This window comes from Carassius gibelio, chromosome A8 (genome assembly GCF_023724105.1).
Source record: "Carassius gibelio isolate Cgi1373 ecotype wild population from Czech Republic chromosome A8, carGib1.2-hapl.c, whole genome shotgun sequence".
NCBI lineage: Eukaryota > Metazoa > Chordata > Actinopteri > Cypriniformes > Cyprinidae > Carassius > Carassius gibelio.
The window spans coordinates 24,506,864-24,651,042 of NC_068378.1; the positions used below are offsets into that span (position 1 = coordinate 24,506,864).

General features: G+C 35.9%; 8 protein-coding genes and 2 long non-coding RNA genes across 12 annotated transcripts in view; 4 read left to right on the top strand and 6 right to left on the bottom strand.

The window, feature by feature from the left end:
- Positions 1-1,771: 1,771 nt before the first annotated feature.
- LOC128018974 (protein SSUH2 homolog) lies at positions 1,772-31,258 on the bottom strand. The gene is made up of 13 exons (XM_052604906.1): positions 31,009-31,258; positions 30,871-30,926; positions 16,633-16,719; positions 16,036-16,111; positions 15,637-15,766; positions 12,922-12,982; positions 10,113-10,234; positions 5,359-5,421; positions 5,032-5,114; positions 4,595-4,687; positions 3,512-3,617; positions 3,329-3,436; positions 1,772-3,118 (listed from the first exon to the last, which is right to left on the bottom strand). Exons 1-13 carry the CDS (start codon positions 31,026-31,028, stop codon positions 2,978-2,980), a joined length of 1,146 nt encoding a protein of 381 aa, XP_052460866.1. The 5' UTR covers positions 31,029-31,258; the 3' UTR covers positions 1,772-2,977.
- LOC128018977 (uncharacterized) lies at positions 19,737-21,135 on the bottom strand. Its single transcript, XR_008185025.1, has 2 exons — positions 21,089-21,135; positions 19,737-20,136 (listed from the first exon to the last, which is right to left on the bottom strand). It is a non-coding gene; the product is annotated as an uncharacterized LOC128018977 (long non-coding RNA).
- A 2,957-nt stretch (positions 31,259-34,215) lies between the features above and the next one.
- On the top strand, positions 34,216-66,712 carry grip2a (glutamate receptor interacting protein 2a). 2 transcript variants are annotated; one of them, XM_052604913.1, is made up of 24 exons: positions 34,219-34,670; positions 41,118-41,195; positions 43,403-43,538; positions 46,132-46,277; positions 46,844-46,930; positions 47,568-47,643; positions 48,314-48,459; positions 48,725-48,872; positions 49,557-49,711; positions 53,648-53,770; positions 56,366-56,536; positions 57,435-57,621; positions 58,483-58,628; positions 58,731-58,811; positions 58,972-59,035; positions 59,132-59,277; positions 59,380-59,524; positions 59,693-59,832; positions 59,979-60,170; positions 61,226-61,376; positions 62,733-62,853; positions 63,852-64,019; positions 64,095-64,241; positions 64,734-66,712. In XM_052604913.1, exons 1-24 carry the CDS (start codon positions 34,508-34,510, stop codon positions 64,926-64,928), a joined length of 3,312 nt encoding a protein of 1,103 aa, XP_052460873.1. In that variant the 5' UTR covers positions 34,219-34,507; the 3' UTR covers positions 64,929-66,712. The 2 variants fall into 2 exon arrangements, with proteins under 2 accessions (XP_052460872.1, XP_052460873.1); XM_052604912.1 differs by having other exon boundaries at positions 34,216-34,670; positions 63,852-64,241.
- A 2,201-nt stretch (positions 66,713-68,913) lies between these two features.
- Positions 68,914-87,568, bottom strand: slc6a6a (solute carrier family 6 member 6a). Its single transcript, XM_052604917.1, has 14 exons — positions 87,369-87,568; positions 84,073-84,302; positions 83,237-83,371; positions 80,015-80,258; positions 79,789-79,921; positions 78,159-78,293; positions 77,969-78,072; positions 77,769-77,893; positions 76,954-77,066; positions 73,833-73,970; positions 73,647-73,749; positions 71,033-71,133; positions 70,781-70,951; positions 68,914-69,464 (listed from the first exon to the last, which is right to left on the bottom strand). Exons 2-14 carry the CDS (start codon positions 84,299-84,301, stop codon positions 69,309-69,311), a joined length of 1,887 nt encoding a protein of 628 aa, XP_052460877.1. The 5' UTR covers position 84,302; positions 87,369-87,568; the 3' UTR covers positions 68,914-69,308.
- Positions 87,569-94,005: 6,437 nt separating this feature from the next.
- abtb1 (ankyrin repeat and BTB (POZ) domain containing 1) lies at positions 94,006-103,323 on the bottom strand. The gene is made up of 12 exons (XM_052604930.1): positions 103,069-103,323; positions 102,441-102,503; positions 102,301-102,356; positions 101,357-101,501; positions 101,119-101,278; positions 99,893-99,938; positions 99,697-99,813; positions 98,620-98,732; positions 97,663-97,761; positions 97,310-97,477; positions 96,165-96,365; positions 94,006-95,346 (listed from the first exon to the last, which is right to left on the bottom strand). Exons 1-12 carry the CDS (start codon positions 103,122-103,124, stop codon positions 95,140-95,142), a joined length of 1,431 nt encoding a protein of 476 aa, XP_052460890.1. The 5' UTR covers positions 103,125-103,323; the 3' UTR covers positions 94,006-95,139.
- A 378-nt stretch (positions 103,324-103,701) lies between these two features.
- si:dkey-222n6.2 (keratin, type II cytoskeletal 8) lies at positions 103,702-109,371 on the top strand. Its single transcript, XM_052604934.1, has 8 exons — positions 103,702-104,908; positions 106,212-106,420; positions 107,180-107,240; positions 107,329-107,424; positions 107,501-107,665; positions 108,495-108,620; positions 108,810-109,030; positions 109,325-109,371. The coding sequence occupies exons 1-8, from the start codon at positions 104,645-104,647 to the stop codon at positions 109,335-109,337; spliced, it is 1,155 nt and encodes a 384-aa protein (XP_052460894.1). The 5' UTR covers positions 103,702-104,644; the 3' UTR covers positions 109,338-109,371.
- Positions 109,372-110,871: 1,500 nt separating this feature from the next.
- Positions 110,872-118,608, top strand: si:ch73-233m11.2 (NACHT, LRR and PYD domains-containing protein 12). The gene is made up of 9 exons (XM_052604915.1): positions 110,872-111,195; positions 112,263-113,835; positions 114,488-114,649; positions 115,124-115,288; positions 115,383-115,550; positions 116,109-116,282; positions 116,586-116,759; positions 116,848-117,015; positions 117,430-118,608. Exons 1-9 carry the CDS (start codon positions 111,174-111,176, stop codon positions 117,497-117,499), a joined length of 2,676 nt encoding a protein of 891 aa, XP_052460875.1. The 5' UTR covers positions 110,872-111,173; the 3' UTR covers positions 117,500-118,608.
- Positions 118,609-119,530: 922 nt separating this feature from the next.
- asic1a (acid-sensing (proton-gated) ion channel 1a) lies at positions 119,531-138,960 on the bottom strand. The gene is made up of 11 exons (XM_052604927.1): positions 138,762-138,960; positions 137,429-137,835; positions 131,071-131,266; positions 125,404-125,551; positions 125,204-125,331; positions 124,978-125,128; positions 123,663-123,719; positions 123,401-123,554; positions 122,615-122,706; positions 122,035-122,114; positions 119,531-121,492 (listed from the first exon to the last, which is right to left on the bottom strand). The coding sequence occupies exons 2-11, from the start codon at positions 137,803-137,805 to the stop codon at positions 121,373-121,375; spliced, it is 1,503 nt and encodes a 500-aa protein (XP_052460887.1). The 5' UTR covers positions 137,806-137,835; positions 138,762-138,960; the 3' UTR covers positions 119,531-121,372.
- LOC128019009 (uncharacterized) lies at positions 133,979-135,339 on the bottom strand. The gene is made up of 3 exons (XR_008185030.1): positions 135,165-135,339; positions 134,456-134,709; positions 133,979-134,292 (listed from the first exon to the last, which is right to left on the bottom strand). It is a non-coding gene; the product is annotated as an uncharacterized LOC128019009 (long non-coding RNA).
- A 4,948-nt stretch (positions 138,961-143,908) lies between the features above and the next one.
- LOC128018991 (WD repeat-containing protein 13-like) overlaps positions 143,909-144,179 on the top strand; it is a 5,725-nt gene continuing 5,454 nt past the window's right edge. The window contains exon 1 of one of the 2 annotated variants that reach the window (XM_052604929.1): positions 143,909-143,997. The gene's annotated coding sequence lies outside the window, so the exon portion shown is untranslated. The remainder of the gene's footprint in view (positions 143,998-144,179) is intronic. The other variant, XM_052604928.1, reaches the window with a different exon arrangement.

Sequence of the window (144,179 nt, forward strand, 5' to 3'; positions counted from 1 at the left end):
GATCTTGGCGTTAGCTATGGTGTGCAGTTAGCATGGGGACTCACAGACTCATTTCAATGCATTTTACAAAATGTCCAAACTTTTTCTGATTTGTGGTTGTATTTAATGAGTGTTGGCAGGCATGAACCTTGTTTGGCTTTGAAAGATAGTCTTTAATAAAATACAAAAATGAAAAGAAAACGCAAATACAAGTTTTGGGGTCTTTTTTCAAAACTATTTTGACTTTATTAATCTTAATACATTGTTTTTGTTTATAGATTTACTACAGACTACTATACTTCATATTCTTCAATAGTTAGAAAAATGCATGCAATCTACAAGAGGTTTAGTAATTCACATTTGGTAATACTGAGTCAGGTGACATATAAAATGGTATATACAGTGTACATGGTTAAGCTGCATAAACAATGCCCCATTCGGGCAGCTTGAGTTTTTTTGTCTGTAAGTCCGTCGTGTTGCGAAGTCACTCAGTCAGTGACGGACAAATTGTTAATGGCTGGTCTATGTGGTAATATAGTACATTGGGCAGGACATCCATATGCTCACCTAACATTCATCAACCTCAAATATGGTTTATCATCTGAGATATGTATGTAGTAGCAACTTCACATGACAGCTCAATCTAATGTTAGCCTAGAAAAAAGTTCACATTTTTGTATGGTGTGTGGAAGCTGAACAGTAGTGCACTTGGGCTACTGCAGGACAGACGGAGGCACTGCTGTGATAATTTGCTCTTAAAATACTACATCATTTTTGGTCATACGGATAAGAGTAATGCATCTTTTGTATCTGTAAAGACTAACAGAATAGCAATGAAATGTTGCGCTTTTGTAAAATAATCAAAGCAAACATGATGCACTTTCTGCCATCTTGGTCTCTGAGAACTTGAGCATGTCATTTTGAAATTCCGTGGATGCTTGCCTTATTACAAACATGAAAATTATATTCATAGAGAGTGAAACTTTTAAATGAACCAATTCAAACAGAAAACAAATATTCTCACATTATGTAATAAGTTTGAAACATGCATACAGGTGCTGCGTAGATTAGTCACTGTTGCAGACATCATCTCTTAAACAGAAATCAGAAGCACTAGTGTAACAATTAATTATGACGTTACAATAAATTAAAATGTTAATGCAGTGTACTTGCTGTTTTTCCCTAACAAATTCATAATAATTGTATTTCCTGGTGCGCTGTGGCAAGTGTATTTTTCCGTACGCTAGATAGCTTATAAGGCTATAGGTAAGTAAAGGCTCCTTATTATGATTTATATGGTTTATTAATAAAAGTGTGACAAATAGTCAACTAATGCTTAAAATTAATGACTTCTAGTCGGCCAGAAAAATCTGTAGTGAAGAGCAGCCCTAATGCATATTGACTAATTGTTTATGAGAAGCATACGTATAAGAGGCTGTCCATTAGCTGAATATATAACCTACTTGTTTAATTAGTGACACAGCCTGTATTTTAAAATATTTATTCAAACTTCTTCCTAATCCTTAAAAAATGGGCAAAGAGGTGGGAGCTGGTTGATGAAACCACACCCACCTAGCTCGACGGAGATGACAGCAGCGGCAATCCACCTGTGACTCAAGTGGCCACACCCTTAATTGTGCAGAACTTTAAGGCTTAATATAATTTAAACGGATGAGTTATAACCCCCCCTCTCCCCCCACAGTTGTCATGAAGGGCAAAATTAACTATATAGACCAAAACCACTTTTTGAACCAGGCTGTAAACGTGTTGTTTTCTGCTGTAAAGTTGAGCACTTTAACTAGGGGAGTATATGAGACTGACTCCCTTTTGGAGCCAGCCTCTAGCGGCCAGTTGATGAATTGCAGTTTTAGTCACTTCTGTTTAGGCTTCACTAGAGAGACCGGAAGGCTGTCACTTGGTTGGCAGAGGCTATTTACACTAGCTCCACCCACAAACGTGTGATAGGGATGGTCACCACTATAAAAGACGACAGACAATTGACCTGGGTTCGAATCCGCCTTTTACCAAACTTTTCTCCCTTTTCAGATCTCATATCACATCGGAAAGGCATTTATTTACCAAAAAAATGAAGGAAATAATAAAAAAATTGAAAATACATTATCTGGTAGGGTTAGGCTAGGTGAATGGTGGGCTTTATTGTCCCAATAAGGTGGCCTCCTAATCTAAATTAAAATGATAATTTACACTCTATACGTTATTACTGCATACTGATTTATAATGTACTATAATACTAAGGTGCATATAAATGCCACTATTTGCAATAAGTAGTATAAATATCAGAAAATCCTATTTTAACCGTGTAGATAGAATCTATATCACTATCTGCCCTTGTATGCAGTGTAAATAGCATATTGTTAAAAATACTGTAGCGTAAAGTGTAGTGTACTGTTAGTTTAAATAGAATCTGTTACTATTTGCACTTAGTGTAAATAGCATTCCATCACTATTTGCACTTAGTGTAAATAGTATCTATCACTAAGAAAATATGCAATTTTCACTTAGTGCTATTTATTTATTGCTATTTGCACTATTTACACTCTCTTACGAAAGAGTAAATAGATGAAAAAGAAAACGCATAACAGTACATTAAATCCGGACTGAGATTAATATGAAAATCTCTCACTATTCTTGATTAAATCACTTTTAAAACTTTGATAAGAAGAAGAACTAACTTAACACAGTGAAGACTAGTCAATTTATACAATGTATGTAGCTTTTATTATTTATTGTAAATTGTAATTTTCCTATTCCTTGCAGTTAGTTTCTTATCCTTATTTCATCACTGTTTATTTATCTTCAGTGAGCCTGTTTTTTATGTCTCTGTTTAGGCTAAGTTTTATACTGACATTGGTGACAATGATTATTTAAATTCTATGATATCAAAGATTTTAATATTATAAAACACTTTTTAAAAGAAAAAAAATATTGTGATATATATTGTTATCGTGATATAAGATTTCAGTCATATCGCTTGATGTTACATGACAGAACAGCAGCAGGTGGCGGGATAGTCATCAACGTTCACTTTAAACTCATTTCCAAACACATAGTAAAAATTAGGCTTTCCTTTCCACATGTAGTTCACTTTGGTTATGGGAATGAGCTCGATCGTCTGCCTCTGAAACAGATCACATTACAGAAAGATTCAGCGTGATGGTTGTCTCTAGTTACAGACTGGTAATGATATAGCACAGTTTGTCATTTACATTGTTTTTTTATATACAAATATGCAAATTATAATTGAAAACTATGAATGGTAATAATCAAGTGATAAAAATGAAAATATTAAAAGGTCTGGAAGCACATAAACATATGAAGACAGTGGTACCTGTTGTAAAATGCGGGATGTTTGGGCATATTTCCCCTGATGTTCTCTTATTAAACGCTCAGAAGCTTGTGCAACAGAAACATCTGGAAAGCCCCTCACTGGATAGACCTACAGTAAACATAACCATCTGATAAACTTACACATTTCAACGAACCTCTCACTATATGCATGTTATGTTCGTACCATATACTGGGCGTCTTTAAAGAGCTCTTTCCCCGAAACCTCCTCCAGTTTATCCACTCTCAGACCACTTGAATCTTGCGCTACGAAATCATCCTTCTCTATGCTCCTGAAATAGTCCAAAAATAGCTTTTAATCAGGGATGCTGATTAACCGTCAATGGATAGAGTAAGTCAGCGATATTTATACTGTGGGATTGTTTACTAGATTGTGGTCCACCTGTGTTGATAAGGCTAAGTATCTGACGCGCTCCTCCCGAACCTTGTTAATGAAAACATCATTTATTATGTAATAATGACTTGATTTCTTTTTATTTCAAAGACGGGATGGGACGAGCTCGCTGCCGGCCGGCCGCCTGTGATGTGGAGGGGCGGCTGCCGTCCATGAGGGAGCGGAGGAGTCGGCACCGTTCGCCAGGGGGCCGGAGCCTGCTGCCATCCGCCAAGAATGGGGAGGAGCAGGGAACGGGGGACTCCTGCCGGCTGCCCAAAACCGAGCAGCAGTGCGTCTGGGAACCGGATTATTTTTTTTTTGGCTCCTTGTCTAGTCTGTCCTACCCCCAGGTTCCCGCAGGTCACCGTGAGCGGCCCCCCCCCCGGAGGGAAGGGGGGGGGGGGTAGAGTGCAGTCTCGTGGGTACCCCCCGGCCTGTGAGGGGCGATGGGTGTATGTGACGAGTGGGGCGGGCCGAGAGCCGTGGGAACAGGAGCGAGGCCGGTGGAGTGATTGGAAATGAGTGACATCTGCTCGACCCACCGGTCTCGAGTCCCACGGAGGAGATGGAAGGATATAAAACTGGAGCGACGACAGTGAAGGACGAGAGAGGACCAGGCCTGGGTTTTAGTTGTGTTTGCTTTTTATTTGAGCATGTCAGTCGTCCGTGAGGGGCTGACGCGCTGTTTTGTCTTTATTTTGTCATTAAAATGTCATTTGATTGTCTGCCGGTTACCGCCTCCTTCTTCCCGATGATTATGAAGTTTGTACACCGTTACACAAACCTCACTTCATAAACAGTGACTGAGTTAATATAGCAATAGCCAGGATGCCTGCCTTATTAATCATGAATGTTATATCATACAGATCGTACCATTTAACAATGAGGTTAATGAATACAAGCAGCTTTCCCTTTCCACGGCAGGTGTCACACTGGCAGGAGCCTCTGCTGCTACATGAAGTACAGCTGAAAGACACCAAACAAGTCAAAACTCAGAAATACCAAGCCCCCTTAAGGATTTAATCTGAATTCAACCCACAGTAGCCACAAAAGTTATAGGAATACAATATAAATTAATTTAATATATATATATATATATATATATATATATATATATATATATATATATATATATATATATATATATATATATATATATATATATATATATATATATATATAATGTATATGAATTAAATAAAGTAATTTAAGTATAGATAAAGTAAAGTAAGTTAAAAAAATCTTTTTTGTTTTTGTGAGAAACTTGTTTAATAGAAATGTCTTATTATATACAGCTATAAAGGACTTACTTTTCACGTCCGCGCCCATTGCAGTGCGTGCAGCTGTCATTAGAATTACGGTAACCAGAACCATTACACAGCCGACAGACTTTCTGCACATGGAAAACAATAGAAGACAAACAGGTCATATATATTAGGCTGTTTGTCATATGATGAAAAATTAAAAAACATTCTGTGGCTTGTTTGCACAATTCCAGTACAATTCAACTTGAATTGCTCTCCAGTCACCACACAAAGAGATACTTTTACTCAATACAGGTGCTTTATTTTTATTTGATAACAATGAAATGCCCGGCACGCAGCTGGTTCAGTCTGTGCTAGTCAAAATTTACTTACATTTCCAGCTCCAGCACAGGTGGTACAGGGGTTTCTTCCCATTCCCAGACACAAGTGACAGTTCTAGGGAGCAAACAGAATGCTCTAAAATATGATCTGACTAATTGAACATTTCTGGCAAGTTTACCTGCGGCAGGAAGCCAAAAAGCATTTGTACTTTAGAAAGTAAAACACTTTTTCAGCAGTCTTGGTTCCAGATTTATTTCTTTGTCCCAATTCATTATTCCCTTAGGGATTTTTAAAAGTCATTGTTAAACAGTTGTAAGTCATGAAAGCAAACCAGACCAGCCATGAGGTAAAAATCACAACATTAAAAAGTATTTTGAAAATGCAGAGAGACTATTAAATCATTCATAGTGCTTTATCTGAGAGGGTGTTTTTTTTTGGTACTATTTGTTGTAACGATTTCTTTGCAGAATCAGTAATGTAGCTCTTCACCATGAATTCTGGATTTGAACATGACTATTTAAAATATATGTATGTTAAAATAAGTTTCATACAAAATAATGCAAGCTGATGGCTTCAAAAGCATAAGCCATCGATTAACAACCTCATAGCTCATGGCACGTCTGACTTTAAAGTTTTCTATGTTATCATTTTAAATTCACTCGTAATGTGAAAATGAATATGACTTTGATTCCGGAACTCGACTGTTTTGCTTCACAAACAAAATAATTAAAATGAATGTTCTGGTGATCTTAAATATTAAATAAAATGACGTCACACCTTTTAGATAGAGTGACCATATGAATCGTTTATACGGGAAACGTCCCAGCCAGGATTTTAATATTGCCTAAAATATCCAGGTTTTGGCTATTTGCACTGTGCAGGTTGATCGTTGTGTAACATTCATGAGAGCTATATAGAGCAGAGCAAGACAGCTCCTTATGCTTTCGAATCGCTTTCACATGTTTGTTCATTCGTTTGACTTGAAGCATTGTGGTGCACTTTGTTGTTTTTTGGGATTTGTGCGAAGCGACCCTTCAAGTCAATCGAATGAACAAACACGTGCGCATATTTGCTTTGCTTTGATCGTTCCCTCTAGATCTCACCTTCTCACACGCAGCCCCACGATTGGTTGATTATGTACAATACCTGCATGTTATTGGTCAAGCTGCTCCTGATGTTTTAGGCATTATTCAAATCCTGGCTGGGACATGTCCCATATGAACTGCGCATATGGTCTCCCTACTTTTAGAATGTTTTGAGTTTTCATGCAGAAATGCTGAACAGTAGCCACTTTTCCACCATCAGGCCAAACCATTCGAATTCTTATCCATTCCATTCCATGCCAGTGCGATCAGATTCATCCCAGCTGGTATGGATTTGGTTTAATGGTCCACTGTGGGGCTGATAACAGCGCTCCAATACAAATTCATCAGTCGTTGCTTTGGTAACGCAAGTGTTAACATACCATACGAGATGTAAATAGCGACCATGTTATGGAGGATGATCAGATATTTCTATTTACTTTAGTCAAATGGTGCACTTGGTCAACTACAGAGAGAGAGAAAGAGAGAGAGAGAGAGGATGTCCCACGTCTGGCTGCCAAGGGGATGGAGGAGCTTGACAGGGTAAACAGTACGGACACTATGGAGTAGTTTTAGCAAGCTTACACTAACCGGGGCCTCTCAGTGCCACTACCAAAAACATGGACGTAGTGTCCGTGACGTCACCCATAGGTTTCCGAAGAGAGTTTTTGAAACCAAAAGTGGGCAGAGCGGGCCGTCGCCATCTTGGCAGCGTGTCACTGTGCGTCACTCTGGGGTAATCAAAAATAGGCAAAAAGGCGAGAGCTGGTTACAGAAACGTGACAGCGGTGACAGCAACGGCAATCCACCTGTCACTCAAGTGGCCACGCCCTTAATTATGCAGATCTTTAAGGCTTAATATCATTTAAACAGATGAGTTGTAAAAAATTCACCCCCCTCACAGTTGTCATAAAGAGTAAAATTACCTTTATAGACAAAAATAATTTTTTGCACCAGGCTGTAAAAGTTTTTTTCTGCTGTAAAGTTGAGCATTTTAACATTGGGAGTCTATGAAATTGACTTCCTTTTGCAGCCAGCCTCAAGAGGCCAGTTGATTAAAGTTTTAGTCACTTTCGTATTGGATTCACGAGAGAGAGCGGGAGGTTGCCGCTCGGCCACTATCCATTTGAGGTGAGAACACCGAAGGATACCGGTTCCACATGAAGGCTATATAATCTAGCGAATGTGCTGGGGGTTGCCAGGCCTGCAGCTCAACAAATATCTGTCAGCGAGGCACCACAAGCCAGCGCCCAGTAGGATGCAACACTCTTAAAAGAGTGAGCTTGCAACTCGAACGGGCAGGGCACACCCTGTGCCTGATAAGCCATGATGATGGCATCCAATGGACCATCCTCTGTTTAAAGACGCCTCTCCGCTTTTGCTGGCTTAAACAGAGAAAGAGCTAGTCAGTGGTCATAAAGCTTTGTGTCTGGTCAACGTAGCATCTTAATGCCCGGACAGGACAGATCAAAGCTAGGAATGGGTCTGTTTCCTCCAGGGGCAGCTCTTGCAGGCTTACCACCTGATCCCTGAAGGGAGTAGTGGGAACCTTGGGCACATAGCCGAGCCGGGGCCTCAGGATTACCTGGGAGTCAGCCGGCCCAAACTCTAGGCAAAAATCATCTAAAGAAAATGCGTGCAGGTTCTCTATAGTCCAGTGAAGGTAGGAGCAGAGTATTCAATGAAAGAAACTTTAGCTCGACTAAAAGCGTCAATTGGGCCCTGCTGTAGTGTTTTATGCACTAAAGACAGGTCCCAAGAGGGTATGTAGAGGGACTGTAGAGAATTTTACCCTCTGGTCCCCCTAAAGAACCTAATGACCAGGTCATGCTTACCTACCGACTTCCCTTCCACTGGGTCAAGGTTCATGATCATAGTCATCATAGTCATCATGGAGGGAGACAGCCTTTGCTCCAGCCCTTGCTGCAAAAAGGAAATCACGACCCTGATCAGGCATTGCCTGGGATCTTCTCTACGAGAAGAACACCACTTAATGAACAAGTTCCACTTCAAGGCGTAAAGACATAAAGACGGAGGGTCTCGTAGACAATTCTCTCATTGGAGTGATGGTGTCCACTACCTCTTAGGGGTAGGTCACCTAGAACGTCTGCTTCCCATCCAGGTCAGAGTGGGCCAATACGGCACCACAAGCAAGACCTGCTCCTCATGCTCCCTGACCTTGCACTGTGTCTTTGCAAGAAGTCTTACTGGGGGAAGCGCATACTCACGCAGGCCACGTGCCAGTTCATCTGTTCCGAGTGCTCCCTCGGTCAAGGAGTAGAACAACTGGCAGTGAGAGGTCTCTGGAGAGGCAAATAGGTCTATCTGAGCAGCTCAGAAACCAAAATTGATTCTCCAAATCAGCTGGACTCTCTGGGGATGGTGACGCTACTCATGCTACTCATGGTGATACTAGCATAGCTTGAGACAGCTCAACGGCCATATGGTTGAGCAGGCCTGGAATGCGAATGGCATGAAGTGACCTCAGAACCTTCTGACTCAGAGGAGGAGGTGGCAGGTGAGTTCTGACCTGCTATGGGATTGCCTAACTGCCTTTGTAGACAGGCTGGGTTGCACTAGCCAGGCACCCAGAAACCATGGGCTGGGCTGATTGGCTCCATAGATTTAAAGAAACTGCTTTCACGTTGATATTTTCAAGATTCTCCATCCGGCCCTCATTCAGTGGAGCGAGAGGTGCCTTACCATCCTCCAAAGAGCAGCTTCCTCCCTCTCACTTGCTGGAGCTGGGGTGGTGGCGGAAGCGGGGACCGCCCTCAGTGACGAGCAGGCTGGGGCGCTGCGGCCTGCAGACAAGTGGAGGCAGCAGCTACCCGCTGTAGGGTGTAAGGCAGATGCAGCTGTTCCATAGGCTATATAAGCATCGCCGCACATGCCAGAGTACCTAAAGTCCCAGGTGGGGAGGCATGGCTTGCCCTGCTGGGGGGAGGAGGTATTAGGACACTGCATCAAATCCGACTGCTCTACCAGGGGACCCCCATGTACCCCCTATCTGCACCACAGTCGTCAAGGGTGGTGAGGGAGGAGTAGCCCACCAGCCAGTTTCTGGCAGTAAAAGGTGCTGTCCACACCCTGGTGAGCTTGTCATGCACTTCCGGAAAGAAAGGCACAAGGGCGGGGCACTGAGAACCACATTCAGAAATGCCCAGGTGAAACGGCAGCCTGAAATGTGCAACCTGCTCAACTCTGAACAACCACCACTGAAATGTCGTACCGCCAACACCAGAAGCTTCCAATAGGGCATTGAACTCATAGTCACTTGAAACACTGGATGGAGAAGAATGATGTTATCGCTCAGCTCTGAACCAAAAAGCTGGTATGCATTGCACCTTCTGCCTTTTTATGCTCATGCTGTGATCATCCGCAGCTTGATGCAATAATTCCATAATTCGTTTAGTTTACACTCAAAGTAGATTGGTCTCTCAAAGTGAGATCGCAATTCATTGGTCACCAACTGAAAGGGAACTAGTGGGCAGACAACAATCAAGTGACTAATTCTGATAGGAGACATCACTACAGATATCCTACCAGCCAATTGTGCTCAGAATTGTAGGCTGAGAACAGTTTACAATTGTGCCATGCCATACCAAGCATAAGTGGAAATTTCTTAACATTCTTAGAACTGTTCAGTCAGACAGTGGAAAAGTGGTTAAAGTGTGTCGAATGTTAGTTCGTTTTTGTGGATCATGTGGTTAAAGGTCAAACCTTGACTGAGGAAGTATAGGGCACTTTAATGGTCTGCTTGTGCTCTTGAAAGAAGGCCGGAGATTGAGCTGTAATCTGCCACGGACCTGGAGCAGGCTGAACACCAGCATCCACAGGCTGACCTGAAATTTTATGCTTTTATTGATTACGAGCCACATTAAATGCAGGAAAATTAGGGATGCACGATAGGATTTTTTGGGGGCCTATAACTATACCGATTTTAGCAAACACTTATTGTCCGATTCCAATACAAATATTTGTCACTTCCTTACTTATTAGAAATTTTGGCATCAAAATAAATAGAATTTTAATCATGTTTTAAATCAGCAAAGTTTAAAAACACCTGCATTAAATTATACTAGCAGTTTTATTGCTGCATGCATCATGGATAGGATCCATTTAACATTCAGCAAGCCTACATAAATACAAAAGAACCAAGATACATATTAAATAAAAAGTACTTTTTAGGTAGTTTAACAGTTTTCAGGTACAGAAATGTATGAACTTTATTATGATTAATCTTCTAATTCGTTTTTTTGTAAGTTTAAATATGTATGAAATATCTTTTACTTAGGCAGGATTTTTTTAAGTGAAAAGTGAAAGTGACGTGACGCACACTTGGAAATTTTGCTCTGCATTTAACCCATCCAAAGTGTACACACACCGTGAACACACACACACATACACACACGTGAACACACACCCGGAACAGTCAGCAGCCATTTATGGTGCGGCGTCCAGGGAGCAGTTGGGGGTTCGGTGCCTTGCTCAAGGGCACCCTTAGGCCCAATCCCAATTATACCCCTTAGCCCTTCCCTTTCCCCTACCCCTTGGTTTTGCGCGTTCACGTGAAGGGGTAGGGGTGTCTCGATTCTCTTTTGGTTTGAGGGGTAGGGGTTAGGGGAAGGACCACATAGCCCTTCAAACAAAGATTTTTCGGGACCACACTTCAAACTAAGGGGTATGAATTATCTTGGCTGCCACAGCGAACAAAAAGACACATAAATGTAATCTTTTTTGTCATAAATAAAGATTTTAATGAAAAGTAATCAATTGTTTTATGTTAAATTCAATTGTGAGTTCATATTAACGGCCATGTTACTCAAAGAAATGTTAAGAAAAAAATCACTAATATTTGCTAACGTCATATCATTGCAGACTGCATGATAGTGCCACAGCATATGTCTGATCAGGGTGATAACTGCCATAGACATTGATAGGGGCTAATCCCCCCAATAATTAGAAATCGCAAAAAATAAAAAAATTAAATATTGCCTATTCGAGAGAGAACGAGAGCGAGAAAGAGAAATGGATGTTGCGTGTATTCGCGTCTGTGCGTTTATTTTTTTAGAGCGAGTTTACTTAAAAACAGCGATTGTATCCTCTCGTCGCTGGAAAATATAATGTAGCGATTCAGTATTTAAACTGTATTTAATAAAAGTCTTGGGGCAGCATTGACAAGTTTATTTTCTCCTGGATGTGTGAGCTGTGTGATTTATGATATGTGTGTGTGTCAGTAAGCAGCTCATTAATACAGAACAATAATTAAAAGATCTAATGCACACCAGCACACCAGTATATGTGTGTATTGTAAGAGGTAGATGACGAATGATGACATGTGATGGCATAGTAGTGGTGTCCCAATTCTTAGGGGAATATTTTCTCATCAATATCAACCCCTTGACACTCGGTTTCAAGGGACAAGGGGAAGGGGTAGGCGAAGGGGAAGGGGTATAAAACGGAATTGGGATCGGGCCTTAGTCATGGTATTGAGGGTGGAGAGAGCACTGTATATTCACCCCCCCCCTCACCTACACTACCTACAAGCCCGAGACTCGAACTTGCAACCTTTGAGAAGGCCACGACTTCCCCCTTTTGACAGGTTTTCTAGTCTACAGAGCTATATGGGTATTGAAAGCATGCAGTTCTTCTGACTTAAAGTTTGTCATTTATAAAGCACCCCCAGAAAAGGAATGATATATATATATTTGGGAAGTCGTGGCCTAATGGTTAGAGAGTCGGACTCCCAATCGAAAGGTTGTGAGTTTGAGTCCCGGGCCGGCAGGAATTGTGGGTGGGGGGAGTGCATGTACAGCTCTCTCTCCACCTTCAATACCACGACTTAGGTGTCCTTGAGCAAGGCACCAAACCCCCAACTGCTCCCCGGGCACCGCAGCATAAATTGCTGCCTACTGCTCCGGGTGTATGTTCACAGTGTGTGTGTGTGTGTGTGTTCACTGCTCTGTGTGTGTGCGCACTTCGGATGGGTTAAATGCAGAGCACAAATTCTGAGTATGGGTCACCATACTTGGCTGAATGTCACGTCACTTTCACTTTATTTGTATATATATATATATATATATATATATATATATATATATATATTTACTGTTAATTGAAATAAGTGATTTGTGCAATTCGCTGTAATGTTGATTATAATACAAGAGAAAGAGAGAGTTTAATGTGCACTTCTTGTGCTGTGTTTTGTTTAGTTCTTACAGTGATTTTTTTTTTAAATCTAAAATTTGATTTAGCCTAACCCTAAAGCAACAACAACAACAACAATAATAAAGTTACCACTGAAATATGTCTTGCAATATCCATGTGTGCAAAGGTTCTGCTTGACCCTCTTGTTCAGTATTCTCTGGGTATACATCAGTGCATTTCTAAGGATAATTTTCCTTCCTGGCATTTGTATCATGCAAGATTTGAATTTAGTGCAGGAATACAAGATTAAATTTGTATCCATTGTAAATGAAAGCAAGAGACAGCATGAAGTGTAAACATGGCCTATTTGACTTCTGGGTACCTGTGTAAGGCTCCTGACTCCATTCAGTAGATCTGGACTCCATGAACGTCTCCAAACGATACTGAGAACAGAAGCAACATTTAGTTCTATCAACCACATATCACTTCAAGTTTTAATGTACATCATCATTTGATGCTTCCGGACACATCATCAGTGATGTTTCTTGGCGTCATCAGGTGTTTCCAGTCTTTCAATAATCAGACACCATTTGCCCAGGTGACCCAGTCGGGATTGATCAAGTCCCAACTTGTGTCCAGGTACCACTACCCCACCCAAGGCTCTCCTCTCCTGAGTTGGTATCTGAGTTTGATCAGGGTTTGAACTAAACTCTGGGGGCAGAGGTCCTCTAGGACTGGATTTGAGGAACCCTGTGAAATGCTCTTTAGAACTTTGTCATGACACTTACGATAGCGCCCCTCACTCAGGGTTCTTAGACAGCTGCTAAGGATGTGATCCTGGGTTCCTCTCTTCAGGCACAGAGGGCAAATTGGTCACTCTATCTTCTCCCAGCAGAAAAGATTGATCAGGCTTGGTAGTACGTCATAGATGGCCTGTATTAAGAATTTTATTCAGTAGAGCTTAGATTTCAAGAGCTTGGACTAAGTAACTTTGAGTTCTACTACTTGTTCCCAACTTGCCCAGGCTTCCTGCTGGTGCATCCTAACAATCCTGCTGTCTTGCACTTCCTCAAAGGGGGGGTGAAATGCTATTTCATGCATACTGAGTTTTTTACACTGTTAAAGAGTTGGATTCCCATGCTAAACATGGACAAAGTTTCAAAAATTAAGTTGTACGTTTGAAGGAGTATTTTTGTTCCCAAAATACTCCTTCCAGTTTGTCACAAGTTTCGGAAAGTTTTTTTCGAGGATGGCTCTGTGTGACGTTAGATGGAGCAGAATTTCCTTATATGGGTCCTAGGGCACTTCTGCCGGAAGAGCGCGCGCTCCCGTATAGCGAGGCTGAGCACAGACATTTCACTGATCAGAGCGATTCACTGATCAGAGCGAGAGCGTCGCGAAAAGTCACAAAAGAAGTGTGTTTTTGGTTGCCAGGGCAAGACAACTCTGCACAGATTACCAAAAAAAACAGCATTAAGGGACCAGTGGATGGAGTTTATTTTTACAGAGCATCAACGGAGTTGTGCAAGTGTTTTTGTTTGTTCCCTGCATTTCGAAGATGCTTGTTTTACAAACAACGCCCAGTTTGACAACGGATTTGCGTATCGTTTATTTCTTAAAGATGATGCAATCCCAACGAAAAAGGGTCACGATCGTGTGTTGGAACCGCAGGCGGTGAGTAAAACTGCTTAAAATATCTCTGCCTCCTTGTTAGTGCGTCCCCTCCCATGCCGGAGACCCGGGTTCGAGCCCCGCTCGGAGCGAGTTGTTGCTGCTGCTGCTGCTCTCGTTCAGTTTCAGCCTCGGGATCTGATTCTGGATCATAAATAAACGGCTGAATCGGACTGTAAGCCATGGTTTGTTTTGGATGATGGTTTTTCCCTCACGGTAATGTCACAGTTTCCACATGCTCTCAACGCAAAAGCCTACTGGCGCTCGTGATTCTTTAGCTCCGCCCACACGTCACGGCTCCAGCCGCTCGTGTTTTTCCGGGAAAAATCGGTACAGACTATCTTTCTCTTATGAATATAATAAAACTACAGACTTTTTGGAATTATGAAGGATGCAGTACTACTCTATAGGTACTCAAGATTAACAGGATATTGAGTGAAAACGAGCATTTTACCCCCCCGTCAAGCAATGCTCTGACCTCATCCTGGAGCTGCGACCTCTTATCCATCCTCCTTGCCTTGCCATAGCATGATGCCGTGTTGCTGCTCAGGTCTGCGCTTCCTTCAACCACTGTGCCCACCAATGCCCTTTGTTCAGATGTGACTCCGCAACATCCACAGCCTCAGATAACTTCCATTTCAGCCCTGGCCTGACCTCAATCCCTGCCTGAGAGACTGTTGGGTCTGAAGACTCCTAGTATTGCAGCAACTACCTAGTGCAGATCACCATGAATTCTTTAAGGCTGGTGATGGGGAGTTTCAGCTTGTTGTTTTGCCCATATAAAGTGATACTGCTTAGGCTTCAGGGTGGTCCAAGCCATTTCTGTAAGAACCTGCTCATCCTCCTCCAGGATTTAAAATTATATGTCTTATACATTATATGCAAAAACGATGGCCATTGTCACGATCATTAGCTGGAGTTCCCATGAACTTCAATAGAGGGCACTCCACTCAGGGCCATTCCACCCATCAACCACCAGATGTCACCATTTCATCACTTAGACACTAGCACCGAACTACATCTCCCATGAGTCACTGCATCACAATCACCTTGCCACACCTGCAACTCATTCTTCAGTCAATTTCCTTGCCACACCTGCACCTCATTTACACACACATATAAGCAGTACACTCACTCCACCACATTGCGAAGTCTTGTTTAGCCTGTCTGACATTTCTGAGCGTTTTTCCTTGTGTTTGTTCCTGCCGTGCTTGACCTTTGCATTGTTTTATCGACTCTGATTCTCTGCTGCCTGCCCCGACATTCTGCTCATTTCTGTTATTGATCCTGGTTATACCTGACATACCTGATGCCGTTACTGATTATTGCCTGTCTGACCATTCTTAATAAAAGTTATGCATATAGATCCGAATGTCTCTGGCTCATCGTTACAGTCATAATGAAGATGATTTATTGTAGGTCTCACCCTGTAGGTATTAAAGGACTCCATATTGGTTATTACTCCCTCTCTGACGGGGGCAGAACTATAGCAGCACTTGCTGGAGACGTATGTTGCGAAAGCTTCACGTGCCCTGTCCTCTGAGATGGAGGGTATACTGATATCAAAGAGAAAATATCAATATGTTAGTGACTTTTGCACATGTCTAACATGGTATGTTGTGACATTTTTAGTACCTCCATGACCCTTTTTATGTGTTTTACTAAACTGACACACAACTGACATAGTTCAGAATAAGGTGAATCAGCAGAATTATATTAAAAAACTGTTATTGAAATGAAGAATGCCCATCTTCGTATAAACATTGCATATCATAGGTGAGTGTTTATAATTCAATGTGTGCATTAAGTGATAAAAAGCTCTTACTGCCAGACTGGTGGGCTGGGGGTCTGTGCAGGCACTGGCATCGGTACAGATGGCATGGGAGGTTGAAGATAGCCACCTTAGAAAACAGACACAAAACTAAGCTTATTCATGTATTTCTGTGCTTGAAACACTATAAGGTCTACTATTGCATTCAAGTCCTTTTGGAAAATTTGTATTTACGACGTAAGGTGTTTAAATCATTTTCTCAGACAAAGATGTCAATGTACCTATTCTACATAAAATTCAACAAGGTTTTGTCTGCATCTACAAAATGATGAAAAGAGAATGTGCATCTGTGTTTTTGCTTTTATATGTTTTTATAAAATTTCTGAAGGTGCTTTGAATTTAATTTTTATATATTATATGGTAACTGCACAATACTATGGTATTTTGTGCATGCATCTTGCACTAACATGCCCTCTATTCGGAAACCTGGGGCTTAAAGTTTTTCACTTGTAATTACTATTTTGTAGTGACATTTATGTGATTTCAACTTGTAAACATGACCTTTCAGACATAACTTGAATGCACCATAATTGCCCAGGCACATTTTCTCATGCTGAAGCGTTTTGTTAGATGCACTTGCATGCTTCTTACCGCCTCCGCCAGCCACTGTTCCTTCATATCCAGGGACTGTATCGAACATGTTTGCAGGGAGTGCAGCAGGTCCGTGCATGCTTGTTGCTGAATGGGATTTAAATGCACTGGATAGGTCAGTTTTTCACTGGATGTGCACCAATAAAGACATATTGTAACCATTCTGTTTCAAATATCACAAAAAAAGCACTATACGTTCTAACATTTATTTATTTATTGCACAGCTTCTGAAATACTTACTGTGATTTATGTGACCTGTGTTAAAATACCTTTGTGAAAAATCCATACGTTCTATAAATACATTCTATAAATAACCAGTTATTATTAGTATTTTTCTGCTTAGCCCACCTTCCCCCCAACATTTTTTTAAAACTATTGAAAATGGTATTCCATTGATTCTTGAGAAATGTATCGAGTGAGATTTATGCCAAAACCTCACACACACACAAAATGTGTTTTACTCACACCCAACAATTCACAAACAAACTCAGTGTGGTTTGCAAATACAAAACATCACTCACAAACTAATGCATTTTGTTCTGCAAATAAAAAACGTAGCTATCAAACAAATACAGTACGTTTTACATATACAAAGAAACATATATCTTCAATGACAAAAATATCTTCCAAGTACAAACTAAAATCTTTCAAGTACAAAACAAAATCCTTCAAGTACAAAACAAAATTCTACAAGTACGAAAAACTGTCACGTGACTTTTGGCACAAATTTTCCGCCTTGCTGATCCACACGCAAATGCCTTCAGATCCACACACATGCTAGTAAACGGTCATGTAATTCGCACTCCACAACAGCAGGTGGCGCTGTTAGCGACTTGCTTGGCGCCGCCACCGACATGGAAACAGGAGAGAACAAGAAACGCTAGCGTAAGGGACGTTTTGAACACGATGAGCGGCCAACAGGTGAGTTTCCAGTCATTGCTGGTGAAAAATCAGCCTGAAGGGGTTGTTATTCGCTATAACAACCGCCTCGCTATACATGATCCCACTTATTAAATTGCTACCTACAAAATAAATAAATAATTTGACAAAATTTATTGATTTTAAAAACGATTGTATTGCTTCCGCTAAAGAAAATAGTCCGTTCCGCGTCCATATCAACGGTCTGTTTATCATGGCAAGGGTGTTTAGACCTCCAAATCAACCCTGGTCTTCTCCTGCTAGTGTCTAATAGAATATAGAGGCTTTGTTCCATGTCAAATCAGTCAGAATCCAGGAAAGTGGTTGCAGCAACATCTCAGATGAAGAGTTTTTCTATATTATATTTGGGTCCCAAAACCAAGGCCTGTAAAAATATTCATATTTTTTGTCAGTCCTTGAGATTGTCATTTTTATAGCATCAAAAACACTATCAGAGAACCATGTTTGGGCATTAATATCTTAAAGTGTTATTCATAGCCTCACCGAACTTTGCAGGATGGAAGACAAACATGTTCTTATTATAACTGAACCAAAGTTTGTACTGCATATCTATTGAGATTCTACAAGGCCCTAGACTTGGGTAAATGGCTAAACCCCTGATACTGAGGGTATTATAAACTCATTTTCTGCATCCATATCATACCAGCAGGCTGTCAGCATACATGGGTGCTGCATTTTTTTAAAGCTGAAAATTAGGACATAACCTGCTTGTTAATAACCCTTAACCCTTGCTAAAAAGAACTATACGTATGAAGTAGGTGCAAAGATTTTATTTGAATTAAAGTATATTCAATCAGTAAGAATAAACTTGGCAATGGGTTTGGCACTGGTCCTTGAGGGAGGTTCAAGGAGGGGTATATATAAATACACACAACTTTTTAATTCTAATTTTTTCTAGAAATAGACTATTTTTCCACAAACTTCTTTATAAATTTTACCAAAAAATGCATCCCATTGACATTAATTTGAACATACATTGACAAAGAAAGTAATGTTATTCAGTCTCAGAATTAATATTGTGTATTTCTGGAGTTTGTTACAAAATGTTATCAAATGTGGTCCGGGTCCTTGATGTAAAAATGTTTGAGAACCACATAAACACTTTACATGTCTTTTCAGGTATTGTACCTACCACATTTGGACTGGGAGGACAGTGGCCTGCCTGATGTGACTGTTCCTGAGATGGGCGATGTACTGAGTGATGAACAAATGGCAGCACTAAGGGCAGCCATAAATCCCCTGGGACACTCCCAATCACATGGCTCAGACATCTACCTACTTACTGTGGAGTATGTCCAGCACTTACTAGGCTTACCGTAAAATGTACTCAGCAAAGGACCTGATTCAATGATAATGCAGCACAAATACAAAAAGAACACTTATTTACAGAACAGTGCCCCTGCTAATAACTGGTTTGTAAGATGTTACAGTTACACAAATAAATATTTCTGAATCAGTGAGGTGGTCTAATGTTTGATTTTTCTCTGTTTAATCAAATCAGACCAGCAGACATGCCCCATGTTAGGACTGCCAGCGGCAGCAGGAAGAATAGCTTTCCTCAAGCAGTGCTAGCAGCGGACTTTAAGACTTTCTGCTCTCTTAATGTTGTAATGAATGTTCAAACCAAACACATGTAGATTGTATTTTTTTTTATTGTAGTGTGAATACAATCTTAAAACATCTGGGGGGTTGGAACAACCAAAAAAAAAATAAAATAAAAAATCTTTCTCTTTTTTTTTATTTTTTTTTTTACTATGGGGACCTGGTTTTCTCTTTCTTATGGGGCGGTCACACTGCACTTTTCTCTCCATTGACTTCCATTCATACGCATGCCAATGCGTCAGACCGGAAACGCAAGCTCATGCGAAAAATTCCGCATTTTGCTGCGTTCCAAAGTTCAAGTTTGGTGAACTCTGACCTGCGAATTCGCATCACGTGAAGATGTGGGACCAGTAGAAGATCGTTACGTCACTGCGTGACCTCTCTGTAGAGAAATTCAAAAATGAAGGAAGCGCTATATAACTTTAGTTGTAGCGCAGCGTCCTATTTTATATAATACAGATTTAAAAGATTATAAAAAATAAAATAAAGTATCTGCATGGTTTGTAGTGTCAACAGGAACAGATGATACATTTGAATGTGGATGTTTTATCATTTTTTATTGCTTAGGGTGTATATATTTATAAAGAGAGAGAGAGATGGGGAGTACAATATAATAAGACGCTTTCGACGCCGTCGCAAAAGACACAGTACAAGCACATATTAATCCATGTTGTGATAATTGAGGAAAGACCGTTTTATTGCTCCCGCCCATATTCGCAGCGGTGTCCGAAATATTTTCGCACGTTTAAAGTCTAGTGTGTCCGCGCCTTTAACCAACATGTGCAGCTCTGTGAGAGCATCTAAAATGCCTTTTGGGATGAGAACCTGGTTAGAGGCAGCACTAAATAGAACAGCCTCCTGAAAACACACAAATTCAAGGTAATCCAGGTCAAGGGGTTGCTGACAGACAATATGCTGGAGCCGTGTGTGGATTCTCTCTAACATTGTTTGTGCAAGCAGTTCCTAGAGAGGGAAAAAGAGGAAAAATGGATGAGGTCAAAAACACTGGTGTAACTGAACATGACCAGTAAAATGACCAAAAACTACACTTTGGTTCATTCTTAATATCTTCATGACCATTAAATTTAAATTAAATTAACATTTAATTTAAATTAAATTCATGCATTTAGCAGACACTTTTATCCAAAGCGACTTACAGTGCAATCAGGCTATCAATTATTACATATCATTAGTGATAGAGACCTCAAATAATGACACATGATTATGATTACGATTAAGAAAATGTAATGATTGATATCACATGGATGCAGAAAATGAGTTTATAATACCCTCAGTATCAGGGGTTTAGCCATTTACCCAAGTCTAGGGCCTTGTAGAATCTCAATAGATATGCAGTACAAACTTTGGTTCAGTTATACTAAGAACATGTTTGTCTTCCATCCTGCAAAGTTCGGTGAGGCTATGAATAACACTTTAAGATATTAATGCCCAAACATGGTTCTCTGATAGTGTTTTTGATGCTATAAAAATGACAATCTCAAGGACTGACAAAAAATATGAATATTTTTACAGGCCTTGGTTTTGGGACCCAAATATAATATAGAAAAACTCTTCATCTGAGATGTTGCTGCGACCACTTTCCTGGATTCTGACTGATTTGACATGGAATAAAGCCTCTATATTCTATTAGACACTAGCAGGAGAAGACCAGGGTTGATTTGGAGGTCTAAACACCCTTGCCATGATAAACAGACCGTTGATATGGACGCGGAACGGACTATTTTCTTTAGCGGAAGCAATACAATCGTTTTTAAAATCAATAAATTTTGTCAAATTATTTATTTATTTTGTAGGTAGCAATGTAATAAGTGGGATCATGTATAGCGAGGCGGTTGTTATAGCGAATAACAACCCCTTCAGGCTGATTTTTCACCAGCAATGACTGGAAACTCACCTGTTGGCCGCTCATCGTGTTCAAAACGTCCCTTACGCTAGCGTTTCTTGTTCTCTCCTGTTTCCATGTCGGTGGCGGCGCCAAGCAAGTCCCAACAGCGCCACCCGCTGTTGTGGAGTGCGAATTACATGACCGTTTACTAGCATGTGTGTGGATCTGAAGGCATTTGCGTGTGGATCAGCAATGCGGAAAATTTGTGCCAAAAGTCGCGTGACAGTTTTTCGTACTTGTAGAATTTTGTTTTGTACTTGAAGGATTTTGTTTTGTATTTGAAGGATTTTGTTTTGTACTTGAAAGATTTTAGTTTGTACTTGGAAGATATTTTTGTCATTGAAGACATAAGTTTCTTTGTTAATGTAAAACGTACTGTATTTGTTTGATAGCTACGTTTTTTATTTGCAGAACAAAATGCATTAGTTTGTGAGTGATGTTTTGTATTTGCAAACCACACTGAGTTTGTTTGTGAATCGTTGGGTGTGAGTAAAACACATTTTGTGTGTGTGTGAGGTTTTGGCATAAATCTCACTCCATAGAAATGGGACAAAATAGGGCGCAAAATTTAAAAAATAAAATCTTATGGTGATGACATCTGATGGCAGTAACTAGTTACTAGTAACTTAGTGTCACGAGTGGGGCGGGGCCAAGACCTGTGGGAACTGAGTGAGTCTGGTGGAGTAGGTGATAATACACGATAGTGATGCACGGGTCGGGTTTTTTTCCAACCCGTAGGTCTCGCTATTATGAAATTATTTGGCCTGCCCCAGCCCGCCCCGCAAAGTAACATTTCTTGATCCGCCCGACCCGCCCCGCACATCGGGGAAATCACGGAAGTTACGTTGCTACTTAGACCTTCCTATCGTAACCTTATCAATATAGGCTATAGGTAATGGTTCGTTCGTGAACAAATCTTTTAGGTGAACGAATCGTTCTCATTTACGTAATCCACTGACCATAGGCAGTAAAAGACTCATTTCTCGTTCACTGAAGTTCCTCTCTCTACAGCAGCGCGCGAGCGTGGCGCTATTAGCAACGCATGCGCAGCTCGTGAACAGCTCTGTGAACTGTTTCATCGAGTAACCCCAGAGTGCAGTCTGGACGATGGGGCGGGGCGACACTTCGAGGCGGAGCGACACGTGTCGCCCCGCCCATTTTTGTTTTCCCCGCCTTTGACATTTTCCTCCGAGCCAGCAGGGGGCAGTTTGCGTTGAAACAAACAGAACAGTGGCAACTACAGCCATAGACATCATATAAGTAGACGCCCTTTTGGCCGCTGGGCGACGAGATTTGCGGCCGCCATCTTGAACCGGTCGTACTCCTAGTTTCGTTGCGTAGCAGCAGTTAAGATGCCAGAGCACTGTGCAGCATTTTCGTGTTCTAATCGGCGGAGCATCGCAAGTACGGCTCGGGATTACTTTTCACAAGTAAGACTTAACATTACTATTGTACTATTGATTGTAGTTTGTCCTTAAATCCAGAGAATTGAGAAGGAGCAAGGATCTTTGATAGTACTGTACTGAAATCGTAGCTAGCTAACATTAGTTAGACTATGTATCTCAACTCAAGTGTTTCTCACATAACTTACTATTACTATTCAGATCAGAAAGAAGTTCGAAAAAACACATGTTAGATGCACGAAACTTACTTTTAGCGTTAGGTAACGTTAAGTGCCTAATACCAACACAATCCAATCTGAGTAACGTTACATACATTGTTCGACATAACATAACTGTTATTTGTGTTAGCGCACGTGATATCAGCAAGTAATGTATATTAAGGTTGCTTTGTTCATATTTTCTCTGTTCTTTATAGTGTATTTGAGTACTGTGTAAAGCGCTAATAAATATGCATAATTTGTATTCTTATTATAAGGTGCTGAGAGCTGCAGAGAGGGTGATCCGCCAAGCTTCAGCAATACAAGCTCCTCTGGTGTCAACAGTCACAGAAGAGAGAGAGTGTGTGTGTGTGTGTGTGTGAGAGAGAGAGAGAGAGAGAGAGAGAGAGAGAGAGAGAGAGAGAGAACCAGTGTATATGTCACAAATTATAATAAATTGTTTCTTCAACTTATTAAATATCTTATTTTACTGCAACTATCTGTTTCTGCTTCTTTATCATATTTATAGTGTGTGATTTATAAATATTCTACCTCACATATTTATATTTTGGGCGTCTGGTCATTTATATCTTCTATCAGAATAGAATATGTAACTGTAAAGCCTATTATGAATATTAAAATACGCCGAATCATGTGTCCTATATCATAGCTGCATGAATGACCTTTGCAGCAAAAAAATCCGCGTCAAAATCAGTTACGTATTCAGTGAGCTATGATTAATTTAATGCGCTGACAGCTCATTGCACCTGGCAAACAAGTTACACTGAGTGGAGCTGGCGACCGGTCCAAGATGGCGGCTCCACGGCTCGTTCGTGCCAATAGGCAGTAGCGTTCGATGGGGCGTCTACCTATATGATGTCTATGACTACAGCAGCAGAGTACTAACGCTATTCCGTTGATTGCTTGAGGTGAGTAAAAGTGGTTGTGTAAATATCTTATAATATGAAATGCAATGTTCGATCATTTATTTATCCATGGTACGTTCAATTTGAATAATTATTGTTAATAATTGTTATAAATTGCAAATTTTTTTTTGGATTTGTGGATTGTAACAGTACACTCTGTACATGGCTTTAGTTCATTCGATTTTACAGAGGTATGGCATCACATTTGTCAAGTTATCTGAACAGACATGCATGATTTTTGTGTGTATATTATTATTATTATTTATTATTTTTCAGGATGACATGATCAGGAGGTGGTGGTGTTCTGTTCTCCTGGACAGCTTTACTCCGCAAATGTATGTAGCTGTTTGAATGTTGCTACATGAAACATTACTCTGTACTATATCTAGCAATATACCTACCTCTTGACATTTGTTCTTTTAGAGCTCAACCACTGAGGAGAACTTCACCATTCACCATGTCTTCAGGAGGCAGAGTCCAGCAAAGCAGGTTATTTGTGCACATACATTCATTAAGAACTAATAATTACATATGTGTGTACATGCAGAGGTATTTTAGTTATTACAGCTACATAGTTGTTCAGATGTGAAATTGGTATTATGTACAAGTACTATATTGGTCAGCACTGTGGATTATTTAATATATAGCTATCAGTTAACATCAGCATCAAGGACATTTAAAAACATTTCAGCTTAATTCATTTTCAGACAGCAGCGAGTTTTTTAAATAACTTCTGTTTGCGATCTAATGTGGATTTTGTTCACCATATAAGACAGAAATATTTATATTCAATGTAAAAGATCTTCATGTGGATCATGCATACAAATATATACAAATATCTCACTAGATTATTACAATTAATGGCAAAATGAATGTGTGGAAATGTAAACTAATATATCCTACTGACACACAACAGCAAAAGATATAAATAATTGGCTTAAAACAGTTTTTTTTTCAATGTGAAAATACTAACATGCCTAATACTTCTGCACAGTACTGTATATATTAACATTTTATTAGTGTTATTATAAAAGAATGAGTATGCAGTTGTGACAACAATCTATAGAGTTTTTAATGAGAGTTTTAAAGCAAGGTTGTCTGTATTCAGTGTTTATATAATGTTTAATAACTTTTATATACATGTATAAATAAACCTATGTATGTTTTTGATTCAACAGCTTCCACTGGAAATCCTCAGGGAAGTTATTTTGTCGGCGGGTGACTCTGCATATTTGACACTTTCTCTGGTTTGCAGATGGTTTAGGGATGTGCTCCGAAGTTTTTGGGAAAGCGGCACAGTTTGCCTGGCTAGACAGTAAGATTTCCCCGTTTAATGCTCATTCTCCAATTGAATTTTGTAGTAGAAGGCTGTTAAACTTTTTTTGTATTATTATTATTATCTTTCATGTATTTTGTCTTTACACTATAAGTTGTGGCCAACTGGAAGAATTGTCCTCCTGTCTCCTGACCGGAACGAGTTCAGACGGATGTACAGCATCAGGGAATGCTTGCAGTGCAGAGCCTTTTCAAGTTTAACCCACCAGGGTACAGGGAAGAGGCCGGTGTGGTGATCTTCTGGGCTTTTGTTTACACAGGATTTTGTTCCAAGGACTGTTTTTTTTGTTTTGTTTTGTTTTTGTTTTTTTGCGGCATGAAACACATTTGTGTGTTAAATTCATTGAAGGGAAATAGAGAATGGACTGAGATCAACTGGTTTTGATGTATTAATTGATGTCATTTAAAGTTAAACTTTGCAGTGTATAATGTTTTAATAAAAAAGCTATGGAAAACACGTGCATGACAACAGGTTTCAGTCATTTACATCAGTCTATCATTCTTTAAGGTTTCTCATATTTGATGATAACATAATTTGCTATGCATTGCTCATAATGGATTCTTAATTTAGTTGTGACAGGATTGTGAGGATTAATGAGGTGTTCAGTAGTGCAGTTCAGAAAACAAATAACAGAAAGTAACAAGTGTTTTTGGGCAAGTTCTTTAGAACCTGTATAGTATATATATATATATATAATTTGAATATATAAATCAAGGTACTCCTACTACTCCATAACTATCTACATAACCGCATAATATTGCCGTGTCATTTTCAAACCAGCGAGTAATGCCGAGGTAGCGTCTACACTACAGCCATTGAGGGAGTAGACCATTTATTTCTATTCTGTTCGTCGTAATCCAAAACTCTTTGTATTTATACGGGATGTTGTGGAAATGCAACAATAAATGCAAAAACATTTATACACAACATTTATATTCACTTTTTAATTTATATTAAAAGTTTATTCATCTGAGTGTCTACTTCCGCATTCCAATCCTGCTAATAGCGTCATAATTCTCTATACCAATAAGCTGTAAAATCGTCACTCATCTGTACACCAATAAGCTCATCTTAATCATAAACCAATAACCGCTGAGGTGTGTCGCCCCGCCCCATCGTCCAGACTGCACTCTGGGATACTTGGTTTCATCCAGTTACTCAAGTTCGTGAATGAAATTAATGAGTATACAGGGCCAGTCGGCCAAGCATGTAAATCTCGATCAGCAATCAGCAGATACAAAACGTAGTCATTGGTGCACAGATGCTTGTTTTCATATTTGCAATACAGAACATAACTCCACGTTTAATCCCTGATAAAACCTTGTGCTTTGTTCATCTGAACAATTTATTTCGACATGGAAAGCAGTTCGGAATGGAAATATTGATATTTTATTTGTTAACAACATACTTTTCGTACCTTAAAATCAGTAAATGTTATTCAATTAGAGAACTAAGCCAATATTGTGCTGGCGGTGTCATTTGATTTGAATGGGAACTTCAGATTGTGAATCATTTGAGTCAGTTCGGGAGTTCAGAGCGTGATTCATTTGAGTCAGTTTGGGAGTTCAAAGCGGGTTTGCAAATCATTTGAGTCATTTTGGGAATTCAGAGTATGGAGCTTGAATCATTTGAACCAGTTTGGGAGTTCGGAGCGGGATCGCAAATAATTTGAGTCAGTTCGGGTGTTCGGAGCGGTTTCGCTAATCATTTGACTCAGTTCGGGAGTTCAGAGCGGGTTCGCGAATCATTTGAGTCAGTTTGGGGTTCGCGAATCATTTCAGTCAGTTTGGGAGTTCTATACGAGATCACAAATCATTTGAGTCAGTTTGGGGATCGCAAATCATTTGAATCAGTTCGAGAGTTCGGAGCGGGTTTGCGAATCATTTGAGTCAGTTTGGGAGTTCGTAGCGGGATCACGAATCATTTGAATCAGTTCGGGAGTTCAAAGCGGGTTCGCTAATCATTTGAGTCAGTTTGGGGATCGCAAATCATTTGAATCAGCTCGGGAGTTTGGAGCAGGATCGCAAATCATTTGAGTCAGTTCGGGAGTTCGAAGAGGGTTCGCGAATCATTAGAGTCAGTTTGGGGATCGCAAATCATTTGAATCAGTTCGGGAGTTTGTAGCGGGTTCGAGAATCATTTGAGTCAGTTCAGGAGTTCAAAGCGGGGTCGCAAATCATTTGAGTCAGTTCGGGAGTTCAAAGCGGGTTCGCGAATCATTTGAGTCAGTTTGGGGATCACGAATAATTTGAATCAGTTTGGGAGTTCAAAGTGGGTTCACGAAATCATTTGAGTCAGTTTGGGGAACGCAAATCATTTGAAGCAGCTCGGGAGTTCAAAGTGGGATCGCGAATCATTTGAATCAGTTCGGGAGTTCGTAGCGGGTCCACGAATCATTTGAATCAGTTCGGGAGTTCAAAGCGGGTTCGCGAATCATTTGAGTCAGTTTGGGAGTTCGGAGCGTGAATCATTTGAGTCAGTTCAAGACTTCTGAGCTGGTTCGCGAATCATTTGAGTCAGTTTGGGAGTTCAAAGGGGGTTCGCGAAACATTTGAGTAAGTTTGGGGATCACAAATGATTTGAATCCGTTCGGGAGTTCAAAGTGGGTTCGCGAAATCATTTGAGTCAGTTTGGGGAACACAAATCATTTGAAGCAGCTCGGGAGTTCAGAGCGGGATCGGGAATCATTTGAATCAGTTCGGGAGTTCGTAGCGGGTTCGCGAATCATCTGAGTCAGTTCGGGAGTTCAAAGCGGATTCGTGAATCATTTGAGTCATTTCGGGAGTTCGGAGCTGGTTCGCAAATCATTTGAGTCAGTTTGGAAGTTTGGAGCAGGTTCGCGAATCATTTGAGTCAGTTTGGTGTTCGCGAATCATTTGAGTCAGTTTTCATAGCTGTATATGGATAGGCATTTTTAAAGGGGGGGTGAAATGCTCGTTTTCGCTCAATATCCTGTTAATCTTGAGTACCTATAGAGTAGTACTGCATCCTTCATAACTCCAAAAAGTCTTTAGTTTTATTATATTCATAAGAGAAAGATAGTCTGTACCGATTTTTTCCCGGAAAACACGACTGGCTGGAGGCGTGACGTGTGGGCGGAGCTAAAGAATCACGAGCGCCAGTAGGCTTTTGCGTTGAGAGCATGTGGAAGCTGTGACATTACCGTGAAGGAAAAACCATCATCCAAAACAAACCATGGCTTACAGTCAGATTCAGCCGTTTATTTATGATCCAGAATCAGATCCCGAGGCTGAAACTGAACGAGAGCAGCAGCAGCAACGACTCACTCCGAGCAGGGCTCGAACCCGGGTCTCCGGCATGGGAGGGGACGCACTAACAAGGAGGCAGAAATATTTTAAGCAGTTTTACTCACCGCCTGCGGTTCCAACACACGATCGTGACCCTTTTTCGTTGGGATTGCATCATCCTTAAGAAATAAACGATACGCAAATCCGTCGTCAAACTGGGCCTTGTTTGTAAAATAAGCATCTTCGAAATGCAGGGAACAAACAAAAACACTTGCACAACTCCGTTGATGCTCTGTAAAATTAAACTCCATCCACTGGTCCCTTAATGCTGTTTTTTTTTTGGTAATCTGTGCAGGGTTGTCTTGCCCTGGCAACCAAAAACACACTTCTTTTGTGACTTTTCGCGACGCTCTCGCTCTGATCATGAAATGTCTGTGCTCAGCCTCGATATACGGGAGTGCGCGCTCTTCCGGCAGAAGTTCCCTTAGGACCCATATAAGGAAATTCCGCTATATCTAACGTCACACAGAGCCATATTCGAAAAAAAAAATTCCGAAACTTGTGACAAAGGAGTGTTTTGGGAACAAAAATACTCCTTCAAACGTACAACTTAATTTTTGAAACTTTGTCCATGTTTAGCATGGGAATCCAACTCTTTAACAGTGTAAAAAACTCAGTATGCATGAAATAGCATTTCACCCCCCCTTTAACTAATTTATATGTGAACTCGTGTTTTTGTTTTAATGATGTGCCTTTTAACAGTATCAAGTATATTCAAAAACGAAACAAATCTAGGCTAATGTAAAATTACATGATGAAGTCAAACTAGTGCGCGTGTGCATTTTGAGTGCATTCTTTCACTGCGGTGTATTCAAATGCATTTATGAATACATGTGAATGATCACAAAATTCAAGATATGGGGGTTAGAAAATGTATATACTGTATTTATATCATTTTGTGTAGTTAATCAATATCAAAAGAAGAGTGCCATTTCAGTTTTTCTCCAAAAATCAGGATGATTAAAATGTGATTTGAGCTGCTGCAAGAGCTTTTGAAGCACAGCAGCTGTGGTCAAAGAGTTATCGTGTGTTCTGATTGGTGGATGATGATGATGAGTGGATAAAGACTAGAGCAATCAAGTAGTGAGAGAGTGATCTGCTCACCTGGTTATGTTCGTGATTCGACCGTAACTGCGAAGTGTACTTCACAGGGTACTCCTTTCAGAAGGGAGCTAACATGTTCAGTTCAAAGGGCACTGCGAACGGCGATAAGGATAATCGATTCATCACTTCACAGCCACAGGAAGCAGAGAAGGAAAATCTCTTAACTATCATTGCGCACGGCGTCACCAGTCAGAATTAACAATAAAGCAGAGCATTTAGAAGTTTTTTTAGGCTCTGCAACTGGAGGGGTTGCAATAAATGTTGTTATTATACAAATTTGATTATTTATGAATAGTTATGGCGACGACTGTTGCATTTGCTTATTGTATTGTAGGTGAAACAAAGTAAAACCAGGGAGAAAGAGCTGATAAGCTCTGTTATTTTTTTATTAACTTCAGGAGAGTTAACTTTGAGGCTGCGCATAAGAAAGAAAGCGCACAAGATGAGACCACAACAATCTGTTGACAGTCTAAACAACACGCGTGACTATATTTATTAGAGACATAGGCTAATTTTACAATACAACGCTCTCCATTGACTTTCAATTGCTGGAAGTTGCCTCCCTGTCATTTCTGACTTATAAAAAAAAAAAGAAAAAAAAAGACACGTGTCATAATCTGAAAAACACACCCTCTAGGGGGAAAACAAACGCTCTCCATTGATTTTCGCTTGCGGGAAGTTGCCTCCTTGTTATTTCTGACTATATATATATATATATATATATATATATATATATATATATATATATATATATATATATATATATATATAAACAGAGCAATGACAATGTGTACAGTGAACAAGCTAAAAAACAGAACAACATATTTTTAAGAGTTCGAACCAAAAAGAAAACGTCAGTTTCGGTTGAAAATGTTCAAGTGTTAGCATTATAAACTAATACCAAAATATAAAATTAAATGAATAACAGAAAAATAAGGAATGTTGGACAATATATAACAGGAATATAACAGCTTGAGTGTAAATTGTTTTACAGTGTCGTCTTATATTGGTGTCCGTTAAAGGAAGACCTTTAACAAAAAAATAAAAAAATCTTTCTCCAAAAGTAATTATTAAATATGAAAAGAGACACAGCTTTGCATCATGTTCTAATCAAGATTAAGATGTTTGTTGTGTGTTCCAGAGGATTAAAACGTACAATATATATTTCCGAGTAATGATAGGCTAAATAATAAGTAATTGTAAATGTGTAAAGTTGCATAAGCAAATTACTTAGTGTCATATATAAATATAATCTATAGAATTTGTGCTCTGCATTTAACCTATCCAAGTGCGCACATACAAAACAAGTTCTGCATGCTAATTTTAATATTAATAATAATATTAATAATGCATACTAACTATACTGTGTACAAAGCGAAATAGACTAGGCCTACGTAAAAAATAGCTTTTTTTTCGAATTGCATTAAGCAGAAACTTGGTGGCCTAATTTTACTAGCGCTGAAAAAGTAGTCATGGGGTGCCGCCCTGTGGAAATCTGAGACTGCGTAAACTCTTACCTGCTGCTGGTAATCCATAAACCGGGTTAACGATGCCGTGGTTAGCTCCATGGTCACTTCAAAGGAAGATTAACGAGGTCAGTTTGGGCACAAACAATGTACATATCGGTTATGAGAAAACATTTTGTCTTAACTTACCTCGTAGTCATTCTCTCCATTTTGCTAACGGAGTGAGAACTTAAAAAAGAGTTCGGAAAAAGTTGGCAAGATATTCACAGATTCGACTTTTCCGGATCAATAACTCGCGAGCAAAATGTTTCTACTACAAAATTGAAGCCTCTTTTATTTCGTACTGATGTAGAAAACGGGTTACGAGCGAGTTTTCTTCAAAACAAGCTTTTCTCCGCTGTGTACAAAATATGCACTGTCTGAGAGGAAAGTCCGAAGGGACCGTCTGCAAAGTGCAAAATGCGAAAAATGTTACTAATAAAATAGTGAATATCATCAAAGTAACACACTGTAGAGTCACCAAATTCAGTTTACACATCACTGCTCTCCCGCTGTTTATACGACAACAGTTGTTTTTGAAAATAATTGCTTTTACACATTTTGTGATATATATATTTTTTGTATTATGAAAAATAGTCACTAGCTGGGTTTCCATAACCCTGCTTTTATGTACATTTTAAATTATCGCATCAGAACCGAGTGATGGAAACATAAAATGCCTTAATTTTTAACTTGACTTAAGTTTTTATGCTCACTTGAAGTGGTTTTGACTTGAGCGAAAAAGGGTTCATGTGAATAATGGGAGATGGAAATGCATTTTGCAAAAAAAAAAAAATTCCTCCAAGCGCATTGAAAATGTCATGGACGGTAAATCCCAACCAGCGGACCGATCTCATTCCATAGCATCTGAAATGTTGTTATATGGTCATTCGGAAATGCCTGAGCAAAGTTTGTCATCAAAGTATTTCTGTATAATTGCCTCTTAGCACTTTCGAACAACTGCGTTCCCAAACAGCAGCATCCACCTCCGAAAGCAATGACCACATATATTTGTATTTATTTGTATTTAGAATCGCTCATTCTGAGGTTCACAATTGGATTTGAGAAAACAGTGTGTTACAGTAAATCTATTAACTAATTTTCATAATAAAAAAATCATAGAAAATGTGCAAAAGCAACTACTTTCGAAAGAACCTGTAGAATAACCAGCAGGAGAGCAGTGATGTGTAAACTGAATTTGGTGACACTACAGTGTGTTACTGTGAAGTTATTGACTATTTTATTAGTAACATTATAGTTATGAACTTTGCAGACGGTCCCTTCGGACTTGTCTCTAATATGCCAGAGGATTGAGATCATTGTATTTTTATACAGAGAGGAGGAAAGCTCGTTTTATTTTATTTTTTTATTTTTTAGTACATTGGGGGTGGGGGGAAATTCCGATTTAGTCTTGTAGGTTTCTGTGTTTTATTTTTGACATGTGTTCATTATTTATCTATATTATTTGTTATCATGTTTACGAACTGTGACATTTTAGTGTAGTTCATAGTTGATAGCGAACACAGTGAATATAAGTTAATACAGTTAACACACTCAGTAGAATAGGAGAAACTGAGGAAGTTTAAACATCTGGAAAAGCAGTTGTAAATGGAAAAAAACCTGGGCTGCAATGGTAAAAACAAAAAACAAACAAAAAAACTCCTAGATCTCTCATCTTTCATCCTAAATCCATCATTTATTTTAATTATTATATTGAATTTATGACTGAACAATGGTTATACAGAAAGTTCACTGTTGGTTGTTTCATTTGTTAAAATAAGTAAATCAACAAAAGGGTTTATCTTTTATTTTATTTATGTTGTGGTTTATCCTGAATGTTTTAATGTTAAGTATGATAACATAGTTTTTTTTTTTTAATATCTTACAAAAATGTAAGATATATTTTTTTCATTTTTAGGTTTTTATCAGCTTAAGCTGTTCAATTCCAGATTTTTTTATTGTAATATTTATATTTAAGTGTACGGTATTTATAGAATTTTATTTTTTGATTAATTCTTATTTATTTTTAACATTTTGTATTGTCTTAAACTGTCCATGTTTTTAATTATTATAATTTTTTAAATAAAATCTGTATATGTAATTTGTTTAGATGGATTGCCATTTTGTTGTCTATTAGATGTATTTATGTAGGCATTTATTAGCTGTCTATTTGATGACTATGCTTGGGCTATGAGTAGACATCTATACAATTTTCACTGACAGCCTAAAGTGAGCCTGGTTTTTGCCTAGATGTCTGGGCTGATGGTATTTTAAACGCAAAATTGCTTTCTGGGTAATACAACATTTAGTCAGAAACGCAAGTAAATTACATATTTACGTATTTTGTACATGTTTGCTTTCAGAATCGTAGAAGAATCATAGCTTAAAAATACATAGGCTAACATATCTGGGATCTAACTATACTAGTACTGTTTCTGATATTACATTTTTTTCTGCAATACTCAAGGGTCCCCCTCGAAACACAGATAGTTTGGGCTAGTTTTGAGTAGCAATTGGGCAGATTTTGTTGTGAAACATGGCAACCCTTGCCATCAAGCATGTAACTATATTATTGCTAACATAGCGAGACTCCTTGAAAAATACAATTGTGTAGTGTGTATAACAGAGAAAATAATCACTTAATCCAACGGATAAGTCAATAGACCAAAGCACTGTGAGGAAAGGGAGGGCGAGACTCAAAATATTCCTGCCCCCACCCCGGGATATCCGCCTATGGACAGTAATCATCATGTGATTGTTATTTCGTAAATGACTCCCCTCATACATAGCCTAAGTGGGGAGGTCAACAATAGGCCATTGCTCAGTCTACACAGGCCTGCATTGTATATAAAAATACATTGTATTATGAGCGCCTTGCACAAGAGCAATTTGAAATTTCAGTTTAGTTGAGTGTGGGTTTCATACAGAGTTGCTAGCGGGACATGCTGATATATTTATATGAGGAAAACCTTGTATTTGTGTTTCACAGAGAAGCTACTGCAAACTATGCTTATGAGACATTTTCAGTATTCAGGATTTCACGTTTATATATCCTTGAAAAGTTTTTGCATTCTTTTGATTATTTTTCACGACATGCTATAAATTGTCACAATTGTGAACATGTTTATCATCATTTGGCTAATTGTGACAACTAGCTCCTATAGTCTCCTCTCCATTGTTTGATTAACATACATACAGAACTATGGTATTTAGACATCCACATGAAAATATGGTTCTGTCATAGTTTTGGTACTTTATTGTTAGTGTGGTGTCTCTCCTGTGGTTCTGGCAGTCTGTATCTCAGTAGCAGGCCGCTTCAGTCCATCTGTCTCATCTGTGAGCAGCCAATGCACACACTTGCACCCCATCGTGTTATCAGCTCTTCCCACTGTATTTAACTGGATTTATTAGTAAGTCATACCCAGATTTTCATTACATTACATTGAGGAGGATGAAACGACATCAGCTGTGTTTCTTCAAAACCTTCATATCTGAGTGAGAAGACAGGATTTCCCTCAGAGAATGAACAAAGAGCTCTTCTAGGATGAAGAGAAAGGGTAGAGGAGGAAGATAAGAAAGAAAGACACCCGAAGCAAGACTAGGCTAAATATCCGTGTGGTACGAGCCAGAGGAGAAGGAAAGAGGAGCCATGTGGCAAGTTAGTTGTTCTTTAAATCCTAAAGTACTCCCAGACGGGGTCCCTGCATGGGTGACCATGAAGAAAGAACTGGTTGGAGGAGTCAAAGGGAAGAGAAAGATGTTCTCGTTTTCTTTACGATGTCGGATTGGAGTTATCAGAGGAAGGGTTAAAGGTAAGATACAGTATAAGAGAATGTGAATAAGGTGTGAGTGTGTGGTTATGTTTGTACTGGTGTACCTCATGAACAGTCATGCTGAAGGTATGTGTGTAATTTTTCTTTTTTTTTTTTTCTTGACTGGGTGTCTGAGAAATGAATGCAAGATCTGTTGTCCTATGTCCTATGAGATGTCAGCTGAAGTGACCTGAAAAACAAGTGTTCAGCCACATGGGGGCTGTATAGTTTCAAATGACTTCAAATAATCTGCTGTCCTTAACAGTGAACCCACTCAGTATTTATTAATTTCACCGCATTAAATTACATATTATCAGTTAATTCGAATTTTTATGAATAATTTAACACTTAAAAAAGTGATATATTTCTTAGAAATAAATTCACGCTGGTTAGATGTAGTACTATCATGATATGTGCTTATAAACTGAAATTTAAACTACCAGTCAAAATCTTAATATTTTGAAATGTCTTTAGTCTCTTATGCTCACCGAGCAAAATACAGTAAAAATAGTATTATTGTGAAATATTATAATTGAAAAGACCAAGGTTTTCTCTTTGAATATTTTAGTAATATTTCAGCCTATTTCTTAGCAAAACAATTATTATATTATCTTATCACATTAAAAGGATTTCTGAAGTATCATGTGACACTAAAGACTGGAGTAATGGTGCTGAAAATGCATCTTCGCAGCTATTAAACTGTCAGTGTGGTGTATTGACTGTAAATTATGAGTTGTGTGTCATCTGTTGCTGGGGAGGGGCCTTGTTGGGGCTGTTACAGTATACTAAAGAAGAATTTGTGGTGCATTGTGTGTTGATGGGTTAGACAGGGGTTCATCTCAGGCACATAAGGCTGTGAAGACAAAACTCTAGTAGTGGGTAAAATACCCCCCACCGACCCCTTGAAATGTAATCTGAGAGCAGATTTGCACAGACTTGCTCTTAGTTTGTCCCTTTAAATGCTATAAAGTGTATGGCTTTCAGTCTGTGCATTAAATATTAAAAGCCAGTTTTAACAAGATTACAACTTGAGAAATAGATGCATATATTTGATTTTAAAATGCACAAATTGCTGTTTATGTAAGGGGTAATGTTCTGTCATTATCTCTTAATTAAAATCTGACAAGGAGGAACAGGATCTTTCATCCTTTATTTCGTGGTAGCAAAATGTTTATGAAATATACATTTTATTATTGGTGCTAGTGAGGCCAGCAGGGGGTGCTCACCCTGTTGTCTGTGTGGGTCCTAGCGCCCCAGTGTAGTGAAGGGGACACTATACTGTCAACAAGCACCGTCCTTCGGATGAGACGTTAAACCGAGGTCCTGACTCTCTGTGGTCATTAAAAATCCCAGGATGTCTTTCGTAAAAGAGTAGAGGTGTGACCTCGGCATCCTGGCTAAATTCGCCCATTGGCCTCTGACCATCATGGCCTCCTAACAATCCCCATATCTGCTGATTGGCTTCATCACTCTGTCTCCTCTCCACCAGTAAGCTGGTGTGTGGTGGGCGTTCTGGCGCACTATGGCTGCCGTCGCATCATCCAGGTGGATGCTGCACACTGGTGGTGGATGAGGAGATACCCCCTGACTATGTAAAGCGCTTTGAGTGCCTAGAAAAGCGCTATATAAATGTAATGAATTATTATTATTATTATGTAATAAGAAAGAGAGCACATATGTGACAACATTCAATTATAAGTCATTATATTAAACTATTTAACATGAATGCCACCTTTGTCCAATCAGAATCAAGCGTTCCAGATAGTTGCGCAGGAAGTCATAATATTCACAATAAATATTATATTTTTGCAAACCATGGTACTAGCATTTTTCATGGTAATAACATGGAAGTACAAAGGAGTAAAAAAAGTAAAAATACCTTGATGTTGTGATGGTATCAGATAGTACTTTGATCTATATCAGTGATCCTCAAATCTGGCTCGCGAGATCCAGTTTCCTGCAGAGTTTAGTTCCGACTCCAATTAAACACACCTGCCTGTGATTTTCTAATGATCCTGAAGACAATGATTAGCAAACTCATGCGTGTTTGATTAGGGTTAGAGCTAAACTTCGCAGGAAAGTGGATCTCGTGAGCCAGATTTGAGGATCACTGATCTATATCATAGCACTAAAATTAATGGACCATGGTGTCACCATACTATTAGATGAAATGCTATAAATAATATAGTACAGTAGATAAGTCATATTTTAATATGCTATGCATCTATGTTCTATTTATTATATATTATAGATCAGTACCATGCTATTACAATCTGGTGCATCATTTTGATTTATTTTCTGATGACTGTGATTTGATGGTAATGAAACTACATTTACCAGGGCTGTTTCACACTAGATTATTACTTGGCTGTAAAATGTCTCTTCTGCTTACCAAAGCTGCGTTTATTTGATTATAAAGACAGTAAAAATTTTAAATTTGGGAAATATTATTGCAATTTGAAATAAATGTTTTCTATTTTAATATACTTTAATATGTAATTTATTTCTGTGATGCAAAACTGAATTTATTATTTATTCAGCATCATTCCAGTCTTCACTGTCACATAGCCTTTCAAAATAATTCTAACATGCTGATTTGGTCATCAAAAAGAATCAGTTAAAATATCATGCTGCTTAATGTTTTTGTGGAAAGTGAGATTTTTTTCTGGATTCTTTAAAAACATGAACCATGGTACAATTTTGCAAAGGCTGTTTCACACTAAATGCTCAGCTGCCAAATGAAGGGAAACGGGGCATGTGAGAGGGAGACAGACAGGGAGGAGGAAGTGTGCGTGTGTGAGGGGGCTGAGAGAGTAGTGAGGGGTTTGGCTGTGTGTGTGTGTGTGTGTGTGTGTGTTTAATATATTCATCTACATTTGCCTGCCAGTAGGAAGATACTCTCAGGCACAGAGTGCAAGACTGTGTGTGTGAACGAAGATGATTAATAGGCCAGTGCAGGAAGGAAGAGTGCATGTGAATGACGAGAAGCTCAAGAAGTGAGGGAGGAGTTGCAGAAAGGAGGGAGGAGAGGAGAGAAGGAGTGAGTGTGATTTCTGTCCGGGTCTGATCTCGGTGAAGCACTGGAGCGTTAAGATACATTCCCATACTGCAGCACTGTCATCGCTGGATAAACTACCATCTGCTTCGACTCAGGAATGAATCTGTGCGAGCGGATCACACGTGTTTTATGGATGACTGACTGAAGACTAGTTGCATGTGCGGAGGAAACCACGTTATGCTGTTTGGAAAGATCAAACTGGAGTGGCACTGGAATGTCTCAGGAATTGTCTAGTTCCAGCTATGCAACACCTTTTCAGTCGCTCATTCATGCATCACACTCTGACATTATATTTAATCTGCATGAATTAATGTAAAAACCTGGAATTCTATATGATTTGTGTAGTCTGCCAGTATGGATTGAACATCATCTGTGCAACAGGATCAGCTATAGATAAACCCAGCCGAGCTCGCTGAATGGATTCATCTAGTCTGCTTTATTCTTTCTCTAAGGCATCCTAACTGAGGTTACACATGTAATGTAGCTTAACTGGAAAGGTTAAGATGTGTACTTTAACAAATGGTTTGGTCTATTTAGCTAGTTCCTAAACTGATGTGAGGCAGAATGGAATTGTGATATTCCCATGATGCTGTGTGGTTTGAGGAGAGAAGGTCGCAACAACAGTGGTGAGTCATGTTGATCATTTTTACACATTCGGTCCTTTCTTTTTCACTTTTTCTGTCATATGCATTATGTTAGGGTTGGCAAGATTTTTTAGTGTCTTTAAAATAGTCTCTTCTGCTCACCAATGATGCATTTTACCGATCAAAAATACAGAAAAAAATGTATATCATGAAATATTATCACAATTTAAAATAACAGATGTGTAAATGTTAAGGAATTACAGAAATGTAATTCATTCCTGTGATCAAAGCTGATTTTTTTTATCATCATTACTCTTCAGTGTCACATGATCCTTCAGAAATCATTCTGCTCTGGAAACATTTCTTCTTATTATCCATTTTTGAAAACATTTGTGCTGCTTTATATTTCTGGGGAAACTTTTTCACTTTTTTCAAGATTCTTTGATATTAGAAAGTTCAAATGATCAGCATTTATTTGAAATATAAATATTTTGTAGCATTTTAAACATCTTTACTGTCACTTTGGGTTGATATAATGTGTCCTTGGTGGAAAAAAGTATTAATTAAATGTATTAATTTCTAATGTGTGGACCCGGGCCCTGTGACTAATATGGTCCACTCTGTTCGTCTATGAAACTGTCTACCTATTGGGCCAGGGGAAAGAACATTTTGTCAAGGGCCATGTGTTTTTTAGCTCCAGTCCTGCTGGTAAATGGAAAAGCCAGTTGAGAGCTGAGCGAGGCATGATAACTGGAGCCACTGTGGCCTCTATAAATAAAAGCCCAGGTCTGAAAATAGGCCCTGAGCTTCCATTTGCATTGTTAGAACATCATCCGTATAACCTACATCAGGATTTGTGTCAACACAACTAGAGCTGTCGGAGTGCTGTGCTCCAAATTAGTTTCAGAGTTTTAATAGACTTGGAAAAGGAGTTATCATGACCTATAGTGACAGTTTTACTCTCTTGTGACTTTCAGAGAAGCTGCTGTGTGTGAGAGTTACATAATAATTATGTAACAATTACTGAATACTCATAGATGGGCTGTTTGTTGAGTGTTAAAGCAGTAGTGTGATGTTTTGACCTATTAAAGAAACAGTTTGGGTGAAGTTGGTTTATTTGTTCAGTCTTTTGACCAAAAGGAGATTTATGGGTTGTTGACACTCTGGAGGGACTAACACTTTGGGATGGTTGACCTTTGTTGAGAAACACACAAATTGCCTCTACATCAAGTTCTTATTATTTTCAGCTTGAGGTCAGTAATATTTTATGTAAAATAAAAAAGACATTTTTATTCAACAAGGGTGACTGTCAGTAAATACATTTTATAATGTTACAAAATATTTCTTTTTTTAAAAAAAGCTGTTCTAGTGAACTTTCTATTCATCAGAAAATCCTGAAAATTAACACATCATGCACAACTGTTTTAAACATTGATAATAATAATAAATGTTTCTTGAACAGCAAATCAGTATATTGGAATGATTTCTGAAGGATCATGTGACACTGAAGACAGGAGTAATGATGATGAAAATTCAGCTTTTCATCACAGGGAATAAATGACATATTACAATATATTCACACAGAAAATAGTCATTTTAAATTGTAATAATATTTCACAATATTACTGTGTTTACTCAATCAAATAGATGCAAACTTCTTTCAAAACATTAAAAAGTAAAATCCCAAACTTTTGAACAGTAGTGAACAGTCCAAGATTTAAAATTTCTATAGGGTTAACAAACAATGAAGAGTACAGTTGAGACATATATTATCAGACACATCAGGCAGATTGTGTACTTTACTGGTTACAGATTGTGTACTTTTAGCTGGACTGGAAACTGAAAGGATGTTAATTTAAAACCACCAAGCGAAAAGCCTTGAGCTCTCAACGTCATTTTAGGTTGCTCCAAAGCTGCTTAAAGAGAAACCGTATTAGCAGCCTGTATTCCATAATGTATCTTTCCAAATAAAGTTGAATATTTAACAATAACACTGGCGAGGACTTACATTTAGTCCTCATTTTTTTTGTTTTGGTTTTTGGAGTGAATCAATTCCTGTTACATAATTTTTAAATTGCTTAAACATTTGGATTGCACAGTTTTTACACACACTAATAAACGTAATTTGATGCACATTTGTCAGTCATACATAAATGAAACGGGTAAGATTATGCACTCAAAATGTATTTACATTTTATGCATTGACTTTATTTAAATAATATTTTCATAATGCATTAAATTCGAATAGCTGAGATTTAGCATAAATCTGTTCATTTTTAAAACAATTAAATTTATTCAGTTAAAATATATGAACCTGGGGAAAATATGGTTAGCTGTGGAACAAGTAATATTCAGTTAGTTAAAATGTGTGAGATTTAAGAAAAAAAGGAATTATTGATGATAAATATATGAACCCGGTATGTATTTAAAACATAATTAGTTTATTAGCACTATCACAGAAATCGTACCTGTTTCATTTCTGTATGACTGACAAATATGCATCACATTACATTTGCTTTTGTTAAAATTGTGTAATCCAAATGGATAACAGTGTTGATGTAAAATTCAAATACATTTCTTAAATCTAAGCCTAAGTATTTTTTCAATGTTGGATCATAAAAAGTGTGTGTTGCATACCTGAATTATATGTTGTTATTTATTTATTTATTTATTTATTTATTTATTTATTTATTTATTTATATGTTTATAATTCTAAATGTTGTCAAACGCAAACAATCCAAGTCTAATTATTCAGTAAACTGCCTTTCTCAATATCATAATGTATTTGATCATTTCATGTTTCAGATGATGTCCCATATACAAAGGGAAACAAAGATACTGCAAGTGACAGCAGTGGGCTCAACAAGAGGAGTAGCATTGCTGGTAAGTTGGCATGTGAACCAGAAGAACTGAAACCTGCCGATAACTGCTGTTCAAGAAACAGTTCACCCAAAAATGAACATTTGCCGAACATTTCCACTCCTTCATGCCATTCAAGATGTAGATGAACTTGTTTCATCATAGAAACAGATTTGGAGAAATTGAGCATTAAGTTTTTTGCTCACGAATGGATCCTCTGCAGAGTGGTGTGGATTATTGTGAAGTTTTTATTAGCAGTGTGGACTCTCATTCTGACGGCACCCATTCACTGCAGAGCATCCGATGGTGAGCAAGTGATAGAATGCTACATTTCAGCAAATCTGAGAAACAAACTCATCTACATCCTGAATGACCTGAGAAACTTAAAAAAAAAACATTATATATATATATATATATATATATATATATATATTTGGATGAACTGTTCCTTTAATGCTTCACATGACACCACTATGCTGTATCAGACATGTTTTGCTCTAGATCGAGTCTCTTTATTAAGGAGCTCTGTGAGAGAGTCTGTGATAATGCTGATATTTGGTTTCTTCGGACCGCTGCTGTAAACCCTCAGTCGTTCTCTCTGTTCTTTTCTTTTTATCCGTTGGGCTTGTGAAGAATCAGGTCAGTTAATTAGTCTCTACTGATTTACCAGACTGACACTCACTATCAGAAGCTGTAGAGATTTAACAGCAGAGATGAGCACACACTTTGGATTGCAGTGGCTGCATCAGAAGAGCTTCACATATAGTTTATCTTTGGTTGGTCAAACTGAGTAGAATATTCTCCTTAATGGTGTCCTCATAACCGTTATGAGTTGAAATTTATAGAATACAAAGTATTTGTAATTCTGTTTTCTTTAATTGAATATTTGTTGTTTGTGACAAAAAAATCTAAATATAAAAAAGTACGTTTTGTTTTATAATAAAAATACAATTGAACAAATAATGCATAATGAATCAAAGAGAGAGATTTTACATTTATGTAAATAGTAAATAATTTTAAACCATTAAACTTAGTAACCATTACACTATTTCTTCGCAATAAAAACATAGTTTTTCATACAATTTTGAGCAGTTTATTTTTATTCTGTCATAAATATTAGAGTAATTCGATTCTACATACAAAATATCTTCTCTTTAATGGGGTGCTCAGAAATGTCAAGAGTGTGAATTTTGGAATGCTTAATATTTTTGTATTTCTATTTTTCTTAAATTATGTAAAGACATTAATAATTTTATTCAGAAAGGATGTTAAATTTATCAAAAGTGACAGTAAAGACCTTTACATTGTTACAAAATAATTCTATGAAAAATGATAAAAAAGATGTCCAAAATGTACAAAAAATCTCGGTCAAATACAAAATCACAGACTTTTGAGAACCAACTCAAAATAAATGATCATATTTCACTAATTATATTAAATTCATTGTGTCATAGATTAATTAATTTAGGAGATTTCACATGAATTATTCAGGTAGATTCCAATATTGTCACCATAATTTATTAAGCAAATAGCCTGTTCTAATTTTTTTACAGTGTAATGTAAAAACATTGATAATATTAAGAAACATTTCTTGAGCAGCAAATCAGTATATTAGAATGATTTCTGAAGATCATGTGACACTGAAGACTGGATTAATGATGCTGAAAATGCATCTTTGCATCACAGGAATAAATTACAGTTCAAAATACAAATTATTTTTAATTGTAATAATATTTCACAATATTTATATTCTTACTATATTTTTTATCATATAAATGCAGCCTTGGTGAGCAGAAGAGACTACATTTAAAAATATTTGACCCCAAACTTTTAAATGAAATGAATGTAACTGAAGCTCTTTTAGGTCACTTTTAAGTGTCTTATGTGAAAAGTTTAGTCAAATTTACCTGCTTTGTTCTTTTTCTTTATATATAAAACAACAACAACAAAACACATCAGTAATAAGTAATTTTTTTATTATTCATTAATTATTATTATTATTTTTTACGATTCTTTGGACATGGTTTGCTTCCATAATGTGTAATTATATTTATTACACACAGCCAGTTATTCTGCCAGACTGCAATACTACCATCTGCCCTTCATGAAATGGTTAAATGAATCTGACTTTCATGTCACAATGCACGGCTACACCAGCTCCCCGGGGACCCACGGGTGAGTTACCTGCTGTGAAGGCTGTGTGGTTATTGTGTGTGTTTGTGTATGCACAGATGAGCAGAGAGGTGTGACGACAGTGGAACTGATTAAAAAAGAGGGCACCAGTCTCGGCCTCACGATCTCCGGAGGTTGTGACAAGGACGGCAAGCCAAGAGTGTCGAACCTAAGACCAGGAGGTCTCGCGATCCGGTGAGAAACAGATGTGACACACACAAATGCATGCTGATCAGTCACTCAACTCCCAGTAGAACATTTCATTGCTCAAAAGTGGCTCTTTCACAGCACAAAAGACTTCATGGGGTTCTCAGTTACGCTTCAGTGGGGTAGCAGCTTTGTCTTGTTTCTTCTAAAAAAAACTGAATGGCTTTTAATTAATCTAATATGTTAATCTTAGATGTTCTGTTTTGTATTTTTGTGTTATGTGTGGATTTTATGTAATATCTTGTAGTGTACAACACTTTGGTCAGTTTTTTGCTGTTTTAATTGGTGCTTTATAAATAAACTAAAAACTAAAACTAGTATAGAGAAGACTTTGGTATCTTGGCAAATCTGAACACAGTTTGAGAGATTGTTGAGAGAGATCTCTGAGAGGTTATTGAGTTTTTTCCCCTGAAGGATAATCTTGAGAAGCAGAAAATTTAAGGTAAAAAAAAAAAAATGCAACAAAATTACAGAAACAAAATCTATCATGAAAATGAAAAATATAAAACTAAAAATATTCATCAAACCTATAATAGTATGCCAATGATAGTAAAATAACATTGGTGTAGTCTGTGTGACTTATTTTCTGGAATAAAATGACATAAATGCAATCAAATTACTAAAACTTAAAGTAAAATTAAAATGGTCCAAATAAAACCTAATACAAAATGTGAATCAAAACTATTATCTTAATGATACTATATCAAGTTATTAACAAGTTATTTTCCAGAAATAATAAAAATGACAAAAATGCAACATAATTACAAAAAGTTACAATTATTAAAAAATCTAAATATTTATAAAAAACTAAATAATCATAAAAATTGTAATAGTATTGCAGTGCTAAAATAGCACTGGTGTATTGTGTGTGGTACACCATGTTTACTTACACAGCTCTTTAACCTGAGGATCTGGGCTGCTCCTGTGTGTGTGTGTGTGTGTGTGTGTGTGTGTGTGTGTGTGTGCTCTTGTTGTTGTGTCATATCAGGACACAACCCCGTATAATGACATGGGTATGACACAGGTATTACAAGGAGAGGGTGACTTATGAGGACATAACCCATGTCCCAATTATTCAAAATAAATCATACAGAATGAGTTTTTTTAGAAAGTAAAGTTTCCTGTGAGGGTTAGGTGTAGGGTTGGTGAAGGGTGATAGAATATACAGTTTCTACGGTATAAAAACCATTACTCCTATGGGATGTCCCCACTTTTCACAAAACAAACATGTGTGTGTGAGACCTCAGGATGTGGGCTGCTCCATCACATCAGCCTCTACTATGACAGGCTGATGCAGGCCTAATGTGACCGCTCGCTCTCTGTCACACACAAGGAAGATTTTAGTTGAATGGTTGCGCTGACCTGTAGACAGCCGCAGGACTGATGTGCATGTTGCTGAACGCAGAGTTGCAAACATTTGTTTTGCAGCCAGGTGATTTAAACTCGTGTAGTTTACAGCTAATGGTTTGATCAGTTTCTGAAGCTCTAGCGCAGATGTGCGAGTGTGTAATTATTATGTGTGTTAATGCTGTTTAACTCTAGGCATAATTATGCAGAATCACAAAATGATCAAAATGTTTTCGTTGTTTCGTTTTGCCTTCGGTTGTGTGCCTCATGTGTAAATGAACTACTTTTGTGTGTCGTCATTGTGTCGGTTGCAAGCGTGTGCTTTTGTCTAAGTTAATGCGATGCTTACAGGCAAAATCCCAGCGCTGGATGACAACAGCGGCTTAAATTAGCTTCTACAACAGTACACGAGGAGTCAGCTCTGCTAACATCACATATGTATACACTCACACAGCGCACATACCTGCTGCACAATACACCTTTCTGCAGCAGATGCAGTTTGTTGATGACTGTGCAGTCTTCATATCAGTGCATCTGTGAATAACAGAGTTACGGCCTATAAGAATCATTTATTGTGAAGTCAATGCCAATAATAGATTTTCATACACTACCCTTCCGTATATGGTTGGTTTCTGAAAGATTTATTCATTTATTTGACCAAAAATAGAGTAAAAACAGTAAATGTTATAACAACTTTAAATAACCATTTTCTATTTTAATATATGTTAAAATGTCATTTATTTCTGTGATGTAAAGCTGAATTGTCAGCATCATTTCATAATCCTGAAATAATTCTAATATGCTGAATTGATGGTCAGGAAACATTTCTGATTATTATCAATGTTGAAAACAGTTGTATCGCTTAATATTTTTGTGGAAACTGATACATTGATGAAACGTAATTGTTTTGAAATAGAATTAGAGACAAAAAGTAAGTTACATACTACTATAAATGTTGCCTTTTTCATGTATTTGTGAAGGATAAATATCTGCCTGTATGAATCTACTTTTTCATTTATACATTTAGCGAACACTTCTATTCAAAGCAACTTCTTTAGCATTTTTTATTTTTTTTACTTATGCAGTTCTTGCATTCCCTGTTAACTGAACCTTGGCATTTCTAGTGCCATGCTCTACTGTTTCTGTACACTTTTACCCAAACATATTAAACAGAAACATGTTTCCAAAATGTATCACTTCACTGTTAAGTTTTCCATATGCATCTGTGTGGCAGGAGTGACCAACTCAATGTTGGGGACTACATAAAGTCAGTGAACGGCATAAACCTGTCCAAACTAAGACATGACGAGATCATCAGCATGCTGAAGAACATCGGTGAGCGTGTGGTGCTGGAGGTGGAGTACGAGCTGCCGCCATTCGGTACGGACACAAATACATACACATTCACTCCAGACTCTTGATGAGTAAATGTTTGGGGTCGGCAAGTTTTTTAAATGTTTTTGAAAGTCTCTTATGCTCACCAAAGCTGTGTTTATTTAATCAAAAATACAGTAAAAACAGTAATATTGCAAAACGTTATTACATTTGAAAATAACTGTTTTCTATTTGAATATATGTTAAAATGCAATTTATTGCTTTGATTCAACGCTGAATTTTCTGCACCATAACTCCAGTCTTCAGCTTCACGTGATTCTTCAGAAATCATTCTAATATGCTGATTTTCTGATCAAGAAGAGTTTTTATTAATATAAATGTTGAAGACAGTTAAAAAGTATTTTTCTTTAGTGAATATCAAAGTACCTCTGATCATGGTAAAATAGTACTTCAGAAGAACTGAATATGTAAAAGCCTTTTCTTCAGAGTTCTTATGTGACTAATACGTGGCATTGGTGTTTATGGTCTTGTTAAAGTAAAAATATTTCAATGTGTAGCGCTGTACCTCATTCTCCTGTGACATTAACACAAGCTGTTCTCTGTGTGTTTAGCTCCCAGCAATCCCTGCGGCATCATCTCTAAAACTATCGAAGTGTGCTTGGAAAAAGAAGGAAACAGCTTTGGCTTTGTTCTGAGAGGTACCAAACCACCATCAGACACACTCAAATGTCTTTACATTAATATTTCATGTGTTTTTTTACTTTAAATGAATGAATTTATGAATTTAAAACTACATCAATGATGTCTTGAAATACATCTCTCTCTCTCTATATATATATTTTCTTATATCATAAAGAATATTCCGGGTTCATTACAACAGTTTTTTGCAAAATGGTTCATGAGGGAACTGCATGGGGGTTGTGCTAATAATTAAATTAATCATAAAAATCTCAAATTCATATAAATTAATAATTTCATATAAAAACATGAAACTTACTAAAGAAATGATTTTCTGCATGTCATGTGACCCTTAACTAACAGCAGATGTTTCCTTGTATTATTACAATATTAACTTAAAATCTCAGGGGATACTTACAGGAAATACTGTATTTTAGATTTAAAATAGTCTGGTTTGACAAAAAAAATTAGAAATCCTTTCAATACTACTTCAGCGCTGTGCATAATTTTTTTTTACAAACTGAGGGAAAAGGAAAAATGTATTTTAAAGCATTTGTGTGATATTTCTTTGAAGGGCAACAGGAGTGTGTTCAGCTGCATTTTATGACTAAAGGCAATTGGCTTGACATGTCAGGTGTGTGTTTCACATGCTTTCAGGGGGCTTTCATGAGGACTGGCATAAGGCTCGACCTCTAGTAGTGACCTACGTCAGGCCCGGCGGACCCGCGGACAGGTGAGACCACCATGACTCAAATCATTGGTGTGTGTGAGACATGAGGTCCTTTAGGACATCTCGGTTTATTAATTAGCAGAATGTCTGAATCATCATGAAGCTCTCTGCCTCTGTGTGTGTGTCAGTGCTGCATGCATGCATTCAGTCGGTTATTTGTGTATACACTGGCTTAATAGAGTTTTTGTGTATGAGATGTTATGTATTTGGTGTAGATTCTGTATTTTGTGGGCACATGGTAACTGAAGCATAGGATGATGACATTAGAATGAGTGAGAAGGGTAGAACACAGCCTGAAGTGCACACACACACACACACACACAGAATTAGAATTAGATTAGCATAATAATTACACTTCCACAGTGCGTATTGTTTATGTGAAACTTAACACTTGTCAGCAAAATGTTGCATTTTTGTTTCTGCGTAAGTCGTCTGTACACACATTAGTCTGATGAAGAAACATGCATGAATGAGGCTTTTTGGTGTCATAAACACGGTAAATGTGATATCCTACTTATAAAAATAAATCATACAATTTCCATGAAAAGTCATTTTGATCATTAAAAATCCTGAAATCCTGAAATGGGACTGTTTTATTTTAGCATTTACCTCTCATCTCTGCTGCTGTCTTTGTATGTTTCCGTACGTCTCTCCGTGTTTCTCCGTCTGTCAGAGAGGGAACCCTGCGAGCGGGCGACCGTGTGTTGAGCGTGAACGGTGTTGCTGTGAACAGACAGAAACATGCTGACGCTCTGACCCTGATCATGCAGAGCAGCCAGGAGACTTTCTTCCTCATCGAGTATGACATCATGGTCATGGGTGAGCATGCACACAGATGCACACGTGTACAGAGACATGCCCTTGAGTTTGCCTGTATGCACAGATATTCTCATGTGGCCTTAATTAGAGTAGAAACATATTCTACTCCGCTCTAGATTCCCATAGGAAAGACAAAGCACCAATGAGATCTCTGTCTTTACACCTGGAAAGCTTCCTTCAGATATTTTTGTACATATCTGAATTAAAATGTAATATCCCCTACTCTTTTCTGTCTCTCTCTGGTTCCGGCTTGACCTCATGGCAGACTCCGTCCAGAAGTCGTCTGGGCCGCTGCAGGTGGACATTGCCCGCTCCGCAGGTTCAGTACTGGGACTAAGTCTCACTACATCCATCTACAGGAACAAACAGGTCATTACAGTCCAGAAAATCAAACCTGCTAGTGTTGCTGACAGGTGAGAACACCCAGATGCGTGCACAAATTTTTATGTAAAGAATCACCTACACACATACATTAATAAATTAAATATGAAAGCATGGACAGAGTGATGGATTGATAAATCAGCCAAGCAGATTCTGTCAGTATGTGGTCAGTTGGTTGACAGCTTCATACACCGATAATGCACACCTTATAGTCAAATAGTTTTTGAGAATTTGTATCATTTTATATAAATATTGTCTATATATTGTACATTTATTTTTATATTTATATTATACAATATTTTGTACTTTATGCTTTTAATTTTTTTTACTGATTATAAGGTGCATTAATGTTTATTGTCCCTATGAAACAAATAAATAAATCATATTATATTTGCATCATATCTCCCATAATTCCAATGCTAAGTATGACAAATCTTTATAGTATGTGCATTTTATTTTTATGTCACCTTGTGTTTGTGTTTTAGATCCACATGCAATACATTTTTTTATATTTAATTTAATTAGAATGAAAGCATAATTCTTCATAAATAAACATATTTAGCTATCCTTATCTCTTGCTATCTCTCTCTCTTTTTTTTTACCTTACACCTTCCCATCTTTTGTGACTGTTTTCACTCTGTTCTTTTCTTGCTTTGCTCCACACAAATGACTTTCTCACCTAGTTGCCACTGCTGTCTGTTTCTCTCTTGCCTCAGATGTGGTGCTTTGCATGTGGGAGATATTCTCTTGGCTATAGATGGCATGAGCACAGAGCACTGCTCTCTGATGGAGGCTCAGCAGCTCCTGTCCAGCTCCTCAGAGCTCACCAAACTAGAGATCCTGCCCTCTCAGCACTGCTCACATGACACAGGTCTGCAAACACATACAGCTCATAAACAGACTCAAATGATATTCACAAGCTTAGATCATCTAGACATGTCTGGCAGAATTCATTCACAAGCCGCTTTACTTTGGCTATGTTTGCAATAGCATACTACCATACTCTTTACATAGTATTCCTGTGCAGACTATGCATATTATGGAAATTAATAGTGTGTACATTTTCTGTCCTAGATACTACATTTTGCAATATATAAGAGCCTCTTTCACGGAATACTACAGTCTCAGTAAAACTCATACAAAACAGAATCACTGAGTTGGAAACAGGATCACCCGCTTGTATCAGTATTTTGTTGAACCATCTTTTGCTTCTATTACAGCCTTTAGTCCGTTGGGACTAAACACACACATCTAGACTTTGCAATATTTGTCCACTCTTCTTTGAACAGCTGATCAAGTTTAGTTCAATCTGATGGTGAGTGTTTGTAGAGAGCTGTCTTCAAATCATTCCACAGATTTTCAATGGGGTTTAAGTCTGGACACTGAAGAGGCCGTGCAAGACATTCAGCTTTCTCTCCTTCAACCACTGTGTGCTCAGTTTTGCTGTGTGCTTTTGGTCAGTGTCATGTTGCATGTAAACCTGCTTCCCACTGACAATTTTCTGGCAGAGGGCAGTAGATTTTCCTCAAGAATTTGATGATATTTTGCCCCATGCATTTTCCTTCTATCCTGACGAGTGCTTCAGTCCCTACTGCAGAGAAACACCTCATAACAGGACATCTCCACCTCCATGCTGTACTTCAGGAACACTGTTATTTAGATGGTGAGCTGGATAGGGTTTCCGCCAGACCTATCGTTTGGTGTTGAGGCTAAATGATTTAACATTAGTCTCATCTGCCTCAGAATATTCACGGTGTGTTTTGGCATAGCTCAGTCTGACTGCATGTGGCCTTTCTTGAGGAGTGGCTTTTTTCTTCAACCCTCCCATACAAGCCACATTTGTGGAAAATCTGTGATATTTTTGTCAGATGCACACAATGACCACTCTTTGTAATAAATTCCTGCAACTGCTTCAGAGTTCTGCTCTTGGTCGGCTCTCTGACCAGTTTCCTCCGGCTCTTTTATCGAGTCTTTAGGGACGTCCTGATCCAGGGAGGGTCTGTGTTGTACCAAATATCTTCTTTTTTTTTGACAGCGGAATTTTTTGTATCCATCTGCTGACTTTATCCTGGAGGTATTTCGACAGTGTCTTGCCAACCAGTTGATTGTTTGCTTCAATTAAACTACCAAGGAATGAAACATGGCAGTAAAAACTCTTTTCATGCTGAGCTGATCACAGTTGAAAGTCAAATTGCTTTGTGTGCCATTGAGAAGGTGATTAGCTACACCAGATTGAGTTTGCTTTTTAGATTTTTTAGTTAGTTAGTTATTATATATGGAGACCACTTACAGTATACTGAATTTAAAAAGTACCATACAACAGTAGGTTTTTTTTTTTTTTGCCATAATATTTTATGTTATTTATATGTTTGTATTTGATAAACTATTTATATTCGCTAAACCCATCATAGTTCATATGGGGAAAATAAGCAGCACAGTTTGAAATGTTTTGTTTTGTATACTATTTGTATATCCTAAAAACAGTACTGCGCAGTCAGCAGTAAATGATGTATTTATCAAGGCTGATTTCCTGTCCACTAGCATTAGTACAAAAAGAGCATCAATGCTATATTTTTATTGATATCCTATTCATGTTTACGCTCCATATTTACAATATGAATTCATTTCACAGCTGCTGCTTTACACTTTTGTCCTTGCATGATTCTTTCCTTGTCTCATCTTCATTTCTCCTTCTCTTCTCTATTTCTGTCTTTCTTTGACCTTTATTTGTGCCAGTGTGGATTTGAAGTGGTTGTTGGCGTCCAGCTTTGGGCCACTTTCTTACAAGGATCATGAGTCATTCTTAATATGCAGAGCACAGACACACACACACACACGCACACACACACACACACACACACACACACACCATGAGATCAGAGCCTTCACTCTGGCTTTACTATGTTACTAGAAAACTGCATTCTGACTGTATCATGAGATTTTCTAGAAAAGAGATATGAACAGACGCACAGCAGTTATAAAGTGATTTGAACACCTGCATCCTCTTTAGCTCAAGCTTGAGCTCACTGGGCAGCTCATTGTCTGTCAGAGATTAATCTCATATGTGGAGTCATTTTTCATGCACACAGATTATATACTGCAGAACTGAAAACTGAGGAATGTAGAGAAATACGTCTCTTATGCTCACCAATGCTGCATTTGATTAAAAATACAGTAAAAACAGTGAAATATTTTTACAATTTAAAGTCACAATTTTATATTTTAAAATGTGATTCATTCCTGTAATGCAAAGCTGAATTTTCACCAGTCATTATATTCTAGTCTTCAGTGTCACATGATCCTTCACTGATTTGCATCTGGTTCTCAAATATCATCCCAGAAGTCATCCTTGTTATTTTGGAATTTTAATACACTTTTAAATAAAAATATCTGATCCCTTGGGCTTCTGATCTAATAATGAGTCTTGGTTGATTCACAAATGATTGCACTGCAATGTGGGATGCATTTTCCCCTCAATGTGCTCTGTTGTACACTGCACATTTTTAACATGTAGTACATCATCCATGCATACAGAAAAAATCATGCATGTAGCATACAGCAGAAATAGTAAATTATGTTGGTGTGCTTTTCTGATCATAAATTTATTTTACAATTTAGTAATTTCATATGCTGTTGTCATTTAGTTTTTGTAGTTTAATTTTTTTTATTTAGAGTTTTTAAAAATTATTATTTCAGTTTTAGTTTTTTTGTAATTCCCATGCATCAAAGTATATATATATATATATATATATATATATATATATATATATATATATATGTGTGTGTGTGTGTGTGTGTGTGTGTGTGTGTGTGTGTATACATTTTCTTTAAGTTCTATCTATATTCTTGAATTTTTTATATAATATTTAGAATGAAAAAATATTTACAAAAAAAATATTTCAGCTTCATAATTTTTTTCAATACTTTTAATTTACTCTACTGTTGACACATTTGTCAGTAAAAACAGAAATTCCATGATATTTGAATATGTTTGTATGTATTTTCTATTTTTCTGAATCCTGTATGACCTACTATGTAATTAATATTAAATGTGATCTATTTTAAGATCCATCAGAAAAAAAGCTAAATGAACATGTATTTATTTGTTTGTTATTATATTTGAAATGAATACCTGTATGATCAACCATATTTGCCAGAATGTGTAATGTTCAGCCAAATCAGCAGGTTAAGGTATGTCTGGTAAAAAATGTTGAGGCTCTTAAAAGCATGACTATTTTTTCTGTTTGTGGTCTTCTTTGACACAACTTAGTATTTAGGACCCAGAAGAAAAATAGTTGCAATAGCTGCTTATAAGACAGCAGAATAATAGAAGGAAAAGCAAGGCACATGAGCTCTTTGACGTGCAGATTTATCTCTGTCTAAACAGCTGGTCTGCTGAGCGGGACATGATGCATGCCTAATTAAGCATCGTTAGTGACACAAGCTGCTTACTGTCACAAGAAACCGTTTGTCACAATCCAAAACAATGTCCTCTTTCTTTCTTGCAGAGCATTTGTTCTAATTGTGAGTGAAAGAGAGTTTTAAGATGGTTTTCCATTGCTGTCGGCCTTACAAGTGCTGGACCGGAAATGTAAGAGAGAGAAAAAGAAAAGGATGGAATAAATGTGCTGTGTATGAAGTGCCTGTGAGCAGCGTCTCTGATTCGTCCCTGTGAATGTCAGTGATCAGTGAAGCAGTGTGGATCAGTCCACATCAGATCATATCAGCCTAAGTGCTGTAACATAAGCTTATTTTTGGCAGAAATAACCCATTTACCGCCCGTTTTTTGTGTGTGGTTTCCCTGCAGTGCATGTCCAGAGGAGAAGTCAGCATCAGTGGGACTCTAGTGACAACTGCATCAGTACTCCTCCACCTTTCCAAAAGACACCCTCGGCCTGGAGTCACACCACCCCTACACCCTCACACCGATGTGAGTGTCCCCCATGTGCACGTCTACATAAGGAACTGTGCGTTAAATATAGAAAGTAGATGTAATAGTGCAGTTTTAAGCATATCATATTATCATAGCATTTTAATGCTCTTAACTATTTTTGTAGCACATGTACAGTATTGTTCAAAATAATAGCAGTACAATGTGACTAACCAGAATAATCAAGGTTTTTCGTATATTTTTTTATTGCTACGTGGCAAACAAGTTACCAGTAGGTTCAGTAGATTCTCAGAAAACAAATGAGACCCAGCATTCCTGATATGCACGCTCTTAAGGCTGTGCAATTGGGCAATTAGTTGAATTAGTTGAAAGGGGTGTGTTCAAAAAAATAGCAGTGTGGCATTCAATCACTGAGGTCATCAATTTTGTGAAGAAACAGGTGTGAATCAGGTGGCCCCTATTTAAGGATGAAGCCAACACTTGTTGAACATGCATTTGAAAGCTGAGGAAAATGGGTCGTTCAAGACATTGTTCAGAAGAACAGCGTACTTTGATTAAAAAGTTGATTAGAGAGAGGAAAACCTATAAAGAGGTGCAAAAAATGATAGGCTGTTCAGCTAAAATGATCTCCAATGCCTTAAAATGGAGAGCAAAACCAGAGAGACGTGGAAGAAAACGGAAGACAACCATCAAAATGGATAGAAGAATAACCAGAATGGCAAAGGCTCAGCCAATGATCACCTCCAGGATGATCAAAGACAGTCTGGAGTTACCTGTAAGTACTGTGACAGTTAGAAGACGTCTGTGTGAAGCTAATCTATTTTCAAGAATCCCCCGCAAAGTCCCTCTGTTAAAAAAAAGGCATGTGCAGAAGAGGTTACAATTTGCCAAAGAACACATCAACTGGCCTAAAGAGAAATGGAGGAACATTTTGTGGACTGATGAGAGTAAAATTGTTCTTTTTGGGTCCAAGGGCCACAGGCAGTTTGTGAGACGACCCCCAAACTCTGAATTCAAGCCACAGTACACAGTGAAGACAGTGAAGCATGGAGGTGCAAGCATCATGATATGGGCATGTTTCTCCTACTATGGTGTTGGGCCTATTTATCGCATACCAGGGATCATGGATCAGTTTGCATATGTTAAAATACTTGAAGAGGTCATGTTGCCCTATGCTGAAGAGGACATGCCCTTGAAATGGTTGTTTCAACAAGACAATGACCCAAAACACACTAGTAAACGGGCAAAGTCTTGGTTCCAAACCAACAAAATTAATGTTATGGAGTGGCCAGCCCAATCTCCAGACCTTAATCCAATTGAGAACTTGTGGGGTGATATCAAAAATGCTGTTTCTGAAGCAAAACCAAGAAATGTGAATGAATTGTGGAATGTTGTTAAAGAATCATGGAGTGGAATAACAGCTGAGAGGTGCCACAAGTTGGTTGACTCCATGCCACACAGATGTCAAGCAGTTTTAAAAAACTGTGGTCATACAACTAAATATTAGTTTAGTGATTCACAGGATTGCTAAATCCCAGAAAAAAAAAATGTTTGTACAAAATAGTTTTGAGTTTGTACAGTCAAAGGTAGACACTGCTATTTTTTTGAACACACCCCTTTCAACTAATTGCCCAATTGCACAGCCTTAAGAGCGTGCATATCATGAATGCTGGGTCTTGTTTGTTTTCTGACAATCTACTGAACCTACTGGTAACTTGTTTGCCACGTAGCAATAAAAAATATACTAAAAACCTTGATTATTCTGGTTAGTCACATTGTACTGCTATTATTTTGAACAATACTGTATACTGTGTGCACATGGTGCAAATTGTCTGTATGAATAAATACCTGATGACCTACTGTAGTGCATTTACAAAAAATGTTCTGCCTTCAGCAGAGCACATTGTGTGGAATACTGGATCCCACAATACATTTTGCAACTACACTTGATTTCCTCTGTGGCAGATTCACTGAAAATAATATCGTCTGTCAATGACTTTCATTCTTTTTTATTTTTTTGTTTTATATATTTAAAATAAAAATTAATATATATATATATATATATATATATATATATATATATATATATTCATTTATTCATTTCTTACATGTTCTTTTTATTGCATTATTATCCATTTTCTTTACTTTATTTTCTTTATTCATGATCTTTATTTTTCAATTTCATTTACATATTGACTTTTATTATTGTACTTATTCTCATTTTTATTTACTTTATTTTCATTTTTATTTATAAATTTTTATATACTTATTAAATTTATTGTTTTAATATTTTTTGTAATTGATATTTTATTTACTTTTTCTTTTTGTTTTTTTAATTTTTTATTTATTTATTGTTTCATTTGTATTTATAGTAAAAACAAACAAACAAACAAAAAAAAAAAAACAGACAAAGTCAAGGAATATGGTATATTTATTTGTATTCCAATTTCCCAAACTATGCTGTTTTAAAGCAGTTTTACAGTAATTTAAATACTGATTAAAAATACATATTGCTATAATTAAACTGGCTGTCACTCATGTTTCATACCAAAGGTTTGTTAGTATTCCATTCCACATGTACCAGTAACACATGGTGATTCCAGCACATTCGATCTCAACTCTTTTCTCCTCCAGCTGTGACGTCTGGCATCTCTGCAAACACATCAGGCTTTCACAGTTACAGCTGTGGCACCCAGTCGACGAACCCCAACACCTATCCCAGTAGCACCCTGCCCTCCTACCCGTCCAGCCCTCGCTGCACCCACACCAAGCGGAGACCAAGCAGAAGAGACCACAAGAGCTCCTGTGAGCACATTCATATACAGATTTATGTCTCATCTCTGCCTTACGTCCAGTTTAGTATCACTGTCTCTCATTTAATGTGGCTGTTTCTGACATCTAGACAAAAAGAGAAACACTATTTTGAGTATACAGTGAATACAGTATTCCAGAAGTCTTTAACAGTGTTTGACAATTATAAAATATCATAGTCATTGATTTTCAACTATTGCTTTAAATTTATAAAAGAGAAATTTGTAATTTAAATTAATTTAATTCATAAAAAAACTACTTTCTCCAGTTTTCCTCAGAAATGCATCTCAAAGCCTATTGTGAGTCACCTAATGTATAATTTGATTGTCTTAAATCAATGAATAATTTAAAAAGTGAACAATTGTAATTATGTTACAATTGGGAAAAACTAAAATATAATATATTTTCTGTATGAATGTCCCTAATGAACTCGAATGAATCTTACTTTGAGGACGAGTTATTTGTTTATCATTATTTTTAAACATAATGTTATTGCAGAGTGTAAAAGAAATAAAAATAATATAATTTTTTATATTAACAACACTAAACAACACTAAAGTAGCCAATATACTTTCTATATTAACGCCCCAAGTTGCTAGTCATAGCTAAAAAACAATATTACCTGGGAAGAATTGTTTGTTTGTTGGTTAATTAACATTATTTATCTATCATTATTAATTTATCATCAGTTTATTTAATATTTTAATTGTTAAATAATGTCTTACAGTGCTGTTAAAGAATTGAAAAAGAAACACACACACACACACACAAAGTAAACTCAAGGTTGGACATCAGTGTTTTAGTTTTTTTCCCATGATTAAGGGTTTTTAGATCCACTTTACATTACTGTATGCCAAATAATTATTTAATTTTATGAATCCTTCTCTCTCAGTGTCTCTGGCGACGAGTACAGTGGGCGCTGGCGGTCAGGTGGTGCATGTCGAAACCAGCGAGGTGCTTCTGAGAGGAGATCCTCTTACTGGATTCGGCCTGCAGTTACAGGGGGAAGTGTTTGCTACTGAACCGCTGTCAGCGCCTGCCTGTGTTCACTTTATAGAGCCTGACACACCTGCTGAAAGGTGAGAGGACGCCGCTGATCTGAGCTGTCAAACTGTAGACGCCATGGATGCTGAAGCCTTTGTCTAGTGCATTTAGTTCCTTTGGAGAGATGTATGTACATGTACACACACACACACACACACACAAGCTTTACAGCATGAGAGAAAGCTCAGATGCTGATTTGACCCAGTACCAAGACAAGCTATCAAAATAGAAACCTACAACCAGATATAAACCACAGAGGTGTTTAGAATCTGTTTTATACAATAATTCAACATCAAAGAAATTCTATTCTTTTGAACTTTCTATTAATCAAAGAATCCTAAAACAACTGTTCAACATTGATTTTAATAATAGCAGTGGCTGCTGAAAATTCAGCTTTGCGTCTTAGGAATAAATTTTTAAATGCACTGAAATATAAATGTGATTTTTTAAATTGTAATATTTCACATTCTTTTGAATGTATTTGTCAAATAAATGCAGACTTGTTGAGCATAAAAGAATGAAACACAATTTTTAGATTTATTACGATGATGATTGTCTGTCGTTTTTTCTATTGTTCATTGTCATCTTTATATATTATCGTTATTATTAAATATTTTAATCATTGAATAATGTCTTATAATGTTCTGCAAAATTTTAAAAAAAGGTCATTTGTAACTTTTAACTTAAAATTCTGACTTTTTGCTACCTTTATTTTCTATTATGTGGCAGAAACACTAATCGCAATTCTGAGATTATATCCTTAAAAAAAGTTTAGAATTGCTAGAAAAACTTATAATTTTGAGAGAAAAAAAAAAAGTCACAATTATGAAATTATGCAACATATTGACACGTGTCTGTGTTTATTTTAATGTGTGCTGTATATTTTTGCTTTTCAGGTGTGGGGTGTTACAAATTGGAGACAGAATTCTTTCCATTAATGGAATTCTCACTGAGGATGGAACACTGGAAGAAGCCAATCAGCTGCTCCGAGATGCAGCACTGGCCAATAAGGTCATACTGGAGGTGGAGTTTGATGTTGCAGGTACAAAGAAAGATCAGAGATGCAAATTGATTTTAAAATTTGTGATCTGAACACGCAACCACGGGTTTTTGCTGTATATATTTCTGTGTGTGTATCTCACAGAATCAGTGATTCCCAGTAGTGGCACATTTCAGGTTAAGTTGCCCAAGAGACGTGGAGTGGAGCTGGGCATTACGATCAGTGGTGAGTGATGACCAAAAGGGGGCGCTGTTGACCTAGAACAATTTACAGCTCAAATGCAACCAGCATTCAACGCTCTCTATTTAATACAAATTTGAAGTGGTAATTGTATTAAATTTTTGCAAAATAAATCTGTCTACTACAAATGAATTCTGATTTGCAGAGAGCAAGAAGCCAGGAAAACCTTTGATCATCTCGGAGATACAGAGAGGCAGTATTGCACACAGGTTACAACAGCACATTACAACAATTAATTTGATGAACATTCTTTGACATTAAAAACTGATTGAAAGATACTGATGTGAAATGACCTTTTATAATAGAATAGGAACCCTGGAGCCGGGTGATCGCCTGCTGGCTATTGATAATGTTCGGCTGGATAATTGTGGGATGGATGAGGCCATGATGGTCCTCCAGCAGGCCGAGGGGATGGTCAAACTGCGGATTCAGAAAGACGAAGACAACCTGGGTGAGTGTGTGTGTCTGTGTGTGTGTGTGTGTACTCTTTAAAATTCTTATATGTACTGGGGATATTTTAACTTGTGTATTTTTGTGTATTTGTTTACTGCAGATGAATTCGAGTCGTCCGGTTCAGTCATATTCACAGTAGAACTCAAGAGACACGGAGGTCCTCTTGGAATCACCATTTCAGGCACTGAAGAGCCCTTCAACCCCATCCTGATCTCCAGTCTGACCCGCAACGGCCTGGCGCACAGGTGCACACAAACACTCACAACCCCATCCAGTGTTTCATGCAGAAGTACATGAATAATACATACTCCGACCTGCATGTTTCATAACACACATCTTCTGACATCTTGAGCAGCAGTCTCACATGTGATGGACTGGGGACTGCAATGCAGTAAGTGTTTTTATGTGTAAAGGACTGGTGCTCTTCATATCGGTGACCGTGTTTTGGCCATCAATAACACGAGTCTCAAGGGAAAACCTCTGAGCGAGGCCATCCACCTGCTGCAGACCGCCGGAGACACGGTTACACTCAAGATCAAGAAGCGATCTGAACGTAAGTGTCAGAATTTAGATCTGTGTGTGTGTGTGTGCTCTGGAAAAGTGCATGCAAACATTTCCGACATGTAATCCACTAGGAAAAGCATCTTCATGAATAATGCATCAGTGCTTGTCGTCCTGACCCACATCTGTTTTTTCCAGCACTTTTGGAGTCGGACAGGATCAGCCCGTCCAGGACGGCCTCGTGTGTCAGTGACATGGAAGACGATCGCTCAGATTCTCTCAGGAGAGGAAAACACTCAGAACTTCATCGCCCGACCACACCCCCCAGACTGGATTCAGCCATGGACTCGTGGGATAGTTCGGCCTTAGATCCCGGCTATGGAAGTCAAGGTACGGAAGATGATGAGAAACATAATTGAATGTTGACATTGGCTGAAACTTAAGGTCAGCAAGGGTTAATTGACTCATTTGACTCAAGTGGGCGAGGACTGTGCCTGGATTGTAATCTGTCCTAAGAGTTTCCTTTTATTGAGGTCAGTGAAGGAGCCTTGGAGAATTAAAGAGATAGTCAGGGTTGCCAGGTGCCAGACAAATGTAAAACCAAAAAATGACCCAAACCTGCCCCAAAAGAATGAAAACTAACTTATTTTCTCCCACATCCAGTCACAGTTTACAGCTGCAGGATTCCCATAAAATAAATTTTCATTTAATATAATCATTTTTTTATTATTATTATTTGTATAAATTTAGCTACACTACTTTGTTTTTGTGCTAATCTAAATATTCTGTATTTTATAAATCATATATATATATATATATATATATATATATATATGGAATAAAATATTTGATAAATAGATACTCTTAATTATTTTACTCTTTCTTTGATTATAATTGTCTATTTTATATATTTTTAAAGCACTTTGCTTAATCAATTGTTTAAAAAGCTAAATAGAAATGGTCTTTTAGCTAGTTTTGTCTTTAAATGCTTACTGTTCTTCTACTTCCCCAATTCCTTTAAGAATCGTTTGTCTTCATACAGGAAATAAAAATCCTGTCTGATATTTTAAATGATCTTTTGCCAGCTGACGTACATTATAAAAGTATCCAAAAACCCAAATCCCACATTTGTGAAACTTTTTCTGTGATGTCAATTTTAAAATAGTCCAACCGGCAACACTGGAGATTATTCACCCAAAAATCTAATATCATTTATCCATTCATGTATAACTTCTGTTGAATACAAAAGATTAAGTTTAGCAAGTTTTAAGAAACTTTTTTTTTGTCACTAAATGCTTTCAGGCTCCAAAAGGACTGTAAAAGATCCATAAATACAGGACACTATATTCTTTATAGTCATTATTTCTGGAAAATCTTCCCCTCCATCAGAGCTCTCAAATTGAACTTGTGTGTGAGCATAATCAAACCCAAACCTTTATTTTCAGGTGTCTATATTCATAAGGCGTCTGATTTCACTCTTCATCCCAATGACTGGAGACAGACCAATCACAGGAGCCCACTGATCTCCAGAAGACACGCCCCCCGTCCTGCAGTGCATGATGGGAGGCTGGGTGAGGAGGATTGGACATACTCTGGGTGAGAGTTCGTTTAGGGACACGGCTTGATTCTATTGGTACAGTAACTTTAATATCTTCGAGATCCTAGTCAGGAACTTGGAGGTTAAGAAGCCTAACAGCAGATTTCTTTTTGAGCATAAGAACATTTCTTGCTTGTTTTATAGTTTTGGTTGCTAACACAAAATCACGTGGATGTTATTCTTTCTTTTGGTTTGTCAATTATAATTTTCCATGTATATGCACTTAAGAATGAAACATACCGGTGAATCTCATGAAACATGTACAGGTCATAATACAGAGATACATTATTTAAATTATAACACATTCATACATCAGTTTAATCATTTGTATTACAATTTTTTTTACAAGTTTAAGATTTTTCTTTTTTTTTCATAACAAATCATAACAAATTATGTACTCTTCCGTAAAAAAACTGGGGTCAGTAAGATTTTTTTTAATGTTATGACCACCAAGTAAAAATATTGAAATGTTATTATAATTGTTACAATACTTTTTAAAATGTAATTTATTTCTGTGATGCGCAGCTGAATTTTCATCATCATTCCTCCAGTCTTCAGTGTCACATGATCTTCAGAAATCATTCTAATATTCTGATTTGCAGCTCAAGAAACATTTCTGATTATTATCAATGTTGAAAACTAGTTGTGCTGCTTCATATTTTTTTTTAGGAAACTGATACATTCTTTGATGAATATAAAGTCAAAAACAACAGCATTTATCTGAGACAGAAATCTTTTGAAACATTATAAATGACTAGCGAGTACTAAAAAATGTATTTACCGTAATACAGGTATAAATCTTGGTTTTTTTCTATTTTTTTTTTTTTTTTACGGTATGAGATTCTCCCACATTGGTTAAATTAGACAATTTGTTGGTGATTTTTATGATCCAGTGCAAAGTGAATGGCCTTTCTTTGTAAATCGTTTATGGCATACACTTTTTCTGTTGCACTTTTGGTTTCTGTGGCTAAACGCTTGTTAAAGATGCTCACAGTCTAGCACAGAAACCACTAGCCTGTTTGCTTCCAGTCTCTGTATGCTCCTACACTTCTCTTTTCTACTTTTTTCTCAGGTTTTCTGTCTCTCGTCTGCCTTACTAATCATCCGTGGGCCACTCGCTGTCATCCGCCCTTGTCTGCTTCTTTTTTATCGCTCATTTTAATCATTTTACTCTTTTATTGCCGGAATTAGTTCATGGCCTCTTCTGACACATCTGTGTTTCTCTTTCTCTAACTGCAGCTTTTGTTATAGCACAGTGTACAGTTCAGTTTCATAAAGAGAGAGAGAGAGAGAGAGCTCCGTTTCCAATAGTACACCTGGCCTTACATTACCCAGGTTGCTTTGCATTGACACAGATCTGTCAGTCCTGCACGCTGTCACAAGCACAACAATACAGAAGCTCAGGAGAACTATTGGTCACAAGCTCTTCAGGACCTGGAGACCTGCGGCCAATCGGAAATCTTGCGGGAACTTGAGGTGAATCATTACTTTATATACAGTCTATGTGCTTAGATTGTTAAAACATCATGTTTCGCTTTCTAGCTGCTCCCAGTTTGTTATGTAGAGGTGGGGAACATGACCAAAATCTATACCATGATAGAAAAGATTTTCTACCTTAAGTAAGTCTTTATTATAAGTAATCAGTATATCAGAATGATTTCTGAAAGATCATGTGACACTCAAACTGGAGTTAGGATGCTGAAAATTCAGCTTTACATCACAGGAATAAATTATTTTTTTAAATGTGACCCTGGAGAACAAAACCAGTCTTAAGTCGCTGGGGTATATTTCTAGGAATAGCAAAAAAAATAAAAATAATAACAGTGTATAGGTCAAAATATAGATTTTTCTTTTATGCCAAAAATCATTCGGATATTGAGTAAAGATCATGTTCCTTGAATATATTTGGTAAATTTCCTACCGTAAATATGTCAAAACATAATTTTTTATTAGTATTTGATTTATATGCATTGCTAATAATTCATTTGGACAACTTCAAAGCTGATTTTCTTAGTATTTCGGGTTTTTTTTTTGCACCCTCAGATTCCAGATATTCAAATAGTATCTCGGCAAAATATTGTCTGATCCTAACAAACCATACATCAGTCGAAAGCTTATTTAGTCAGCTTTCAGATTATGTAGAAATTTCAATTAAAAAAAAATGACATTATGTTTTAAAACAGAAAACCTTTATTTTTTATGATTATTTCACAATATTGCTGTATTTATACAGTTTTACTGTATTTTTAATCAAATAAATGCACCCTCAGGGAGCTGAAGAGCATAACATAAGCCATTTTTAACCAAATTTTTTTTTTATAACAATGTAAGTAACCAAAACCATAGAGTATTTATAACTCTTAGTAGAACAAGACCGACCGATATTTATATCTCAGCAAACGTCACCATTCATGTTAGTCCTGCATGTCGAAATGTGGTGCATTTTGTATTGGAGTGTTTTCCTTCTTTTGTAGGCTACTATAATGTCAGGTAGCACGCTCAGTTTAGGAAAAGACGGCGAGAAGCAGAATGAAAGAAGGACCAAAGCTCTGGCATTGAGCCCAGAGAGGACCTCAGAGAACACAGCTGTACCAGAAGACATGCAGGACACCAGCCCATCCATGCCATTAGAGCTTCATAAGGTAATGATGACTTTCCCGGCGGTTGAAATCACAACTGAAAGACTGTCAGATCATCATTGTCTCCCTCTGTCTCAGATCTGTGTACAGAAGGATGTTGACAGCAGGGATTTTGGGTTCAGCGTGTCTGACAGTTTGCTAGAAAAGGGTGTTTATGTGAACATGATCCGTCCGGACGGGCCTGCAGACCAAGCTGGATTACGCTCATATGATCGTATCCTACAGGTGATGTGTTCTTTCGGCTGACTTTTTCTTAAAGGGACAGTTCACCTGAAAATATAAAATGTTGCTATTTACTCACCCTCATGGTGTCGGTGTTAAAAAAAAAAAAAAAAAAAAAAATATATATATATATATATATATATATATATATAGATTGTTCTTTAAAGAGAAATGAATACTTTTATTAATCAAGGATGCATTAAATTGATCAAAAGTGAAAGTAAAGACATTTATACTGATTTGTTTCAAATAAATGCCATTCTTTTGAACTTTCTATTCATCAAAGAATGCAAAAAAAAAATGCATCACAGTTTCCACAAAAATGATGCACCACAACATTTGATAAGAAATGTTATTTACCAGTCTTTAGTGTTACACGTGACACTAAAGACTGAAGTAATGATGGTGAAAATTCAGCTGTGCATCACAGGAATAAATTACTTTTTAAATCCCAGAGTTCAATCTGCTGGTTTTGTTTCTGACTATTTTTAACAGGTCAATCATGCAAGGACACGTGATTTTGACTGTTGTGTCGCCGTGCCATTGATCACAGAGGCCGGAGAGCATCTGCAGCTGGTCATTAGCAGAAACCCTCTCGCTCAGGCACATGTTTGGCCACCTAAAAACTGTCAGGACCCATCTGAACTGTCTGTGGTTTCGGCACAAAATCCAAGAAGAGTTGACCTCTGATGAGCAACATAAACAGAGCACAATTTTCAGTTCTCTCTCTCAACTGCACATTGGACACATCAGCACTTCATTCAAACCATTTTCAAACAACAAGCCACATTTTCAACGCTGATTTGACCATTCACAGTGGCACACGACTTTCGTTTGTACACGTTCATCTTCATACATGCCACTTTTGTTTTTATTATAAATGAATAACGGGCTCATTTAGTTTCTGCTGTCAACGAGAACACTTTGATGTTGATGCAGGTTTTCACAAAACAGAGAAACCTCAAGCCATCGGTTAAAAATCTTTCTCTGAGATCAAAACCATGACAGCTTGACAATCTTTTCAAAAAAATGATGTCATTTGTGTATCATAAGGCATTTTATGAGGATTGTACATCCTGATACAAACCAGGAGTAAATTCAGATTTTAAGTCAAGTCCTTCAGAGGAGCTTGTTTTAAGTCTAACTTTTAAAAGTAGATCTGTCTTTGTATATTGTTTACCCACAATCCTCTATTCTGTGTATAAACCCTTTTTCCTGGATGTTAGATATGTAATGCTATGAATAAGATGTACATTTAATATTCTTGGGTTGGAAATTATCATTTCATTTTTTAAAGAAATAAATGATAAAAACCAGAGTGTATCTAACCCTGTCTGTGGTAAGAAAACAAGCTTAAACTGAAGACAGGTGCATGTTGGGATTTCTTATGGGATTAAATGTGTAGTGTTGATTGGATTGTGGAGTGATTGAGACACAATTGCTTTTATACTTGCCTCCACCGATGACAAATAATTAACATGTTTTAGTTTAATTTTGCAACTTAAAGTTTAATGGGTAGAGTTAACCAAGCTGTTTGTTTATTGTTTTGTTATCCACTGCATCTGAAATTGCTAATTAACCTTTGATGGATTTGAAAAATGGGGTTAATTGAAATCAACCTCCACATCCAGGTCTATTCTGGGAAAAGCACACATAGACATTTCTGAACAGACTTAACACAACACATACCAAGATTGGACATTTTTATTTTGTCTGAAAGATGCAATATGCATCTTGAATTGTGTCGGTCACAAAACGACTTTGTTTTACAAGATTTTGTTTAATCAGGTTAACCTTGAAGGAAAAATTTTGATCTTGAATTTCCTGTTTTCATCGTATTACAGTACTTTCCAGCTGAAATTATAAATGGACAAAGTCAATTGTTTACAAATATTGCACACTGCAAGTTGCATTTAGGGTGAAAACTAAAAAATGCTTAAATATACATTTCTGAACACCTTCAGAAAAAATATAGGCAAGTAACCAATCACATCAGGTACAGTATAAAACGGTTAAATACAAAAAGGCAAATTTTAGATCAATGAAAATACTACAAATGAGCAAACACTTGCTTAGTGAACAGTTATGGGTGGAAACAGGTCAGAGGGTTCAGCTGAATCTGGAAGGGTTCAGGGGTTAAAGGGCAGATGTGTACAAAGTCGCTGGGGTCAAAGGGGATGGTATTTATAGAGGGTGGTGTGGTCGAAGGTAAAGGACATTATTATGAGTGGCAGTTCTTTGCTGTTAGTGATTAGCTTGAATATTTGGAGGTTTTAAGGCTAAAGAGAGGCCAGGAAGGGGAATGGCAGTGTCTCTGTGCAAGACATAAAGCCCAGGTCTCCTGTGTTTATTCTGATGGTTTGATGTTTGTGAGCGTTTGGCTCGGCCGAAACATGTGATATACAGTGGCCCTCAAACGTCTGAGATGCAATGGAATCAAAATGGATGATTTTGATTGGAATGAAAAAAATATATATATATAATATATATTTATATAATATATTATTTCTAGGTCACTCATCAAATGCAAGAGAAATGCATTAGTGACATTGATCATGAGACTCTTCGATCAGACAGTCCACTGAAGCACAAGACGCTCATCAGGTTTTGTTCATGTCAGCCTTTGGGAACATATTCCCTAATTTTAGTTCAATCGTTTTAACAAATGATTTTTTTCCACGATTAATTAATTCTCACTTTAGTAAATTGTGGTCACGTTGTATTAATACATTCCCTATTTTCATTTAATTAAAATGAGGGAACGGATTAATTTGTGGACTAGACTAAAACAAGGGGAAAGAAATTCTTAATTCATGGTCACGATACATATTTATGTATGCATTTCATGTGCAGGGCTCTTTAACATTAATCTAAAACAACAACAACAACAAAAAGCATTGAATATAAAATAAAACATCTAAAAAAAATTATGAATTCTTAAATAATAGTCTTATAAAAAAAAGCTATGTATACAATACCAAATAAATTAAAATATGATTGATAAATGTATTTTCTTGAAGCGAAAGAAATTTGCAGACTTTAACAGGTTTTTAATTCATTTATACAAGTGAGGAATAAGTCCAAAAGTTTGAATTTACTTTTTTTTTTAAAACAAAAACATTTAGGAAAGTTAAATAAAATATATATTTTTAGATATATATACTTTCGGACCCTGCTATACATGAACAGCTAGTAAAGTGCTTCCAAATGGCCCTGCGCGGTGTTGATATTCATCAGCTCTTGGATCATCTTACAGTAAATGATGCTTATAATAGTGCATCAAATGATACTTGTGTTAGTGAACACAGCTGCCTACAGTGTTAGAGGAACTCAGTGACTCGGTGTGTGCGATGGCAGTGATCATGCTTCAAGGAGAGACAAAAGGACAGAGCGTTAAGGTTTGCTTATGTCTTACGTATGTGTGCATGTCTGTGCACAGCATCCGCCCAAAGCGGAGGTACATTCATTTTTCTTCAAGACAAAGAACATTTAAGAACCTCATTAAACTTTTTACTGTTACTGCCACAACCACTGACGGACATCATAATGTAGTGTATGTCACATTTAGTTTGTACTCGCTCTCTCTGCTGATGAATTGCATCCTGACCAGGTGCGACACAATAAAAGTCATCATACAAAGTGAGGTGCAATGGAAAGCAACAAAATCAGAATAAAAGCAATGATTTATGTACTTAAATATATGCGGAGCAGAATTTTTGACCAATTGCATTCATTTATTTGAGTGAATTAATTGGTATTCAAGACTATTATAAAAAATAAAGCCCTGATGTAATTTATTATAATAGCCAATATTTATTTTAAATGACCCAAAACTGAAATTACTGATGATATTATAAACCTATTTTTAGATTTTGTTCAAGATTAAAGCTGCGGTACGGAACTTTTGACGCTCTAGCGGTTAATAAACAGAACTGCTTGCGTCTTGCGGAAGAACATCGTAGCCGGAACTACTACTCTCTGTTTATGTCTATGAAGAATCACAAAGGTACTGGGTTACTCCGCCGCGGTACCCCCGAAGCAATCTAAAATAGTCCGAATATAAACACTTATTATAGGTGCACCCTAGTGATTCAGGACAAGCTAAAAACACGGTTCGGAAAACGGATTCATGGTGTACTCGCTTATTATATACATTTTTCTACATTTTGAACACAAACAAAGTTACGGACCGCAGCTCTGATTGGTTGTTTTTTACCGGGAGCGCATGATTTTCTGCAAATGGCAATAGGAGCACTGGGAGGAGCCAGAGGAGCTAGATTTTTTCACAAATTATCTGTCTCATATTCTACTGTCAGGACATAATGACAGGTTTAACAAATATGTCAAAAATATTTTTTTACAAAAGTTCCCTACAGCACCTTTAAGTGTGAACAACATTAACAGTTAATCTAAAACTATAAAATGACTTTTTTCATAATCAAATTAATTAAAATCTAAATAAATTAAATGATATATTTTCTTGAAGAAAGCAGAAATGTCCTGATTTGAAGTCTTTTTAATAAATTTGTTATTGAAGGAAAGTACAAAAGTCTGAATTCACTTAAAAATTATATATAAATAATTAAAATAATCTACCATTTAATACATTATATATATATATATATATATATATATATATATATATATATATATATATATATATATATATATATATATATATATATATATATATAATTGGCAGGGCTATTCAGAGTGGCAGGACCAAAATAGAAGGCAATATGTCTCATTGTGGCACTTTATGATCAAAATCCTAAAAAAGAAATCATAATGCGATGAGCGGTAAATCGTGTGTTGTTCCTGGTTAGGATGTGGTTTAAACAGATTAAACAAACCCCAGACAGCTAAAGCTCACATCAGGTTATTACAATATCAGCATTAATGCTAATAGCAATGATTACAATCATAATAAAAGTCCAACAATGCAAAAACGATTGATAAGAACAATTCATTGAAACACACTAGTGCAGCTTGAGAGAGGGAACAGGAGAACGGGATCTCCCATAGGAGAGGACAGGAGCGGGAGAATATGGGAATCTCTCTTAGAGAGTCTCACATGGTAGTCTCTACGATGGTGTGGCTGTGTTTGGTGAAGCCGTGGATGCCGTTAGGGTCCAGCGGGTGAAGCAGCTCACTGTTCTTCTGGCTGTACTCCTTCGGACGAGAGCTTGCGCCTCCTTTAACTGGCGCCGCCACAGCTTTGATCCGCTGAACACAACACATTCATTGATTTGAGGATGTTTTCAAGACTCTTATTAGTGACAGATTTAAGACGATAGCAGATTTTATGACACAGAAGTGAAATCATGGATGATCTTATTTAAAAAGAACCTTTTTTGTTTTAGAGTAAGTGTGGACATCTATTTTATGTTTGCCTTTTATTTGTGCGCATCAGTCGTCCGTGAGGGACTGATGCGCTGTTTTGTGTTTATTTTTGTAATTAAAGTCTTTATTTGATTGTCCGCCGGTTCCCGCCTCCTTCTTCCGGATGAATATGAAGGTTTTATTATTACAAAAACCAATATCAAAACAATACAAAATTAATTAAAATATAATTGTTAGATTTCTTTGCTTTAAAAAAGTTGAAATTCACGTATTTTAATAGTAAAAAACTAAACAAATAAACATTTATTTTGGAGGGGAAGTAAAAAGAAAAAAGTCTGAATTAACTTTTTATTTTCTTAATTTTAAAAGACATTTTACAATTAAAATTAAAGTAACAAATTACATAAAAATAAAAAAGTTACTGTAATATATCCTTTAAAACTATGACTATTTGAATTATTTATACAATGCAATACAATAAAATACATTATTTATACTAATAGTATAATAGTATTTATACTATATATATATACTTTAATATATATACTTATAAATTTATTTTCATGAAAAATTATTTTTTTTACATATTTAGTGTAGGGGATATAGAGAGAGTGTATTTTTTAAATAAATAGCTTAGCTTTATATATATATATATATATATATATATATATATATATATATATATATATATATATATATATATTTATATAATAAAAACCTTTAAAATTAGAATGTCTTCTTTTCTATAATTTATCTGTATATACAATACCAAATTAATTAAAACATGATTGTAAAAATGCTTTTAAAAATATATAATTTACAGATTTTAACAGTTGTATTTACATTTATTATAGAGGGGAAGTATATAAAAAAAATCCAATCAACTTTTTTTAAATCAATAGAAAATTTTTAGAACAAGTTAAATAAAAAGAAATTATTATAAAAGGCCTTAAGTTAGTGTAATATATGCTTTCAATCTAGAATTACTTTTTTATACATAAAATTCCTAGACAATTTTTCAAATTTTCTTTTTTTTTTTTTTTTTTTTTTTTTTTTTCATCATCCTTGGACAAAATAGTTTTGCCCTAACTTAAGAATCATCCTGATGTAAGATATATTGTACTAAAAAAAAAAAATCTCAAAAAGTCAATAGATTTGTATACTTGACATATTTTACGTGCAATTTAGGAATTTCTCACTTCTATCAGGGATCCGTCTGATCGGATGATTTTGATGACGACCATCATCGGGATGCAAATCATAGAAGTCAGCGCAAGAGCCCAACCCAACCCAATGGACCAATCCGGATACTTGTAAAACTTGTTATAGGTGAGCGGCTTGTACTTCACCAGTGAAAAGACAAAACATCCCTGAAATGGATAGATGGGAATGAACACAAACCATTGCTGCTGGCCATATTTCTCAAGCATGAATTATGTTTGCACACTTACAACACAAAGGACGGGTGTGATCAGCATCCAGCTCCATTTCATCCAGCTGTTGGGTCTGTAGCCGATCATGTCCTCTATAGCATCATAGAAATTATCAGCCCCTGAAAACGCACACATGCATCTTTATTCCTTTTTTCTTTTTTTTTTTTGCTGGGGTTTTCCAAATCATCAACACTGAAAACATGAGGAACAGTATGCAGATTTCATGTGGGGTCACTCAGGATGAAAAACAGAGATCTGAAATAAACCCAGAGGACTGACGTGATTATATAAGACTAAATAAGATTATACAGTTTAAGATTAATCTCAGCAAACATAGTTAGACTCTTGATTGAGCAATATTAATGAGCTTAATGCAAAGATCATAAGAGGCATGATGCTACAAATGAGCTCAGGATTTATGTTGTAAACACAAGTGACCATAGCTTTTGAAGAGACATCCGTTTAATAGTAGTGCATACAGTATAGTGTGTGTTTATGATTGTTTATCACATGACCCTTTTATGCTCACATTCACAGTCTAATACCTTGATTTTTATGAAGATTTGTGTGTTTGGGCATGTGATGGACAACATCCATATATTAATACACCAAAATTCAAAAACCGTGCGGCAGTAAGATTGTTAAATGCTTTTGAAAGTCACTTATACTCACCAAGGCTGCATTATTTGATCAAAATATAGTTAAAACTTCTTCTTATTTATTTATTTATTTTTGATAAATATTATTTAAACTGAAAATTTAAATTAGGACTTAATTCTGCCTAGCAACCACCAATAGAAATATAAATCTTTTTTTAACATTACTGTTATTTATGATAAATAATAATACATTTAAAAAAATCAAGTTGACCCCAAACTTTTGAATGGTAGAGTATATAAACAATTTTTTTATTTTTTAAATGTATATATATATATATATATATATATATATATATTAGGGGTGTAACGATACGCGTATTCGTATTGAACCGTTCGGTACGACGCTTTCGGTTCGGTACGCGGTACGCATTATGTATACCGAACGGTTCGTTGGAGTAATTAATTATATTTGAAAAAAAAAAAAAAAGAGAGAGAGAGAAATATAATGATATGCGTTCAACAAGGTAGCCCAATAACCCAAACAACGTAACAGGCAACGCCCCTGACACTCCCGAAGAAGAAAAAAACACCATCTTATATGTTTATGTTAGGCTACTCAGCAGGCGCTCGCTCACTCAGTACGCGCTGAAGGCTCGTTGCAAAATGGCCAATGCGTTTAACAGACTAGAAAAAGAAGATCCTCCAGTAACCAACAGGTCTGGTGTTTGGGTGCACTTTGGATTCCCTTTAAGCTATAATGGTGATGGCAAGAGAGTGGTGGATAAAAAAAACAACGGTATGTCGCATCTGCAACATGACAGGGTACACCAGCGGGAATAAAAAAAAAAAAAAAAAAACACCAGCGGGAATATCTGGGATATATGCGTCAGTACTATCTGGGAAAAGACGAAAAAAAGGAGAAACATGCACGCAGCAAACTATCCCTGCAGCATTTAGAAACTATAGCTTACAGGGAATCCAACCCAAACACCAGACCTGTTGGTTATTTTAGGATCTTATATTTCTGGTCTGTTAAAGGCATTCGACATTTTGCAACGAGCCTTCAGCGCGTGCTGAGTGAGCGAGCGCCTTAGGGGCCGTTCACATATCGTGCCTAAAAACGCATGGAAAACGCTAAGCGCGTCTTTCTCCTCCTTTCCAAAGCGCTCGGGCAGAAGCGCTCATGAGGCGTCTGTCTTTGCTAAGCAACAATGACGTGCTCTCTCCATGAGACGCGGAAATTTCAGCGAAGGATAAATGGATTTGCAGCTCTAAAAATCGCTTGCAGTAGCTCTGCTACTAAATTTATTTCAAAATTGCAATCCATATACAACTATGATCAGCTGATCCTTCATCTTGGCTGAGCTCTCAACGTTGTTACGGGAAAGGATGAAGCTGATTGGTTAGTTCTTGTCACATGACCCGCGGTGCGCTTGCGGCATTCTGAAAAGTTGAGATGTTTTTACATTTTGCTGTATCTAAAACGTATCGAACCGAACCGAACCGAACCGTGACATCAGTGTATCGTATCGAACCGAACCGTGAATTTTGTGAACCGTTACACCCCTAATATATATATATATATATTAGGAATTAAAATTCTTAAATAATTCTAAATTTTCCATCAAATGTATACAAATGAATTATAATATGATTGAAATATTTATTTCCTTAAAAAAATAGAAATATACTGATTTGAACAGTTTTTTAAAACACATATATTATAGATTGTATTATAGTCTGAATGAACTTTTTTCTTAAATAATTAAGAGAAAATGTAACATTTGTACAATAAAAATAAATTAAAATGCAATTAAATTCTAATAAAAAGCCTTCAGTTATTATAAAATATCCTTTAAAACTAGACTCTTTTTCTCTAAAATATATATTTATATAATACTAAATGAATTAAAATATGATTGCTAGATTTCTTGTCTTGAAAAAAAAAAAAGTTGAAATCCCGTGATTTTAAGATTTTGTTTACTTTTATTATAGTGGTGAAGTAGAAAATCCGAGCACTAGTGAGCACTTACCGTAAACCCAGGCTACTGCAACACATTCAAAGAATGCAACCCAGAGAAGGCACACACCGCTGGCGGCGTAGTAGTCAAACAGCTGGAAGACGTACATGCCTCCCTGAGAGAGACAGACAAATGCACATTCAGCCTTCACACACCCTGAATCAATACAACACACTCCTCCGTCTCGCTCTCTCTTACTTTAGTGACCATGGTGAGTCCCAGCAGGTAACTGATGAGGCAGATCACAGCGATGAAGATCTCTCTCCGGTATCCCTTCCTTAGGAGGGATGGGTGCAGGTCCACCAGAGAGGTGATCTGACCCTCCACTTCTACAAACTGAGGGCAGAAACAACTGAACTGATTCAAGAAGTGCCAGTGCTATTTGACAATTATTTATGTACCACTGTAGTATTTATTGATAATTTCTATTGTTTGTCGGTTTTATTACTTTTTATTAGTTTTTCTCTTTTTAGCCTTTATGCATTTTTTTAATTTTAGTACTTAAACTTACTGATTTCAGTTAGTTTACATATTTTTATATTTTCAGTTTTCATTTTGCATTTTAGGTTTAGTGCATTTGTAATTTTTAGTGTGTGCTTATATAATTTATAAATAAATACATTCATTATTTTAACCATTTAAGTACTTCAACAAACTTATTTCAGTTAGTTTACTTTTTTATTTTTACATGTTCAGTTTTCAGTTTAATTTTAGTAATTTTGTTATGTGTGTTTGTTAACTTTATTACTTTTTTAAAAATATTTATATTTAGCCAAAATGTATTTCTATGTAATTTTTAGTCATTTAAGTATTTATTTCTAACATTTTATTCATTTAATATTTATATTTTATTTTATTTAATCTTATTTCAGTTAATTATTATTATTATTTTTATTTTATTGTTTTAGTTGATAATAACAACACTGGTGAGTACTTGTGACTTAAACTGTGTGCTTACTGAAAAATTATATAAGCTGCTATAATAAACTGTCAATGGTTTCCCATGTAAGGCTATTTCTAATAAGCATAAAAGACGTCTTTTTGACCTGTTAACTTTCGCTGCCAGGAAGAATTTACTTTTGTCGTGGATCAGCGATAAACCTCCCTCTAAGAAGGGATGGCATGCAGTCATCAGAGAGACTATTCCTTTGGAACTCCTAACATGTTTCATTCACTCTACAACTGATACTTTTACTCGTACTTGGTCACCTTATTTGGACAACATAAATGCCTCTATTTGTGATATTCTGAGGTTTGGTATGATATAGTGCCTCCAGAGGGTCTATTTGTCTTTTGTTTTTGTTTTTTCTCTTCCTTGTTCTCTGCTGGGTCTGTCGTACATTTCTGTTCATAGTACACTGCCTTGTTTTTATTTTATGCATATTTTTGTTTATCTTTGTTGTGTGTCGGGCGACTTGTTACTTTGTTTTGTGTTTGTTTAATAAAAAAATGAAACAAATAAATTTAAAAAAAATAATAAAAAGAAATAAAATTAAATAAAAAAAAAAACTAAAATAGAGATGTTATAGTTTATCATTTTAATCAGTGTCAAAAAATTGCATATAACATTAAATGTGACATTAAATGTGATTTTGTTTGATTAAAAAAAAAAAAAAAAAAAAAAAAAACTGTCAATGGTCATTTGTTGTGTTCGATTGGATACAATAAATCTCATTTAAACTAACTTTATATTCCATGAAAAAAAAAAGAAAGAAAAAAAAACTGGAATAAAGAGCTTTTGTCACTTGTTGCTGTATGATCTTGTGCCTGGAGTGACAATACAGTTATAAAGATGTGTGATTTAGAGAACAATGCAACCATTTAACTTTATGTTTATGTAATGAGAAGTGATGTGATTTGGACAATCACAATGTTTGTGAAGCAGAAGTCATTTGATACATTGCATAAATGTATACCAGTATGGACACCTTCTAGTGACCACCAGTACAGCATTGTTAGTTATTACCGTTTTTGTTTTCATAGATTAAAGTTTTTGCATTTTGACGTAGGCATATAATTTTAGTTGACAAAATACAAATTTATTTGATAACATTTAAACATATAGCAAAGTTTAAATTGCATAAACATTGAAAATGTTAAACCCATCATGGGTTTAAATTTAATGTCATTTTATCATGATTACAGATTGCCCTTGATTTTCTGTGTTTTAATGACTGTTTAACATATTGCATTACACGAGAAAGTGTTATTATGGATTATGAACCTGTATTTGGCCAGAAGTGATGGTTTACAGTTAAAATGTTTTAATCGATATGTTTCTTAAAAACTGGCAGCTTTTCACTCACAAGATGTTAACTGACGGACTGGAGTCACTGTGGGCTTTTTAGAAGCTGTTTGAATTCTCAACCAGGAAACAAACTCATTCACATCTTTGATGGCCTGAGAGTGAGTAGAAAAAAATTCAGCAATTTTTTATTCCTTTAAGTTCCGGTTTTGTTTTTGAATCTTTTAGTTTAGGTTACATTTAGTAGTGGGATTGACGCTTTAAAAAAAACAAGAAAAAAAAACAGGTAAGTAAAATAAGGCTTCATGCTATATTTTTTCAATCATTATGTAAAATAAAGTAAAATTATTATGAAAATGAGTATGAGGACTGATTTTTTTTTTATGATGACTATCCCTGATTAAACAAACAAAACATTAAGTAAACATCACTAACAAACATTTTCTCCAAAAACACTGTTTTAATGTGTCATTCCTCTTGAAGTCATCTACAAACAAACAATGGTGACATTTTACCCTGACCTGTGGAGAATCAAAACCTACGTGCTTCAACACACAGTCTGAGGGATTATGAACTGGAGCGTGAATGACTTTCATAATAATGGCACCCTTATTTATATCCACACACTTGTTTGCTGGTGTGTGTGTGTGTGATGTAGGTGTAATTTTACACACACATACGCAAAAGGAAATGTGATCTGCTGCACGTTGGCTTTTCCGCAGGTCATATGAGCCTGGAATACCTTCAGTGTCTCGTGATATGTGAGTGAGGGAGTGTGTTTGTGGGAGGCAGCCCAAAAACTTAGCGGCGTAATTAAACACACATAACAGAGAGATGATGTTTCACATCAGGACTGAGCACTATGTTGTTAAGTTATGACCTGCTGGCTGAACCACCACCTCAATTTGTTCATTTGTTCTTATACCAGCACACTCATATGTCACACCACCCAGAGGATCATTTTATTACTCAGAGGTTAGTGGCTAGTTTGTCTTAAAGAAATAGCTCACCCAAAAATGAAAAAATGAATTGCAGCGGGAAGTGTAGGTGTGTTTTTGTGTGTGTCGATCTCACCTGACTGTCTAGGCCCAGCAGCAGAAGCATTATGAAGAAAAGTATGGCCCAGACCGTCGGCAGGGGCATCATTGTGACGGCCTTTGGATACGCGATGAAGGCCAGACCAGGACCTGGGAAACAGAAATAAAGGACATCATAAAGAAAAGCTTATCACAAGACACAATACAATATATATATATATATATATATATATATATATATATACACACACACACACACACACACACACACACTATCACAATCACTGTTAATGCACAATCACTGTTTCAGATCGACTAACCGTAATACTGTAAGATAAAAAAAGCATAAATCTATCTACAGGAACAACAGACATTTCATTCACTGATGCATTTCACTTCGCAGCACTAAATGCATGACAATGCAACCTTGCCAGCAACACACCAAAATAAGCTTTAATAAATATTAATATGAAAAAAATTATTAATAAATGAATATTAATGACATTTTTATAGTTATGTTTAATGGGTCTCACTTTGTGCAGTATAAGCCCCAAACTAAATGTCCAAGTGTTCTCATGAGAGCCAGACTGAAAAACTTATCTGCATCTTGTACATGTCTATATTTATGTATATAGCACACATGCAGCAAAAGGTCTTATAATTGTGAGTTATATTATTTAAAAAAATATATACAAATGAATAGGTTGTAGTGTAGGACTTTATACATACAGTATAGTCAAGGAACTGCATAAAATAAGATAACTTTCACATAGCATGCACATGGATACTTTCTCCTTCTCATTCCAAGAGTTCTGTGTGAGCAGGTTGGTGACCTTTGACCCTGAGCATTACCTGATTCGGCCACATCGGCGATGGCCACGCCCTGCTCCTGAGCCATGAACCCCAGGACGGAGAAGATGGCAAAGCCTGACACAAAACTGGTGCCGCTGTTCAGGCATCCGAGCAGCATGCAGTCCCTGAACACACACACAATATCTGTACAATAAATAGACAGCATTTAAATATTAACATAAAAACATGTGAGTCCTCACCTGTAACAGTTATACTTGTACTTATTATAGCTTCCCAGTGATGTCATCGCACCAAGACAAATAGCATAAGAGAAAAAGATCTGCGTGCCTGCATCAATCCACACCTACATCGGTTCACAGAGACAGAGATTTCAGTGTGCTACATCACATACCATCAAAAACAAAGATTTCTTTCTGCCTGTCTCAATACCTCAGGATCTTTCAGGCGGGTCAGATTGGGGTAAAGGTAAAACTTGATGCCCTCGGCAGCGCCAGGCAGAGTCACACCACGAACCAGCAGCACAATCAGCATGAGGAAAGGAAACGTCGCTGTGAAATAGACCACCTACAGACAGACCGAGAACAGGTCAGAGGGGTTTGTGGATTTTTATTATGAATATAAAACAATTATACACCTACATAAAGCAAGCCATATTCACAAATAAACCCACTGAGTGCCACAAACTCTGAAAGGAAGGCGTGTGAAAGTGCACATTAATTGGGTCCTATTCAAGAAACATGCGCAGAATGGATTTCTGTGTAATTCACTGATTCTTTCGTAAAGTGCTGCATTGAATTAAATGTTTTTACAAATGATTGGCACGAAAATCAGTTCTGCTCGTGTTTCAAGAATGAGGCTCAGTTGTGTCTGCGATTGAAATCCAAAATCAAAACGTATCTCTATTTATTTCATTTTAGTTGACTGTTCAAAGCCTTGGTTATGTTGGGATGTCTTATGACAGCTGTGACTTTTCACATATTTTAAACTAAAAAAATTGATTCTTTTAAAAGACCCTGTAAAATCATTGTTTTTGTGTGTGTTTTTTAGTTATTTTTTGTTAGCTTATAGCTCATCTATACACTACCAGTCAGTAAGAATTTTTACATTTCTTCTTGAAATCAATTCATACAAATTAAATTGATTGAAAGTGACATTAAAGACATTTATAATGTTGCAGGAGAAATGCTGTTCTTTTGAACTTTTTATTCATCAGAAAATCCTGAAAAGAAAATGTATCACACTTTCCACAAAAATAACACCGATAATAAGAAGAAATGTCAAATCAGCATATCAGAATGATTTCTGAAGCTGATAATTCAACTTTGCAGCACAGAAATAAACGACATTTTTAAATATATGCAAATATAAAACATAAATAATATTTCGCAATGTTTCAGTTTTACTTCAGCCTCAAGAATGTTACCGCTGAAGCCAAATGGCCATGTATGCTATGTGCTTCAAAAAAAGATCAAAATATATTTATTCTAATTATTCATCTTTCTTATTTTCTTTTACAATATGCAATATAATATCATATAAATCATACAGTACTGTCATTAAAAATACCATTATTTTTGTCGTTCTAAGCTACTTCTGTAATCAAACACATAGTAAGTTTTAATCTGGATCTAATCGAAAATTGGGGAAGTCAACTTAATTTATGAATATTAATATTAAGTATTCCTGTCTGATTTATTGAAAGGCCAGCAACAACCACTTGGCTTCTGCTTGGTCATTTTATTCAGTTGGCTACATTTAAAATATAATGACCAAAACTTGAGGGGGACAAACTTAGATATTCCTACACTCTCAGAAAAAAAAGGTACAAAAGCTGTCACTGGGGCAGTACCTTTTCAAAAGGTATATTTTTATACCTTTTAGGTACTGATGTGTACCTTTAAGGTACCGATATGGACTCTTTAGGTACAAAGCTGTGGCTTTTGAAAAGGTACCACCCCGGTGACAACTTTTGTACCTTTTTTCTGAGAGTGTAAAAGTTAAATGGCTGTCACACCCCTGCTTGTGACATTTTTCCGGATTTTCTCATCCTCTCCCTCACCTTGCCAGTGGATTTGACTCCTTTCCAGATGCAGAAGAAGCAGATGATCCAGACAGCAAGCAGACACAGCGCCAGCTCCCACTTCAGACCGCCGACCTCGTCGATCCCAGAAGAGATGCTGAGGACGTTCCTCCTGCAGGTGACATCAGAGTGATGAGGATGAGCGTAGAGCACCTGTCCTGCACACACACCCTCAGGACGACACTCCTACACGCTCGATACTCACTCCCAGAATTCAGTGACCGGCGAGGTGAGGTTGGTGAGGTTGGTTGCGTTGGTGGAGAGCCAGAGGGTTTTGTTCTTGCGGACGGTGTCCTCCACACAGTTCCCGGTGTTCCAGCTGTGCCTGCAGCGAGCCCAGGGCAGCTCGTGCTGGAAACACTGCAGCAGGTAATACAGACCCCACGCCAGGATCACGATGTAGTAGATGTTCAGCAGGGACACGATCACGATCGAGGCATAGCCGATTCCTGAAGCATAAACAGAATACAAGTCAATATGGAAGCATAACTCCCCCTAATTGCTTTCCTAAAATACATATCTGGTTTACTTTTATTATAATTATTTATAAATGTATTTATATAAATTATATTATCTAAATATATATCACTTCTATCATATATAAATTTATTTACACTACCATTGATTAAAGGTGCTGGATGTAAGTTTTTGACTCTACTAAAGCGTTAAAATACCATAATATGTTCACAGATATTTAAAAAACATGATAAGTTAACAAACTTGAAAAACAATGTTACAGTCGGTTATTCTTCTTTGAAAATGTGTGTTCCCGGGTCAGAATGTATATCTCTGTTTTGGTTTGTGAAACCCGGCCACTGCCAGTTTACCCAGTTTTATTTCAGCAGAAATTTGGCGGAAAACACAAAGTATTTAATTTAATTCATTTTCAAGTGTGCTCGTTCCTGATGGTATCGTCAATCTGGCAACCTGTGTATGCATCAAGTCTGAGGAGGAGGGGCCGGGTGAAAAAAAACTCTCCGATATTTTGAATTTGGACTGCAATACCTAGTTCAACCACTCAAAGTCAATTTTACAAACAGCACCTTTAAGTGGTTAAGCAATTTATTCCTGTGATGTCAAAACTGAATATTCATCTTCATAACTCCAGTCTTCAGTGTCACATGATCCTTCAGAAATCATTCTAATATGCTGATTTGCTAAAATGAAATAAATAAATAAATAAATACTACTACAACAAACTGGAAAATTTTAACTTTGTTCGTTTTCATTTTATGTATGAATGTATTTATTTGTTTTGATTGTTTATATATTTATCTATAATTTAAGTCTGTAAATTTGATTAATTTCTTGCCCGAGAGCCATTAAGGAATCATTATTCATATAATGTTCTCTAATGTTATAAAATATAAATGATTGTAAATGTCAACAACATTGTTCAAATTCAATCAATCTGTCACTTTATTCCAGTCGTTAAAATAAATTAACTCCTACTTCTTTAAATATTTATTTTATATTTAGGATTTAGGATCATCCCTCAAACATTTAGTAGTGAACTAAGCAGCACACAGCTGAGTTAATGAATCTAGCACAGCTGAAGTGACAATAAAGCTTCAACTGTTGGCTCTGACACGTCTACATCTGAAATTGTATTTTTGGTGTTCATTTTTCTAGGGCTGAGGGCAGGCAAAGGCTGAATGCCAGTTTTATGCTATAATTAATATAAAGTGCCACAAGCTCACTCCGTGGTGCCAGGAGCTGCTGTGAAAGCTGACAACAGAATGGCAAACGTGTATTTGAGTATGTATGAGCAGGACTTCACAGTAGGTGCATTCGCGTGTTCATGAGAGAATAGTCAGCTGTCAGTGAGACTAAGAATATAATCATTGTGTGAAAGGGGACAATGGGCTGACGCTGTCAGGAAATATAACTCATCTGCACCGTGTGTGCTGATTACAGCCCAGCCTTGCGAGCGACGTGCCCGTGCAAGTGTGTATATAGAGGTCAGGCACCAAAATAATAGAAAGGAGTGCTAGAGGGTCTATGGAAAAGTTTAAAGAAAAGCAGTGTAAAGAAAAAATAAATAAATAAATAGATCAAATTAAACTAAATTAATTAATTAATTTGGTTTACATCAATGATAATAATTTCATATATTTGATTTAAATAATTGTCTTAAATAAAATGTTAGAAAATAAATAAATACAATTATTTAATTTAATTTAATTTATTAAAATAAATAATTGATTCAATACATTTTATTTATTAAAATAAATACATTTAAAATAAAGTAATTAAAATACAAGATAATAAATAAATCAATACAATTGATAAAATACTAAAATTAAGTTTAAACAAAAATAAGAAAAAAAGTGTTATAATTAAAAAAATAATGTAAAAAATAAACTAAAACATTTCAATAACTAAAATAAATAAATTTGACTAAAATAAAAAAAAGTAAAAAAAAATACAATTAAATAAATAATTAAATATATTTTACACATTATTAATCAGGTCTTTTTACATGAGAATATATAGCTGTTATATAGATAAGTAAAAAAAATAAAGAAATAAACATTATATTTTTTATAAATGCATAATACAATTATTTTTGTTATCATAAATATAAATTATATTTGTTTTAAATAAAATATACCTGATAAAAATAAGTAAATGAAATGTGATTAAATTAAATAAAAATAAGAAATGCATTATAAAATGTAAAAATGAACAAGATCTGCTAATAAAACATTTAGATTTAGCTAAAATAAGATAAAATAAATTTGATTTAAATACGTAAAACATTTACAAATAAATAAATACAAGATTAATAAGACACTAAATAAATTAATTTGATTAGAATATATATATATATATATATATATAATTTATATGAAAATACTGCTTCTAACACATCCACTCCATTTGGCTCCTGAGCTGAGAGGAGATCCCATCGCAAGCATCTCAGTCACCTCTCACAGCTGTTGCCATGGAGGTCAGAATACATGTCCAAATGCAGAGCGGGGTGTTAGTCACAGCAGCGCAAATCAAACAAATCATGGGGGATTAAACGCACATGTACTGCATGTGTATGAGTGACCAGCATCCCGCTCACACACAGATAAGAACACACAGAATCTGAACATGACGATGCTTTGAAAAGAACACAGCATCTTTTAGTGTTGCCTAGCAACCGCAGCAGATGCTGAAACAGGTCAGAGTGAAGATGATTTAACGAGCCACATCTGCAGCCAATCAGACTCAAAGCTCATCACAGTAACGACCGTGCTGATTGGTTGATGCCGCCGTGAGGAACCACGAATAGCCGGTAGGGGGGATGGAGAGCATTATGAAATAAGATTTATGCTGATTAAAATGAGCTTGAGCCGAATGAGTCATTACATACCATCAAAGTCAGACCTGTCTCATTCTCTCTCTCTCTCTTCACTCTCTCATCCATTTGTCTCACCAGTGAAAATAGGGCAGAGTTTCCCCCAGCAGGTGATTCCTCCCTCAGAGGTGAACTGACCGAGTGCCACCTCCAGAAAGAAGACGGGCAAACCTCCACCAAACAGAAAAATGAAGTAGGGGATGAGAAATGCACCTGGAAACACCAACACAAGATAAGGAAGGTGCACCTAACACAGAAAAACTATTTAAAAAAAATATATAAAAAATCACCTTGGCAAAAAAAATAATAAAAAATTAAAATTAAAATTAAATAAATATAGAGAAATTACTAAAGCTGAAAAAAAAATAAAAGCTAAAAAAAAATAAAATGATAAAAGCACATAACAAAATTAAAATAAAGTTAAATTGATAACCGAAAATATTAAATAAAAGCTAATTCTAAATCTTAAATACAATAGCGTATAGATACTACTAAATATGGTATTATATTTAGTACTGATATAGTGTGAATATAGTATACAGTATGATCGTTTTATACAAATATTTATTAGCACTGAACATAATTCAATATATTAATATTTGAACTTGTTAATCATGCAGAAGGTCAAAATGTATTATAAAACACTGTTCTACTTTTTTAGAATAGGAACAGATTTGCACACATTTTTATTTATTTTTTGCAATGAGCTCAAAGGTTTTAAAGGGGTAGTTCACCCTAAAAATAACAATTCTGTTGATAACCAAACAGAATTTAACTTTTTGGGTGAACTATCCCTTTAATGTCACAGGATTATGTTTGCATGTGAAATTAGCAGTTATTTACAGCACACAAAGATTAAAGAGTGTTACCTCAAACTTATTTTGTTGTCATATTACACATGTAAACACACTCACCTCCGCCATTCTTATAGCAGAGGTACGGGAAACGCCAAACGTTGCCTAACCCGACGAAACCTCCAGCCACGGAGAGAACGAAATCCAGCTTGCTGGCCCATTTCTCCCGCTGTGGTGCTTTACCCTCCGCCTCGTCCTCGGGACGCGTGCCAGGACTCTTACCAGGAGACGGCTTCAGCGTGTCCTTATGGAAATCTTTGAGACACTGCAACTTTTCTTTCTGTGCCATACTGAGAACGAGAGAGGAGAAGGGGTTGAGAATGATATACACTACGATCAAATGAAATGAATACTTTTGTTCAACAAAGATACATTAAATTAATAAAGTGACAGCAAGGACATTTATAATGTTGCAAAATATTTATATTTCATGAATGCTATTTTTTTTACTTGATATTCATCAAAGCATTCTATAAAAATCAAGCAGCATAATTGTTTAATAATAATAATAATAAAAAGAAATTAATCATTAATAGCATTAATAATAAAAAGAGGTTTCTTAAGATATTAGAATGATTTCTGAAGGATCACGTGACACTGAAGACTGGAGTAATGATGCTGAAAATTCAGCTTTGCATCACAGAATTTTTTTAAATATATATTATAACAGAAAACAAATATTTTAAATTGTAATAATATTTCTAAATATTACAGTTTTTACCATATTTTTTGTCAATTTGATCTTTCGAGAATTAGATTCCAATGAGCCATTAAATCACAAAAAAAATCCATCTTATCTCATCTGGAGAACAAGCCATGTGTCAATTTATTGTCATTTTATTTGTCACCAGAGTGCTAAACTCGTACTAGTCAAATGCCCTTGTGTCTGTGTTTTTGTGGCCATGAGCAAAGAAATATTGCAGGGTCACAACTCATCTTATCTCAGCCACCATCAGCCTCTTTCAACCGTGACCCCAGTAATGACCTTCTAAGCATGCCCTGATCTCTCATTAGCCTTCATACAGATAAACACTGATAGCTCACTATCAACAAAAGCTATGTTAATTCATGTTAAATTAACCAATGTCATAAACTGAGAAGAAAGAGCCAAGACAATGAATCGGAAGGCCACAACAACAGACAGCTGTAACTTAACCTTGTCTGGATATTCAGCTGTGAAGGTTATAAAGTACACTCCAGTTCACAAACTGGATGTATTAAAATAAACAGAGCATGTGGAATGGGGATAAAAGATGGTCTAATGCTTTAATTATACTTAATGAAGCAAACGGGATATTATAAACTGAAATGACAACATTTAAAGCTATCATCTATAATGGAAATTTAGTTCATTGTTGTCTGGTCTTTCAAACTAGAAAACTTTACCAACTTTGCACAATTGAATTTCAGTAAAGTTTAAGTTTAAGTTTTAGTACATGGTGCAATGATATTACAGAATTTTCTTGTTTTACCACATATCATTTTACCACATATCATTGTAATGCATGGTATTCTTCGAAGTACAAGAATATCATAACCCATGTTAACAGGTAACATTCACATAACTCAGTTTTTTTTAAATTGTTGGGACAAAATAAACTTTAAATAATGTTTATGGAACGTTCTTATGACATTATTAATATTTGATATACTTTCTCATTATATATATATATATATATATATATATATATATATATATATATATAAATTAAAAACAGATTTTTTAAATGTAAAGTTTCTATAACTTTTGCAAAATGGATGTTTCTTAAGTTCACATAACCAAGAAATGTTCTTACTTAATTAAAAAACTGGACATTTAGAAGAAAAAAAAATTTCATAATGTTTTCAAAATAATAAAACGAAATGTTATTCTACTGTTTGCACAACCAAGAAGAAACGTTCTTAATAAATAAAACGAAAACATTTAAAAAACTTTCAGAAATAACAACATGTTTTAAATGTTGCGAGAAAATTCAAATGTAACATTCTCATAACATTTAAAGAAGGATAGAATGGAATGTTCCTCTAATGTTCACATTACAAAGAAGCAGCATTCTTAATAATGATAATAATAATACAATTACAATAAATAACGTTTTCATAATAAAAACGTTGTCAAAAAGTTCTCAAAACTTTGATAGCTGTGAAGCAAAGTTGTTAAAGTTTTCTAGTTTGAAAGACCAGACAACAATGAACTAAATTTCCATTATGATAGTTTTAAATGTTGTCATTTCAGTTTATAATATCCCGTTTGCATCACTTTAAAGTATAATTGAAGCATTAGACCATCTTTTTAACCCTAACCCTAACTGCAGCAGAAGCTACTTTTTGAGGAGGTATGAAGTATTGGGGTATTGAGGAGAAAGTGCTGTACTAAAGTACTGTTTCTACAAGGTCATCTCATATCATGCATTATAAAACTAAATCTGTCTGCTCTCAAAATTGAACCTGACAAATATTTCGCTCGCGCGTCGCCAGGTGCCCTAATTCTCCGGAGCGCGCTCCTGATTACATTACTACTTTTTCAGTGCGTGTTTAATTTGGATACCCCAGCTTCTCAAAACGGGTTTTTAAGACACTGCAATTTCGCACCACAAACAAACACAGACGTAGCACGAGCCACAATAAAAGGCTTCTCGTGCGGACACGCCTCAAACTCTCATTCACTTGTGAACCAATTGAATCTCCAATGCACATCTATCACCGAGGGGTTTGCGTTCACCACATTAGACCAATGGACACAAGAACTTTGCCCCAAGAACATGCATTGTGTCTGTGCGCGTGCCGGTGTTACATGAACCCACATGACAGGTTTGAGTCTCAGGCGCTGTCAGTGTATACATGCACGAGCAGTGCAGAATAAATTCACATTAACCTACATTTTTATTGAGCTGTAAAAACGCGCGCTATGAGAACGATGCTCTGTGATGGTCCTGAGGGTGCTGTCACAAGCCTTTTTCTGGCTATATAGACTGGTATACTGTTTACCAGTACTTACAATTCATATTCAATTACAGTGCATCTACAATAAAATGATTGCATTTAATATTTAATGGCATTAAGCTTTCAAGAGCCTGTGAGAGTACAAAAGTAACTAAAACGCATATATTTCAATACAATGCTAGAAGCTTAAATGAATTAAATGAGTTCGTTCAAAAATAAAATAAAGTCTAGATATAAAGGTGCGCTTCCCAAAGACTCGATTTTAATTTAATATATATTTTAATTTAAAAAAATGACCACCCGCCTAAGACAAAAATAAACGAGTAGTTAATTAAATGTAGGCTACACAAAGATGCACAGCATGCACTTAAAGATACAGTTCAGCCTCCGCTGACCTGTAAGGTGTCACTCACCTGACAATTCAATTTATAGCGCAAGTCCGTTTGTTGTTCTTTTGTCTTCTTGTGATGAGGCTGCAAAGCGAGGGAAATAATCTTTACGCCCTCTCCCTCCGACTTCTGTCTTATATTCGAGTCCATGTAATAACGGAGAGAGTGGAAAAACACCAGGCTCTCGTGCAACAGGAGTGTTCCTTAAAGAGACAAGCACACGATCACTTCGCATCCATCAGCGTCGCGCGCGTCGCTCCATGGGCTTTAATTGTGTTGCTTGGTAATGAGTTGATATGACACCAGCAGGGGGCACAGAAAGCTGTATCATCCACCGAGTCTTATTTATATTTCATAACTTTTGTTTGTTTGTTTGTTTTTTAATGCATATTTAAAAGTCGCTTAGTTTTCAAAGAGTAGTAGCAGCAGTGAAGAAGAAGTGAGCCAGACAGTTATGCAGCAACATGCCACCAGTGAAGATGAGGGACAGAAAGATGAGCGTGGTCCACAGGCAGATCCAGATCCAAGTATGGAACATGAGAGGAGAAAGAGAGTTACTTGCTAGAGATGATGTTAGGAAGTGATATTCAGGTTGCTACATTTTTAATGATTACAGTAGTTAAAACAGCTCAACTTCAACATTTTAGCTGTAAAATGTCACATGCTGTAGCTAATATTAAGAAATATGTTGTGCTTTTTCTTTTAAAATTGTTGGTAACGTTACAGTTAATGCTTACAAACTTTTAAGATTTGAATACAGAAGTTACATTTGTAATGGTGTATTTTCATCTAGATGTGACATTATCATTTGTGCACTAAGATTAATTACTGCATGAATTAATTAAGATTATTAAGTAATAAATTAATTTTAAGACAGCATGGAATAGATTGTATAATATGCTGTTATAACATCATATTTTATAATCTATTCCATGCTATCTTGGAATAAAACCTGTTTTTTTTTTCTTTAAATCCATTCCATCATTTGTTTATTCTGGTTGAGTTAGACCAAGGGTAGAGAAAAACCAGCTCAACTTTAAATTACTTTAAGCGCACCCAAGTCGTAGTCACAGCCTAGAGGTTTTTTTTTTTTTCATTTTAACACAACATCTAGTCAACATCAGTGCTATTGCTATAATTTGGATGGTATAGTATCATGAGCCACAGTTAAAGTCTTGTGACACTCATGCCAGGCGTTGCTTTTGTTGTTGTCAAGTTTCCGCGTGCCAATTGCTTTGGGCCGGGCCTAGTCAAAGTCCAGGGCAGATTTTTAGTCCCAGTCCGTCCCTGATTCCATCATAAGACCTAGATGACTGACAATACATTATTCCCATGTGTTTTTTTAAGATTCAGTCAGTGTGCTAAAGCAAACTCTCCAGATAGTGCTAAAGTGAGTTCACATGAAGTGGTCAGTGCAAGTATAGGTCTCTGCAGTAAAGTAATGGGAGTTACTAGATCAGGGTGTTTTTACACCATGATACCTGATTGGTTGACGTCATAGTGACGTTAGGTTTAGGGGTGGGTTTGGGTAAGGGGGATCATTTAGATTGCATGATTTAGAAACACCCAGCAGTTTGAAAACACCCACATGGTGATAAACGCCCACTTTTGCAGTGGCCTTGTGAGGGAATAATCTACCTAAACTCAAAATTTTGGGATCAACAGAGAAAAAGAAAAAAAAGAAGAATGGGTAGGGTGTAGAGGACATAAATGTCCAAAGACTGATTTTATGGCACCAATGCTGAGATAATTGTGTCTGCCAATCACAGCAAAGCCAAAGGATTGTGATCCTCAGTGGTGTTTTTCCATAAAGCTAAGTGCCATGATGCCCTCACATTTCCTTGTCTCTCCTTTTCTTTTCTGCTTGAATAGAGTCTTATGATTGCATGTTCATTCAAGGTCATGGATATAAAGGTTTATTTTTGTGGCATTTGAAGCTATTTCAGTACATTTCTGCTCTTGTATAATAAAGAGTTTGTTCACCCAAACTCATGACATACGCATGTGTGAGATTGTCTGCAGACAGATGGCCTGTCCATGTGTCCACACTGTGCTGATCACTCAAAAGGTGAGAGCTGTGGTCGTTACACTATACGAGACGGCAGACTCTCGCTGCTTTGGTTCCATTATTTTTTTACACATACATGCTGTCCATGTAGATGTGCATGCCATATACATATGACAATATTTAGTCTGTCAATGCACAAATGTGTTACATGCTTTAGGAAACAATATTTTTAAAATATCACTGCAAGAATTTTGTTAAAGTACTTGTTATGAACACATTGTTATGTAATAAACATATAAACCAATTTAAAATGACATGCATTGCCTTTTAAAATACTATTTGCACTGTTGTATCTAAAATACTTCTCGAAATTTCAAAACATAGTTCATTATTTTATATTTCACATATAGATAGATAGATAGATAGATAGATAGATAGATAGATAAATTATATTGCTATATCAACCAACTTAAAATTACATGCACTGCCTTTTTATATACAATTTATTACTGTAGAATCTAAAAACCTTATTGAATGGTCAGAATCCACTGTGCATTATACAGTGGAGATCAAAAGAACACCCTACAATTTCCAAAATATCAAGGTCACTGCTTAGTCTTATTTGAAGGTAACAGGAGTAAAAGGGCAGTTTTTTTGAGCATATTTCATTGGATTCTGAAGCACAACATAAAAATCTTATAGATATTTGAAAATTAATTTAGAGAACACTTACAAATACCTCTAAATTATTGGTTCTGGCACCTGGTGCTAAATTCATTAATTCTATGACAAACCCTATTTAAGGCCGCATTCCTCTTATTTTCACTGATATTGCAAGATTGCGGGCTGCTCAGAGGTGACTGAAACCCTGTGACAGGAAGTTGTTCAGATGAAGGCTAGGGATGACCCTTTCTTTCACAATACAATTTTAAATATATCAACCAATTGACACATATTGACATATTCACTGGATTTAAAATACTTTAAAATACACTGTGATTATCTAGATAGATATGAATAAATCCAACCTAAACTGACATGCTGTCTTTTTAAATATAAAATATCAGTTTACAAGTTTTTCTGCAGCATTTTCAACAATATTTTTTGTAATAAATTACTGAAAATAAATGTATGAACATTTTTAATTCAAATATAAAAAAATGACAATCTTAATTTTCACAGCAAATATGAATATTTGTTGGTATTTGTTTTTTATATGATTTTAAACTCAACATTTTTGTCTTCATTCCTCTCCCATATGAGACACTTTGTATGACCTGAGCATTAAGGCAGTGTTGTGAGCCATTAAGACAATGTTGAATTCAACAAGAATTCTAATCACATACTCCAGCAAGAATATGTGAGTGGTTAGTGTGTGGTGGTGAACAGGGTTGCCAGGTTTCCTCAACGGTCTCTGGAGCCGCTGGTCACCTAGGAGGAGATTAAAGAGCGAGGCAATGGAAAAGATTGTATTTTTATCCAAGGCAAAATAATAGCAGTAAATCAGCTCAGCTCCAAAGTGCTGAGTCCAGCTGTATCCGGCTTGTGTAACACTGACATTTGCATGTGATGAGATCTCTTTGCTTGCACTTAATTGAATTCCAAGCAGCGGAATGCAAAGAGCTCATTGTTACTTATTAATTATTGGTGTTATCATTAGTTGTGCATTAGTTTCCCGGTGTCATGTGGCTGGATTTTCTTCAGTAGTTTTGATTAGAGATTTTTGTGCTGTATTTTTAGACGTGAAGCAGGTGGACTATGGGAAGAGTCATGTGCCACCACAGTAAGCCTCTTTCGCCCTCACATGTGCTCTGTTCGTGTCACAGGGCAGCTGGGGGATACTGAAAGATTTCATTCACATGCTGACACACACAGGCCACCGATTTGCCAAAATGTAAAATACTCACAAATTGCCATGAGATTGTGTTATGCACATAGACTGACACATGCTGTGATTGATTTAAACTGTCAGAACAATGCAGGAGAAAAACCACACTCCAAACTCCCAACAAAGCTTTGATCGCAGCAGGAAATACATTCATGGAAAGTGATTCCCTTCCAGAGGTAGATGAACCCTGGCGGATGCTTGGAAAGAATAAATTGTTTTTTTTTTTTAGATTAAAGCTATACAACTTTAAAATTAGTGGATTCAAACAACTAGTTTAATATCATGCTTTCTTCAGATCCTTTTAAAGGAATGAAAGCCAAAAAATGGCTGCATATGTGTTACTTTGGTCTGCTTTTCAATAATCATTAAATGAATACTGATAATGGAACAAATTCCAAAGAAACATTTCTAATTTAGTTTTGTTTTATCAGCCTTATTGAAAATAGAAGATATATGGAAATACACTCTGGATTCTAAGTTCTCTACTCAAGAAAACCATACTTTAAAAGTTGCACGACACGCTCAACTCAACTTAGCACCAATAAAAACATTGATTGTTGACCAAGGTGCTGTATGATCAGTCAAAAATCAACAACATTAACACTCAGAACAACATAAATTACAGCACAGAACAGAGCGAACACCGCACAATCAACTACAGTTAAAGGCCAGAGAGAAAAGATGGGTTTTGAGTTTAAATTCATTCAGTGTAGAGGCAGTTCTGATAGAAACCGGTTTCAGAGTTTCAGAGCAGCAACAGCAAAGGCTCGGTCACCTGTTGATTTCAATTCAGCCTGAGATATTTTGGATATATTTGTTTAATATTTGAGTAGTATTTAGGCGTTAAGAATATTTGCCTTGTCAGACTCTGACCTGCCATTTTCCTTTCATTCTGGCAGAAAATAATGTAATTCTGTGTAAAAAATTTTTTTTACATAATCTAGTAGGCCTACTGTTAAAGAAACCACAAAATTGTCTAACTCCACTATATGAATCTATAATGAACCCCCAAAACATTTGAATAAATAAATAAATGTGTGCATTTATATTATATATTGTTATATTTAATAGACAATATATTAATATCAATTAAAAATGTAAATTAATTTTATATTAAATTAATTATTTATATGTAAATTATTGTCTAATAATATTATAAAAATTATTCAGCATCTGATGATGCCTGCTAATAGCACATTTTACCTTGTCTTCATCCTGTAAATGTGCTTTTGTAGGTTTATTATTCCTCTTGAACAAAACGCATCAAATTACATTTGAGGAGAGTGCTGTGAAGTAGGAGTTGTTGCAATGGTTCTGATCTGAGATCTGTGGGTGTAGGATTGAATCTAGTTAGTATCTTCACGGCGTGCCAGTTACTCAGGGATCACAAACACACACGGCTCTCAGGATAGATGTCAGAGAAACACGATGCTGCTCTGACAGGCCTTCATCCCTCACTTGACTCGGTTGTCATGGTAATTCTGCCTCCTGTTGCCTGGGGAAACATGAAAACCCAGACTGAAGCCTTGCGCCGTTTTTTGACAAATTACCAAACTCCAGCAAACAAGTATTTTAAATAGTTTTCAGAGGTTTCTTAGCTATTCTAAAAAGGAAGAGACATTGCTGTAATCATTTAATACATTTCTATGTTCATTCTGCCAAACATTTTGATACAGTGATTTATAACATAAATGTGAGACGAAACCCCATAAATGTGGAAAAGATCCAAGTAATCTTGTAGCTTTGTCCTTCAGTGCCATTGAGAGGTTTTGAGTTTGACTGATACAGAGCGCCTCCTGCAGGACTACAAATAAATCAAAGATGGGGCAAATATTTCCAAACCGCACTGAACCTTTGCGCTGTAAAAAAAATTTTTTTGAGGATTTATAGGAAAAAAATAAATAAATAATAAAATGACACAAAAAAGAGGTGCATGCACACAATCGCTGTAGCGCGTGGCGCCACTATGCTAGCATTTAGCTTAGCACCATTAATTCCTTATTAATGGTGCTAAGCGAGATGCTATCGGTCTAATCAGATTCGATGATCTATGCTAAGCTAAGCTAAAAGTGCAAAACTCAACTGTTTAACTCTAGGGGGGTTGGAAAATGAGCCTATTTTCAAAAAGTGGCATTTTCCTTTAAATTAAAAACTATTGTATGTCCAAATGTAGACAAATGTTATTTTCATTAAAGCGAGAAAAAAAAAGATAAAAATCCTACTAATATTCTAGGAAATTTGTTTTTTCCCCCAATATATTTTCAACCTCTCTCTCAAAATATACTGATAATAACATTTGTAATAATGAATATGTATTAAAAATAAAAATGTAAACAAATTTGGCTCCAGTATCGCTGAAAAAAAAATATATATATTCTTCTTGTATTTTTTGTTCTTTTTAATTTTTTCAACTTTGCACTCAAAATATGCTGACAATACATTTTATAATAATAAATTGTTTATAAATGAAAAACTATATATAGGTCAAAGTGTAAAAAAAAATTGCTTGAGTGTTGGTTTCATTAAAATAATAATAATAATAATATATTTTAGTTTTTTTACTGAACCAATTTTTCAACTTTTCACTCAAAATATACTTCTAATAACATTTATAGTAATAAATATGAAATAATTATAATGAAAAAACATAGAATTTCTAATTCTAGAAGACATTTAAATTCAATTTTAAGTAATACAGAACAGAACGGCTTTTCTGCTGTTCTCAGACTTCTTCAAATGTAAATCAAACAGACCCACAAGTAATATGTAGATTAAATAAAATTTATTTTTGCTCACTTACGTACGTCCCATTCAGTCAGAGTATCCCACAATAAATCATAGGAAAGGAAACTGCAATGCCAACGCATCAGATATTTTATGACTTGGACACTCATGAAAGTTCAAACTCAAATCTCATTTGTCATATTTTCTCCTGAGCACACAGTTCATAAACATAAACATACACAAACTCATCAAGTGCTGCTGAGCAAATAAGTGCAGGATATGCTTAAAGACCAGCATAAAAAACATTAAATAAAAGACTATGAAATAAAATCAAAGCACTCCAGGAAAAACAAAAAGCAGGAGTAAAAATGTATAGGTGGAGAAAGATTAAGCACAGACAGGTTTAGGAGAACATTTCCTGATTTTGCATGCGCATTAGCAGAAGTCTGCAGATGCAAAGCTGGAAAACTTTTATATCACTGCTGGAAGATACATTTAGAGGCAGAAATAATCGTCCACTTGCTTGAACTATCACACAAAATGAAATCCTTTTGTAATTCATTCTTGTATCAAAAATGGATGACTGTATAACTGTCAGTCCTATCACGAAAACATCTCAAATTTTAACTTCTCAAAAAGACTATTATTCAATGCACATCTTTTCTTACATGCATGTGAATAAATCGTTTTTTGCCAGTTTTTATCGTCTCATCCTATATTAATCATTGACTCAAATTCATCATCGGGGATGTAACAGCTAAACCCTATGGTTTTGACTCCGTGTTCGCAACACTTCACAACTTATAAAGCTTGATACATATTCTGCTACATCCGTCATGATGCATGTGGAAGGCTGAACAGTGGATCAGGAAGAGCGCTAACATCAACTTGTTCTGATATATCAGGTTCACTACCAGTGAAATAATTCAAATGTCAAGCTTTCGTCTCTCTTTTTGTTCACAACAGAAACAGCTAAAGACAGGAAGCTGAATCACTACAGGCACATCTCGACTCTATATATGCATGTTTTTGGTTAGAATCGACCATATTAGTTTGTTACTGCTAATGTGGTGCTAGTTTGCTACAGATTAATTGTGCATGTAAAGCATTTCATAAGCATCTGATCAATCTGTCAGCGTCCCGCTCTCTCCCGAGCTCAAGTTTCTAGTTGTCTTTCAGCACTCCAGGCCGATGCTGACCAGCAGGAGCTCCAGGGCGCTGAGTTTCTGGTTGGCCTCCTCGATGGCGCTGTACGTCTGAACGTTACTGGTGATATGGAAGCGGATCTCGTCTACCAGAGGGATGGAATCAGTCTCCTGCCTGGCCGCCACATTCCCAGCATCCTCTCTGATCATATCAGCAAACTCTGGCCTTTCCACCAGCTGAAACAAACCGAACTTCATTCATTCTTCAATAGTTTTTTTCTTCATTAAATAATACATATTCATATTAAAAACGATTTTAATACAATTATAAAATGTAAATAAATATAAATTTTTATTTATATAAAATTAAATATTTAATATTTAAATATACAAATTTTTTAGAATATATTTTTAATATCTTTATATTATAAAAATATTAATTTACATGTGTATAAATTAAACATAATTCTTAACTTATATTTTTAAATATTTTCACATTACTGCAAAAAATATACATACACTATGTAAATTTCTACTTATTAAAAAATACCTATTTTTATATTTTAAAATCTTTAAAATATTACAAAATTATATTTTAATATATAATTATATATTAATAAACAATTTCATATTTGAACAGTAAATAAGTCGTTTTTATATTTACAAATATAAATAATATAACAAAAATATGATAATATATATATGATTATATAATAAATTGATATGTTTATATTATATATTCTAGAAATATAAACGTATAATGCATTTAAAAAATATTAGCAAATATTTTATATTTCTATGTATAAAAAAAAAAAAAAATTATATATATATATATATATATATATATATACTTTTTATGTATTTATGTATTTATATATGTATTTATATAACATATTTTTATATTAGATAACATCATTAAAAAATTAAATAATTTTTAAATAATATTAAAATTCAAATGAATGAGTGGGACATTAATTTTGAATGTAAATAAGATGAATTTGGATCATAAGCAGTATAAACATGAATTAAATCCCAGCTGCTGTACTGAGACATACCCGCTCTATGATCTTGGCCATGTATTCAGTGCACTGGTCCTCCAGACGTGAGAGCCGGAACAGTTTGGCCGTCTTCCACATGTGCAGGACGTTCTCCTCATTCAGCAGCACAGCCAGAGTCCTGCCACACAGACGCTTCAGACCCGGCAACAGGTACATGTCGGCCACACACAGGACCTCATACACATTCTCATGAGTGAGCTGGAAGACAACCACAGAGGCTTCATTAGCACATCTGACGGACCGCTGCACTTATGAAGCTCTTGAGCATGATAGAAATGAAGTGTAAGTGTAAATAGCCCATCTTGTTGGCAGAGGCTATTAACACTAGCCCCGCCCACAAGTGTCTGGTTGGCATAAACAACATAACAAAAGACGCACGTCATTCAACTGACTCAGTGATGTAGAGCGTAAAGTGCATCACAGTATCTTTTTATTTTCTATAAAAATGAAGGAATGATAAAAATGATTTTGTGCCTCTTTGGATAGGTGAAGGGATGGCTTTATTGTCCCAAATACAAGGCAGCATACATTTAATAATTTTAAGAAATATGACATTCACACTCACTGTTTTATAATGTACTACAATACTGAGGTGGAAATACATACCATGTTTCAAATGTAAATAGCAAAATCACCAAAAAATACTTCTATTTCAATTTAATATACATTTAATGCATTTATATTTTCACTCAGTGCAAATAGCTTCAACCTAAAACTTAATAAGATGCCTTTGCTTTCATTGTTTAGTCATTTTAGTACTATTTTTATGATTAAAATATAATGATATTTTATTTCTGCTTTGACAATTAATTTATTCATATTTTGACTGTTTTTATTTTTATATTTTCAATCTTTTTCATTTCAGTAATTTTGTTATGTGCTATTGTAATTTCTTAGTTTTTATATTTCTATTTATTTGTATTTAATTTTTAAGTATTTTTATTTAATTAAATTTTATTTCAGCTTATTTCAATTACAGATTTCCATTTTAGTTAACAATTACAATGATAAATGTCAGTTTGTTTTTATGCCAGAACTACACAGTGTTTAGTTTACAGAAAATGAGCGTTTAGCAATCCTCTGCTTGATTTGTAGATCTTGCATGTAGTGTTTACTGGACATTTAAGTGTGCTTGTGTGTACCTGAGTGTTATCACTGTAGATGTAGTAAAGGATCCTTGAAAACAAATCGTGAGACACATCATGAAGGGTGATGACAGGAATACTGGGATGAGCCTGGAGAGTTTCCCCCTCGCTGAAATGATCCTCCAGCAGAGCCTTAAAATAATCACTACGAGCACAGAAAAACGCCTGCGCACATACACACAAACACATTTCATCTGCACAAATGCCCTTCTGAATCAAGCCAATAATGTAATATGAAAACACAACTGTCATTCTAATAACAGATATTAGATTGATGTCTTCATTTGCATTTGGGATGCCATTAATGTCCTCCCACATTATGATTATGATGAGCGCTGTTAAATACTGACCTTATGACACAGGAAGTCATAGCCCTCCACCCGGAAGCAGATATCAGGATAACTCGGAAAACTATCAGTTAGATCGAAAGGAAGCTGGCCGTATCCAACCTAAAGATAAACAGCGAGAGTTTTAACCAGTACAGTAAAACGGTGAAATATTATTACAATTTAAAATGTTAAATTGTAATTAATTCCTGTGATGCAAAGCTGAACTTTCAGCATCGCCTTCAGTGTCATATGAGCCCTCAGAATTAGTTGTAATATCTAAGAAACATTTCTGATTATTATCAATGTTGAAACAGTTGTGATGTTTCACATTTTTGTGGAAACCGCGATGCATGTTTTTTTTCACGGCTCTTTATTGAATAGATTGCATGTGTCATTCTAAACGTCTTTACTGTCACTTTTGATCAATTGAATGCATCCTCGCAGAATAAAAATATTAACTTCTTTCCAAAAAAAAAAAAAATCTTACTGACCCCAAATGTTTGAACGTTGTGTAGGAGAATTTTGCAAGCGTTTAAAAACACTGTCCAAAAACAAGAAGAACTCTCATTTCATAGAGCGCCCTCTCATGGCTGTAGACGGTAATGTTTTCTATTGGTTCATTTTTCTTGTTTCATTTCTCTTGGTTCATGTCAAATTAATTTGGATAAATAAGTCGCACCTGACTACAAGTCGCAGGAACAGCCAAACTATGAAAAAAAGTCCGGAAAATACTGTAATAAAAAACATTTTCATGACAGAATTTATTGATCCTCAAGGCAAATTTGCTTCCCATGAGGAGAGGAAGCATCATGTGAAATCTGACCAACAGGAACTTTATTTTAGATATATATAACCACCAGTTGCTTGGCAACCACACATCCCATAATTATAAAAAATTCAATCAGCCACAGACCCTACACGTATATATTTTCATCCTATTGAAAAAGTGTTAGGACTGCAGCGTGTGCATCCTCTCACCCGCAGCTCGGCAGGAAGTGCACTGTCAGCCAGCAGAGCCATCCCATCCTGCAGCTGAAAGTCATGAGGATCCAGAGTCAACACCTTCACACACGTCCCGGGCTTATTAGACACTGCCAGAGAGAACAAGAGAGAGGAGAGAAGTCCAGATGTGTTATTATCAATCCATTTGTTCAGACGGTTCACTGCAATGAAACCGATTCAAAATCCTGAAATTAATGTTTTAGTTTTTTTGTTTTTTGTTTTGTTTTGCAGAAAAAAAAATACTGATGAAGATTTAATTTAGTGATAAAATTACTGCGATCATCACACTGTCTTTTATACATTTGAAATCAGATTCAATATATTAACATCACTTAATGCATTAGGTTTCACTACGTAAAATTAAACAATATTTTGTGCAAATACTAATCTAATTTCTTGAATTAATAATACAAATTGCATAGCTATATAATCAGAAAAATATAACTTCCCGTGAATAAATAAATAAATAAGTATATCTATATACTGTCCATATGTGAATGATGTTCAAAATAGATTATTACTTTTAATCAAAGATGTATTTATTTTAAACAAAAGTGACATTAAAGACATTTATGTCACAAAATATTCTATTTCAAATAAATGCTGTTTTTATGAACTTTCTATTCATCAAAAAAATCCTCAAAAAGTATTAAGATTTGCACAAATGTATCAACTGTTTAATAATAATCAGAAATGTTTGTTGAGCAGCAAATCAGCATCTTAGAATGATTTCTGAAGGATCACGTGACGCCGATAATTCAGCTTTGTATCGCAGGAATAAATGACATTTTTAAATACATTTAAATAGAAAACTGTTATTTTAAACTGTTATAATGATTCACAGTATTACTGCTATACTGTATTTTGATCAAATAAATGCAGCCTTGGTGAGCAGAAGAGACTTATTTCAAAAACAGTAAAACACTTTAAAGCAATTATCTACTATTTGTTAATATCTTGCAGCAAAGCGAATTATTTTATCTGAATGAAAGCTTGACTGTACATTAACAACATTGAATTATGAGCTTCATGACTGCTGTATAAACTCCTCACCAAACTCATAAACCTGTTTGCACTTCACTTCCAGCTCCTCAATCAGCTCGCTGATCTTGCACTGTTTGGCCAAACGCTTGCAGTCCTCCACGTAGTTCACATCTATATCCAAACGCCCTGGAAAAAGACAGCACACATGGTGAAGAATGACGCTGTCTGGCACCAGATAAACTCTAGCTCTCGGTCTGATGCTCACCGGTGTAGAAATACTGCATGATTGCACCAAATGCAGCAGGATTGACCTGAAAAAGGAAATTAGGATTGACACATTAGGATCATGAGAGTCTGGAGCATGCTGAAGTTAAAGGTTATATTTGTCTAATTTAACACAACCCTGGAGAGAAGAGAATTAAAGCAGCTCAAGAAGACGTGAACAATAGCATTAACACTTTCTCTTTAGAATGAATCACTTTGGATAAAAGAATCTGCTACATTAATAAATGTAACATGATTTCATGTTTAATTCTAAATGATAAAAAGGTGGCGTAACTTACTATTCAGGAAAAGTGACACTTCTATTAAATATGAAAAAGTATGCACTGCAGATAATATGCCACGTGGGTTCCTTTGACTTAATATAATTTATATGGAAGCCCGTTTACACCACAGAATAAGAAAATACGAAGGGTAACTGACACTTTTCAGTGTTTATAGCTCATATAGTGATGTTGATTGAGTAAAATTACAATTAATCACAAGTTAAATTAAAAATGAACTAATTAATCACATTTTTTCTGTGTTAATGGCATTAAATATTTTTTAATGCATTATTCTGAAAATATTAATGGCATTTTTAACGCGTTCTCAGAATTATGAGATATATTAATTCAGAATTGCAAGACATAAATTCACAATTCTAAGAAAAAAATCTGAACTGTGAGATGCAAACTCGCATTCATGATCATCAAAAAAAAAAAAAAAAAAAAGTGAGTGAAGTCACAATTACGGTCTTATTTTTCATTCCATGGTGAAAACAAAAAAATGTCATTGGGAAATGTAAACTCCGAAATCAGAGTAAAAAAAAATCAGAATTGTGAGATAAAAAGTTTGCATTTTTTTTATTGCATGGCACAAACTAAAACACAGAACTGTGAGATGAAACTCAAAATTCATAGAAAAAAAATATAAGTTTAGTTAAAATATTAAGAAATATAAAAATCACAATTGTCAGACGTAAACTTGGAATTAACCATGTGAGCTTATATCTTACAATTCTGAAAACAAGAAAAAGGCAGGATTTTGAAATAGACACAATTTTTTTTTTTTTACTTTTTAATTCTGTTTCAGAAACAAGCTTCCATTCTTTTGGGACGCTCTGGTCCTAATCTCAAACTCTACATCAGGGGTGTACAATATGTGTGGTGGAGCTGGGCTCTGGAGTTTGACACTCAAGTGATTTCTGCGTGGTGAAACAGCGCCTACCAGTGGATGTTTGAGGGTAATGTCACTCTTCCCCTTCCACTTGGTCTCCAGCATGTGTGCGAAGTATTCTGATCGGGCACTCAGGATACAGCGGTGGGCCTTGAACATCTCACCGTGCACCATAAACGTCACATCGCTGTAGCTTCCCTGCTCCAAAAGCCTGCGAGAGAAAAAGCACCAATCAGTGAGTCTGTGAAAGTGACACAAAGTTTGTGTGGTGTGTGTGTGTGGTCCTCACGTCTGCAGGAACTGGTCATAGTAGTCTCTCTGCATGGCCTTCGCTGTGATGCGCTTGTACTCTTTGAGCAGGCGACGGATGGGGTCGCTCAGCGCTCCGTACAGACAGCGCTCGCCGTCAAACGTGTTCGCCTCACACTTTGCTCCTGAAAAAGAAAAAAAAATATATATATAAATATACCATTGAGGATAGTGAGACCTATTATATATGATGGATAAACTATAAGCTAAAATAAAATTAACATAGCTTGAAAAGTTTTAAACAATCAAACAATCTTTAGGTCAAACATCTTTTCAATCTGATGAAACAAAATGTAATTTATTTTACATACATATATACATATATATATATATATATATATATATATATATATATATATATATATGTGATAAAATTATATATATATATATATATATATTTTTTTTTTTTGGACCAAAAATGTGATATTTAACTAAATTTGTATTTTTAAAAATTGTGACAAGCAGTGCACTTGTATTTTACCTTTATTTCTTTTTTTATTTAATGGGAAATAAAGGTTATGTACTGTAAATCAACATTAGAGCCCAAACAAATTAAATCTAGGTTAAAATTGCTGCATGATTACCCATTCTGGCATATTTTGTTTGCATTTATTTTATGAGCTTTGTAATTAAATATTTATTGCTTTAAAAACAGAGTTTTTTAACTGTTAAAACATGCAGAAATTTTAGTTCCTGGATTAAAAAAAAATCACGTATAATTTTTTTTTTATAAAATACAAAAAATCTCATATAAAATTTAGTTTTACCATCCAAATTAATTAATAAAAAAAATTGTGTGTTTATTTATTTATTATTATTATTATTATTATTTTTTTTTTTTAAGGGTTTCAGATTTACAGTACTATACAGTACAGATTATATAACTCCCTGGTAAATTATGAATTCTAACAGTATGATATTTACCGTTGGCAAGCAGGTACTGCACCAGTTCTTCATGTCCACAGAGACATGCATAATACCTGAAGATAAAGATGGAGAGATATCAGGGGCTTCATCAGAACGGAGGTAGCAGACAATGAAAGCAAATAAGCGAGCAGTCTTACAGAGGTGTGCTGTCCCACTTATCTCTGATGTTCAGTTCTACATCCCTCTGTTCAACCAGGTATCTGGAGAAGATGGGGAAAAAATTGCAAAAGAAAAAACAGATACAAGATATATTACAACCAACATTATACTAAAACATCCTTCAGAACAGAACATAGAGCATCACACAAGAAACTTAGTACAGTAATTGCAGTATGTGGGTCAATACAGAACATTACTGCCAAACAAAATGCCACTGAAAGACAACCCTGATATCTTACGTGTGTTTGAAAAGCATAATTCTACACTGCAGTGTAAGGCAACCTTGACTGCTGAATATACATACAGCATCTATATAACAAATATGCCATGCACAATTGGTTACACATGCACATACATTAGGTTATATACGTAGTCTATGCACAGTTGCTTAGATTTGCACATGCAGTCTCCAAACACTATATAAGGCTTGCACACTGTGTTTCATATGCATATACTGACAACACTGGTAATGCACATTTGTGTATTGGATGGCCATGCAAATTGGTATATATATGCATTTATGGACTCAAAAGATTAAATAGGAAATGCATATGCATATGTTCCCACATGCGAAACTTCAACCAAAACAAGAAGAAGAAGTCTGACCTCACTCTGGCAATGTCGCCCTTTCTGCAGCTTGAAAACAGATCAACAGCGTCCATCTGCGCGGCGGTAAAGCTTCTCTGAAATACATTGAAACGGCCTGTCTAACAGACAGGATCGGCTGCAGGGGCACGGACAGCGACAGATCTCAACAAAACTAACGAGGAGCCTGTCTCCAGGTGATGTTTGCGATGTCTCCTGTTTCTTCTCGCACTGTGAAAGTGCTCGGCAAACGTAAACAGGAAGCAGGTTTGTGTACGTATAGACAGTTTAGCTTTACGTGCGTCTCAACAGCGCCCTCTGAAGGATGGTGTTGTGAACTGCTATAATATAATTATTACTTTTTATTTATTTATTTATCAAACATAAATTAGATTTGTTTTTATATATAGTAATACTACCACATGTTTTTCAAGAATTTTGTCATTTTTGTTTATCATTAATGCAGGCATTTAGAAAATGTGATTTATTATTTGCATTATTTGCAATTTAATTTATATACTGTTATGGTTTTTGTTAATATTTTGAAGATTTTTTTTTTTAATGTATTTTAGTTTAGTTTTAGTAATTTCGTTTATGCCCTTTTTTCTTTTTTAGGTGTTAGGTTTTATTATTTTTTATATTTTATATTTAAATTTTTATATTTTTTATTTTGTTAGGGGAAAAACTTCATATTTTGTAAAGAAAGAAATATACAAACCTAAAATATATTTAAATATTTGTTAATTTGTAAACAGATCTTTACTTTTTGATATTTATTTCAATATTCTTATGTGCTGAGAACTCATTTCTCATTATTTATTAAACTCAACATGGGCTTTGAATGGTTCAGACAAACAAAAAAAAGTTAGATTCTCGGTGAGCCAATTATAAATGAATAATTTAAAATGGTTGCTTATGTACATAACAGCAGGTAAACAGGTTAAATCACATCCTGGCCTTCCATAAAAATAAATAAATAAATAAAAATCCATTGCACTATTGCAAATATACTCTTTTGAAGTCAACATCCTGCATTTTTATATGTGCATAAAAAACAAACAACAACAACAACTGAGGATTTGTTTGAATAATCGATGCATTTCGTTTAGAAGCCAAAGAAATTAATGCAAAAATATTCTACTGAAGCAGCTGTATAGAATTACATCCAATTTTATTTGTATTTCCATTAAATCCAAAAAGCATAAATTGTTTAGGCAGGAAAAAATTGCACAATATGCAACCAAAAAGCAAGAAATATGTGCAAAACAGCACATTTAGCTAAAATTGCAGCCCTACGCTGTATATTTCTCACATATTCTAGACAATCATTAACAGGAAATCTTCTCATAATCAAACGTAGATCTCTTGAAGTGTCTGATATCTCAGAACTGAGATCTGTGAACAGTAGTTCTCGTCCAGTCAGTTATGGTGGACTAAACAGGTTTTTCAGAGTGAGGAATGCTGCTATTTTCTCATTTATACACAAATACACACCCACCTGTCAGTGTATAAGTAGCTGAGTTCTCAGGAAACAGCTCTTGTCTTCCTGTCAACCCTCTGTTTCGCACCTCTCCATCTCTCTCTCTGTCTATCTGCCATGAGCTCTTCCAAGAATGGTTTCAGCAGCCGCTCCGTGGACTCGTACCCCCGCGCCGGAGCACAAATCCCCCGGCAGGGGAACTCATATTTCGGGTTTGGGAACGTGTCACGGGCTGCGGCCCCCATCAGGGCTGTGTCTGTTAACACAAGCCTCCTAACTCCTGTGGATCTTCAGCTGGACCCGGACCTGCAGGCGGTGCGGATCCAGGAGAAAGAAGAGATCAAAACTCTCAACAATCGCTTTGCCTCCTTCATTGACAAGGTGAGCCCTCTCTCTGCCTGTTTCAGCTGCTCATTACTCATAACACATTACTCAGCTTCATGTTTAAATGTATTTTTTAAATCTATCCATCCAATATTTTTTTTCTGTTTATATGGCTATAAACCTTAACTTTAGGCTTTTAAAACTTTTTTCTAAACAAGAAAACAAGCCTTTTGTCAAGCAATATATATACACAGGATATACACATATGTCGTCCCCTTAGAATTATACGGTTCTATCTGACATTTTTGTCAAAATTGAGTTATTCACATATTCTTATTCTGTGACAATTTATTTACATTATGTGATGTTTTATTTTAAGTTGTGTACATTTTGGTATTTTTTATTGAAAAAACAAAAAGGTTCTATCTACAGAAGTCTATGGAACACAAAAACTTTAAAGCTCAATATCTCAAAACTACTCAGAACGCAGATAGAACCTTATAATTCCAAGGGGACGATGTGTGTGTGTGTGTGTGTGTGTGTGTGTGATCTGAAGCAGAGAGGGGAAAATATTTGTACTTATTTTTATTTTATTTTATTTTTTGTTTTAATCACAGCAGCTGAATTTGTAAATCAACCTGCAGGAGAGAAATATTTTTTTGTCTGTACTAATTTTTTCTTATTTATTTTAATCTCAGCAGGCAGATCTGTTAAATAACCATAGAGAGAAATATAAATGTATTTATTTGTTCTGATTTTGTTCTTATTTTTTATTTTTATTATGGCAGAAATAATTATTTTATTGTTTAAAATTACAATTGTTAAATTAAATTAAATTAAATTAAATTAAATTAAATTAAATTAAATTAAATTAATGCATTTAGCAGACGCTTTTATCCAAAGCGACTTACAGTGCATTCATGCTAATAATTTTTACCTATCATGTTTTCCCGGGGAATCGAACCCCAAACCTTGCACTTGTTAACGCAATGCTCTATCAATTGAGAACATTACACTATTGTTATTATTTTAAACACTGCAGATCTGTAAACCTGTTTTCTGATCTCACACGTGTCTCATAAGTATCAGTAGAAATATCAACAATGTCTCAAACTGGGCTCAGATTGGCCGAAACTATCAGAAATCTGAGATTTCAATATGAACTCCAATATTTCTCAGTCTGTTCTCACACTTATAGCTTTATTCTTACTGTATGACAACTATTGTCTCTTTTGTGTGTATTGTATTACTCTTAAGAAACTTTAAGAGGAACAATGTTGATACTTAAATGAAACATAATTCTCGGTTATGTTATAAGAGCAACATTTGAGCAATAAACTGTTCTTTGAAACACACCCAGGTCCGTAAATTAGAGCAGGAGAACAAACTTTTAGAGACTAAATGGCAGCTGCTACAGAAAGAGTCTAAACCCGAGTCTAAACTGGAGCCCATGCTGAAGTCCTACATAACTACCCTGCGGTCACAGCTGGAGCAGGTGAACAAAGACAGAGAACACCTGGACGCCGAGCTCAGGAATGTCCACGCACAGGTTGAGGAACAGAAACAAAGGTCCGTGTTCACACACTGCATCTTCAGTCTCAAATCTAGACATCAGTGTTGAGTTTGCTAATCATGCTAGCATTACTTAATATTAGTCTCAATCTTTTTAAACTTATAGTCAATATTCAATTTTATTTCAGATTTAAACGTAAAATCATGTAAACAACAACATTCCTTATAATCATTTTCCATGATAACCATTTGATTTCAGCCCAAAATTCAAGTGTTCATTTAGCTGTACTTCACTTGACACTAGTATGCCAAGAAATGCACAATATAATATGTTTAGATGTGCAATTTAATGATTTCTTACTGCAGTAAAACCATGGTAATTTGGTTGTATCACTTATTAAAAAAAGAAACAGAACAACAGAAATATTCTGAAATTTTGAAAACTGAAATTAGATTTTTACACATTTATTTTCATTAATAGAAGTTAACTTTTGAATAAGCCTTTATTTTTATATTTTCAGTTTTAATTTTCATTTTAGTGTAAGTTTTGTTAATTTATTTATGTGCTTTTTGTATTTTTAAAAAAATTATTTCTATGTATTATTTATAATAATTTTAGTACTTCAGCTCATTTTATTTCAGTTGGTTGCCAAGGCAGCATTTCTAATGCATTTTTTAAATTCTTATATATGTTTTATTTAATATGTTAATTATTATAAATGTTAAGTAAATATATTGAATTATTTTATTCAATATATTTACTTAATAACAGCATTGAGTGAAGTTACCCAAGAGATGATATAATTCCTTCTACAGGTATGAAGATGAGATTACTAACAGAAATACAGCTGAAAATGAGTTTGTTTTTCTGAAGAAGGTAAGACAAATCCAGTTGCAGAAGATAAATAGCATCAGATGAATAATAATGATAATATATAACAAGTATACTGTTACTGTCCTGTCAGGATGTGGATACTTCATACTTGTGTAAAAATGCCTTGGAAGATAAAATAGCAGCGGTTCTGGATGAACTGCTCTTTTTCAAGAGCTTCTATGAACAGGTACTGCAAACTCATGCATGGATGAAATGTCCTGAGATGAATCGGAGGACTTTGCTTAACCTCTCTTTCTCTGTAGGAGCTGCGTGAGCTGCAGGATGACGTGAAGGACATGTCTGTTGTGGTGCAGATGGACAACAGCAGGCAGCTGAACATGGAGAAGATCATCGCTGCTGTGAAGAGCCAGCATGAGGAGGTTTCAGCACACAGCCGAAAGGAAGCTGAGGTCTGGTACAAAAACAAGGTGAGGATCACATCTCTGAATTATTGAGAAAATGCCAAGATCTCTTCTGAAACACTAAAGGAGAAACTTGAGAGCATAGAGGCCTTTTCTCAAGATATATATCCCAAACCTTAAGCACTTCCCTTCACTTAATCTCTGTGAAGAACAATTGGGATCTTGAGGACTCATTCGTTATTTCCTGCAGGTTCTCATGTTATTAAGTAATCAAAGATTTTAGACTTTTGAAACCAAATAGCATGTTATATATATGGGTGCATTCATTTCTGAGTAGCTGACAGGAAGTGTCAAGTGTTTTTCAATGCCATGGACTTCCAAATAATCCTTGTGCAAGGGATGCCATCTAAAATGTAAAAGGCAGTTATATATTTTCATGTATAAAGACTAAATTTATAACCTGAAAAATGTCTAAAACTATTTAGATGTACTGTCATTTATTTATTTATTATGAGAAAATATTTATGTATTTAATTGAATCTTAAATGTATTATTATTATTATTATTTATTTTTTATTTTTTTTATTTTACATTTTCTGCACTGCTTTTTTTCCAAACCTTTCCACAAACCTCCTAGACCCCAGTTTGAAAACCCCTGGTTTGTGACATGGCATAATTCATTTAAAACCATTTTAAAAGGTTTTTTTTCCTGTAATTTTTATACAAATATTCCATGTAATATTTTTATTTTTAAAAATGAATTTGTCATCACAGAACCCTTCAGCCAAAAAAAAAAAAAAAAAAAAAAAAAAATTTTTTATATATATATATATATATATATATATATATATAGTAAATGTCATAATTGTGCATATACCTGTGTTTTTCCTCACAGTTTGACTTGATCTCATCACAAGCTGACCAGTGCAACACTGAGCTGAAAGACAATAAAGGTGCAATCGCTGATTTGAAAAGGCAGATAACACGACTGCAAAAAGAGATCATCTCAGCAAAACCACAGGTAAGATAATACTCAACATCTGTTTATTAACTGTTGGTGTCTGCTGTTGAACACCAGGGCAACCATGAGCATTCGCAATAATTGCACTGATAACTTTCTATACTATTACAAATGGGATCTTTAAAGCCCAGGGCTGTAAATGAATGTTAACAGCTTTACCACAGTATTAATTCTCTGACATCATTACAGCATGAGAGTGTTGAGGAGCAAATCAAAGAGGCGGAGCGTTGTGGTGAGGAGGCGGTGCTTGATGCAAAAGAACAAATAAAATCACTGGAGGACGCATTGCAGAAAGCCAAACACAAAATGACCAAACATATTCGAGACTACCAGGAACTGATGAACGTCAAACTGGCTCTGGATATTGAGATCGCCACCTACAAGAAACTGCTGGAAGGAGAAGAAGACAGGTGAAGCTGTAAAGCTTAAACAATTAACAGAGAGCTTAAAATAAAGTATTTATCTTAGATGATTATTTTTAGTATTATTGTTTTTATTACATATTAATATTATTATTTTAGTATATGGTTAATTTATTTATTATTATTATTTAAATATTACTTTTTTATTTAAATATATTAATAATTTTATTTTAAATGTTTTATAATATTTATCATATATAAATGATGAATTAACTGAAATAAGTGGTCAAAAGTAGATATGAAGATTTCAGGTAATAACTCAACAAATCTCCTTCCCATCAGGCTTGGACTATAATCCACTGTAAACATCCATCCAGCCCATAAACCCACAAGAAAAAGCAAGCATCGGACTGTCTACACTTTCACTTCATGTCATGTCATCTCTGCTGAATGAAGACATTAATAGCGAACAATTGACAGAAAGAAGAAAATAAATAATATTTACATTCAAAAGAAAGATACATTCAGTTTTTTCTTTCACAAACTGCTCATAAATAAAATATTTTTGGGTGTTTTTATGTTCTCAATGTTTAATTATAATTAACTGAAGTTATTGTTTTTCATTTGGAGGTCAAATTATTACTATTATTATTTTTGCTTCTGTAAAAAAGCCCTTTATGTGTAGACTTTATTGATTTACCTTTCGTCTAGACCCTGATTTTTTATCTGAAATTATTAACATTCATTTTAAAAGTAAAGAAAAGTTTAAGGTGTAATAAATAATGTAAAAATGGAATTATAAAAATGCACATATTATTTTATTTGTTTAATGCATTGTAAAATCTAAAATGGCATTAATATGTTCCGTTCCTTAAGTGCATAATTCGAAAGACTGCTTCAGATTACAAAAGCGTGTGTGACACAGTGTCATCTGAAGAATCTGAAGCATCCTGTCATCATGAGCTGTGATTAGAGACCGGACAGCTTTAACCAGGCCACGGTCTAAATGTAACACAGGGGTGAAGTGTGTTATTTTGTCTTCAAAGAGAGAAACAGGCCTGATAGGATTCCAAGGAAAGTAGCTGTACTGCAAAAACAACAACAACTCACCAAAACAGATACACAACCATGATGGATTTTGCCACTTTCTTGTGTGACTGACTGACTGACTCCTTCTATCCAAGCCAAAAAACAAACAGAAAATATATAGTATAGATCAGTGGTTCCCAACCTTTTTCAGCTCACGGCCCACACAACTAAATACATATGTTTGCACGGCCCACTGCAAAAACATTAACTGACCCCACTATTGTTGAGTTAATAACTCAGAAGCTAGATTGTCTTTATTGAATGAACTGGCAAGGAACAGAAAATAACTTGGGCTGGCACCACTTTGCACAACTGCTGTAGTTCTGTAGCATATGCAGCAAAAATATCTAAGATCTAAGGAGGTTTATTCTTAAACCAATCAGTGAGCTCGAATAGTGCAAGCATAGCTAGTTACAGTTTAATATTTATTTTTTGTTATTTAATTATATATATATATATGAAATGTTATTATGTTATGACCTAGTTATTTTTAAATATATGAACAACATTATTTATTTTAATAGGAATTGGTGGCCCACCTGCAATACATCAGGCCCACAGGTTGAAAACCACTAGTATAGTTAATCAACTCCAAATCCAACCCAACAAAGTAATTGAAAATGGTTAAATATGTATTAATGCTGTAGCTCAAACTAGAGCATGGAGCTAGCAACGCCAATGTCATAGGTTCGATTCCCACAGAATGAACTGATGAAATATGAGCGCGATGTTAAGTCGCTTTGGACTGCGTTTAACATGAACTTCACTAAATGTTATGATGTAAACTGGCCCTAGATGGCGCTGTTTAACTAACTTCTCTTTGCTTCCGCGTTGGTATTCTAAACACATTCAAACGGAATCGTTTTCGTGCATATTTGTGATACTGTATGTGTGTAAAAAGTACAGCCTGTCATTTTGTAGCATGAAATTGTTCGGCCCGGAGTCATTATCATAGCGGGGTCTTGCAAAGTACAATTCATTACATTAAAGACACACGACACTTCCTCGTTCTTCTCTGACCAAAGAGCATCGAGCGTCCAGCACATTATTCATCTGCAGCCCGTGAACTTCAGTGTTTCTCAATATCTCTGGATCTGCAGCCATGTGGAGCGAGATTTCATTTGGTGAGCAAAAACAGCTCTGACTGTTTGTTCTTTAACACGATACGCTTACGTAATAGTTTATGAGTTTATCAGTTCTAATAGAATCTATTTAATAGAATAGAGTCTATATGTAAATCTGTCTGTCTGTTTATATGTCTATAAACCTTAACTTTAGGATTTTAAAACTTTTTTTCGAAACAAGAAAACAAGCTTTTTGTCAAGCTATTTATATATATATAGAGAGAGAGAGAGAGAGAGAGAGAGAAGCCAAGCAGGGGGACTTTTTCGGACACACCTCATTCAAAGAGTTTTCTTTATTTTCATGACTATGGAAAGTGTAGAGTCACACTGAAGGCATCAAAACTATGAATTAACACATGTGGAATTATATATGGAATTATATACATAACAAAAAAGTGTGAAACAACTGAAAGTGTGTCATATTGTAGGTTCTTCAAAGTAGCCACCTTTTGCTTTGATTACTGCTTTGCACACTCTTGGCTTTCTCTTGATGAGCTTCAAGAGGTATTCACCTGAAATGGTCTTCCAACAGTCTTGAAGGAGTTCCCCGAGAGATGTTTAACACTTGTTGGTCCTTTTGCCTTCTGTCTGCGGTCCAGCTCACCCCTAAGCCATCTGGATTGGGTTCAGGTCCGGTGACTGTGGAGGCCAGGTCATCTGGAGCAGCACCCCATCACTCTCCTTCTTGCTCAAATAGACCTTGGTGCCTTCAGTGTGACTCTACAATATTCATAGTATATATAAATAAAGAAAACTCTTTGAATGAGAAGCTGTGTCCAAACTTTTGGTCAGTACTATATATATATATATATATATATATATATATATATATATATATATATATATATATATATATATATATATATATATATATATATTATTTTTTTTATAGTCAAATTTGAATTCCATTTTTATATGCAACCTGTTTGCTACCTGAATTCAGAATAATTTCAGAATATACAGATAGATAGATAGATAGGTAGGTAGGTAGGTAGATAGATAGATAGATAGATAGACGTTATGTAATTAAGTACTTCAATAATTCTTATCATTTCTTTTTTCCACAGATGTGCAGCAAACGCATAAGGAGACTTTGAGAAACTCTGTTCTGAACACAACTCTGCCCAATTCTCTTTTGGGAGGTCAGCCTGTGGGAGAGGTGATCCAGAAAGGTCACTACACGGCCCTCTCAGTGTGTGCGTATGAGGCCGAACGCGCAAGGGCTAAGAGAGGAGGTCTGGAAGCTTTAGAGGATGTCATATCTCGAGAGTTTTCTCCTGGATCTGAAGGCCGTAGGCTGCTTCTTTATGGCGGAGTTGGAATGGGTAAGACTACAGCGGTAGAAAAGGTCATTTGGGATTGGACGACGGGTGCACGCCTGCAACATTACGCCCTCGTCATGCGAGTGCCGGTTTGGGAGCTGGCCGCTCTTGGAGGGAAAGCAGAGAGTTTGCAGAACATGTTGGGCTGCATACACTCGCACATTTCCACAGAGACTCTCGCCGGCGCTCTACAGAGGCCTCAGTCTCTGCTTCTTGTGCTTGATGGATTGGAGCGATTGCAGAACCTTCTATGCAGTCCATTGTCCTCATCTAGTCTTATATGTGATGTAGAACAAGAAGCGTCCGGCTCCGTCTTGCTGTGCAGTCTACTTCATGGATCTCTGCTGGCGGAGGCTTCATTGCTGATCACCTCCCAAGGGCCAGTCGAGTCTTTGAGATGTTTTGAGGTGGTCGGGTTCTCCCAGACCCAGAGGAGAACGTTCTTCCAGCAGTTCTTTGACGACAGAGGCCAAGCAGAGAGACTTTTTCACCAATCTGAGCAGGCACTGGGAGTGTACGAGCAGTGTTTTCGTCCGGCCTTCTGCTGGACGCTTTGCAATGTGTTTAAAACTCAGTTAGAGAATAAAAAAACCCCACCTGAGACTCTTACTCACTTGCTCAGCATTATCACACACATGCTCCTGCAGAAACAGGAGATGCATGCAGAACAAACCAGAGCGCTTGTGTCTAGTTTGGGAAAACTTACTAATCCGGTTTGCTCCTACAGCGATGTCACATCCTGCGGCCTGCTTTCTTTTCTACACTACCCCACGCTTTCAGCTTTTTTGTGCATCAATGGTGATGTCACTCACCCTGATACCACGTTCTCCTTCCTGTCTCCAGTGATGCGTGAGTTCTTATTGGCCACATCCTTTTATATCGATCAATCCGTGCAGGAGATCTCAGACGATCGCTCAGATTTTTACTACACATTTTTAGCGGGACTGTTGGACTCAATCCAGCGTAAACCAATAGAAGACTCCGTGGGAAAGTTCGACGAAAGTCGAATATCCACGTTCTCTCAGTGGTTGATAGGAAATGTTTCTAAGGTGTTGCCAGATGGTGATGCAACGAAGCACTTTCGTGTTTTTCAGCTTCTGCAACATGCACGTAACTCATCTCTGGTCAAAGAAAGCATTAGTAAGAGCCAGTGGAGGCATGTTAGTTACAGCTCCATGCAGGAGCCTGACTGCGCTGCGCTGTCATATGTAGTGAGTTGTGTGGGAGAGATGGAGCATATGAACCTGTACAGTGCAGAATTAACAGATGAACAGGTCAAGATGCTTATACCAGCGTTACGGCTGTCGAAAAGCATTGGGTGAGTCTGAGATTTTAGATGTGCACATGACACTACTAGATGCATATTTGACTTTTATTGCTTTAATCACTCATGAGTCCTGACTGCCTCACTTTTTTTAGGATTCTTTGATAAAATAAATTGAAACCGAGCAGTATTCATTTGAAATAGAAAACGTTGTAACTAGTGCTATCAAACGATTAATCGCCATTAATTAAGTCTTTGTTTATATAACATATGTGAGTGTACTGTGTATATTTTTGTTATGTATGTATAATATTTTGAAAATATTTACATGTATATGCATTTATATAATTATATTCTTATATTTTATATTACATATAAAAATATTTAATATATAAACATAATGTATTTTTCTTAAATATATGCATGCATGTGTTTGTGTTTATATATACTTAATAATATACAATAATATACACCATATGCACACATATATTATGTAAACAAAAACTTTTATTTTGGATGCAGTTGATTAAACAGCACTATTTGTAACATGTATAAATGTCTTTAGTGTCGCTTTTGATCAATTTAAGGCATCTTTGATGAATAAAGCTATAAATATAAAAAAAAAAATCTTACTAATATCAAATTTATTTTAAAAATGCAGTTTTTTTTGTACAAACAGTTTATGTCAGTGGGGTTATTTTGTCAGTCTGTCACAGAGTCGTCTCAGTTTGACTGCCATCACAAACCTGTCAACAGCGCTGGCTGAGGGACGGACGATAACGCTGGATCTTTCATACTCCAAACTAAAAAAAGAGTCAGTCAAAACCCTCTGTGATGCACTCAGGCGCTCCACGCTGGAGTCGGTCAAGTAAGAGTATTTTTTTATGTATGTGCCTTTATAAGACAGGAGAGCATAATATAGGGAATAAGACTCAAAGCTCTGTCTTTAATGTGGCTCAGCCACAGTAATGTACTTTTTTGATACACTAGATGAAATTTACTTTTAAAGGTGACCATACTACCTCTTTTTCCCAAACATGTCCTGGTCTGAGATTTCTAAATTGTCAAAAATGTCCAGGTTTTGGCTTTGTTTTTCTATTGACTCGCTCTCTACAGTCCTCATACATTATATGTACTGTTCGTTATAGATCCCGCTTTCTTGCAAGCCACTGTTGGTCTATTATACACAGTGCTTGCATGCTATTTACTTTTCAGTCAGCAAGTATGAAAAGAGTAGGTAAACAAAGTCCAAATGTATGAATCCTGGCTAAGGAAATAAAGGACGTATGAGTGCTTGCTTTTGCTCGAACACTTGCCTGAAGTATGTCATGACTTTGTTCAGCTTGTGTGGATGCTCATTGACTACAGCTGATTGTGAAGCTCTGGCTCAGATGCTCTCTGGAGGCTCGCGGCTACATGTGCTCAATCTGTTTGGGAATAATCTGGAGGATCAAGGCCTTATTCACCTCAGCAGTGCCCTGGAAAACTGCAGACTACAGGAAATCAAGTACACTTGCACTATTCATATATCAGTCAGTCTTTTTGGAAACAGAAAGGAAAGCCGTGTGGTATGTTAACTGCTGTTGTGTTGTATTCTACAGTCTGGATCTATGCTCACTGACCGCGGCATCCATGCCTGCGCTGTCTTCAGCTCTGAACAGCGGCTTTTCAGATCTGAGGAAGCTATGCCTGAGCCGGAACGAAGTGATGGATGATGGGATGGAGCTGATCTCACAAGTGTTACAGAAAGGCCGCCTCAACACATTGAAGTAAGACACACATACTCTGTTCAGGTGGCCAACACATGTGCCTGAAAATCACCTCGGAAAGCAAATATCTATCAACAGTTTTCTATTTGAATATATATTTTTAAATATAATTTAGTCCTGTGATCAAAGCTGAATTTTCAGCACCATTCCTCCAGTCTTCAGTGTCACATGATTCTTCAGAAATCACTCTGATATACTGATTTGCTGCTCAAAAACATTTTTTATTAGTATTAATGTTGAAAACAGTTGTGTTGCTTAATATTGTTGCGGAAACCATAAGTCTTCGATGAAAATAAATCTTTTGTGACATTATAAATGTCTTTACCGTCACTTTTGAATCAATTTAATGCATCCTTGCTGAATAAAACTATTAATTGCTTTCAAAACACAACTAAATTAAATAAGTTCGAGATGGTTGCAGTTGTCTACAAAATCCAAGAGGTAAACTGCCCTTATTTAAATCTACTAATAGCCATCTCTTTATTGTAATACTGATAAGATATGGGTTTTGTATGACTGATCATGTGTGTTTTTGATGTCTTTCTGATATAATTACAGTGTGTCTAGCTGTGAGCTGACTGGCTCCTGCTGCTCTTCTCTAGCAGCTGCCCTCCGATCAGAAAACTGCCGTCTGACTGAGCTGGATCTGTCCGTAAATGATCTCGGCCAATCAGGAGCGATGCAGATATGTGAAGCACTGATGACTCCTAAATGCTCACTGGAGATACTGGAGTATGTATGCAAATGAGCTGTTAGGTGTTTAAACACCTTTATGATGATCATGTGGGGTGGGGAGAGTTGAGGCATGTTAGGTTATGATATTATTGGTCAATATAATTTTTCCTTGCTTGGATCATTAGAAAATACTCTAAAATGTGGGATGACTAGGATTGGGTGGCCCCATATGTGTATTATTTCACTGACTTGTCCCTTAGGATTCAGTGTCTCACACTCGATCTGACACAAGGTTCTGTGTTTGGTAGTTCTTGGTAGTTGATTATGTGAAATCTAAGCTGTGTGTGTGTTGCGGTGTAGGATGAGTAGATGTGAGCTGACCGAGGAGGTGTTTCGAGCACTGGGGAGTATTTTGACGTCTGGCGTGTCAAAGCTCGTCAGTCTCTCGGTTGGGCTGAACGATGTTGGCGATACTGGAGCCAAACACATTTGGGAGGCGCTGAGACACAAACAGTGCAAACTACAGCACCTGGAGTGAGTAAAATCCTCACACGTGATTGACTGAAACAAATTGAAGCGCACCTGATGATTGAATCCTACCTGTCTCGTCTTGTTTCTGCAGTCTGGAGATGCTGTCGCTCACAGACGCTTGCGTCGAGGAGTTATGTGAATCTGTTGCTGCCAGCAGCACTTTATCAACTCTCATTCTAAAGAACAACAAAATGACGGACTCCTCCGTACCACGATTGGTCAAATTAATGCTTGACCGTCCTCTAATGACCGAACTAAAGTAAGTTCAGTCCATAAATGTTATATTTTATATTAATTGAATATATTTTATTTGTAAACTTATTTATAAATGTATTTTAAATGTTTTCATAGTTTTTAAATGTATTTTAATGGCCAAATATACATTAATATCATACAAGTTAAAATATATTTATATAAATATCTAAAAAAATATATAATATATATTTTTTGCATTTTTTATTTTCAGTGGAAATACATTTATATTGTCCAAAATATATTTTATTAACTAAAATCTGTATTTTCAATGTTGTAAATGTGCTTACTTTTGCAGTACATTTTCTATTATGTTTTGACATTTGAACTAAAGCTAAATATATTTTACATTTAATTGCACTTGAGTGCAATATGATGTACTTCATGTGATAACATATTAATTTTCTCATATTTTTTCCAGTCTTAGGTATAATGACTTCAGTGAAGATGTTTTTGAGTTGATGGACACATGCCAAAGTATTGTTTATTAGAGAATATCATTTCAGGTTGGATGACACTTGTTATGTTTCCTAGTGTAAAACAAAATGCTATGATTAATGCATATTCTCTACAAAGTGACACTCTCTAGTGCCCTTTTTACAGATGGTTTTATGCAGACAAGTATGATTGTCTTTGAATTTGCAACCAAGTATTATAAAGTAAGATTTATCTGAAGTAAATATAGCACATTGAGGAGAACACTGTCAGTTTTCATAATAATATTAATAAAAATAGATATACTGTTAAAAATGTAGATAAAAAAAAAGTGGATTATTTCTGGTTATGAAGAATAAATTGCTTCATATATACATTTAATCTTAAGTGTTAAATACTTTTTTGGGGCTACTGTAAATCATTCAAACTGTCATGTCTGGTTCTCCACATACTGTACAACCCTCATACTGTTATTTATTTCACAACACTTGTCTGAAAGAACTAGACAGCTATAGCTCATAGAAACAGTGATTTATTTCACATTACATATTGAGAACATTCATTTTAGTGTGATTTTTAAGAACCGTTTCACTCTGAATGGACGGTATCAGCTTTAGTGGCACTTAAAGAGGAGCGCTCAGTCTGGCATTTGTGGCTTTTCTACAGAATAAAGTGTCTGAAAGTACAGTGCTGCAAGACATATTCATTAGAAACGAGCAGCAGCTATGACAAAACCTGCGAGCATCTTCATGTGACCTTGGTCACTCTTATTGTAACACACACTCACACCCTGCTGAACAGACCAACTTAGATCACCAGAGATTTGCATGCTACTGCTGTTTGAAATAAGTTTTTTGATTAAGATGAATTATCTATTTAAGGAGTATTCATAACTACAGCAATGTTATTCCGTTCAGCAGGGCTCACATGAATACTGCACACAAACCCTCACACATACTCAGTATTGAAGCATTGTTCTTCTTTCACTGTTGTTCTGGATAGTTCTGTAAGCAGTGGATGAACTCAGTAACAGATCTCATACAATGCATTAAAAAGAGGATCTCTGGGGGAGGACAAAATGTTCAAATGTGTGTCTTTTATTTTGCAATGTTTGGCACTAAATGTACAAGAGGTTTGAATCTTATAAATCAAAGTTTGTGTCTTACCCGTCCAGTACTCCTTTGTTTTTAAATGGGACATAACATACACCGTTTCACCTAATCTCATGTTAATCTTGAGTACCTATAGAGTAGTACTGCATCCTTCATATATACAAAAAGTCTTTAGTTTTATCATAATAAAATACATCTTTCCGATTCTTTCCGGAAGAAGCCGAGCTCCTGGAGGCGTGCCATGAGCGGAGCTATACTGATGTTTCGTGTTGTTTCCATTAACATATATTCACTTATGTGCTGATTTCCAACAAATTTGCTGATTTACATGAATAGGGTCTTTAAGCAAACGATGTGCAAATCCAGCGTCGGCCTGGGCCTTTTTTATAAAACTTTCTCCACTCAAATGACCAGAAAACACAAATGCACTTGCTACACTCCGTTGCTGCCCCGGAAAAACAAACTGCATCCACTGTTCAGTTCACTCATTTGGAGGCATTTTCGAACAAATCCTACGCAGCGCTGCCGACGAATTTCGTCATCTATAACTCCAAGCAAAGCCATTATTGTGTTAGCCTGTATTCTTAAATTAAATGCTTGAGTTTTATTAAATGATTTTCAAATTTCAAATACTGAAGACCAAAATTGTCTCAATTTAGTACATGACCAGAACATATCTGCCTTGCAGAGTCATCGCTAGCCCTCAGTCTCGTGATCTAAGAATGCAACTTTCCTCTTTTTCCCACAATGACAGACTGCTGAGGAAATGGCACTCATTAAATATTTACATGAGTGTAGGGGACCTTGATGAGCCACATTCCCGTCACATCCGGATTGATTTTGCCCTTCATAGTGTCACAGGCACGACTGATGAACTGATGTGGAATCACAAAGGGCAGAATATCAACACTGCTTTGCACAACATTACATCTTAAGTTGTACAGACACACACACAGAAATATTCCAGGACCAATATTAATTTTATGCATGTTTATTCATAAAAAAAAATAAAAAAAATCATATTTTTATCACAACGACATGATAAACATCAAAATAATCCAGAAATGTATCAGTTGAAAATTTTTTATTCATATATTAATACTGTTGCTATTTGACAATCCTTATTCAGGAAATACTGAAAATCGATTGTGTGGTTTTTCTGAAAAGAAACCAGACCTGTATTTAGATTAATATAGTGTCTAAAATGTAAATCAAACATGAAAAAATATTTTTAAGCTACCTTAATCTACGACAAATCACTGTGTTCTATCTGCTAGCATTTGACAAATCATTCTAATGCATCACAGACTTAAAAATACTTCATTTTCTGATTAAAAATATCCGACACCCTGTTGCTTTCAGCTTTTCCTCATCTATTCCAGAAATGATCGATCACATGTAATATGTACAGTACATGCCCAAAGACACACTTACAAACAGACAAACACATCCATGCACTTTCAGACGAGCTTGCAAACACACAGACACACACAGCAACGGCACACAACTTTAACTGACACATACACAGACATGCACACACATCCCAGCTCCCGAAACAAACATGACACAGCAGACAGAAGCCTGGGAGAGCTCACATGCACCCCTGGGAATTTCTGGGGTTAGTCTCTCTCTGATCTGACATGGGCTCATGATATCATGCTCATATCATATAGCACCCACAGGCCTTTACGAAACAGCTCACCCAAAAATGAAAATGAGCTGAAAATGTACTCGTCCTCAGGCCATCCAAGGTGTAGTAGTTTGTTTTTCACTGGAACAGATTTGGAGAAATTTAGCATTTAGCATCACTTGCTGACCAATGGATCCTCTGCAGTGAATGGGTGCCGTCAGAATAAGAGTCCAAACAGCTAATAAAAACATAACAATAATCCACAAGTAATCCACACCCCTCCAGACCAGCAACGAATGTCTTGTGAAGCTAAAGCTGCGTGTTTGTAAGAAACATTTCCATCATTAAATCTTTTTAACTTTAAACTAGTCAAAAGATCAGTCCATAGTCCATAATAATGTTTTGGCTTGGAATCAGGGTTTGATCCATGCATATTTCTCTACTGATTCAGACAACACAACTTTTTCCCTGGAGAAAGCAAAATTATGGATAGAGGACTTTTAGCCGAAAGCAACAGTTTGATATTAAAAGTCTTGATGATGGATTTGTTTTATTACAAATATGCAGCTTTTCACTTCACTTCACTTCACGGTTTGAACTCTTGTTCTGACGGCACCCATTCACTGCAGAGCATCCATTGATGGAATGCTACATTTCTTCAAATCTGTTCTAATGAAGAAACAAACTCATCTACATCTTGGATGGCCTGAAGGTGAGATACATTTTCAGCAAATTTTCTTTTTAGGGTGAGCTCTTCCTTTCAGAGTGGTGTTCTCTCGAACACTGCCTTGTGCAACGAATCGCTTGTCACAATGCATTTACATCCATATTATAGCCTTTAAGATGCACAGAATTAATAAAATATGACACATACAGTAACCCCTCAAGCTAGCAGATGCAATTCTGACGCAAAAGACCAGGCAGACAAAGATCAAACAATTGAATTAATATCAAACCTTTTTGACATTCCTGCCTTATAAATCAAAAGCACGTTTTTCAGAAAAGCACAAAATATTTCTGGAAATATCCTCAAAAATCGCATAGGCATAAGAAAGAGTACAACCACAAGATGCCAGAACAATCTGAAGAAAACACAACCGTGCTGGTGTTGTGATGCCATCTGCTAAAATGTAGAACATAATCTGGATACGACTGGCAGGCAAACAGCTGGAACTTCTGCAGGAATGTTAATGGTATTTACTGACGTGACATTTAACGTCATCCAGGCCGAGTACAGTGCCGTGATCAGTGTTGTTGTTGTTGTGATGTTTCTTGTTGGAGCAGCGGCACAACCTGTATTTCATTACCTTGACAGACAAAAAGGAAGACAAAAAGATGCTGTAATATTGTATTTGAAGGGCTAATTCTCTCCAAAATGAAAATTATTTAAATCTTCAGTCTTTTGCTCACCAAAGCTGCATTTATTTGATCTAAAATACTGTAAAAACACTAATGTTTTTGAAATATTATTTAAATGTAAAATAAGTTATTTGTTTTTAAATGTAATTTATTTCTGTGATGCAAAGCTGATTTTTCAGCATCATTACTCCAGTCTCAAGTGTCACATGATCCTTCAGAAATCAATCTAATAAACTGATTTGAATGGCAGTGTATTTAAGCATGGCATGTTGGTTATGTATCAAGATATTTTTAGTGAATAAATACTACAGAATAATATTCTTCTACAGAAGAAAGAATGTCATGTGGGTTTGGGTCATGAGGCTGAGATAATTTTCATTTGTGGTTAAAATATTCCTTTAATAAAAATGTCCCCACACAAAACCCAACAGAAATATTTTTGACAGGACACAGCCATACAGATACAGCCATTTTATGTTCTAACTCTTACCTCATAAAGGTAGTCAAAAAGCTCCAAAATCGTAAGAATGCTGGCTCCAATGAACAGCCCCATCTGTCCTCCGATATCACCTAAAACACACAAACACACAGACTGAACATTTACATTTCTTGAAGAAAACCTGAGATGTGCAAAACGCATTGCCACAATTTTAATGTGTTGCTATAAATTCACTAAGATGTTTTGGCTAATTTCTAGGTGGCTTCTTATACAAGTGTTTGATATTCTCTCTTTGGTTTTGAAATAAATTAATACTTTTATTCAGCAAGGATGCATTAAATTGATCAAAGTGACAGTAAATACATAATGTAATAAATGCTGTTCTTTCTATTCATAACAAAATCCTGAAAAATTGTTTCAGTTTCCAAATCAGCATATTAGAATGATTTCTGAAGGATCATGTGACACTGAAGACTGGAGTATTGATGCTGAAAATTCAGCTTTTAAATAAATACATTTCAGCTTTTATTCAATTAAACTAAATAATTTACCTTTTTTAAATATATTCAAATAATTTAAAATTACAATAATATTTTCTGTACAATATACTGTATATATAGTGTTTACTCACCCAACAGACCAGCAACCTCATAGGCTTTCTTCTGCTCAATGGTTTCATAGTTCAGAGCCTCAAAGAACACGTCCAGCACTAGAACATTCTCCCTGACAGCAAACACAACATGGTTTAGCATGCTTTTGGCAATCCAGTTTGGCAGATTATCAATTCAAATTACACATTATCCAACACTTTTGTCTTTTTAGCACACTGTAGTACTGGTATCTACACAGTTATTCAATTAAGGCTGCAGTATGTAATACTTGATGCTCATGTGAGTTGCCAGATCAAGGACACACAACAGGAAAAAGTGATAAGCTGATAATGGAAATCAACAAGCTTTAAACTGTGATTTATTGCAGTTTTAATATGCCTCTGGTAACAGAGCATTTTAGATGGGTGCTGAGGCTTTTTAGGTCGGGCAGACCCTGTGATCTCTGATCCAGTTTGAGCTTTAAGTAGCTCATTTCCATGGCTGCAATACATTATTTTTTTCTGCCAACTGGCAACCGGGGCTATTGAAATCCTATTGAGTGAATTGGCAATGAGCAGAATCACACAGACCAAAACAAAAACAGCCATTCCGACACAGAACACACATTTCAGAGTGAAATAACTGGCTGTAGCATTGTGTTTCAGAGCAATAAGTATGTGAACTAGTTCTAAACTCTAATTATCTGTAAACATGGCATTTTATGCTTTAGTACAATCAAAAATTACATACAGCACCTTTAAGAAATGTTCGAAACAGTCATTGTGATGGAAAACTGTATTTCAGCAAGGTAAAAATAGCACACTCACGTTATGTATTTCTCAGATTTGCTGTACTTCTTTGCGAGATATTTGACCGATGCTTTGCTGGGGATCTTCACGAAGGACATCTCTTTACTGTAGCGCGTGATGTTGCACGGAGTCTCACATGAGCAGTAGTCACTGTCCCTCTCCACCAGGAAATCTGTGCAACCAGAACAAGGTAAATTATAGCACTGTAAACATTAAAATCATGGCTCGTCTGAAGGATAGACTGTGTTTCTGACACTGATTCATGATAAAAGTTACTTACCTAGTGCTGGATGTGCACATTCTTTATATAGCACAGGAGTGCAGTACTGCGCATCACCTGCAGGGGCAGTACATGTCTAAGTATAGTTTGCTCAAAAATGAATTCTGTCATCATTTTCTTAATTTTCTAAATTATCACCTTTTCTCAAAAGATGACTATTAAAACCATTTTTTTTCATTTAAATAAAGTTGAAATAAAAATAAATACTGGATGAAAAGTGGAAACATAGCAACTAATTGAAATAAATACATTCAAGTATGATTAATAGATAGATAGATAGAAAGTGTGACCAAATAAACGAATAAAAATAACAAAAGCACATAAAAGATTACTAAAATAAATCATAAGATCAAAACGTTCTTAACACACAGTCCTTCTCAATTACAAATAAGTATTAAAAACCTCAAGCACTTCTTGTGCATCATAACAGAGTCCTTAAATTGCCCAGAGTTAAAATCCCACACTGATATATGTTAATTTAGCCTTCTGTAATCAACTAAATTAGATTTCAGTGCCAGTGGCAGTTTGACAGGAGCAGGTTTAATTAGGTTTCACTCGCTTGATCAACTTGACTTCAACACAGTTGTGAACTCTGCTTTTTTTAGAGGCACTGCTAGTATGTTAGAAATGTGACTGTTAAGCATAATTACAACAACTGAAATCTAGATTGTGCACAATTATTAAAGACTTTAGGGTCAGTTTGAAGCATTTATGTAACATGAATTTACTGTCCCACTATATAAACACTTCAAACACTAAAAATGAACTTAGTCATTATGTCAAGTGACATAAGAAAAGGGAAGGATATAGACAATTTTTTTTGTTTATCAGATTTTATACTTTGTATTTATTAATATCTTTTATTTTTATGTTTCCCATTTTTATTTAATTTTAGTTTGAAACATTTTATGTGCTTTCTGTGTTGTCATTTTTATAAACTTTAAGTAGGCTATATTTCTATAGATTGTATTATATAGCTTTTGTCATTTCAGTTTTAGTGTTCGTAACTTTAGTTCTCTCAAACTATTTCAGTTAGTTGCTCTTAAGTTTTAGGTTTTCATCTAATATTTATATTTTATTTCAGTTTTATTCTCAATTATTGAAAAAATACTTTTTTTTGTAATAGTTTTTGTTAACAATAACAACACTGATAGACATCATGTAAAGCATTTTGACGTTTAATTTCACAACACGGACAATAAATGATCCACTATTTCACGGACCTGATGGACTCTTCTGAAGCGAATCATTACAGTAACTACAATATTAGAGTAAAGTGCTGTAAATGTAATGCTGGAATCATTGCAGTGCTCACCAGGCATATGCACCATGCGGCAGTTGCAGTTTTCCACCAGGTAGCGCGTCTCGCAGTCCGTTCGACAGGCGCTGATGCTGTACACTTTAAAGTAGTCTGAACTCGGTGGGGTTGACTTGCAACTGCCCCACGGAGCAGGGAGATACACCAGCTGAAAAAGAAATAGTACTAGAGTAAAGAAACAACAAACACAAATATATAAAGCATGTATTAATGTGACACTCACTCGCTGCTCTTGGCAAGAAACGAACGTCTGGAATCCTGGTGCGACTCCGAAACCAAACTGATCTATAAACGCAGGCTCGTCCTGACTGTGAATCTGAACTTTGATTCCCGCCTCAAACGACGAGTCCTCTGTGAGAGAAAACGAGAGCGTGAGAGGAAGGATATACAGTAGGAGTAGTGTGCATCTGGGGTTTTCCTCACCTGTCTCTCCCCACACAGGTAAATATTCGTCCTGCTGAATGTCCAGCATGATCTCCAGGCCGTTTCCCATCCCTCCCTTCACGCTGATCAGCGGCGCGCCGGTGTTCCCCGAGTTAAAGGTGTAACACTTCCCGTAACGCGTGAACACCTGAAAACACACCAAAGAAAACTAATGTAAATCTTTTATAATAATGTTTGGTTTCTAATTGTGTTGTTTATTTCTACTGGGCCAGGGCTTTGGAAACAACACACAAGTACTAGATTGTTCATTTGGTGTTACTTCTTACACAAAAAATATTTTATTTTGCATAATTTGAAGATAATGCGAGAGATGCTTGCATGTGGAAAAGTCAGCTTAGTTTATGAGGAACACTACCTCTACTTCAACAGATGGTTCATATATCACTGTAACTAAAATATGGATACATTTTATTTAATATATTTGGTAGCTATTTTAATATTGACGTTTGAGGTCAGTGAGTCTCTTTTGCTCATGAAGGCTGTATTTATTTGACCAAAAATACAGTAAAAATATTGCAATATTTTGAAATATTATTACAAATTAAAATAACTGTTTTCTATTTGAATATATTTTTAAATGTAATTTATTCCTGCGATGCAAAGCTGAATTTTCAGCATCATTACTCCAGTCTTCAGTGTCACATGATCCTTCAGAAATCATTTGATGCTTAATAAACATTTTTATTGTTATCAATGTTGAAAACATAGACGTGGCTCAACATTTCAGTTTGTGGGTTAGCAACCCCACCAAAAAAGTTGAGCTGATTAATATTTGAGCATTTATTTGAAATAGAAATCTTTTGTAACATTACACATATTTACTGTCACTTTTGATCAATTGAGAAATATTATGTTTAGCTCATGAGACAAATAAATAATGATTTCTACTCAAGATTGGTTGCTTTTGCTTCCAGACCCTGATATTATATTACATATTACATTACCCGAAACAGTGACAAAAGTCATTTGCATACAAATATTAAAATGTATTAATGTTTCCATAATGTTTAATCCTCCAGCTTCACTTTATTATTGCTGTCAGAAAAGACACGCAGCCTTACTAAAATGATCCAAATGAAATAAAGAGGTATTACAGGAGTTACATGAGTAGCAATTCTAGTAAAACGCTCTATTATTGAAAACTGACATGAGACATAAACAATGAGAGAGCAATAAAAAAAAGAAAAGTTCATTGTAGACCTGCTGAGAGTTATTAAAGGGAGACGGTTCCTATGGAAACAGAGATCCAAGTGTGTGAAACATGGAAACACTCGCACAAACACACACCACACTCGTCCCTCTCGCTGTGTGCTCTTTGATTCGTTAATTAAACATTTAAAGCGTTTCAAGACATTTCTCTTTGAGCACGACTCCATCTGTTTGACTGTGGTGAAAACATAGTGGGAGATCCTGAGAGGTTTCCTGTGACCCGTCAGTCCTGCGTCACGTGATTTTATTTTACAGCAAAAGGGACTTTCAGAAGCATTAAAGAAATTGTACAGATGGTCCTCGGCGAAAAATTAAAAATAAATAAATAAAAACATTCTGTCTGCCCCTTAAGTGCGTCGGCCCACCTGGAAAATGCCCGATATGTCCGATTACTAATCCATCCCTGCACAACATCCTAAAAATATGCACAGATGTATACCAACATCTCAATATAGAAGATAACTAATGTAAATCATCCTGCAAAAAAACAACAACTATTATCTAAGATCATCCAGCCTTGCAAACTGAACCGGCTTCTCTTTGGCTAATTTTTCGAAGGTTAGTCAGCTATAGGCAAGTTTGGGAAATCAGCTTAACCAGCACAAACCACCCTGGGTAGTTTTGTTCGTCAGGACGGGATGAGATATGTCATCTATAGCCACAAACCCTGTAGAATTTCATTCCCCTTCCAATCAGTCCGGCTGCCTGAATCATGGCTATGCGTGATATGAGAGACCTGTGCGCTGCAGGAGCTGAGGAGAAATCATTAAACAGCAGAGAGAAAGATAGATGGAGGACACTGACAGCGAAGAAACAAACTGTTATAAATGATCATGTTCTCTGGCTGATAAATTGAAAACAAGACACATTGCATTCATTGAACATTGCACAGGTAAGCATCGCTCACATCTGAAAAATGCAAACTGTTGCATCAATTATTGCATCAGCATAGCACGCTAAAAACATTAGAAAAATGCCAGTTCCTTATTATTTCGTCACTACCAACTTTTTAATGTACGTCTGAAAAGCATTTTAATGGGCTAATTGTGTTAAAGATGCATAAATTAGTCAGTTAGTATTTGATAGCCTGTGCATTTCTCACTGGTCTTTATTCTTCATGTAAACACCTCCCCTCCCCCTCCACCAGCATCATCCGCTCTCTCCTTCGGCAAACACTCTGGAGTCCAATTAACTATCATGATTAACTGTAAACATCATTTACGTGGGGTGGAAGCACAGACAGCATGCAAAGGCACTTTAATCACTGTCTCATTACCATGTGAGATTATTCATTGCTAATTAATTTATTCATCTGCGACTGAAGATCTGATAATATTGACTTTAGTTTTTAAAGAAGTCTCCGTGCAGGAAAAAAAGGAGTGTGTGATTTTGACTAGTATTTTCTGGTTTCTCTTATGTTTGCCAATGTTGCATTTATTTGACCAAAAATACAGCAAACAAAAGTAAAATTGTGAAATATTTTTACAGTTTAAAATAACTGTTTTATATTTGAAAACATTTTAAAATGTAATTTATTTCTGTGATACAAAGCAGAATTTTCAGCATCATAACTCCAGTCTTCAGTGTCACATGATCCTTCAGAAATGATTCTAATATGCTGATTTGATTTGCTGCTCAAGAATAATTTCTTATTATTATCAATGTTGAAAACAGTAGTGCTGCTTCATATTTTTGTGGGAACTGAGATACATTTTTTTTTAAAGATTCTTCAATAAACAGAAAATTCAAAAGAACAGATTTGTTTTGTAACATTCTACTTGTCTTAACTGTCACTTCTGGTCAATTTAATTAATCTTTGCTGAATAATAGTATTAATTTATTTAAATAAAATATTTCTGCCCCCAATTTTAGAATGGCAGTGTATAAACATAAGGCAAATTCATGATAAATTAAATTATTAAAAATATATATATTATCCCCCCCCACCATGTTGTAGAAAGAGTCCATATCATGTTATTTGTTGGAAGTTACAATTTCAAATAATGTCAGTTTTTTAAATAGAGACATTTTTTTATTAAAATTTTATTTATTATTACAATTATTGTGCACAAAATGTGAGTAGACAGCTAAATATTAAATTTTAAAATAATTTAAATAATTTAAGAATGATAATTAAAATAGCTTTTTACTAAAATTCATGAAATATAAATTCAACAGAGTACATAAAAATTACGATAGAAATTATGGATACAGAAGATTAAGTCAAGGCCTCTAACAGGCCAAAAAAAAAAATAATAATAATAATATTTGATGTTTTTTAAAGAACTTGCTACTTCAATTTAAAAAAAAACGTTTTAATAGGTCACATGACAAAAACATACGATTTATGCCTCCAATGAAAAAACACCACCAAGCGCAGCCTATTTGTGGAAAGCGCCAAATAAAGCTGTTTGGAGAGTATATAAACAGCATTTCAAGGCCAATGAAGCAAACAATTCCCCTCCCAGAGCGAAACCCATCAAGCATTTAATTGTAGCTACACAGAGCTGAAAACCACAAAATAGAGCTGGCTGGCCATGAAGACAGACCGAGGAGAGCCATCCCTCAAACTCCATTAACAATTACAAAAAAAGAGTCTGGTGCTATTCACTGTGCTATTTTTTCCCAAAGCACTGAGTCAGTAAAGACCGAGATAAAGAATAGACTGTCCCAGGCACTCTCTCACACACATCACACCAAATCTAGTATTTAACACTGACCTATTTTAAAGGCTGCAGGGTATTTTGAACCTGTAGTGGGAGTTTAAAGCAGCCTGGAGCAGTCGCAATTTGTAGGCTTTCTTCAAAGCCTGGCATGGAAGATGAGCTACAGTCATCGGGGAATCAGAAACATGCAGAGGTTTCGGGAGACTCTTTGCTCATCAGGGAACTTCTAATGCTGTTATACAAGCATTTATATTTAGAGAAGGAAAAATCCCTCTACAATATGCTCATGTTGGCATTTGGGTAAGTAGGGCATTATCACCAATGCACACACACACACGCATGCATAAACACACATAAAAGACTTCAGATGCTTCAGACGGGGATGTCGCCATGGAAACTTGGAGAGAAACGTGGTTACATCACCAAAGCAACCTTTTCATCAGCGTAGTCCTCACAGTGTCATAGTGAACTCTTGCTCCAACGCTCGTTTTCAGTAATGAGCTGCTACTCACATCTGCTCTCATCGCTTACAGTTAAACAGTAAGCTTTGAGTCACTGGCTTCACAGACACAGAAAGTACTGTAGCAGTGGTTTCAGACGGCAGTACCATGGTACACTGATATATATATACCATGGTATTTCATGATTACCACATGCATGTATCTTGTATTACATGCACGGGAAGTAAACTGTAAAAATAATTTTTCATGGTTGTAAATAAAACAAGATTATTGGAGTAGGTTTTACAAGAAAATTTTAGACGCTTGTTAACTGCATGGGATGTTTTTTTTTTAAGGTAGTTGCGACTTTTTCTTACAATTTAGACTTTTTTCTTTGTAAATCTGAGTTTATATCTTGCAATTTAGACTTTTTCTCACAATTCTTTGTTTATATCTCACAGTTCAGACATTTGACTCATGATTTTTATTTTATATCTCATAATTCTGCCTTTTTTTTTGGCAGTGTTAAGTTTATATCTCACAGTTCAGACTTTGCCCCTCACAATTCTGAGAAAAGGGGCAGAACTGAGAAGTGTAAACTCAGAATTCACAGAAAAAAAGTCAGATTTTCATGTTTAATAATTTACATTTTTTCACTTTCTTTGTGATTTTTTTTTTTTTTTTTTTTTTTTGCTAGTTCCAAAGTAAACATACACAAATGTGTTTGAAAGATTTCATGGAATATGCAGATTTTTTTTTTTTTTTTGGTGAACAAAACGTTTTTATCTGATATGATTCACTGTGAAAAGTCTAAAATAATAAATATGTATGTTTTGCATGTTTACATCTTTTAAAGAAGGAAAAGGTTCTTGCTTCTGCTTTGATGGATAAGAAAATTGCTCAAATGGCACATTTTTCAGATTATGCGTCATAATAAAATTTCAATGCACTTCTACTCACACAGCAGCTGTTGCTCTGCACGCAAACATCCTTATAGCTGAGCTCTGGTTTTGCCATGTTGCTAGACACATAAAAGAAAACAATATTTTCTTTGGTCCTTTCTGTTAGTGTTGCGAAATTAAAGCGATAAAACAACTCAGCAGCACAATGGGAACCCTGGGAAATCTCGAGAACTACAAACTTGATCCCAGCAGCGTAAATGATTGGACTGTCAAATATCACACCCCAGCATTTGGCTGAAACCTAGAAAAAGCCTCCAGCGCTCCGTGAGAGATTCGCATCAAATAAATACACCAGGGCTGCAGAATGGACTTGAAAAAGGAAAAAGAGCTCAAAGAACTTTATCACTGTGCATCCCTAGAGAGCCTTACCACGCTGAAGTCTTCAGGGCGACACGGTGAACCTCTGAACTGACAGGAGAGCAGCATGTCTTTTATGTCATGTCCGGTTCTATTATAGAACTCCCACATGTTGAAGGGACGCGGCTTGAAGGAGCGAAAGTCTGCTTTGCTCTTGAGAACCTCCATCACGCTTTCTTCAACCAGGTGAGTGTCCCGTATCTCATGTCTATAGAGACAGACGACAAAAAACCAGAGGAACATGAGAGCACACTCTTAAAAATAAAGGTTCTAAATAGGTTTTATTGCAGCGGTACCATAAAAGAAGCATTTTTAATTCCCACAAGAACCTTTCAATGAACAGTTCTTAAAAGAACCATTGTTTCTTAGTGTGAAGAACATTTCACTTTTCCACTTTAGTGCACTGAAGAAGTTCAGTGGATATTAAAGGTTCTTCTGGAACTACACTTGGCTTTTATTTTAAGTGTTAAATTTGTCAAAATGCATTTTTTTTAAATCTGGTTTTTATTAAGGGGCTCCCTGCTGAAAGTCTAATGTGGTCTGTAGTTGTCCACCAAACCAGTTTGCACGGATCAGGATGGTCGGGTTTTATGGTTTCAGAGCAGTTTTGTCAGCTGGTCAACATGGGAGACCAGCTAAACCAGTTTAAACCAGTCAAGGCAAGCAAACTTTAGCCTGGTTAAAGCTCTTAATTTCAACAAGGTTTTTTGAAATTCAAATCTAATTTCAAAACGCATCTTATTCATCCTTTTATGAAATATTTATCCATGCATATGTTTTCTATGTTCGTTTTTATGTTTTTTATTTAACTCATAATTCTTAATCGAAATGCCATAACTCAATCATCATTGTGAAAAATAATCTTCAAAATATATTATTTTGTGTTCCACAGATAAAAAAAGGACGTTATGCAAATCAGGGTTTTATCATTAACTAAAACTCTTAAAAATCTTTTTTTTTAACAGAAATGAAGCTGAAATAAATAACAAATATACATTAGATGAAAAACTAAATTAAGTTCAAATTACACTCTAAAAACTGCTGGGTTGAAAACAACCCAATTTGGGTTATTTTGACAACCCAGCGCTGGGTCAAAAAGGGACGAACCCAGCGCTGGGTTGTTTTAACCCAACCAGTTGGGTTATCATATTTAACCCAGCCTGCTGGGTTGCCTTTTTTATGGTTTAAAATGACTATATTGCAGGGTTTAAAAAAAACAGAGCGGGTGTTTTTTTATCACTGTATTTCAGAAGGAAAACTACTGTATTTAGAAAATGTTCGATATCATTTCGCATGTGCTTGATAAGGCAGCGTTTGTGAGCTCAGTACCGCTCTGCAGCCGTTACCGGAGAAACCTACCTCTCCCGCTCTTAGCGCCTCCTGCTGGCAGAAAATAAACTCGCAGAGTGCAGCCATGTGGGGAAACAATGCATTTCTACGTTAAAATTAACCCAAATTGAGCTAGGCATTAAACCTACAAATGTTGTTCATTTTAAATATCACTTTTACACACAAATAATAATTACCAAAAGGAAAATATTTATTAAAAACAAGAGAAAAGTCAAAAAGTAACATGTTAGAAGAAATGCAGAAAAGGATGGCATTAACAGTTCAATTGTTTATATTGTATAAAAATATACAAAAACACATACAATAAATTTACAATTAGTTAGGTTTTTTTCCAACTATTCTGGCATGACAGTACACAAATAAATCACAACATTAACTTTGATATTATAACATTTAACAGACGCATGTGTGTGTGTGTGTGTGTGTAAGAATGTGAGCAGGTGTATGAATGACAGAGTGTAAACTCTTCTACTAAACAACACAGAAAAAGCATTTAACTTTTTTTTTTTTAACAAATTATACACTTACAGTTTGTTTCATAGTCCATGAATACAGATCATGCATCACGGTCAATTTTCATGATCTCTTTAACATAACTGATGTAGTCATGAAGAAGCCCCATCAGCACAGCATCTGACATCTTCTACATCATCCAGGGCAGCGTCCTTCTTTAAAACCACCGCTGCATCAGTTTAGGGGAAAGAAGATTCTCCTCTCTGACCAGCATTCATCCAGTCACCGCCTGCTCTTCATCAGTGGCCTAAGAGAAACACAAATGAAAAAATTAAACATTTAATTAAACTATCCATTTTCAGAGGTGTATTCACATCCGTAAGGATAGGTAAATAATCTGTGTTAAAGTTTCAACACTGTGTGGTTGTTTAATGTCTCAGTCCACCACAGCTCTCCAGAATGCTATAATGGCAGCACTAGTGTGAGGACATGCGATATTGTTTGAATAAATATTGCTTTCAGAAAGCTTCTTTACTGAAACATTAAAACAGACATGACATTCACATACCTCACAATATTCATGTACGTGGAGGGCTGCTCTTCAAACCGTTAGTTCGCCAAATAATTAAAATGTTTATAATTTACTCTCCTCATGTTTTTCCAGACTCATACAAAATCTGCTAATTTTTTGGAAAACGTATGAATATTTTTAATATTCTCTTTTTGTGTCCTCCATTGCTGGTCTGGGAGACCAGTATTTTATTTTGAACATACATGTTTGCTATCATATAATTTAAGATGTATTCATATATAAATATCAGAATTTACTTCTACAATAACTCTATATTTATGAAGCTTGAAAATACTGATTATCTAAACTATAAATGGATTAACAAATATTATGAGAAAACTAAAAATATATTAATTTATGTTGTAAAGACAGACAAAAGTCTTATAGGTTTGGAATGACTTGAGGGCAAGTAAATGATTTTTTGTGTGAACTTTACCTCTAAGAGCGAAGACCAAGAATAATGACTCTCCAAATCAGACAAGACAACTCCAAAGTTGGTTTGATTTCTGCAATAAAAAACACAGACATCAATGGTCTTAATGAAATGAGCACGTAATCACACTGTTGTTGCATCAAAATGTGAAGTAAACTGGCAGGAGATAACAGAAAAATTTATTTTCTAAAAATAACTTAGATAAAATCTCAAAGGAATGATGCTCTCCCATGTCTCTTGCTTTTAACATCTACAAAAACAAAAAACAAACATTATTTTACTCTTAGTAAAAAAACAACAACTGATAACATGAAATTATGAAGTTTACTTGCCTTAAACTATCTTTCCCTCTCTTCAGAAGAAGCTGAGAAAACCACCTCCTTACACAAGCAGACTTGTGTGTCCTTAACTCCAGTTAGTTTGAGTTCTGCAAAGAGGGACATCAATGGTTTCAATAAAATATTAACATATACATACATACATATATAAAATCACACTGTTTTTGCATCAAAATGTCAAGTTAACAGGCAGGACACAACAGAAACATTAATTTTCTAAAAAAAAAAAAAAGTAATAATAATTTAACTTACATCAGTCTCAAAAGAATGAAGTTATCTTGTCTCTGGATTTCAACATCTAAAAACACACACACATTATTTTAGTCTTAGTAAAAATAAAGATAGCTTGATGTTATTCTGAAGTTTACTCTCCTTAAACCGTCTGTCCCTCTCTTCAGAAGAACACCTCCTCCTCATCCTCACACAGGTCTGTGACTCCTCACACAAACAGCTTCTGTGTCTTTAACTCTCGGCGCGAGGACAATGAAGACAGGAGCTGGACAAGTCTGAAATATTACATGTAAAACATACTTTTAACAGTTACCACTTCAACAGCCTCAAAATAATTATGCTAGTCTTTACTACACAATGCCGTTTCCTTTAGAAGACAAACATACATTCAGTTTAACCGCGAAAAAAAAGGACAAATTCACATGAGCGTAACCGTGACCATAACCGTCTGTTAACGCCTCAAAGAGAACGGATAATGTAAAATCTTATGTAAATATGACAAAATACATTCACAGACGTTATATTAAAAGTACATCCTCCGTTCAGTAACGTTACATGAGGCAGTTAAGACCTCCGTGTCCGAGGCGAAAACCGCGTCCGTTTTTTTATATATATATATATATAACGTTAAGCTCCTTTGTTTCCGCCTTTCATAAAACCTTCCGCCTTTCATACAACCGGGTAAACAATAAAAGATAACTTTACATTTTGAATATTTAACGTTACTTACCATAGTCTTTCACTCGCTTCTCGCTTCTATCACGCTGAGAAAATGGCGGCTGCTCGCACTGGAGACGTACGATTTTGACGTGACGTGCGTGCTCTCCTTCACGTCCGCGTCCTCAACCCACCCCGCTGGGTTAAAAAAGAGAGTTATTTTCAACCCAAACTTGGGTTAAAACATCCCAAAGTGCTATCCAACGGCCTTAACCCAGCAGTTGGGTTGAAAAAACAACCCAGCGTTTTTTAGAGTGTAAAGTGAAAATACAACAAATATGAATAAAAACTATATAAAATAATACTAAAATAACACTAGGATGTATGTCACATTATGAAAATAAAAATAAAAAGATCTGTTGCAAAATTCTTCATCTTTGTTTGTGTTCCACAAAAGAAAGGAAGGTTTGAGTAAATGATGGCAACAGGTGCTACACAGATAAAGAAATGTCAAATTTAGAAGCGAACTCTAGGTTGAATCTCAGTTTGTCTACACTCATAACTGAGCTCAAATAATGGCACAATATTTATTTAACACATTTATTTATTTAAACACATTATTTATTTTATGCCTTTCCCTGGATGCAGCAAAGCTGTGCATGTTCTATTCAGCTGTCCTTTCAGGAAGATGAAAATATTCAAGGTTAATTCTCTGTAAACATGTCAAAAAGTGCCACACTGGACTGAATACAGAATAAAACTGAGAAAAAGAGAGACAGTGTGTGTGTGTGTTTGTCAGAGTGCAGAAGCACTTGGAATGCAGAAGAAGGCATGACTGAAGTCCAATTCAAACCCACATCACATCACTTCACAGCTGCCGGGTGTTACAACACTGCAGTAACTCAATCACGACTTCCTAATGCCAGATGGAAGCTGATATTGATGCTTATGCCAAAGATATCATTTTACTTAAATATTTTACCATTGAAGCTGCACCTCCAGTAGAGATCCATGTCATCTGACGTTACACGGTCTACGTGTCACACTCAAAAATATAGGCTCTTTATTGGAATTATGGTTCAGTAAAGAACCTTTAGCATCTAGTGAATCTTTCCACTGGACAAAAGGTTCTTTAGATTGGAAAAACGCTCTTTGGATGATTAAAATCCTCTTAAAGGAAAGGTTCACCCTCTGGTCCTCAATGATGTAGATGAGTTTGTTTCTTCATCAGCACAGATTTGGAGAAATTTAGTATTACATCACTTGCTCACCAAAGGATCCTCTGCAGTGAATGGGTGCCGTCAGAATGAGAGTCTGAACAGCTGATAAAAACATCACAGTAATCCACACCACTCCAGCCCAGTCCATCATCTTGTTAAAAAACTGCATGTATGTCATAAAAAATATCTTATTGATGATTTTATTGAATTGTTTCTGGCAAAAATTTGAGTCCTATATCAATAATATTGTTTTCTCCAGTGAAAAAGTTGTCTTGTCTGAATCAGGAGAGAAATCTGCACAGATCAAGTCCTGTTTTAAAGCCAAAACAGTTCACAACAAATACATATATTGATGGGTTTTGATGTGAGGGGTGGATTTTTTGTCTGAAGGACAAAAGTGACCTTTTGGCCAGAAGTGATGATTTAAAGTTGAAACACCTTAATGGTGGATTTGTTTCTTACAAACATACAGCTTTTAATTCCACAAGACATTCACTGATGGACTGGAGCGGTGTGGATTACTTGTGGATTATTGTAATGTTTTATAAGATGTTTGGACTCTCATCCTGACGGCACCCACCCACTGCAGAGGATCCATTGGTGAGCAAGTGATGCAACATTTCCCTGAATATGCATATGTTCTAATGGACACAAATCTTAGATGACATGAGGGTGAGTCATTTTTCAGCAGATTTTCATCTTTGGGTGAACTACTCACCGAAAGGCTCTTTTATGGAAGGAACAATGGTTCTTCTATGGCATTGATGCAACCCCCCCCCCACCCATTGGAAGCTTTACTTTTAAGAGTGCACTTTCCTCAATTAAAAAATGAACAATAATCATACTGCTTCTTTCAATTTGCCAGAAAAGCACTTAGGATGAAGAGGCAGGAGTGACAGAAATATATACGATACCATGACTTCAGCATCATGGACTCCCCAGAACTCTGCTTTTTCATATCCGTTTCTCAAGTTCAATAAAAGCACCCTAAACATTTATGCTCCAGTGTGCTTGTGCATTCATGCGGGGAATACGGGATCATAATCTACTGAGCCAGTGACTCATGCTCATTATTAAAACTTTACCACAGCCCCTCGACTGATACACATTCACCAACCTGGAGTTCAGCAGTGCCAGCAACTCGCCCGTGTGGTACAGGTCGTTGCGTGTGATCCTGCTGAAGCGGATAGAGTTGAGATTGCAAATCGTCACTGCTGGGAAAACCATCATGGGCGTCGTGATCTCATCCAGCTTGGTGACGTGAGGGTACTCCAGGTAGAACTGAATCCGGTCGATGCAGACGTACATGAGGAAGGTCAGTGAGCTGAGGAAAAACACAACCCAGAGGCAGCACTTGGCCGTGATCTTCTCATAGGAGAAGATATGAGAGATGCCGTGTAGAGTCGAGGTGTGAGCGAACACTTGGAGAGGAGGCGGCTGGTCGTAATCAATGTCCATAGGTTCCACTTTAAGATCCATCACTGATGTCTTCATCACACAGTTCTTAAAGCTGTGAAACTCTTCCTGAGATGTTAAACACAGAGGGACATGTTTTACTTCAGTAGTTCTTGTGATCATAAGTGAGACATCCTTCAGCAAAGATGCCATCTTGGGATGAAACTATTAAGCTAGGCTGGAAACTGTTATTGGTTAATAGTCTGTGAAACGCAATGAAATGTTCTTTACACTGGCAATAACAGCTGTTTTATTTTGAATTAACTTTTAATTTGGAATTTTCATCTAATATTATAGGTATATATTAGCATTATGAATCTATTAAATATTTTATTTTAGCCTTATTTCCAAGAATTTTTGGAAATAAGATTTTGAGGTTAGATAATTTTAATTAATCTAGTTATAGTTAACAATATCACCACTGATAGTGAATAAAGCTATTATGTGAAGCAATCTGACATTATATTTCACATCAAAATAAATTATCCTGTTCGCTATATTTTAAGTTTAAGTTTTGCATTTAATATTTATATATTATCATAACTTTATTTTAATTAACAAATGCAAACTAATTTTGAAACTATAAGAAGTGAAATGAGTAATTATCAAACAATACCAGGGGCCTTCAGCAGGGTGCCTGTCAATTATTTCGCTGTAGTAAAAATGTAATAAATTTAAAACATAACATTTAAGTATAAGACTTTGTACGTCAATGCTTCTTCAAACACCTACAGAGAGCTTGTAAAGGGCAATTTGCTGCCAGCGCCAAGTTCCCAATAGCATTTAATTATAGTCTACAGATCAGCTGACAGGAAAATCTCAGAATCAGAACAACATATTGCAACCCGAAATCAAACATGCTTGCATAAAGACAATTAAAGCCTTTTTTTTCATTCATTTATGACATTTTTTTTCTTCTCATTAACACACACAGACAGTCAAAGCGAGCGACAGAGACTGTAGAGCAGCGTCACTTGTAGCGCACGAGCGTTTACCTGAAGCACCTCAGAAAGATGCTGGACCTGAAATGCGATGCAGTTATCAAACCATTCCTCCGGCGTTCGTGCAGAAACCAGCCGATCCCGCCGTCCAACCGACAGACTGATGGAAAGCCATATCTGTGTTAAATAATGATTCGTGCATGCGCTGGATGCTCTCGTGTAACGTCCCTGAAGCACTAATGGAGGAAGCCAAGGATCGTGATTGTGTGAAAGAGAGAGAGTGAGTGGGTGGGTGGGAGTTTTGTGGGCGTGAACACAGAATTATTTATCCAGTAGACTATAAGAAAACGTACCAGAATCGTATTACCGTGTTTTGGACATGTACCATGGTTATGCCAGGTTTTCAGAAGAACAAGTAGCTACCTGGGAATATCATAAATGCCATGACATCCAACGTACTGCGACTTTACCATATATCAGATGGTAATACTATAACATTGAAATCCATGTACCATGGTAGGCTACCCTATGGTGCATCAGAATAAACCATGGCACTACAATTGTACATCTAAAACATTATGGTAGTATCAATACCATGGTACTTTTTGTGTACATTTTTGTAAGTATAGCCTATTTTGTTTATTGGTCGTATACCATGGCACTGTAATACCATAGAAGCAATTCAGTACCATAGGTATATGGTATTATAGAATGCTGTTATTATCATGGTACTTTTTTGTCATGTTTTTAATGCTGTAGCCTGTTTTGCTTATTAGACATCATGGCAATAATACCATGGTATTCTGTTTTGTACTGTACCTTGGCGTATGTAAAAACCATTGTGCAGTGCATCAATATAGTTATTCAGTACCATAGTACAGTATATGGTATTTTATAGAATAGTACCATGTTAATACCATGTTAATTTTTACATGAGTTTTGTTAGTATAGTAGATTTGTTTATCGAACATGTACCATGGTAATACCAATACATTATATGAAGTATTGTACCTTGTGTATTATGTAAATACTATGGTGCATGAATATAGTAATTTACTTTATATTATAGCATGGTACTTTTACATTTTGGGCTACATTTTTGTAAGTAGAATCATATTCTGCAGCTGTTGTTTCTGCACATGTACAATGGTAATTCCATGGTATAAAGTATCATATATTTAGGCACTATATATGATACTTCACAGAATACCATGTTAATACCATGGTACTTTTGAGTACATTTTTATCTATGTATCTATGTAGCATGTATCTTCGTACATGGTTTTAATAAAGTTAAGATAAAGCACTTTCAGCAGCTTTTTTTATTATATGATATTATATTATATTATATTATATTATATTATATTATATTATATTATATTATATTATATTATATTATATTATATTATATTATATTATATTATATTATATTATATTATATTATATTGTTCTCAATGCAAGTTTGAGCCAGTATACCAGTTTAAAAGAGGTCTGACCATAGCATGACATCTTTGGTTAAATGGCCACATATGATAGCATTGCTGCTAAGTAAATATTCATTACTTGAGATTAAATATAAATGGCACATTTTCTGAAGTGCATTCAGGGTGAAATGCTCACATCACTCTGTCAGGTTTATGGCTCTGCATATGTGATCACACACACAACCACACACACACACACACACACACACACACACACACACACACACACACACACACACAACTCAAAATCTGTCTGATGTGATTAAGTCAGGAGAAAGAATGACATTATGTTATTCTATCATTCCATAAAACAGAAGCACTGTATGGTCAAATACTGGAGTGCATTTAATATGCTTTATTTCCAGAACCAACAAAACCCCTAATGCACCTACATGCACCTCCTATAAAACACTTGTTCTCTGACACAAATGCATCCTATGTTTTTGCTGCCTAAGCCTGATATTACATACATGCCTAATATTCCCTGAGCGCTGTTGCTATAATGCATGATTACACTACACCTATTTCTCTCTGCTGTGTACTGGGCAGACTTTGGTAATGCATGTGGCTGGTGAAGGCAAAATTGATTTATTTTAAAAGACATACGTTATTGTAGGTCGAAGCAAGAGCCTACTGTATTTTTATCATAGAATTATAGCTATACAACTGATTGCAGGAGGAACTAAAATATATATCAAACTCAAACATCAACATAAAATCATAATCGAACCTGTTAATTTTCTTTATTACATGTTTCTGGTCTTGTTGTGAATGATGTATTAGTGTACATGTTATTAGAAACAAATCTGATAAAGAAATCATTTAATTTTTTTTGTAATCTAAAAATCTGTTTAAAAAAATCCAAACTATGGCAAGCGTATGAAATTATTTATTTGCAAATCAGTTATGTACAGCACAGTCGAGATCTATGACATGGGCGGAGTCAAATGAACAGATGAGGGCGGGGTCACAGAGTCTCTGGAGTCTTCATTAGCCCAGCTTCCACTGAGCAAATCAGCAGCATTATTCAAACCTGAGACCCGTGTGAGGAGGTACAGAAGGGACAGACTACAGAGGCTTAGGTCAAGCTCTGTCTAGTAACGGCCAGATGGATGCTGGTGGTGGGAGGAGCTAACCTCAGCCCTGCCTACCCTGGGGGCCCCCATGCTTGCGTCGACAAGAGCCCAGGAGAGTCTCCAGAGCCAGCTTCACGAAGGCCTGGAAATTATTGCTTCTCTCCCTTCGGCTGTCCTGTGAGGGGAAAGACACAAAGACAGTTAGCTACCTTGACTGGAGACATACAGCAAAGTGCAATAAAATCCAGTTATGGCTGAGAGCAAGATCGAAATGTGCAATCTTCTCTCTCATTTGTGTCAAGATATTGTATAATGTTTCTCCCATACACCTGATATTATTTGACACTTTATTCTATTGTAATAAATCAGAAAAAGTCAAACATTTACTTTCATAAGCCATAAAAAGCATTTTTGCATTTCAGATATTTGCAGTGTAATTTTTGCTTGTATTTCATAGGTACAGTTGAAATGCCTTTTTATCTCACTCGGTGCTGTTGTCAGTTATTACCTCCTTGCTTTTTGGCATCATCTCCTTTCTGATCACCTTTCTTCGGCTGCTCCTTAGGACTCTGAGGTTGCTACAGCGAAAAATAAATAAATAGATCCATAAAATTAAATCTCAAAAGAAATCATTTAAAGATCTCAGTTATCCCAACTAATAGTATTTTCTTAGAGCGTTTTGAAAATCTTTATGTCCGAATGTTGTCTGAATATTTAAAAAGACCGGTATTAATATTTAAAACCTTTTTTTTTCTCGGTTATGTAAGAGAAAACACTGAGAGAATGTTCCGTTTATCATTGTATAAACATCAAATGAATGTTATCTTTGAATGTTCTTTATATATTCTGAAAGAAGTAATAATAAGATTGAAAGATTGTTCCATCAACAACGTATTAATAATGCTTTTGTACGAACATTGTTAAAGACCAGACAACTTTAATTAAATAAACCTTTTATTAATATTACTGGAAGAACTTTTAAAGTTCAAAGTTATTAGTCATAAGGTGATAAAAACGGTTATTTCAGAAGATGCTCTAATTGTTTCACAAAAAATTTTTTTTTAAATTCTTTTGATTATGTAAACATTAGAGTAAACATTAAGAGAATGTTCCATTTATCATTTTGCAAACATTATAGGAATCTTACTTTTGAACGTTTCTCTGCACATTCTAAAACAAGTAATAACATTTCAAAAAATGTTTCAGAAAAAAGATGTTCCATGAATCTGTGCCTGTCATTAAACATTAAATGAACATTCTGTGAAAACTGGAAGAATGTTCAAAGATCTCATTTAACCAAGCGAATAAGAATTTGTTTCAAGAATGTTTTGCTAATGTTCCAATTAAGTTAAGAAAATGTTATTTCGGAATGTGCTCTAAATGTTCTCAGAACATTTACAATCAACCAGTTTTTTTTATTTCTTTCTAATGCTAATGTCAAAGAAAACATTAAGGGAATGCTCCATTTATCATTGTGCATTCATTTTAGGAACAGTTCATTTTAATGTTCTCTGAATATTCTGAAACAAGTAGTAAAGTTTTTTTTTTTTTTTAATTCAGAAAAAAATTACATTTGAAAAAAAATTATGTTTTGGTACTGACGTTTTGCAAATGTTATCAAAACCCAGAAAACAAACATTCTATTAATGTTACTGGAAGAGCATTTATTTGTTTGTGTTTTTTATTTTAGAGAACCTTGCCAGAACATTAGCCAAAATTGACATTGGCTGATTTTGAACAGGCATTATAAATTATGCATGTGTAACTTCCCAATATGTGCAATGGATATGCTGTGGGCAATTTTTTTTTTTTTTACCTTGGTGGTGGATTTCTTGTCCGCCTTGTTACCTGTTAAGTGATAAAACATTCAGGACATTACTTTTTGCATGCCTGGTTTAATTTATTACTAATATTTCATGACATTTTTGCATATTACATATCATATGAAATCATTAAAAAAAAATATTAAGCATATTTCATGCTTTGCTTGAATATCTACCTTTTGTTCCAGGCATTTTGGCTGCGCTCCAAAGTCCTTGTGTCCTTTTAGAATAAGCAGTGCTGAGCCACTGGTGCAGCCCTCATTTATGGCCCCGGCCACTGAATGACTCCATCTACGGGCCCCCTTCGGGAAAGAGCTTCAGGAACAAGCAAAGAGCCCCGTCAGCTGTGCCTCTGCACTGTCCTGCCATGGGGCTCTGCTGAGCTCAGGTGAAATCACAAGTGTGTATGTATCTTTTGTATAGTTAATCTTTTTATTTTGCTGAACACAGATTGATGGTTTGCTCCCACAGCCTTTCCCTCAACGCAGATATATTTACTAATTTTGGAATTTTAATATTACAGTTTAATATTTAGGACGAAACTGCAGGCTAACAGACTCTGATCTACTAGTTCTGATAAATTATGTTTATTTTACCTGGACAATGTTGGATCTTCAGTATTTACAAGAAGTGACTAAGAATTGTATTGATATGCACAAAACAAAATGTTTAGACTTATCCAAACCTGGCACAAAATAATCTATTATTTTTTGTTGTTTTAGAAAATAATGGAATCTCTGTGGTTAATACCATGCTTTTAATTATTAGTCACATATTTAGACAATTATGTTTATAACACGCTGCAGTGACGTCACTGCGCAGATCAGCTGATGGAAGGGCGGTTCTGTCACGTGATCACGCCAGTCCCAGAATGACAGACAGAATGAACCGGTGAGAGTCTCTCACGGTAGGTATCCTTTAAATACAAAATGATTCATTACATTGTGTTTCAGTAAATTCAACCCATTCAGAAATTGTTATTAGCGAGCCACAGGGTGACTGACATGATTTCTTGGGGGAGATTGTAAATCGGTGTGTAACGGCTGTTGTTGTTAGCGTCCCTGCTAACTGGGCTAATGTGTCAAAACA

Excerpts from the sequence above, each read along its gene's own strand:
- LOC128018974 (XM_052604906.1), bottom strand. The coding sequence starts at position 31,028 with ATGGAGAGAATGACTACGAG. Across the intron at positions 30,927-31,008 it reads ATGGAGAGAATGACTACGAG|TGACCATGGAGCTAACCACG; the intron begins GTAAGTTAAGAC and ends CTTCCTTTGAAG. Across the intron at positions 16,112-16,632 it reads AACAGTGGCTGGCGGAGGCG|GTGGCTATCTTCAACCTCCC; the intron begins GTAAGAAGCATG and ends CTGTTTTCTAAG.
- grip2a (XM_052604912.1), top strand. The coding sequence starts at position 34,508 with ATGTGGCAAGTTAGTTGTTCTTTAAATCCTAAAGTACTCCCAGACGGG. Across the intron at positions 34,671-41,117 it reads TATCAGAGGAAGGGTTAAAG|ATGATGTCCCATATACAAAG; the intron begins GTAAGATACAGT and ends TTCATGTTTCAG. Across the intron at positions 60,171-61,225 it reads TCCCGGCTATGGAAGTCAAG|GTGTCTATATTCATAAGGCG; the intron begins GTACGGAAGATG and ends CTTTATTTTCAG.
- slc6a6a (XM_052604917.1), bottom strand. The coding sequence starts at position 84,301 with ATGGCACAGAAAGAAAAGTTGCAGTGTCTCAAAGATTTCCATAAGGAC. Across the intron at positions 80,259-83,236 it reads ACTCTGCCCTATTTTCACTG|GAATCGGCTATGCCTCGATC; the intron begins GTGAGACAAATG and ends TTTATGCTTCAG. Across the intron at positions 78,294-79,788 it reads GAGTCAAATCCACTGGCAAG|GTGGTCTATTTCACAGCGAC; the intron begins GTGAGGGAGAGG and ends GTCTGTCTGTAG.
- abtb1 (XM_052604930.1), bottom strand. The coding sequence starts at position 103,124 with ATGGACGCTGTTGATCTGTTTTCAAGCTGCAGAAAGGGCGACATTGCC. Across the intron at positions 102,357-102,440 it reads AAGTGGGACAGCACACCTCT|GTATTATGCATGTCTCTGTG; the intron begins GTAAGACTGCTC and ends CTTTATCTTCAG. Across the intron at positions 99,814-99,892 it reads CATGCAGTATTTCTACACCG|GGCGTTTGGATATAGATGTG; the intron begins GTGAGCATCAGA and ends GTCTTTTTCCAG.
- si:dkey-222n6.2 (XM_052604934.1), top strand. The coding sequence starts at position 104,645 with ATGAGCTCTTCCAAGAATGGTTTCAGCAGCCGCTCCGTGGACTCGTAC. Across the intron at positions 107,241-107,328 it reads AGTTTGTTTTTCTGAAGAAG|GATGTGGATACTTCATACTT; the intron begins GTAAGACAAATC and ends CTGTCCTGTCAG. Across the intron at positions 108,621-108,809 it reads TCATCTCAGCAAAACCACAG|CATGAGAGTGTTGAGGAGCA; the intron begins GTAAGATAATAC and ends ACATCATTACAG.
- si:ch73-233m11.2 (XM_052604915.1), top strand. The coding sequence starts at position 111,174 with ATGTGGAGCGAGATTTCATTTG. Across the intron at positions 113,836-114,487 it reads CGGCTGTCGAAAAGCATTGG|TCTGTCACAGAGTCGTCTCA; the intron begins GTGAGTCTGAGA and ends TTATTTTGTCAG. Across the intron at positions 115,289-115,382 it reads TGCAGACTACAGGAAATCAA|TCTGGATCTATGCTCACTGA; the intron begins GTACACTTGCAC and ends TGTATTCTACAG.
- asic1a (XM_052604927.1), bottom strand. The coding sequence starts at position 137,805 with ATGAAGACATCAGTGATGGATCTTAAAGTGGAACCTATGGACATTGAT. Across the intron at positions 122,707-123,400 it reads AAATCTGAGAAATACATAAC|GGAGAATGTTCTAGTGCTGG; the intron begins GTGAGTGTGCTA and ends GTTTGCTGTCAG. Across the intron at positions 122,115-122,614 it reads TGAGGTTGCTGGTCTGTTGG|GTGATATCGGAGGACAGATG; the intron begins GTGAGTAAACAC and ends TGTGTGTTTTAG.